This window comes from Ovis aries, chromosome 9 (assembly GCF_016772045.2).
Source record: "Ovis aries strain OAR_USU_Benz2616 breed Rambouillet chromosome 9, ARS-UI_Ramb_v3.0, whole genome shotgun sequence".
Lineage (NCBI taxonomy): Eukaryota > Metazoa > Chordata > Mammalia > Artiodactyla > Bovidae > Ovis > Ovis aries.
This window is the reverse complement of record NC_056062.1, coordinates 74724368-74868546: the sequence shown is the minus strand read 5'-3', so window position 1 is coordinate 74868546 and position 144179 is coordinate 74724368. Positions and strand designations below refer to the sequence as shown.

The 144179-nt window shown below is 45.2% G+C and overlaps 2 protein-coding genes, 1 long non-coding RNA gene and 1 other non-coding gene across 9 annotated transcripts in view; 1 reads left to right on the top strand and 3 right to left on the bottom strand.

Annotated features, from left to right (window-relative positions):
* Positions 1–42183: 42183 nt before the first annotated feature.
* On the bottom strand, positions 42184–113225 carry LOC121820353 (uncharacterized). 6 transcript variants are annotated; one of them, XR_009595087.1, is made up of 10 exons: positions 102223–102321; positions 102040–102121; positions 94678–94787; positions 82468–82593; positions 69534–70219; positions 58279–58426; positions 50757–55717; positions 49947–50168; positions 48409–48498; positions 42184–43849 (listed from the first exon to the last, which is right to left on the bottom strand). It is a non-coding gene; the product is annotated as an uncharacterized LOC121820353 (long non-coding RNA). The 6 variants fall into 6 exon arrangements; XR_009595084.1 differs by lacking the exons at positions 102040–102121; positions 102223–102321 and adding an exon at positions 112501–113225 and having other exon boundaries at positions 50005–50168; positions 50757–50905; XR_006060864.2 differs by lacking the exons at positions 102040–102121; positions 102223–102321 and adding an exon at positions 112200–112347 and having other exon boundaries at positions 50005–50168; positions 50757–50905.
* Positions 44643–44715, bottom strand: TRNAC-ACA (transfer RNA cysteine (anticodon ACA)). The gene has a single exon. It is a non-coding gene; the product is annotated as a tRNA-Cys (tRNA).
* ODF1 (outer dense fiber of sperm tails 1) lies at positions 64587–73199 on the top strand. The gene is made up of 2 exons (XM_004011803.6): positions 64587–64980; positions 72717–73199. Exons 1-2 carry the CDS (start codon positions 64661–64663, stop codon positions 73174–73176), a joined length of 780 nt encoding a protein of 259 aa, XP_004011852.1. The 5' UTR covers positions 64587–64660; the 3' UTR covers positions 73177–73199.
* A 29046-nt stretch (positions 113226–142271) lies between the features above and the next one.
* The window catches only part of KLF10 (KLF transcription factor 10), a 6081-nt gene continuing 4173 nt past the window's right edge, over positions 142272–144179 (bottom strand). The window contains exon 4 of the mRNA XM_027973155.2: positions 142272–143882. Within this exon, the coding sequence (XP_027828956.2) occupies positions 143623–143882 (260 nt within the window). The 3' untranslated portion in view covers positions 142272–143622. The remainder of the gene's footprint in view (positions 143883–144179) is intronic.

The window sequence follows — 144179 nt, the reverse complement described above, 5'->3', positions numbered from 1 at the left end:
TAGCACAATACTCCCAGGGACGGGGGAGCCTGGTGGGCTGCCGTCTATGGGGTCGCACAGAGTCAGACACGACTGAAGCGACTTAGCAGCAGCTGCAGCAGCAGCACAATACAGCCTGCTCACATTAGGGAGGTTCTAACCTAGGGATCTGAACATTTACAGTCACTTGGTGACAGTCCTCTGCTTCTACCCCTACTGGGGAATGTCCTTTACAGACCAAAGAAAAAAAAAGGCATGATTCAAAAACTGTGGTCTAAGGTGAGTCTGAGTGAACTCCGGGAGTTGGTGATGGACAGGGAGGCCTGGCGTGTTGCAATTCATGGGGTCGCGAAGAGTCGGACACGACTGAGCAACTGAACTGAACTGAACTGAAGGTTTCTGATCCCCTAGGCAGCACCCTTTAGCTGCATACACACTTCCCTTCATGCTTTTTCTATGATAGTAAAGCTCTGTCTGGGTAGCATTCTTTCTTTAAGGTGATTTTGAGTATTTCTACTTCAGTTCATTATGTGTTGATATTATAGTTTAGCTCTCAGAGGACCATCTTACTCCAGACTTGTGGGATTCAGCTTCAGTTCAGTTCAGTCGCTCAGTCGTGTTTGACTCTTTGCGACCCCATGAATCGCAGCACGCCAGGCCTCCCTATCCATCACCAACTCCCGGAGTTCACCCAAACTCACATCCATCAAGGCAGTGATGCCATCCAGCCATCTCATCCTCTGTCTTCCCCTTCTCCTCCTGCCCCCAATCCCTCCCAGCATCAGAGTCTTTTCCAATGAGTCAACTCTTCTCATGAGGTGGCCAAAGTACTAGAGTTTCAGCTTTAGCATCATTCCTTCCAAAGAACACCCAGGGCTGATCTCCTTCAGAATGGACTGGTTGGATCTCCTTGCAGTCCAAGGACTCTCAAGAGTCTTCTCCAACACCACAGTTCAAGAGCATCAATCCTTTGGCGCTCAGCTTTCTTCACAGTCCAACTCTCACATCCATACATGACCACTGGAAAAACCACAGCCTTGACTAGACGGACCTTTGTTGGCAAAGTAATGTCTCTGCTTTTGAATATGCTATCTAGGTTGGTCATAACTTTTCTTCCAAGGAGTAAGCGTCTTTTAATTTCATGGCTGCAGTCACCATCTGCAGTGATTTTGGAGCCCCCCAAAATAAAGTCTGCCACTGTTTCCACTGTTTCCCCATCTATTTCCCATGAAGTGATGGGACCAGATGCCATGATCTTCGTTTTCTGAATGTTGAGCTTTAAGCCAACTTTTTCACTCTCCACTTTCACTTTCATCAGGAGGCTTTTTAGTTCCTCCTCACTTTCTGCCATAAGGGTGGTGTCATCTGCATATCTGAAGCTATTGATATTTCTCCCGGCAATCTTGATTCCAGCTTGTACTTCTCCCAGCCCAGCATTTCTCATGATGTACTCTGCATATAAGTTAAATAATAGCCTACTAACACTGACAAGCAAGTATCTGCAAATTGTTTGTCTTGGAACCTACTCCAAGAAGCTACATGCCTCAAATCAATAAAGATTTTTCTTTTATTGACCCAGGTGGTCATTGGTATAACTGCTCTAAAACCCTTCAAGGTCAAAATCATTTCTGTACTGCTAAGGGAGTAGAGGCCTGGGGCTTTTTCCCATAGTCTATATTAGACCAGGTTCCAAATTATTTTCTTAGTAACCACTTCTATCCTCAGTATGATGTAAATAAACAAAATAATATAGCATGCATGTCACTAAGCTACGTGTTATCACTTCAAAATACGTGTTATTTAGTGTCTGTTTTATAAGAACTAACACATCCATACACAGATAATGTTTTATTCCCCTCTGAAGAGTCTGCATTTGTCTGTTTTCTACCAGGGGTTCACGGTGTGACAAAGTAATTCACATACCAAAAACAGGAACAAATGCCCTTCTTGAGGCTGCATTCATAACCATTATCTAGTTATGCTGCTCACAAGAATGTCTCTTTTCAGCCATGACATGGCTAGTGAAAGTGCTTACATTTATTGTGGAATTTTAAGCACAGAATTCCTCTAAGTGGAATGATAATGAATGGGTTTTTGTGGTGGTACCTTCTTAATGGGCAGGCGGCTTTGTTTGTTTGTCAGTGATAAGGATACACACACTGGTCCCTCCTCCTGGGTTCCCAGTTCAGATCAGCTTGAATGATGACATACCTTTGTTGCCACACCCTCTATCAGTTGTCATCAGAGAAAAGAGCCTGGATGACAGATTCAAGTCTAGGTGCTCCCATCACGAGAAGGCTAGAGCCAGAGGCATCTGAGCCATGAACCGACTTAGGGAGAGCTTCAGAGCAAGTATTTCAGGGTTAGGGAGCCTGGTGCCCTGACCCATGCACACTTACAAACCATAACTTTCCGGCCTCTCGTAACATACACCTGCCAGGCAGACACCACTGCACCACCCTCCCCCAACCCCCAGGCAAATAAAAACCCAAGAGGTTAATATAGCATCACCTCATCATCCCTCCCAAATTCTTCCTGAAGGTTCTGTGTTGATGAAATGGACTGAGTAGCTGCAGGGAGCCTATGTTGTAAAGGAATTTCACACAGAAGTTCCTGTCTCATTATAACCTTCATACATTTCTTTGAAGTTCATCAATCCAAAAATCACTGCATTTTTTTCCTGGAAAGTTGTCTCCTAGAAAGTTACCTGACTGAAGAATCACTAGCAAACTGATCATCAGTTGTACAAACCATTTGGCTCTCCATGGAAACATGTCAATGCAACAATGTCTTTCTTTTCAACTATCACTCATCTGTCTCGTAGCCCTGCAGAAATAATTTGGCTTTTTGCTTCTGAGTATTTCCTGTCCTGCTGACTTTATTGCACAATGTGAAGTTATAATAATAGAAAAAAAAAAAGTGACATCAACCACCACTACCACCAAAATAATAACATTGAGTACTTTTCTAAGTACTTTGGTATATTAACACATTCCATCCTTACAGTCTGATGAAGTAGGAGGTATTATTATCTCCATATTATAACAGAGGAAACTGAGGAACAGAGAAGTTAGCTAAATTGTCCCAGGTTATACTCATGTCAAAAGAGATGTATATGGGTGACCCCAGTGGTACAGAAGTAAAGAATTCGCCTGCCCATGCAGGAGACATGGGTTTGATCCCTGGCCCGGGAAGATCCCACACGCCACAGAGCAACTAAATGCACCACAGCTGTTGAGCCTGTGCCCTAGAGCCCAGGAGCCCAGCTACTGAAGCCTGCGTACCCCAGAACCTGTGCTCCTCAACAAGAGAAGCCACCACAATGAGAAGCCCTTGTGCTGCAACTGGAGAAAGCCCACGCAGCAACATGGGCAAAAATAAAGTTTCATTTCACCAGTATAGCCAAAAATGAATAAACTAATTAAAATTATTTTTTTTTAAAGAGACATATGTAAAAGACATAAAAAAAAGACATTTTCTTTAGAAAAATGGTTTTACTGGTTTTAGTCTATAAACATCACACATGCTTATGGTTAACAAAATTCTTCTAAGACAGAATCACAATTTTAAAAGCTAAAAAAAAAAACACCCCACTAAAAAACCACTCCCAAATTCTACTACCTAGAGATAACCGCTGATCATTTTTAAGTGAACGTCCTCTAAATATCTCTATATCTTTAGGATCATACTGATTTACGAGTATCATTACATAAATGGGATCAAGCACGTAATTACTTTTCTGTAATTTACTTTTTCCATTCCATTCCAAGGCCTGGACGTCAGCAGCCCTTTGTAGACATCTAAGTGCTACGTCAGTCTCTGGTTAATAGAATAATCAGGACTGAGGGGAGTCTTCTGGCCCAATCAGAAGAAAGGACTCAAGATCAGGGTGTTAGCAGTCCCTGAAGGACTCTTACCTTACTTCATAGCAGGCTTTATTTTCATCTGATGTTTAATATAGTCATCCCTGTGAAGGCCACAAAAATCAAAAATCTTTTCTAGAATATAAGCCAAAAAGTACTGCTGGCCATTGACTCAGACCTGAAGGCCTGACCCTCCCCTCACCCCCCAGCCCTCTGGAGAATTAGCCGGGCTTTGAGCTGAGGATAGTTTAATGATGTCTGAGTCATGTGCCAGCTGGCACAAGGGAAGCCCAACACGCAGACACGTAACCTCAGTGGGGAAGCTGAGCTGAGCACTGTCACTGGATTGTTATTATAGCAGTCTGCTGATAAGTGACGGGCCAGGGAGGGAGGAAGTCCAAACATCTCCAGGAAACCAGATAAGCCTTATGATAAGGACTGTTCCCACACCCCTCACCAGGAGACACGACTCACATCAATCCCTGTGAATGACACCCTTGAGTTACACAGTGAGCAGCCTTGAGTGGTGGCTGCTATTGGTCAGCCAAGGCTAGGCCTGCAGGGCAAGGTGACATCCTGTGGCCAGCGGAAAGAGAATACACCTATTAGAGTTACAGGGATGATAGCCGTTACCCTGCAGACCACCCTCCTACCTCTGGCTCTCCTTTCACAAAATCTTTGGGGGAATCAAGTTAGGAAAATGGTAGTTTAAGGGTAGGAGTGCCTATTCAAGTGAAGACAGGTTCCCAGGCTGACTCTGAAGGAGAGAAACCTCTGGGGCACACACTCTCATCTTGGAATCTCTTTGGGGCAGGCAGTTCAGTCAATGTAGGAGTGGATCCAGCTCACTATAAATAGTTCTAGCACATTTTAAGAAATGTTTTAAATTCCATACTTGAACTTGAGTGCAAAATAAGAAAATAAAAATCATCCGTAATTCTTTCATTCTCACTCAAAATTATCACGGTTAATATTTAGGTGTATTTCTTTCTAGCTTTTTCTATACAGCATTCTTTTTAAAGAGAGCTAAATATCTATCTACACAAGTTCTCTTAACATTTTATAAGTCTATTTCTCATGACCATAAATTCTATATGAAAAAGTAAAGTGTAATGCCTGCATAATATTCCACTATCTAAAAGTTATATCCAAAGTTACACAGCCACCAAAATGGTCTTTCAAAGCCATTGTCTTTCTTAAAGAAGATGTCTGGGAATCATCGCTTAGATCATTTCCTCCCAAACAGATTGCTTACACATTTCCACAGCATATTATCCAAGTCGCCCCTCTAACCTGGTGAGATGGCATTAGTGAAAGGACATTCCTATTTCTTTCATTTTTAGTTGAAATATTTCATCGCTACAAACTTCCCTCTAAAGACTGCTTTTGCTGCATCCAAATGCAGGGAGTGCAGCTTTGATCTATGGGGGGGAACTAAGACCCCACACACTACACAGGCCAAAAAATTAAAACAAAATAAAAAACTTTAAAATAGTATTAAAGGCATATAATGAAAAATAGTAGTATTTTGTCTCCACTATCTTCAAATCCCCAGTCCCACTCCCCCAAAACAAGCATTCTGATATAGTTGGATCTTCTTTCTGGTATTTATCTCCATATTTCTAAATAGTGTGATTATACTGTTACTTCTTGATCTATCAGTTTCAGACACACTTTTCTGCCTTCCCATTATGATAAAAGAGGATTTGGATTTATGACAATCCCTTGCATTCTACACACACACACAAACATATGCACACAGAATTTTCCTCTCATCTTTACAATATAATTATTTTTAGTTATGTCATACATTGTCAAAACTGACTTCCTAAGTCTCTGAAATTCAGTTGAGACTCCAAAGTTGAGAACAAAAGGTACAAAGCTCCCCTTACTTTGTAAATAGAGATTCCAGAAATCCATGCACTGCTTGCAAATGGGGTAGCCCCAACGTGATTCTTCCAGTCTTCACCACTAACTACCTCCAGTCTTAATAATTAACCAAGGAACTGAAGGAGCCTCTGTTGGGCATTGCTTTGGAGAGAGTCAGCAGAGTGCGGCTCTTCCTGCCCCACCCCTAGTGCTGGAGGAGAGGACACCTTCTTCCACTCATCCGGAACTGAGTAAGGGGGACCTCACAAGGAACCTCAGAGAGACTGATCGTCTGCAGGAACAGTCACATACTTGATGACTGACACCTGAAAAAAAAAAATCCGAAGCCAGAAGCTGGCTAGAGCAGTCTACCTGGTAGTAGGACAGGAGTCAAGGCTGGCCAGCGTTTCCAGGGACTGGTGGAACAGAGATGGTTTTCAGTGGGCCCGATCAGATTCTGTGCAAGAGAGCTGTCAATAGGTATGTTTTCAAAAGTTCTCAACCAACAGAACCATCAGGAGGGATGAAAAATGACCCCAACAGAGTGGACAGGCAGAAACCAGGTGTTGAGTGGACAGCTGTCAGTGGTCAGCCAAATGAGGCATCTTCTAGGTCAAGGAGACTATTGCAAAAACATCCCAGTGATGAAGGTTCTCCCATGAACCAACCTTGGGCATATTGATGTACAAAGAGCGTACTTATGGCAGATGACAACTCTGCAGGCCAAGAGCTCTTCTTCCCCTTCAGTCTACCCTTTCTGTGTCTTCATCTAACCCCAGAGGAGCCAGAGGCAGCATCAGTGAGCAAGATGGAATAAAGTGATGTTGACCTTCTACTTGAGGTTGCCAGATTTAGCAAATAAAAGTACAGGATGCCCAGTTAAATTTGAATTTTAGATAAACAATGAATGCTTTTTTTAGTCTAAGTACATCCTATGCAATATTTGGGATGTAATTCTACTAAAAGCATTTGTTGTTTTCTGGAATTCACATTTAGCTGGGCGTTCCGTATTTTATTTGGCAACCCTGCCCATACTTCTTGCCCACTGTAGACTTTCAAGCCTGTGTCAGGCCCAAGCTGTGGGACAGGAGAAGCAGAAACTGGATAAGAGCATGGTGTTCTGATATTAGATGACACTGGACTTTGGATAACCTGGAAAAAATGGAGACTATTCATGAATAACCTCAAAGTACTTAGAAACATGATAGATACCGTCTGAAAGTTCAGCCATGGGGCTGAAAAAGTGAGATAACAGAGTCTTGCAGCTGGAACCTTCCAAGTCCCTCTTGTTCAATAAGCTACTTACAGGTATATTAGGTTCAGCATTTAGGTTATTATTTCTACATAAATATTATTTGTTGCTGAGCCAAGTTGGGAACTAAGATTGCATTTCTTATATAACTTTCTATTTTTAATTTGACTTAATAATTGCCTTGTTAAAGTATTTTTCATATTTATAAGATGTTATGGAAAACCTGAATGAACATTTTTGGCCAACCCAGTATGTTTCTTTATTAACTGCCTATTCATGTCTTCTATTGGGTTGTTGAGCTTTCTAGGCCTGATTTATTAAAGTTTATTTATATAATAAGGAAATTAAAAGAACACTCTTCTGTGAGGAAATTAGAAATGGCAAGTAACAGAGGATAAGTAGTTTTCTGACATTTGTGCTGGGAAGCTTAGATTTTTCTCTGTGTGCTGTTGTTAAGATCTAGTCTTGCTCTTCCAAAACAAATTCTCTTAAATCAATAGCTTACTTAAATCATCTTTTAATGCTTACATGCACAATTCTTGGTTAAACATTTCTGAAGAAGGATGTGTATGATTAAGACACAGCCCATCAGCATTTTTCTCCTGTAGACAAGATCATTCATCCTTGGGATTTATTTCCATGAAATTAATCCACACCAGGAAAATAGCTGCAAATATTACCTCAAAGAAATCATGATAAATTTCTCTTAAGATACTATTATTATGTGGTTGGATCATGGAACACAAAGATTAAAATCTCAAATTTGTTTCTTTATTCATGAGTTTTTTATTCCAATCTGATAACAAGTCTCATTATTATTTTTAGTTTCTCATTAAAAAATCAGAGCCTTGCTCCTTAACTGTCTCATGAGATTTAGTCTTCGAGGTATTTCCAAAGAATGGGAATTATATGATAAAGTGAAGATTATACTTTAGACCACCACCACTGCATATAAATTTTCATAGCAAATGGTTGCAAACCACTTGGCTAATTTTTGCACATAATTCTTTCCAAAGAATCCCTTTGTTCTTGAGGGAAATAAAACATTCCAAAACAAAAACATTAAAATATGAACTGAAAAATTATTTTAAGAACAATAGACAGAAAAATTGCATTTCAGATTAGCTGTCAGGAGAGTCTCACATTTGTCAATAATTCCCAGGATGTGCTCCATCTTCTAATTTTTATTTATAAATTCAATTTTAAGATTGCAGTGAAGCATGCTGATTCTTCTGTTTCCCTGCCTAATTTATTTATTCCTCTAGAATGAGTGACACGTAGGAAGGGCTAGATTCCAGAATCCCTTGGCCCTGGAATAAGAATCTTTGCATATTTTGCAAATGTGAACTCTGCTTAGTCTCAGCAATGTCATTTTCAGCATATGTCGAGTCTCAAATTCCTGTTCTGCTTTCTCTCTCTATGCACTACAAAGCTAGCTTCTTGGGAACCCCTGTCTTAAAAATTGACAAATGTTTCCTTGCTTTGTCCCTCTGCAATACACAAGTTCATCTATCAGGTTTTGAGTGTGTCTGACAAGAGTGACAAGACAGAAATCTGATCAGGGCACAAATCAATCAATCAATCAAATACAATATGAGATATCCAAAGCATTGCAGAAGAAGACCATGAATACTGACTGAGGGATGGTCATGTTCCTGGCACAATGCTTGGTGTTTCCACTGTGCAGTCTTACTGAGCTCTTGCAACAGCTGCCTCAAGGTAAATGAGAAATCTGGAAGTCAGAAAGTCAGAATTACTTGCTGAAGCTGGTAAATGTCAGGGTTTTCCCACTGCTCCTTATCCCATATCCAACACATCAGCTATACTGAACTGTAGGAGGTTCTTCTTAAGCTGGTAATCATGATCCAAATAATGACTGGGAAAGACTCTGAGGCTGGGAAAGATTGAAGGCAGGAGAAGGGGACGACAGAGGATGAGATGGTTGGATGGTGTCACCAATTCAATGGGCATGAGTTTGAGCAAATTCTAGGGAATGGTGAAGGACAGGGAAACCTGGCGTGCAGCAGTTCATGAGGTTGCAAAGAGTTGGACTCAACTTAGTGACTGAACAACATCCAAATCTGTCTGGTTAGTTTGGGACACAAAAATTATTGTAATATGAATAACTTTGATGTAGTGTTTCATGAAATTCATGGAGATGATGCTGAAGAAATGCTAGAACCACAGGCAAACACTGATAAATAAGAGTTACAGAGTTAGAGCAGTTAAAAATTAAAGAGGGAAAAATGGATCTTCAAAGAGAAATATTTGAAAATCACAGATTAAGTGGAGCAGCTGAGAAAAATGAAGGACTTCAATCTATTTGTCAGATGTGCTCCCAGACACACTTTTTAAAAAGTAGATTTCCAAATCCTATGATAGAACTTTGTTTTTTATTCCCCAAATTAGGGAAGACTTATAATTATTACCTAACTTTAAAAAAAAATGTTTATAAATAACAATATAAATTTCTTATAATTTTTCTTTTCACTTGTCAAGATCAAATTCTAATCAATTTTTTTCCATATCTTATATGAAATGTCTGTGTTGGGTTCCCTGTATGTCCTCCTTAGAGATTAACTGTGTTTGAGACCTCCTGAATTTTGTCTTGCTGTTTCACGCTTTGGAAACTTTGTCCGTGGCATTCCATCTGCCGCAGGACCAGTCTCTGTTGTCCTGCAGGAAAACACCTCTTCACTGCTCTTGACTTTCTCTAATATCACCTCCTGTGTGAGAGTTTCCTCTAGCCTTTCCTGCTCTCTTGGTCAAATTGATAGAAATAGAAGGAAATACACAATAGAAAAGCAACGTTATTATGAAGCTATGAATTATCTGTTGTCAAGAGGCACAATTTCTTGGACTGAAACCTAAGCACAAATAAAGAACATTTCCACTATCACAGAGTTTTATTGGATAGTACCAGAACTTGTGAAAATGCAAGCAATAGATTAAAAGAAAAAAAAAAAACCATAGCAAAGCACTAAGAAAGGAATTCTGGCCTTGTTTTCCTTTTAAGTAATGGTGGTACTGCTGGAATGACTAAGTACTCTGGGAGCACGTTGGAGAGGTCCTTACCAGTGTGGGAGGCTGCATGAGAAAATTATCTTTAAGTTAAGACTTGAGTAGGAATTAACTAGGAATGTGTTGGTGGGTGTTGGGGGAGAAGCAGGAAGTAGGGGTATGGATTGGTTTGGAAAGACAGTTCCAAGGAGAGGAAACTATGGGCAGAAAGAACCTAAGGAAAGAGGGCACAGGATGCCTTTGGAAGAAGTACAACATATCCATCAGCTCTAATTCTGCAAACAAATTTCATGGTTGACATTGTACCTGCATTGAAAAATAAAAGAATATGACTTAAATGTGAATTAAGTGCCACAGGAAATAAACTCTTCCAGCTATGCTAGGTCAGGATGATCAGAAAGAGTGATGTGTCAGGAAGTTTCCTGTTAATTCCTCATGTTCAGTATGTGTTCATTTCACACTTATCACATGTTAAATGGTGGTAAAGATTCTATTAGGAAACTCATTTTGAGCCCCAGATAGACAGGGGATGTTATATAATAGAAGTTCATGATCTTTCTATTTTCAGAAGATTTTGTCCCAACTGAACTCACATCTTATTGACAGACATAGTAATTATGAACAGAATATCAGATTTTGGTTTTCAGTGCAGTGTGTCCGAATTGTGGCATTTGAAAAGTTCTTGTAGCACTTGTTAAAGATGCATATCCCCAGCCCAGAAATAAACCCACACATCTATGATCAACTGATATATAACAAAGGAGGCAAGAATATACAATGGAGAAAAAGATTGTCTTTTCAACAATTGGTATTGGGAAAGCTGGACAGCTACATGTAAATCAATAAAATTAGAATATCCCCTCATACCATATATAAAAATAAACTCAAAATGGCTTAAAGACCTAAATATAAGACATAACACCATAAAACTCCTAGAAGAAAACATAGGCAAAACATTCTTGGATATAATGTTAGCAATATTTTCTTAGAGCAGTCTCCCAAGACAAAAGAAATAAAAGCAAAAATAAACACATGAGACCTAATCAAACATTTTGCACAGCAAAGAAAACCATCAACAAAATGAAAACACAACCTACAAACTGGGAAAATATATTTGCAAACAATGCAACCAACAAGGGGCTAATATCTAAAATATATAAGCAGCTCATATAACTCAATATTAAAAAAAACCCAAACAACCTAATCAAAAAATGGGCAAAAACCCGAAATAGACATTTCTCCAAAGAAGACATACAAATGACTAACAGGCTCAAGAGAAGATGCTCAACATCGCTAATTATTACATACATGCAAATCTAAACCACAGTGAGGTATCAGCTCATACTGGTCAGAATGGCTATCATCAAAACATCTACAATAATAAATACTGGAGAGAGTGTGGAGAAAAGGGAACCCTCCTACACTGTTGATGGGAATATAAACTGGTACGGCCACTATGGAAAACAGCATGGAGGTTCCTTTAAAAACTAAAAAATAGGGGAATTCCCTGGCAGTCCAGAGGTTAGGACTCTACTCTTTCACTTCAAAGGACATTGATTTGATCCCTGGGTGGGCAACTAAGTTCCTGCAAGCAGTGTGGCATGGCCAAAACTAAATACATAAAAGTTTAAAAGTAAACAAGTAAAAACTAAAAGTAGAACTACTTTATGATTGAGCAATTCCACTCTTGGCCATATATCCGGAAAAAATGAAAATTCCAATTTGAAAAGATTCATGCACCCCAGTGTTCGGAGGAGCACTATTTACAATAGCCAACACATAGAAACAACTCAAGTGCCCATCAACAGACAATGGGTTTAAGAAGATGTGGTATAAATATATACGGTGTGTGCATTTTTATATATATAGACTATTATTCAGTCACAAAAAAGAATGAAATATTGCCATTTGCAGCAACATGGATGCATCTAGAGAATATCACACTAAGTAAAACAAGAGAAAAAACAAATATTAAACTATATCACTTATACATAGAATCTAAAAAAAAAATACAAATGAATCTATACACAAAACAGAAACAGACTCACTGACATAGAAAATACAGTTAAAGTTACTGAAGGGGAAAGGGAGGGGAAGAGGGATAAATTAAGAGTATGGGATTAACAAATTGCTATAAATGAAACAGATAAGCAAGAAGGATTTACTATATAGCATAGGGAATTATATTCAGTATCTTGTAATAACTTGCAATGGAAAAATTCTGAAAAAAATATAACTGAATCACTTTGCCATATACCTAATCCCAAGACAAAACTGCAAATCAACTATACATCAAAAAAAAATTATAAATAATTAAAATGCATGTCCTGTTTCCCTGCCATCCCCTGGGCAGAGGCAGGGGCTCAAGCACATTCAAGATCTGGCTCCATAACCCACCACCACAGCATTGCTCCTTTACAAGGTACAGAAGACTGCCTTCTTCCACGATGAACTAGCACATGGCATTTGTGAAGCTGCTCATCTCTTAGTGCCAAGCCCATTTTTGAGGGCTTACATCCAATTGTGATGAGTCTGTTTATGTCAAGTTGGTGGAGGACCTTTGTGCTGACAAAAATCAACCTCCCTGAGATTCATGATGGAAATTCCTGTAGAAAGGTTGATTGCAGATAGGTGGTTTAAGTAAAGGACTTAGAATCCCAAGGATGTCATCAAAGAGTATTCCAAATACCAAAAAAAAAAAAAAAAAAAAGAATAAAAAACGTGGCTTTTGTCTTTTAAAAATGCATATCCCCAAGCCCACCATGAACCTAGTGAATCAGAGTTGGTGGTGTCTATAGGGCTTACAGGGTTTCCCAGGCGGTGCTAGTGGTAAAGAACCCACCTGCCAATGTAGGAGACATAAGACGCAGGTTTGATCCCTGGGTTGGGAAGATCCCCTGGAGAAAGGCATAGTAACCCACTCCAGAAGTCTTTCCTGAAGAATCCCCGTGGACAGAGAAGCCTGGTGGGCTATAGTCCGTGGGGTTGCAAAGAGTCGGACAGGACTGAAGCAACTGAGCATGCACACACACACACAGGGCTTGCAAACTCCCTGGGTATTTTTACTGCACACCAAAGTGAAAAAGTCCATTCGATTGAAAGTGAAAGTGTTAGCCACTCAGTCGTGCTCAACTCTTTGTGACCCCATGGACTGCAGCCCACCAGGCTTCTCTGTTCATGGAATTCTCCAGGCAAGAATACTGCAGTGGATTGCCATTTCCTTCTCCAGGGGATCTTCCCCACCCAGCGATCATACCCCGGTCTCCAGTACTGCAGACAAATTCTTTACCATCTGAGCCACCAGGGAAACCACCCCCATTCAACTGAAATTGAAAGTGAAGTCGCTCAATCGTGTCCGACTCTTTGCTACCCGTAGCCCACCAAGCTCCTCCATCCATGGGATTCTCCAGGCAAGAATACTGGAGTGGGTTGCCATTTCCTTCTCCAGGGGATCTTCCCAACCCAGGGATCAAACCCAGGTCTCCCACATTGCAGGCAGATGCTTTAACCTCTGCATCACCAGGGAAGCCCTTAAATACAAGAATCAAGGGAGGAAACGAAGCCAGGTTGAAAGAAGAAGGGGGAGGAGGCGGGAGAGGGGAGGCGAAAGGGGTGGCCTTACAGACGTCTCCTGCCACCTACAGATACCCAGGCATTATGAGACTTTTCCCTGGGCCTCCAGAGAAGGGAAGACTGGAACTCGGCCCCACCAGAGACCAGACCAGACCAGAACCAGAATTCGAGTTCTCTGCCAAGAAGAGGTGATCAGTCTCCAATCCTCAGCTCAGGCTGAGGGCCCTTCGACCAGATTTCTGCATCCAGGACCAGGGGACTAGAAAAACAGGGAAGGATAGGAAGGGTTAAGGAGAGGAAAGAGAGAGGGAAGGGGAGAGAGGTCAATAAAGTCTCTTGTTCCTCAACTGAAGGGACTTTCAAGTACCTAATGGCAGCCTGGAGTCAGGCTCTTATTGTTGTTTTTAATTATTAACTCTATACTTATTTGGGTTTCACTAGTTTCTCCACTAATATCCTTTTCCTGTTGCAGGATCCTATCCAGAATACCACATTATACTTAATCAGCATGTCTCTTTCGTCTCCTGTAGTCTTTGTCAGGGAGAAGGCAATGGCACCCACTCCAGTACTCTTGCCTGGCAAATCCCATGGACAGAGGAGCCTGGTGGGCTGCAGTCCATGGGGTTGCTAGGAGTCGGGCACGACTGAGCGACTTCACTTTCACTTTTCACTTTCATGCATTGGAGAAGACAGTGGCAACCCACTCCAGCGTTCTTGCCTGGAGAATCCCAGGGAAGGCAGAGCCTGGTGGGCTGGTGTCTCTGGGGTCGCACAGAGTCGGACACAACTGAAGCGACTTAGCAGCAGCAGCAGCAGCAGCAGCAGCAGCAGCCTTGGTCAGTTTCTTAGAGTTTCCTTGGTTTATTTTTTTTTATGACCTTGGTAGCTTTGAATAGTAGAGGCCAGGTATTCTCTTCAATTTGGGTTTCTGTGCTGTTTTTCTCATGGTTATGGGTTTTAGGGAACAATACTACAGAGATGAAGTACCATTCTTATCAAAGGCAGATATTCTCAACAAGATTTATCACTATTGATGCTAATCTTGGTTACTCGGCCTGGAGGTAGTGTTGACCAGTTTTCTTCACTGTAAATCGCTCCCTGAGCCCAACACACAGTCAAGGAAGAGGTGGAAATTAAGCTTCACTTCCTGGAGTGGAGACTATCTACATAAATAATTTGGAATTCCTGGAATTATTCTGCAAGGGAGATGGGTTTCTCTTTCCCCATTTATTTATTTAATCATTTATGCATACCAAAATGGACTCATGGATATTTACACTCTGGGTTACAATCCAACAGTATGCTATTTATTTTATTGCTCGAGCTTTCCAGCTTTGGCCATTGGAAGGTTTTCCAGGCTGGCTCCTGGGTTCCTCTGATACACCCCTACTTTGCTCGCTGCTTTTAGACAAAACAAGATGCTCCAAGCCCCTCTTGCATATTCCCTATCCCAGACTACACACAGGCATTTCTTCAGGTAGAGTTCTTTTCTAAAACATAAATTTCTGCCTCCCAACCTTGGAGAAGCAAACCCAGCTGGTTCAGGAAGGGAGTCCAGGAATTTTTTTTTTTAATTAAATGAAGTAGAACATACCCACAGCAAAAATAAACTCTAACAATGCAAAGGGGATATATATTGAATATATATTAAAAGTGAGAATCTTGGCCTGCCTGCCCAAAGGCAATCTATCATCAGTTTCTTACAAATTCTTTAAAAAATAAGCTACACACATTTCTGCATATGCATGTAAGTGCATACATATATATCACCCATGTTTTTACAGAAATGATAGTACACTATCACGTTCTTGCTCCTTGCTGTTTTCACTTAACATATCTTGGAGATTGTCACACTAACACAGATTAACATCATCCTTTTCAAAGTAGCAGAGAGCTTCAGTGGGTAGCCACGACAAAACTTATTTACCCACTGTTTATTGATAAACATTTAGGGTGTCTCTGAGTTTTGCCATTACAAGCAATGCTATATATGCTTTTTAATACATGTTTAATTCCTGTATATACTTTTCAATACATGTTTTAAGACATCACTATGCTAAACTCAGAGCAGTGAAATCACTGAGTCAAAGGTATATGCCTGTAACATTTTGATAGATATTGACAAACTGCAATTCAAAAAGGTTATAGCAACATACACTCCACCAACAATGTATAAGAATATCTTTTGTCCACACTATTGACAATAAAGTGTATTATTAAACTTTATTTTTTACAAATCTGGTAGGTGAAAAGTGATACCTCAATGTTCAAATGTTTAAATTTCACGACTTTAATTATGAATGACATCAACTGTCTTTGCATATGTATAAAAGAATTTAGAATTTTTGTTTGTATATGAACTGCCTATACAAACCATATGTCCCTTTTTATTGAGTTATGAATATTTCTCTTATTGGTTCATAAGAGCTCTTTATATATTAAGAAAACAAGGACACTCTTGCTTTCTGTGTTACACATATTTTTTTGAATACTGTATAGTAAAAAAAAGTCTCACAGGTGATTCTGATGACAGCCAGGTAGGGGACCACTGCTAGGGAATTTATTAATCAGGGTTAATATGTCCCATGTGTGTGCCACCCCCTGGCATGGGTAAGGGTAAACTGCGAACTGCTGCCTACCAGGTGTGGTCTGAGGGCAACAAGAATCCCTGTCTGGGATTCATGTTGATGTATAGCAAAACCAATACAATATTGTAAAGTAATTAGCCTCCAATTAAAATAAATAAATTTATATTAAAAAAAGAATCCCTGTCTGAAAACATCTCCGCTACTAAGAGCAGAGATTCTTAGTGTCAAACCTACATTTTGAGGCATAAGGCAGCGTTACCAGGGAGGGGAGCAGCACAGTGACCCATTCTTGTGCAATAGCAAGCCTGCCCCTCCCCCTACCAGGTCTTGTATCCTGGGACTGGATACAGTTCAGACCAGGATAACAGAGGGAAACTCTTCTAGCATAATACCACAGGGCGCAGCCACGGCACTGTTCATCAGGCTGTATAAAAGTTCTGATTATCTTACACACAATACATCCTGCAGGGCAGACAAGGCTTCTCCTGTTTTCTATCTCCACTCCTAGGTCCTGAAGCCATTTAATAGCAAGCTGGAAATGAAGAATCACAGCCCAGCAGAAGAAAGGAACCAAGAGAGAGGCTGGGGGAGTTGGGGGCAGGATGTCCAGAGGAAAAGGCTTTTCTTCCACAGGGAGGGAGCTGCCACCTGGGAGCCTGAGGGTCGCTGTCAGGCCCTCTTTAGTGCAAGTACCCGAGAAGGGTGAGCTGGTGGGAGGGGGGCAGAGGAGTGTCTCCAGAATCTCCGCCCCGTAGTGGCCTCTAGAATAGATCAGCATCTTCACTGAACATGAAATGCGAAGGGGGACTTCCCTGTCGGTCCAGTAGTTAAGAATCTGCCTGGCAGTGCAGGGGATGCGAGTTCGATCCCTCATCGGGAAACTAAGATCCCACAGATTGTAGGGCAACTAAGCCCGCATGGCATAACTAGAGACTTCACACCATGAAGAAACATCCTGCACACCACAGCTGAGACCTAAGTCAGCCAAATTAATAAATACATTTTTTTTTTAAAGAAAAGGGCTGTTTTATATGTAACTTTGGACACTGTGTCTGGCTAATTATCTGCCTGCGTAGGGTTGTGCTGAGTGCTACATTCTGGGATTGAGCCCAAATTGAGGAAGGTGGGGCACCTTAGATTAAAGCCCAGACCAGTGGTTCTCAAAGTGTGGTCCTAGGACTAGCTGCATCAGTATCACCTGGGAATTTAGAAATGCCAATTCTTGGGATCCCACCCCAGACCCGAAGAATTGATGCTTTTAAACTGTGACATTGGAGAAGACTCTTGAGAGTCCCTTGGACTGTAAGGACATCCAACCAGTCCATTTTAAAGGAGATCAGTCCTGAATATTCATTGGAAGGACTGATGCTGAAGCTGAAACTCCAATACTTTGGCCACCTGATGCGAAGAACTGACTCACTGGAAAAGACCCTGATGCTGGGAGGGATTGGGGGCAGGAGGAGAAGGGGACGACCGAGGATGAGATGGCTGGATGGCATCACCAACTCAATGGACATGAGTTTGAGTAAGCTCCAGGAGTTGGTGATGGACAGGAAAGCCTGGTGTGCTGCAGTCCATGGGGTCACAAAGAGTCGGACAAGACTGAGCGACTGAAGTGACTGACTCCAGACCCACAAAATCAGAAACTCTGGGGACGGGGCCTAATGGTCTGTGTTTTAATAAGCCCTGCAGGTGACATTACACCTACAGAACCACTGCTGTCAGTCAGAACCGCCGCCACCTGCCATGGCATCCGAGAGAGCAGAGAGGAGCCGAGAGGCCAGAAGAAGGCACCAAGGGCAGCAGAGGCACTCAGATACTCTCCGGGGTAGGGGCACACAGTTACAAACACCATCTGGATCCTAAAACTTCCGGCTGAGTGCTTGTGGGGAAGCAATGTTTTCCCCAGACAGCTGGCACCAGAGGGCCGGGTGGTTTTGCTGAAGTGCACCTCCTGCCGGAGGTTCGAGGGGAGGCTCTGGAACCATGTTTAGTCTACAGGCAAGGAATTCTTAAAGCTCTGTCCCCATCTGCAGAGGTGGGGTTTTTAAGAAGAACTGTTAACTGCAGGGGAGGCTGTTCTTCCTTGCACATAAGCAGGGCGGGGGCTCTGCGTGCACTCTCTCAAGTCACTCCACTTCTCTGGATTTCAGAGTTGAGCTAATGGGGCTTTACTTAGCCAATCCCAAAACACTTCATCTTGGCAAAATGGAAGAACAAGAATATATAAACTATTGACAGATTTTTTTTTTCATGGCTCCAAAATAATTTGCATCGTGGATTATCATTTCAGCTGTCTCTGTCAGCAAGTAACCTTAATGAGTACCATCTTGTAATTTACTGCCAAGTCACATTTTTTGGCAAATGTTTTCCTATAAAATATTTAAGGCTCCATCTGACTTTGGGTCTTTGGGAGAGATTATGTTTCCTCTAATGTCTGATGCATTCTCTAGGGTTTTGGCCACAGCGCTGCCAGTGTGAATGCTGCTGACGGGAAGCTATGAGCTCCAGGGTGCTGGCAGCTTGTCACCCTCACCCCCACCCCACTTAACAGACTTTTGCATCCACTGGAAAAGGTGCAATTTTCTGCAAATTCGAAATGTTTGCAAAACTATTTTTCAGTTACATTCCCTCTTTTTTCCTTTGAAAGCTAGAAGTCAAATGAAAAAAATCCAAATATCAAAATGATTAAGAAAGGTTTAGTTTAAAAAGCCATCTTAGTCCCAGCCTGAGGTCAAGAGGCAAAAAGGGGCTGTATGGGCCCTGAATAGGAAGGCTCTGTCCCTTCAAGAATGTTGGGTGAAACCCTGAGGCCTTCCAGCAAGAGGAGACAGAGGTTGGATGCGAAACAGGTCGGACACCATGTGGTCCCTGGGGTGGGTGGGGCGACTGACTTCACAGTCCTGCAAAGCTAAACGGGCTTCTCTGAATTCCCTGCTCCAGGCTGAGGGAAGCTGATCTGGGGGACTAGGGTGCTGGCATTTACACTGGTAGGAGCTGAGCTTCCTAAGTCTCAGGTTTCCCAGAAGCATCTGACTTATTGACATTACACTTCAGTATGCAAACTGAGAGCGCCTGAGAAGCTGTGACTATTTTTTTTTTTTTTTAGGGTTTCGGCAGCTTTTACACACACATACCCACACAAGCACATATCTTTCTGCAAAGAGAACGTTGTATTCATATATTTTTAACAAGTCTCCCTGGTCTCTCTGCCATGCATTTTTAAGTTAGCTATTCTGGAGGTCGAAAGAAGTCAACCTCTGGATATGCTGCAGTTATGCAGACTCAACCCCAGGGCCGTAACACTTGTGAAGCTGCATACCAGTTGTGCATCTCTGCACCCATGGATCAAGAGCACACAACTTCTGTCAAGGGGTCAAAGGGTTTTAAGGTATTTAAAATTAGAGATACCAAGGGAACATTTCATGCAAAGATGGGCTCGATAAAGGACAGAAATGGTCTGGACCTAACAGAAGCAGAAGATATTAAGAAGAGGTGGCAAGAATACACGGAAGAACTATACAAAAAAGATCTTCACGACCCAGATAGTCATGATGATGTGATCACTAATCTAGAGCCAGACATCTTGGAATGTGAAGTCAAGTGGGCCTTAGAAAGCATCACTACGAACAAAGCTAGTGGAGGTGATGGAATTCCAGTTGAGCTGTTTCAAATCCTGGAAGATGATGCTGTGAAAATGCTGCACTCAATATGCCAGCAAGTTTGGAAAACTCAGCAGTGGCCACAGGACTGGAAAAGGTCAGTTTTCATTCCAATTCCAAAGAAAGACAATGCCAAAGAATGCTCAGACTACTGCACAATTGCACTCATCTCACATGCTAGTAAAGTAATGCTAAAAATTCTCCAAGCCAGGCTTCAGCAATACGTGAACCGTGAACTCCCTGATGTACAATTCGTTTTAGAAAAGGCAGAGGAACCAGAGATAAAATTGCCAACATCTGCTGGATCATGGAAAAAGCAAGAGAGTTCCAGAAAAACATCTATTTCTGCTTTATTGACTATGCCAAAGTCTTTGACTGTGTGGATCACAATAAACTGTGGAAAATTCTGACAGAGATGGGAATATCAGACCACCTGACCTGCCTCTTGAGAAACCTGTATGCAGGTCAGGAAGCAACAGTTAGAACTGGACATGGAACAACAGACTGGTTCCAAATAGGAAAAGGAGTACGTCAAGGTGCATGACATACACCCTGCTTATTTAACTTATATGCAGAGTACATCATGAGAAACGCTGGAATGGAAGAAACACAAGCTGGAATCAAGATTGCCGGGAGAAATATCAATAACTTCAGATATGCAGATGACACCACCCTTATGGCAGAAAGTGAAGAGGAGCTAAAAGCCTCTTGATGAAAGTGAAAGAGGGGTGTGAAAAAGTTGGCTTAAAGCTCAACATTCAGATAATGAAGATCATGGCATCTGGTCCCATCACTTCATGGGAAATAGATGGGGAAACAGTAGAAATAGTGGCAGACTTTATTTTTTGGGGCTCCAAAATCACTGCAGATGGTGACTGCAGCCATGAAATTAAAAGACGCTTACTCTTTGGAAGAAAAGTTATGACCAACCTAGATAGCATATTCAAAAGCAAAGACATTACTTTGCCAACTAAGGTCCGTCTAGTCAAGGCTATGGTTTTTCCTCTGGTCATGTATGGATGTGAGAGTTGGACTGTGAAGAAGGCTGAGCGCCGAAGAATTGATGCTTTTGAACTGTGGTGTTGGAGAAAACTCTTGAGAGTCCCTTGGACTGCAAAGAGATCCAACCAGTCCATTCTGAAGGAGATCAGCCCTGGGATTTCTTTGGAAGGAATGATGCTAAAGCTGAAGCTCCAGTACTTTGGCCACCTCATGTGAAGAGTTGACTCACTGGAAGAGACTCTGATGCTGGGAGAGATTGGGGCAGGAGGAGAAGGGGATGACCCAGGATGAGATGGCTGGATGGCATCACCGACTCAATGGATGTGAGTCTGAGTGAACTCCGGGAGATGGTGATAGACAGGGAGGCCTGGCGTGCTGCGATTCATGGGGTTGCAAAGAGTCAGACATGACTGAGCGACTGAACTGAACTGAAGAGCTTCAGCAAGTTGTTGAAATTTAGATGCTGTGGCAGGGATTAACTTCTGTTGCCTGCAATATTTCTGAAGGATGATGGCTAAGGTTATTCACCAATGTCTCCCCATCTAGAAAAACACAACACATGCATATATCGAAAATCAGACTCATAAGCAATATTTTTGTTTTCTGAGAAAAAATTTTTGTAATATGGAGTAATGTTCTTATACCCCAATCACTACTTAGTTATTAACATTTTCCCTTAAGGCTTTAAGGTTTTTTTTCTTTCTTTTTTAAATTTTTTGGCCATCCTCCAAGGCATATGGGATCTTAGTTCCTCAACCAGGGATCAAACCTGCACCCCCTGCATTGGAAGCACAGAGTCTTAATCCCTGGCCTACCAGGGAAGTCCTTTTAAGGTTGGTTTGTTTGTTTTCAAATAAAAGAGAAAAACCATTAGAGATAAAATTTGGTTCCTAGTCAAATTCTTCTTTCCAAAAGTAACTGCAATGATGAATATAACATGTATCCCTTCAGCTCATTGTTTAAAGTTTGTACCTCAATGTAGCCCTGAACAATACATATTAATAGCGTTCCTTTTGTATTTTAAATGGTATCATCCTGAATGCATCAGTCTGCAACTTATTCTCTTTCCTTAAAATTATACTTTAAAACCTATCCATACTGACATACGAAAATCTAGTTCATGCCTTTGCATTTGCTATTTTGTACTTTAACATTTCAATGTACCACATTTTATGTATTCATCACTGATGGATACTCAGATTGTTTTTAATTTCTTGGTCTCATAAGCAATGCAGCACTGCATCTCCTTGAATGAATCTCCTTCTGAGAGTGTCTTTCTAGGGTGGAGACTGAGAAGCAAAACTGCTGAACCATAGGGCATGTGCCTCTGTGAATTAATAAAGTACTGCCCAACGGGTCTCCAAAGTGCAGGAGAGCAATTTCATTCCTCCAGCAGCCTTTGAGATCGCAGGAATATTTTCCACTGGGGACTCAGATGGGAATGTTCCTGGTCTGACACCTGCCTCTTTCCACCTTCCTATGTTCAGACGTCTCCAAGCATGGAGATGAGAGCCTTCCAAATAAAGGCTTTGTGGCAGGGTGGGGTGGGGCCTGGGGGCGGGAATTGGGGTTATGCCTCAGCCTTTCTGTTTAGATGTTTTAGCTTCTATTTCTCCTCACTTGATAAAACAAGTGAGAACTCTTCATCCACTCATACCTATGCCCTAAGCTGACCCGACCCAAGGGCCTGACATGCCCAGAGAGGGACCAAGGATGACGCTGGTTTGACCTCAACTACCTAAGGTCAATCTTGCTTCCTGGTCCGGCTTGTCTGTTTATCACACTAGTATTTATGGAGCACCTGGATGAGAGAGCACAAGATAAACCACACAACGCTCTGCAACGTGGTTGCCATCTGTTGGGCAGGTACTGGCAGCTCAGGTTCTTATCTCAACCAGTCCTTCCAGCAGGCCTACGAAGAAGGTACTGTTATTATCTCCTTTTTACAGGGCAGGACACGGAGGCTCTGAGTTCAGCATGCCCTCATGTGCCCAGGCATAGCTAGGATTCCAGCCCACATCTCTTTGTCACCAAAGTGGTAGGATGAGCTCTCTGTGGAGCTGGGGTGAGAAGTCACTTTGGTTAAGGGGAAGAGAAGAGAAGGCAGAAAGGAAGTGCCATTGGAGGGTTAGAAGGTCTAGAAGGCTGCTTCATATTTTATTGGGAAAGGATGGTGGGATGCATAGCGGGTAAACAGATATGAGGTGGGAAAAAGAAGCATGTGTTTGGGGAATGGGGAACGACTGGAGCAGAGGAAACTGGAGGAGTGGAGCCGGACGCAAACCAGGAAAACAGGCTGCGATCTGATCACAGTAGGGGATGAGTCACTGGAGGCTTGAGCTGCGGACTGATGGGATCAGAGTCAGAAGCAATAAAAAGAATGGAACTGTAGGGGAAGCCCAAAGACCGTGGGAGAGGAGCTGGGAGGCCAGGGAGACGCTGAGGACTCACACGCTCACATCCATTCTAACCAGAACCACAAGACTGGAGAACTAGAGACAACAACTCACACGCTTCCCAGCAGCTCAGCTTCTAGACAAGGATCCATTCTGCTGACACACAAGGCACAGAGACAACGTGGGACTGGGGTCACTTGCTTCCTGGTTGGAGGACTTCTGCAGTAAAAGAAATCACTTTCTAATTCTTGACAGAGTTACGAGGATTCCAGGAGTTAGGTGTTGTTCCCAGAAGCTCTGTTTCTAATGTCTTTGTCAGGTTTTTCAACACTTCGTTAGCCACCTACACCTGAATTGCGCTCAGACTAGCTTGAGTGGCTTCCATGTCTGCAGAGAAACCCTAGAAGAGACGGCAATAACTCGACTTCAATAAATAAGATGGATGGAAGCAACAGGAATGGAAGGAAGAAGTGACTGCAAACATTTCAGAGGTAGAAATGGGCAGGATGGGATAGATCTTTGGGCTTGGGATTGGAGGAAGTCATCAGAGTTGATGCTGAGGTCTCGTGCAATGATGTGGGGGAGTGATGGGGTCATTAACAGCCCTAAACACTGGATTTGGAGAAGCTGACTCTAACCTGGAACTTTGGGGAAGACCTAAATTTAGGGAGGGGCTTCCCAGATAGCTCAGTGGTAAAGAATTCGCTTGCAGTGCAGGAGACTCGGGTTCAAAATCACTGGGTTGGGAGGATCCCCTGGAGAAGGGAATGTCGACCCATTCCAGTACTCGTGCCTAGAGAATTCTATGGACAGAGGAGCCTGGGGGGCTACAGTCCATAGGATCGCAAAGAGTCATACCTAACTGAGCAACTTTCACTTTCTCTTAACTTTGGAGAAATGGGAAGAAGAGTTGGTTAGGATGGAATCACCTGTTGAGAAGCCTCTTTCCAGTGCAAGCTGGAGTTCCAAGACGTCAGAATCTTTGCTAGTCTACTTACCATCATAAACTCTAGGACTGACTCAGTGCTTGAAATATCATAGATACTCAAGAAGCATTTGCTGGGTAGCCAGGTTAGGGATCCAAAGTGCAATAAGAATTACGGAAAGAAAACATTTTTAGAGAATGAGGATAGGAAATAGTGTAGGAGGGATAAAAGAGGTTGAGAAGTAAGAAAAAAAAAACCCACCAGGTATGACAGCTGGTGATGGATAAAACAAGACATTTAAAAGTTTTTCTAAAAATAAGGCTTCTTAAAAAAATGAAGAAAAACATACACGCAGAAAGTGCACATCATACATGTATAGATGGTGAATTATTACAGGCTGTAACCACCTTCCAGATCAAAAACCAGAATATTCCCAGCATATCCAAAGCCTCCCTCCCCATCACTAACTTCATTACTTACTTCACGTTACTCACCGTCATTAACCTTCACTATAAGGGAAACCACTGTCTTGACCGCTAACGTCATAGATTCATTTTGCCCGTTTTGAGCTTTTCATTTATTTTTATTTTTTGCCTGCACTGCATGGTGCATAGAATCTTAGAACCCCTGCCCTCTGCAATGGAACTATGGATTCTTAACCACTGGACTGCCAGGAAGGTCCTCATTTTGTGCTCCATATAGAGTCATATGTGGTATATTCAGTTGTGCCTGGCTTCTTTTGCTCGAAGTTATGTTTGTGAAATTCGTCCGTGTTGTTGCATGTGGCCGTGGTTTATTCCTTTTCATCACCGTATAGTATTCCACAGTGTGAACGTACCAAAAGGTTTATCTGCTCTATTGTTGATGGACATTTAGCTTGCTTCCTGCTTTTGATGATTAATAAAGCAAGTATAAACATTCTTATGTAGCTCTTTTGGAATACTTACCTCTGCATTTATCTTAAGTCATATCTAGAAGGGAAATTGCTGGGATATAGGTTCTGAATATATTCAGTTTTAGTAAATACCATTAAACAGCTTTCAAAAGTAGTTGGACTAATTTATACAGTCAGTCCTCTGTATACAAATACAGATTTTGGTATCCATGGGGCTCCTGGAACCAATCCCCTGTGGATACTAAACAATGACTGCACTCCATCCAGTAATTGTACTTGACAGTTGTTCAGTATTTTCTCCAAAAAGGATTAGTGCTTTTTTTATGTTCTGTTTAAGAAATCTTACCTAACTTCAAATCATGGAGCTAGTCTTCTATTTTGGAAGATTTATTGTTTTATCTTTCACTTAGATCAATAATATGCTTGGGGTTGATATTTATACACGTTTTGAAGTAGGAGGTCAAGATTAATGTGTATTCCACTTGGACATCCAATTGGCCCAGCATCAGTTATTAGAGACAATGCTTCCTTTCCCCCTTGTTCTGCAGAACTGTCTCTAACACATATTGCATATTTATGTATGAGTCTGATTATGGGCTATCTGTTCTAAAATTTTGACCCTGTCATTTACCCCAGTCTTACAGCTTTTCTCTCTTAAAATTTTTCATTCTCTGTTCCAAGAAGCAGATATTAGTAATCAGTCATGCTTCCAATTTTCAATGAACACTGAGATTTATAATAAATGTTACATGCTGGATTGTTCAACTGGGAATTGTGTTTCCTAGAATTCTTTTCTCTGTGTGATTCTGGGTGGAGTCAGCCAAAAGTGAAGTTGTGAGAGATTCAGGGAGCAGAAATGAAGCAGGCACCATTATGGCCTCAAGGTCAACAATGGGGAGAGAGGACGAGAGCCGGCCGAGATGTGCAAGCAGGCTCCAGTGCACCCCACTCTCCCCAGCTCTGCATCTAGCTCTCCCTCCTGCCTGGGACTCTGCGAAGAGCAGCACCCCCAGGCCAGCCAGCAGATGCTGTGAACACACAGAGGTGTGTCATGAAGATCTCGGACTCCTCCCTAGACTTCAGCTCCAGCTCTCCAACCCCACCCCATCCCACTCCAGCAGCTGGACGTGCCTGATCTCCAGACTTCCCTGTGACCGGGGGCTGGTTAGTGATTTCCTCTGATTCTTCAGCTCCCCACTCCAGATCTTTACTTCCCCAGCTCTTCCCCAACTTGGGTAAGGTCTAGTTCCTATAATAAATTCCTTATCTCATAGCTCACAGAGATTGTGCTTCTTCTGATGGAACCCTGACTGATCCACACATGTTGAAATAATCAACACAACATAACAGAGGCAAGCCTGAAATTTGCACTTGGTAAAATCTGCAACTGATGGAAAACTGACTGAAGAACTGCGTGACGGGACTCTGGGCTGACAACACGGGCAATGTGATCACAAGGCTGATTTCGAATTTAAGACCTTGAAACTGGCTGACTCACCTCTATGCTTGTTATTCCTCCATCCCACCCCTAACAAGCTTGGATCATTCCCTTTCTATACACCCACATCTATCTTTCCCTCCAGACTGTAAACTCATCTGCCAGGCTCCTCTGTCCGTGGAATTTTCCAGGCAAGAATACTGGAGTGGGTTGCCGTTTTCCTGCTCCAGGGGATCTTCCCGACCAGGGATCGAACCTGCATCTCCTGCGCTTCCTGCACGGCAAGCAGATTCTTGACCTACTGAGTCATCAGGGAAGCCCAAATTCATCCAGGGGCTTGTCATGTTCCTCTTTGACTGAAGTGAAACGTAAACCCAACAACACCAGGAGGGAGTAAATTGGAAGGGAGAACTCAGAGTTGAGGCATGGGCACTTGACTTGGGCCTAAATGTATGAGCGGAACCTGAGTGGGCAGGAAGAGAGGGAACAAGAACCAGTGATGTTTATCTGGGGATTAGGTGCCAAGCGCTGTGCTAATGAGGACTTTATGACTTAACTTACTCATTCTCACATCACCTGGATGAAGCCAGTGTTATCATATCCTCATTTTATAGATGGGGAAACTGGGAATCAGGGTAACCCATGACTACATTCCCCTACTAATATCCAGATAGAAACTAGTGATGGGTTTGATTTGTCTTAGAATTTAAGAAGAGCGCTGCCTTAGGAGTGGTAACTGCAAAACTTTGGTGTGATCCTTGAATATACAAGGGAGGCCTGGCCCGGGAGGAGGGAAAGAGAGAGAGGCATGAGGTGGTGGTGGTTTCTGCATTGTACTGCTTTGTTTTTCCTGAGAGATGAAAAAGAAGAAGGAGGTGGAGAGGAGGTTACATAACCTGGCACAAAGCAGCAGAAATGCCTGGTGAGTGTTTTTTAAGAACATGCCCAAGGAGGCCATGAAGGATGGCTAATGTTTACTTAAGACATGTCCAATTTTCTGTGATACAAATTCTTCCATCTTCCTGAATTTTTAATAAAAACAAACGTCTGCCATAGTCACAAAGATGTGTCAGTGTGAATCTATAGGAAATGGCTCGAGTCTGGGTTATACGAAACTGTGAGATGAGCCCAAAACCGAACTAACGGAAGCAGAAGGTCAAAATAAGAGGTAACTCAGAACTGAGGTCCCCTGGGAACTTGTAGAAATGTTAGACAAGGCACGGGGCTTCTCAAAGTCTGTGGGATGGGGCATTTGAGACAATCTTAAGGGGCAAGAAGGCTGCATTTGACACTTTCATCCTTTTAAAGATTTGGGTGAGTGTAGTCAGTCTGGAGGCAGGAGCTATGAACTGAATTTGGGGAAGGTCTGGTAGTAAGGTGTGCCTGGAGGGTGGGGCTAGGGTGGACAGCTATAGGAGGTCAAGATGGGAAAGATATAGTCCCCATCCTCATCAACTGATTAAATAGCATCAACATATATTTGGGGGTCCAAAATGTAGAGATAAAAGCAGGGGAGAGGAATGCGAGCTAGTATCTCATTCAGTGGGTGGTGGATCCCTTTCAAAGTCTACACACCATTTAGTTGTGTTGAATGACATTTGGTAGTGAAGCCTCTGAAAGTAGTCAAAAGGATGGGTAAGACCACTAGCTTTGATGTGTGTATACCGCATGAACAAATGCACCAGCCATCTGCATCCGCCATTTCCTCCCATAATCCCTCCAAATCCTCCCCTTGGAACTGCCCCCTCTGCCTTCCTGAATATTGATTAAATTAGTATAAGGAGTAAGGAAATCCAGGACCTTCTGATCAGGGACATCATTATTTTAAAATATTTTTATCTTTGGGTATTTTTTAGAATTAGATCAAACTGATCTCTCAGTGTTAATTATCTCCTGTGAAAGACCAAGTCAACACATGTTTATTGACCATGGCAGGCACCAGGGTTCCCGAGAGAGCCAAGACCTGGACTCATTCTTGACAGTGACTCACAAGAACCCAGGCATGACTTCTAAATATAGTGACCTGGTGAAACAGAGTCTTGGAGAAATGTTCCACATTCAAGCTTTATACCACTCTTTCCTCCACTTAACCCTATAGATTACAGCACGCCAGGTTCCCTCGTCCTCCACTATCTTCTGGAGTTTGCTCAAATTCATGTCCATTGAGTTGGTGATGCTATCTAATGACCTCATCCTCTGCCAACCTCTTCTCCTTTTGCCTTCAATCTTTCCCAGCATTGGAGTCTTTTCCAATGCGTCAGCTCTTCGCATTAGGTGGCCAGAGTATTGCAGTTTCAGCTTCAGCATCAGTCCTTCCAATGAATGAATATTCAGGGTTGATTTCCTTTAGGATAGACTGGTTTGATCTCCTTGCAGTCCATGGGGCTCTCAAGATTCTTTTCCAGCACCACAGTTCAAAAGCATCAGTTTTTCAGGGCTCAACCTTCTTTATGGTCCAGCTCTCATATCTGCATGTGACTATTGGAAAAACCATACCTTCGACTATACAGACACTTTTGTCAGTAAAGTGATGTCTCTGCTTTTTAATACATTGTCTAGGCTTTTCATAGTTTCCCTTCCAAGGAGCAAGTGTCTTTTAATTTCATGGCTGCAGTCACCATCTGCAGTGATTTGGGAGCCCCCAAAAATAAAACCTGTCACTGCTTCCACACCTGCCTTGTGCTGGGTACCAAAACCACAGCAAGAACTAAATTGTCTCCCTTTCCAGGCTCACAGAGATGTCATTGCCTCTTCTGAGATTTCTGAGAATCCCCAGGGGCTTCATGTCTCCAGCCTGTGCTTCTGAAACAGGGTGGATTCACAGACGGGCTCACTACCATCCCACGTGGTCCCTGTTTAGACTAGCAAACCAGACCTGAAACTCTGCCCCTCTCCATAGCCACTACTGAAAGCCTCTCTCACAGTGTGTGTGTGTGGGTGTGCCTGCATGGGTGTGTGTAGCAGAGTCCGCTGGTGGCTTGGTAAAATGGACGGGTCTGACTCTAACACTCGCCCTACATGACAGCAGTCGACACCAGGGGGACCTGTTCCTCAAGTCTTCCAGGGGCCTGGGATGCCAGGCTCATTGCTTCCTCTCCTCTCTCACTTCCCCTCTTTCCTTCTTTTGACCTAAAGTTCAAATTCATCCCATTTGATTATGTGGGAAAATGCAGCTCTCCTCTGCCCCTAAACTTGGCGCCTGGCCTCCCGGTGCACTGCTAGGGACCTGGCTGACACAGCCAAGTCAAGTGCTTCCTCAGACACTGTCTTCCTGCCATGGACTGACTGGTGCGGTCGTTTCTAAAGGTGTCCACAGACCCTCTGAGACCTCTCCTTCCAGGGGCTAGCACCTAATTCCCCTCCCCAGCAGTGGGAACTGAATCCGATGGCTCACTTCCCAGGAATGAAATGGTGGCAGAAGGGACACACGACTTCCCAGGTGAGCACTTGAAAGGCTCTGTGGCTTCCTCCTCCCTCTCAGCTCACTCACCCTGGACCAGGCCGCCTGCCATGTCAAAGGACACACAAGAGAAACCTCACTCTTCTCTTTCTCCACTACTAATTCCTCCCACCAGATACAGTTCTGGTTTACAGTGCAGAGCGTGGTAGGCGTCGGCGCAGGGCGAGGCGCTGGGTCACACGAGGAGACACAGACAATCAATACCCAGGGGACCAAGAGCAGGGGAGAATGGCACAGGCTCTGGAGTCACAAAAACCTGGGTTTGAGTCTTAGCTCTGCCTCTTATCATCAGCCCCCTTTAGCTTCTGAAGCTAACCTACAAAATGGGGCATTATCCCCTTCAGAGAGATACTATGCAGAGAAAGTGGGCTGAGGCACAGTTAGGCTGGGTATCAGGCCTGGCCCAATGTAAGCACTCCTCGGTGGTAATAGCTATGATGATGGTGAGGATTGGTTCAGGACCTACTGTGCATGCATCAGGCTCAGTGGTAGCTGTATTACACACATTTTCATATCATTAATATGATATCTTAATCTTCACCCACCAATTCAATGAGGTTGATAAGCTGCAGCAGTTGAATAGTATCCAAACCCCCCTCCCAAAGATGTCCAAATGAGAATTTCAGATACCTGTGACTAGTGACCTTATTTGGGAACAGATGTAATTTTTTTTGTAATGTAATTTTTTTTTTTTTTTTTTGCAGATGTAATTAAGTTAGGGATCTTGAGATGACATCATTTTACCTTTAGGCCCTAAATTTCATGGTGAGTGTCTATAAGAGAAAGGAGAAGGAGATTTGAGACCCAGAGAAGGGAAGATGGCCACGAGACGATGGAAATAGAGATGGGACTTATGTTGCCACAAACCAAGAAGTTCAGAGCTGGGAGGATTCTCCCCTGAGGCCTTTGGAGGCAGTATGGCTTTGCTGACACCTCAAGTCTAACCGCTGGCCTCTAGAATTATGAAGAGAATGAATTCCTACTGTTTTGGGCTGAGTTTGTGGCCATTTGTTACAGCAGCCCTGGGAAACTAATACATATGTTATCACCTGACTTTTCAGATGAGGAAATGAAAGTGAGCTAACTTGCTTACGGTATGTTTTTATGCAAAATGCCAAATTACACTAGATAAACACGAAGCTGCTGCTGCTGCCAAGTCCCTCCGTCGTGTCCGACTCTGTGCGACCCCAGCCCACCGGGCTGCCCCGTCCCTGGGACTCTCCAGGCAAGAACACTGGAGTGGGCTGCCATTTCCTTCTCCAATGCATGAAAGTGAAAACTGAAAGTGAAGTCGCTCCGTCATGTCTGACTCTGTGCGACCCCATAGATGGCAGCCCACCAGGCTCCCCCGTCCCTGGGATTCTCCAGGCAAGGGTACTGGAGTGGGTAAACATGAAGCAGCTGCTGCTACTGCTGCTGCTAAAGAGAAATGATCAGGAGCAAACAGAGAAAAATTAGCACAAATGTGCAGTTCCGGGTCTCCATTGGAGGAACCATACCATTTCACTTAAAGTGTTCCTTCTCACAAATAACAGAGCTTGTTTAATTAGGTCAAGAGAAACCCTCTCCGAAGGAAAAAGCTGGCAAAACAGAACTCAGAATGACATGTAAAATAGCTGTGCACAGCTCTGTGGAAGAGACCAGACCAGCCAGAACCAGCCCTGAAGACTGATGATTAGACCCTTGGGAGATTTTGAGCAGATTAAATTAATAGAGCAATTAGGGGCCAGGAAGCCACTTAAGTCTCTTAAAATCTAGGAATCCAAGGGGAAAATTTCAGGACAATTAGGTTTGTAGGAAGGACTCAGGTCACAAACTTTAATTTCTCTTTGTTTGGTTTCTTTTTAGATGCTGAAATGGCAGGTCTGAAGAGCAAGAAATAATCACAGATTCCTTCTGAAGTGCAAACAGCAAGGAATCATTAACTTTGAAGATCCACGCATTTCCCAAGGAGCCATGCCTGATCTTAAGGGTTTAATCCACTGACACACAAGGGGAAGATTTTGCCTAACCTACACCATTACCATCCCAAAGGGCTTCTCTTGACTTTCTTCTCAAAAAGAAATTTGCACTTTTCATAGTTGCAAAAACAACAAATGCTCAATGTACAAAAGTTGGAAAACCTGAATAGGCACAAAAGAAAATAAAAGGAGAAAATAAGTGCCTTAATCCGCCTCCAACATATTAAAATATTTTCTCCTGGTATTTTAGATATAGCTACAGATACATAGCTATCTGTATAGCCATATATAAAAGATATACTTATATATATATAAATATTTATGTATTTTTAAAATATATATATAAAAGCAAGAGAGTTCCAGAAAAACATCTGCTTCCTTGACTATGCCAAAGCCTTTGTGTGGATCACAACCAACTATGGAAAATTCTTAAGGGGTTGGGAATACCAGACCACCTTACCTGCCTCCTGAGAAATCTATATGCAGGTCAAGAAGCAACAGTTAGAACCGGACATGGAACAACAGACTGGTTCCAAATTGGGAAAGGAGTACATCAAAGCTGTATATTGTCACCCTGCTTATTTAACTTATATGCAGAGTACATCATGTGAAATGCCAGGCTGGATGAAGCACAAGCTGGAATCAAGACTGCTGGGAGAAATATGAATAACCTCAGATACACAGATGACACCACCATTATGGCAGAAAGCAAAGAAGAACTAAAGAGCCTCTTGATGAAAGTGAAAGAGGAGAGTGAAAAAGCTGGCTTAAAACTCAACATTCAAAAAACTAAGATCACGGCATCTGGTCCCATCACTTCATGACAAAGAGATAAGGAAACAATGGAAATAGTGACAGACTTTCTTTTCTTGGGCTCCAAAATCCCAAGATTTTCATGGCTAGCCATGAAATTAAAAGACACTTGCTCCTTGGAAGAAAAGCTATGACCAACTTAGACAGCATATTAGAAAGCAATGACAGACCTTTGCCGACAAAGGTCTGTCTAGTCAAAGCTACGGTTTTTCCAGTAGTCATGTATGGATGTGAAAGCTGGACTATAAAGAAAGCTAAGCTCCAAAGAATTTATGCTTTTGAACTATGGTGTTGAAGAAGACTCTTGAGAGTCAGGAAATCAGTCCTGAATATTCATCAGAAGGACTGATGCTGAAGCAGAAACTTCAATACTTTGGCCACCTGATGCAGAACTGACTCACTGGAAAAGATCCTGATGCTGGGAAAGATTGAAGGCAGGCGAAGAAGGGGAGGACAGAGGATGAGATGGTTGGAAGGCTTCACTGACTTGATGGACATGAGTTTGAGCAAGCTCCAGGAGTTGGTGATGGACAGGTAAGCCTGGCGTGCTGTAGTCCATGGGGTCGCAAGAGTCGGACACGACTTAGCAATTAAACCACCACCACCAGCCACTCAACAACAACAACAACAGATAAAAATATATAATTCAAAACCAGGTGGACCATAGCTGCTCCTGCATGTTCATGGGGTGGGGTGGGGTGAGGAGATGAAGGTGAGGGTGTATGCATATTTACGGAGAAAAACAGCTAATATTTAATAGTATTTACTTTGTGCCAAATATTCTAGGCACTTTGAACAGATTAAATCTAAGAAACTTCTGCCTACGACCAAGTCCAAACATACTCTTCTGTATTTAATTCATTTAATTGTCAGCGACCCTCTTAAATGTTAGCGCCACCCCCATTTTGTATATAAGGAAAATGAGGCACGTGGAGACGAGTGCCCCAAAGGTCAGAGCTGGCAGGTGAAGCGGCGGGGCGGGATTTTTCCTGCCTACCCAGAGAGCCAGCATCCTTCACTGCTTCCTTCCTCTTAGAGACCGGCAGTCGGGAGGGACTCACGGTTCAGAGTCACGATTCGTTGGTATCTTCCGTCCCAGACTGACGTCTGTCGGAGTCACCAAGGCGTCTCAATTGGTAATATTGGGGTCGGGAGCACACGGTAGGGAGAGGGTGGGGAAATTGAAGCCAAAAGCGCCTAGAGGAGGGGCGGGCCCTGATCCGGTGCCGCCCTCTGATCAGCCCACGGCCGCGGCCACGCCCACAGCCACGCCCACGGCCAAGAGCGGTCCTCCGCGGTCAGAGCTTGGGCTGGAGGTGCCCGAGATGCTTGCAGTAGGACAGTTAGCCATGCAGCACTCTGGATCTTAAGAAAAGTCTGCCACACACTCATTTGCCTAGTTTTTTGGAGAAATTCAGGGACATGAGTGAAACCCACGTCTGCGCCGGGGCGCGCTGAGAGAGAGGCCGCAGGCAGCTGTGAGCTCCTGGGCATCGGAATCAGTCTTTACAGGACAGTGTACATTGTCGTTTTCACAGACCAGGACTAGAGGATACAGCCTGTTCTGTCTCAAGCTCAGAGGGCTGAATGATCTCAGCCAACATCTGAAAAAGAGATATTCTTTCCTCCATGCATATACAGACATGCTCTCTGTAACGTGTATGTTATATACTACATATATGACACAAAGCATGTATGAGTAGATATGTAAATAATTTACAAAAAGCGACATCACACAGAATAAATATATATATACAGATATATATATACAGATATATATAGTGAGATAATTGCATTATATAACAACACATATAAAAGCTACACAACAAAACACATTTTATACATTAGATATACAAACACATATTGATAGTTTTTACTAAAATTTAATATTATATATGCTTTTAATCTTTCCCATTAAAATTTTCTTTTTGCAGAAATGGGGCATTATTATATATACAATTTTGTGGGAACATACTAATGACCATTTTCTCATTAATATTCTTTTATAATATGATTGTTATATACTTTTACATGCTATGTGGAGGCATCATAATTTGCTTAGCCAGTCTCCAGTTTGGTTCTTTGGGCTGTTCTGAGTTTCTGTTATAATAAATAATGCTGCTAATACACTTTCTCCTAAATAGACCTCTGATTTGATATGTAGTACCTGCACCAGTTAGGGCCTGACAGGAAACAGGTGGCATGCCAAAACTGGTAACTGAGGGAGTTCTAATAAAATGACGACGTACAAATGTGTGAAACCTGCCAGGGATGGTGCAGTGCTGGGGGATATTACCACCCCCAGGCCAGAGGGGGCGGGGAGGGATCAGTTACCAGAACCTGCAGAGGTGGGTGTTTGGGGAGGGTCATGTGATAGGGAGTGCGGCCTTGGTGCAGAGATACAGCAAGCCCGGGCAGCCGCAGAAACCAAAGACAGTACCCTCACTTTCTTCCCAACTCCTTCCCATGACTCTAACTAGCACCACCTAGCCAGAGGCCAGTCCACACAAGTCACACAGAAGGATGGACAAGAGTAGATAGTGGATCTGGAGAAGCAAACCGAGGTTAATATGCCATAAAGAAATATATGATAACAATTTCGTACCCAGACCACTAAAGAGCCTCTTGATGAAAGTGAAAGAGGAAAGTGAAAAAAAAAAAAAAAGCTGGCTTAAAACTCAACGTTCAAAAACTAAGATCATGGCATCCAGTCCCATCACTTTGTGGCAAATAGATGGGGAAACAATGGAAACAGTGAGAGACTTTATATTCTTGGGCTCCCAAATCACTGCAGATGATGACTGCAGCCATGAAATTAAAAAACGCTTACTCCTTGGAAGAAAAGTTATGAGCAACCTAGATAGCATATTCAAAAGCAGAGACATTACTTTGCCAACTAAGGTCCATCTAGTCAAGGCTATGGTTTCTCCAGTAGTCATGTATGGATGTAAGAGTTGGACTGTGAAGAAGACTGAGCACCGAAGAATTGATGCTTTTGAACTGTGGTGTTGGAGAAGACTCTTGAGAGTCCCTTGGACTGCAAAGAGATCCAACCAGTCCATTCTGAAGGAGATCAACCCTGGGATTTCTTTGGAAGGAATGATGTTGAAGCTGAAACTCCAGTACTTTGGCCACCTCATGCGAAGAGTTGACTCATTGGAGGGGAGGGATTGGGGGCAGAAGAAGGGGATGACAGAGGATGAGATGGCTGGATGGCATCACTGACTCGATGGACATGAGTCTGAGTGAACTCCAGGAGTTGGTGATGGACAGGGAGGCCTGGTGTGCTGCTATTCATGGGGTTGCAAAGAGTCGGACACAACTGAGCAACTGAACTGAACTGAACTGAGCAGTGTAGAAAGCACCTATTTCTCCATAATACCCTTGTAGCTACTGGGCATTACCACTTGTAGGGGGCTGTCAACAATAATTACCACTTATAAGGGGAAGTCCAAGGACTTCCCTGGTGGATAGTAATCCACCTACCAATGCAGGGGACACAGGTTCAATCCCTGGTCTGGGAAGATTCTACATGCCGCAAAGCAACTAAACACACACGCCTCAACTACTGAGCTAGAGCCCTGGAACTTCTGAAGACACCTAGACCCACGTGTCTAGAGCCCCGTACTTGGTAACAGAAGCCACTGTAGTGAGAAGCCCGGTGCACTGTAGAGTAGCCCCAGCTTGCTGCAACCAGAGAAAGCCCTCATGCAGCAAAAAAGACCCAGTGCAACTAAAATAAATAAATAAATGACTAAATAATTTTAAAACAAACAACAAAACAATATCAGGTCCAAATCCCTGAAACTTCTTAGTGTTACCTTACATCTCTGGGCTCAGTAGCTCAGTTGCATCCAGCTCTTTGCAATCCCATGGACTGTATGTAGCCCACCAGGCTCCTCTGTCTCCTCTGGAATTCTCCAGGCAAGAATACTGGAGTGGGTTACCATTCCCTCCTCCAGGGGATCTTCTTAACCCAGGGATCAAACCTGAGTTTTTTACATCTCCTGCATTGGCAGGCAGATTCTTTACCATTCAGTTCAGTTCAGTTCAGTCACTCAGTTGTGTTCAACTCTTTGTGACCCCATGAACGGTAGCACGCCAGGCCTCCCTGTCCATCACCAACTCCTGGAGTTCACTCAGACTCGTGTCCATCGAGTCAGTGATGCCATCCAACCATCTCATCCTCTGTCGTCCCCTTCTCCTACTGCCCTCAATCTTTCCCAACATCAGGGCCTTTTCAAATGAGTCAGCTCTTTGTATAAGGTGGCCAAAGTATTGGAGTTTCAGCTTCAACATCAGTCCTTCCAATGAACACCCAGGACTGATCTCCTTTAGGACGGACTGGTTGGATCTCCTTGCAGTCCAAGGGACTCTCAAGAGTCTTCTCCAACACCACAGTTCAAAAGCATCAATTCTTCGGCGCTCAGCTTTCTTTATAATCCAACTCTCACATCCATACATGCCTACTGGAAAAACCATAGCCTTGACTAGATGGAACTTTGTTGACAAATAACGTTTCTGCTTTTTAATATGCTGTTTAGGTTGGTCATAACTTTCCTTCCAAGGAGTAAGCGTCTTTTAATTTCATGGCTGCAATCACCATCTGCAGTGATTTTGGAGCCCAAAAAATAAAGTCTGACACTGTTTCTACTGTTTCCCCATCTATTTCCCATGAAGTGATGGGACCGGATGCCATGATCTTCGTTTTCTGAATGTTGAGCTTTAAGCCAACTTTTTCACTCTCCTCTTTCACTTTCATCACGAGGCTTTTTAGTTCTTCCTCACTTTCTGCCATAAGGGTGGTGTCATCTACATATCTGAGGTTATTGATATTATTCCTGGCAATCTTGATTCCAGCTTGTGCTTCATCCAGCCCAGCGTTTATCATCATGTACTCTGCATAGAAGTTAAATAAGCAGGGTGACAATATACAGTCTTGATGAACTCCTTTTCCTATTTGGAACCAGTCTGTTGTTCCATGTCCAGTTCTAACTGTTGCTTCCTGACCTTCATACAGGTTTCTCAAGAGGCAGGTTAGGTGGTCTGGTATTCCCATCTCTTTCAGAATTATCCAGTTCATTGTGATCCACACAGTCAAAGGCTTTGGCATAGTCAATAAAGCAGAAATAGATGTTTTTCTGGAACTCTCTTGCTTTTTCCATGATCCAGCCGATGTTGGCAATTTGATCTCTGGTTCCTCTGCCTTTTCTAAAACCAGCTTGAACATCTGGAAGTTCATGGTTCACGTACTGCTGAAGCCTGGCTTGTAGAATTTTGAGCATTACTTTACTAGCATGTGAGATGAGTGCAACTGTGCGGTAGTTTGAGCATCCTTTGGCATTGCCTTTTTTGGGATTGGAATGAAAACTAACCTTTTCCAGTCCTGTGGCCACTGCTGAGTTTTCCAAATTTGCTGGCATATTGAGTGCAGCACTTTCACAGCGTCGTCTTCTAGGATTTGAAATAGTTCAACTGGAATTCCATCACGTCCATTAGCTTTGTTCATAGTGATGCTTTCTAAGGCCCACTTGACTTCACATTCCAAATGTCTGGCTCTAGGTGAGTGATCACATCATCATGATTATCTGGGTCTTGAAGATCTTTTTTGTATAGTTCTTCTGTGTATTCTTGCCACCTCTTCTTAATATCTTCTGCTTCTGTTAGGTCCATACCATTTCTGTCCTTTATCGAGCCCATCTTTGCATGAGATGTTCCCTTGGTATCTCTAATTTTCTTGAAGAGATCTCTAGTCTTTCCCATTCTATTGTTTTTCTCTACTTCTTTGCATTGATACCTGAAGAAGGCTTTCTTATCTCTCCTTGCTATTCTTTGGAACTCTGCATTCAAATGGGTATATCTTTCTTTTCTCCTTTGCTTTTTGCTTCTCTTCTTTTCATATCTATTTGTAAGGCCTCCCCAGGCAGCCATTTTGCTTTTTTGCATTTCTTTTTCTTGGGGATGGTTTGGTCCCCATCTCCTGTACAATGTCAGGAACCTCTGTCCATAGTTCATCAGGCACTCTGTCTATCAGATCTAGTCCCTTAAATCTATTTCTCACTTCCACTGTATAATCATAAGGGATTTGATTTAGGTCATACCTGAATGGCCTAGTGGTTTTCCTCATTTTCTTCAATTTCAGTCTGAATTTGGCAATAAGGAGTTCATGATCTGAGCCACAGTCAGCTCCCGGTCTTGTTTTTGCTGACTGTATAGAGCTTCTCCATCTTTGGCTGTAAAGAATATAATCAAGCTGATTTCGGTGATGGCCATCTAGTGATGTCCATGTGTAGAGTCTTCTCTTGTGTTGTTGGAAGAGGGTGTTTGCTATGACCAGTTTGTTCTCTTGGCAAAACTCTATTAGCCTTTACCCTGCTTCATTCTGTACTCCAAGGCCAAATTTGCCTGTTACTCCAGGTGTTTCTTGACTTCCTACTTTTGCCTTCCAGTCCCCTATAATGAAAAGGACATCTTTTTTGGATGTTCGTTCTAAAAGGTCTTGTAGGTCTTCACAGAACCATTCAACTTCAGCTTCTTCAGCATTACTGGGTGGGGCCTAGACTTGGATTACTGTGATATTGAATGGTTTGCCTTGGAAATGAAGAGACATCCTTCTGTCATTTTTGAGATTGCATCCAAGTACTGCATTTCAGACTCTTCTGTTGACCATGATGGCTACTCCATTTCTTCTAAGGGATTCCTGCCCACAGTAGTAGATATAATGGTCATCTGAGTTAAATTCACCCATTCCAGTCCATTTTAGTTCGCTGATTCCTAGAATGTCGACGTTCACTCTTGTCATCTGTTGGACCACTTCCAATTTGCCTTGATTCATGGCCCTAACATTCTAGGTTCCTATGCAATGTTGCTCTTTACAGCATCGAATCTTTCTTCTATCACCAGTCATATCCACAACTGGATATTGTTTTTGCTTTGGCTCCATCCCTTCATTCTTTCTGGAGTTATTTCTCCACTGATCTCCAGTAGCATATTGGGTACCTAGTGACCTAGGGAGTTCATCTTTCAGTGTCCTATCTTTTTACTTTTTCATACTGTTCATGGGGATCTCAAGGCAAGAATACTGAAGTGGTTTGCCATTCCCTTCTCCAGTGGACCACATTCTATCAGACCTCTCCACCATGACCCGTCCGTCTTGGGTGGCCCCACATGGCATGGCTTAGTTTCATTGAATTAGACAAGGCTGTGGTCCATAAAAGCCCATAAATAAATAAATAGAAAAACAAATAATTAAAAACAAACAAAACAATATCAGGTCCGAATCCCTGAAACATTTAAGTCTTTACCTTATATAGAAGAAAGGTATGTGCATATATGATTACCTTGAGGATCTGGAGATGGAGAGATTATTCTGAATTATCCAATTGGGCACCATGAGTGTTTGTATAAGATAAAAGCAGAGGGATATTTGACAGAGAGCAGAGATGGGAGTCATGTGGCCACAGGAATGCCAATGGCCATCAGAAGCTCAAAGAGGCAAGGAGTGGATTGTCCCTTGAGTCTCCAGAGTGAGTATGGCCCTGCCAGCACTTTGATTCCAGTCCACTGAATAACTGAGTTTGTGATAACTTTTTATAGCAGTTATAGGAAAATAATACACTGCTTTTTTCACTATGTTAGTCATGCAGTTAGGGAGTAGGAGAATATTTTATTGTTGCTTCACTTTCTATATTTCTCTTGTTGCTTATGAGGTCAAATACTTTTTACATGTTTAGTTTTCTTTAGTAGAATTGCCTTTGCCAAAGGGAAGATACATCTTTTTCTGTTTGGTTTGTGGAGTGCTTTATATCATAAGCATACCAACTGTTGGTTTGTTCCCCAAACATTTTAGTAGGTTTTTTACTTTTTATAGGTGACTTTGGTGTTTTGATATAATGGAACTTAAATTTTTTATGTAGTCAGATCTTTTCATCTTTGCCTGTATGTTTTAGAATGATGCCAATTTCAATAAGATTACATAAATAGAACTTAAAGTGTATTTTACAGTTTCTTTCTAACCTCTAATTCTTAACTTCTAACTAACTACTACTGACTACCAAACAACTGATGGTGGTTAAAAAAATATATATGTGTGGAGCAGAAAAAGAAAGTATCAGTCAGAAAACTTTACAAAGCTTGTGAAAATGGAGGGTATTAAAAACCTATGGTTCTTTACCACATTATGTATCAAAAGTAGTTGGCAGAAAATACTTCAATCTATTGTGTATTATTGAATCTATACTGCTATTTATTGCTGTGGACTTAACCATTGTCGGTTATGTGAATTTTTGTAACAGATTGAAGCTAAATATCCTGTATTTCACAGCCATTACCACAGTTCTGTGGCTTAGCAGTTGTAACGTTTTATTGCAACTTTTGAACTTGAGCCTAAGATTGAAATGTTTCTGAGAACTACTTCCCTTGATTATTTTCATTTATTTGTTTATTTATTTATTAAGCAGTCATGATTATTGAACACTGAATGGCTTTGAAAATTAACTTCTATTGCAGACTTGATAATGCTTAATGAATTCAATCTAAAATTAAGAGACAAAACAGTGTTTATGTACAAAACTTATGTACTGCAATGAGATCATCTTGATGGTAACTAACATTACTTTGGATCACAAGTAATGTCATACTGCTTTACACAGTTTCTGTGCTTTTAAAAATTAAAATGATAATTGAGATCTCCATTCCCACACAAATTTTCAGTGGGTATATTTATATACTCAGCTCATACTATAGTTTCAGCAGTATTTTTTGAAGTTCCATGCAAGTATAAAGGGAATTTCCATATTTCAGAATCCACTTATCTGTAGTTGAGGAGCTTCCACTTTATCTTCAATTGGACATGATTAATCTGCATTATAAAGACATGAGGGTGAGTGTGTTAGTTGCTCAGTTGTGCGCAACTCTTTGCGACCCCATAGATTGGGGCCCATCAAGCTCCTCTGTCCATGGGATTTTCCAGGCAAGAATACTGGAGTGGGTTGCCATTCCTTTCTCCAGGGGATCTTCCCAACCCAGGGATCGAACCTGGGTCTCCCAAATTGCAGGCAGATTCTTTACCGTCCGAGCCACTAGGGAAGCAATGACATGCTCCAAGGCAAATACTGGGTTGACCAAAAAACTCTTTCAGGTTTTTCTATACCATTTCATGGAAAACCTGAATGAAAATTTTAGCCATTCAAATACAAACAGAAGGAATAGAATCCTAAAAATGCCTTCCAAACAATGAATATGCTCAATTAAAATTGTATGGTTGAAAACTGATATCAGTATTTGGTAGCACCTTGCTGTGTAAAAAGACATTTTCCAAGATAAAATACATGAAATTCCATTACGTATCAGTAATAACAATAAATGTTTGCAAGAGATTTCAGCATCCACTAGTGGGAACACTAACTTTGAACCCCAATTCAGCAAAATGTGATCCTCACCCCAAAAAATTCCATTCTTTTTTTTTAAGTTTACAGTTCATTGAATTTTTTCTTTTAAATATAAATTTATTTATTTTAATTGGATGCTAATTACTTTACAATATTGTATGGGTTTTGCCATACATCAACATGAATCTGCCATGGGTATACACGTATTCCCCATCTTGAACCCCCCTCCCACCTCCCTTCCCCCAAAATTCCATTCTTACTGTAAGTAGACCTTTATTACAAAAAATTAAACTCATTTATCATTATTGTATTACTATATTTTGAATTTTATCAGTAAGAATTTTATGGCAATTGGTATTCTCTGTTGTACTAATATAAGTGCCTACATAATATTCTCAGTTTAGCCTCTTGGCCTGTGCTGTGCTCATTTGTGTCTGACTCTTGGAGACCCTTTGGATTGTAGCCTTACCAGGCTCCTCTGTCCACAGGATTTTTCTGTCAAGAATACCAGAGTGATTTGCCACTTCCTCCTCCAGGGGATTTTCCCGACCCAGGGATTGAACCCACATCTGAGTCCCCTGCATGGCAGGCGAATTCTTTACTGCTGAGCCATCTGGGAAGCCCACCTCTTGGCCCGCAAAGCCTATAATATTTACTATCTCATCCTTAACAGAGAAAGTTTGCTGACTTTGGATTTAGAGTATGTATACCAAAATGTCAACTGTGGTTTTCCCCAAGTATTTAGATTATGAATATTTTCATTTACTTCTAATTCTTGCTACTTGCATTTTCTCATTTATCAGCAATGAACATGTATTAATCATGTAATAAAGAAAATCAGCTATTTTAAAAACCAGTTCCATAAAGAAAAATTAATCCTCCAATCAAGTTGATACCTGTATCACTAATAAAAGGTCTCCATTCCATAAAGCAGACTCACTTCTATGCAATTCATTGTCTTTCTCATCAGGAGAGGAAAGTTGCAATCAAACTGAGGATTTCTATAAGAAAAGTCCTTGTGTTTTCCTCGGAACCACATCAAAGCACAGAATTTTCAGGAGGTCACTTTCATCTGCCGCAGGCTGAATCAGACTTTTCAGAAGCCCTGTGCAGGTTTATGGGGAGCAGACAGAATGGTGGCCTGTGGAGTCTCCTTCCAACACAGCATCTGACGTCCCACCTCTTGAGATGCTCTGTAGCAGGTTGCACACTTGATTGGAAGTAACCATCCCCAGACTGATCCGTGCTCACAGGTTAGAGGATCAGGGCAGCTGAAGGGGTGGGAAATGAGCTCTGTCCAACTCATCTAGCAACAATCTGTGGTCAGGTCTGGTGGTGTCCAAATCTTTTATCTGTTTTCAGAAGCAACTTTACACTGAATTCCAATAGGTATAAGTCCATTTTTATCTGTATAAATTTATAATTTCAAGTGGCAATATTTACCACTTAATGGTAATCACACAAGGGAAATGAGGCTGTTCAGATACAAATTAAAGTTAGATTTAGGGAACTTCCCCGGTGGTCCAGTGGTTAAGAATCCACCCACCAATGCAGGGGACACACAGTTTCCATCTCTAGTCTGGGCAGATTCCACATGTCTCAGGGAGGCTAAGCCTGTGCACCACAACTCCTAAGCCCCTGTGCCCTGGAACCCATCCCCTGCAACAAGAGAAGCCACCGCAGCAAGAAGCCTGCACATCACAACTAGAGAGCAGCTCCTGGTCGCTGCAACTGGAGAAAGCCCAGGCATAGCAATGAAGACCTAGGACAGCCAAAAATAAAAATAAATAAAAAACCGTTTTTTAAATTAGCTTTAGCCTGGCCTCAGCATCAAGTTTGTCCTGAGTTATATTTCTGTTACATGAACTCAATAAAATCCTGAATCCCATACACTTGTGATGGCAAGCACTAACAGCTTTTAACTGCTTGCTTTGCAACCCCGGGATAACCTTCAATTAAACTGATCTAAAAGCTTGAAAGAAAATAGAAAATGTTTGTCTTAAAAATGGAATCACTAACATTCTCTTCCCACCGCCAGTATTTCTTATCATCAGTATAAAAGCCAATCAAGTAGCATCCAAAACTATAATGAATGTTAAAATGAATAGATTTTAATGTATTTAATATTAATAATAGTAAATAAATATTAAAATGAATATAAATACAGTATGTCTTGGGCTTCCCCTGTGGCTCAGTGGTAAAGAACCTGCCTGTAATGCAGGAGCTGCAGGTTCAATCCCCTGGAAGAAGGCAAGGCTACCCACAAGGCTACCCAGTATTCTTGCCCCAAAAATCCCATGGACAGAGGTTCCTGTTGGGCTAGAGTCCATAGGGTTGCAAAGAGTTGGACACAACTGAGCACAACGCAGTATATTTACCATCTGAAAGTGCCAATTATCATCAACTCACTACTGTGTGGAGTGAGTGAGTGAAAGTCGCTCAGTCATGTCCAACTCTTTGTGATCCCACGGACTGTAGCCCACCAGGCTTCTCTGTCCACGGGATTCTCCAGGCAAGAGTACTGGAGTGGGTTGCCATTTCCTCCTCCAGAGGATCTTCCCAACACAGGGATCGAACCTGGGTCTCCTGCATTGTAGGCAGACGCTTTACCATCTGAGCCACCAGGGAAGTCCCACCAGATGGCTTAAAACAACTGAAATTTATCCTGTCACAGTTCTGGAAGCCAGAAGTCTGAAATCGAGATTTGCCCGGGCCACGCTCCCTCTGAAACCTGTGGGGAATCCTTCCTCCTCTCACCCTAGCTTCTGATGGCTTGCCAGCACTCTCTGTCACCTTTGATTTACAGGCATCGCTCCGGCCCTCCGTCTTCACACGTGTTTTCACATCCCCCCTGTGTCCAAACTTCCGTGTGCATAAGGACACCACTCCGACTGGATTAGGCCCCACCTTAATGAGCTCATTTTAACTTGATTACCACTGTAAAGACCCTGTCACCAGTTAAGAATACATTCTGAAATACTGGGGGTAGAACTTCAATCTATTTTGGGGGGAAGATATAATGGATAACTGATGGCAACTAAGCGAGTCCATGGTGCTAGGGTTTGGATGACTGCTGAACCTGGGTGTCCCCAGGGGACTGGACAGGCCTAAGGGCTATGGAAGGACCCGAGTCCCTGCGCCTAGCTGGAGGAGGAGCAAGCGTGTGGTGCCTGCTGTTAGCTCATGGTGTCGTCTCAAGCACATCGCAAACACCACCTGTTTGCAGACACCACCTGTTAAATTTACATTATCCTCTTGTGAGCCAGGTGTTATTGTGACCATGTCACAGATGAGGAACCTGAGGCCTGATGAAGTCAATAGACTACTTGATTCCTCTGGGTTTCTGGCTGTGATCTACTGGAGAAAGTGGGGTTTGCTGTTCGTGCTGGTGACTCCGTCACTTCCATTCCCGTTTTATTCCCAGTGGGCTTAGAATCTAGTCAGTGAGTATGGTGACAGTCCCCTCTCCTGGTTTTAGGAATGACTCACTGGGTTGCATCTTTTATCTTGATTTAACCATGAACATCGTGTGAAAGCAGAAGTGAAATATTTGTCCTTTTTCCCGAAGGTGTCACAACTGTCTGAGATTTTTGACTAGGCACTGAGTTGAAACACTGATTTCAAAGTGCCTAACATGTGGCGTCTCAGATGATAAAGCGTCTGCCTACCATGTGGGAGACCCGGGTTCAGTCCCTGGGTTGGGAAGATCTCCTGGAGAAGGAAATAGCAACCCACTCCAATATTCTTACCTGGAAAATCCCATGGATGGTGGAACCTGGTAGGTTACAGTCCATGGAGTTGCAAAGAGTCGGACACGACTGAGCGACTTCACTTTAACATGTGTTGAAAGATGTGTGTATGTGGAGGGGGGGTGTTGTTGCTTTTTAAAAAAATCCTCATAATCACCACATACAGTAGCTTATTATTATTTTTTAACTGTGTTCTACAGTGTACGGGATCTTAGTTCCCTGACCAAGGATTGAACCCAGGCCCCTGCCCTGGAAGCTTGCATCTTAATCACTGGACTGCCAGGGGATTTCCCTGTAAGATTTTTTTGTTTTAATATTTATTTATTTGGTTGTGCTGGGTCTCAGTTGCCACATGCAGAATCTTTAGTTGTGGTATATGAACTAAATTTTAGTTACAGCATGTGAGATCTAGTTCCGGACCACGGATCCGAAACCAGACCCCCCTGCATTGGGAATGTGGAGTCTTAGCCACTGTTAGGGAAATTAAATGAATAGTCTTGTTTAGGCTTCAGATACAAAGCACAGCAGGCCTCTGACCTTGCTTCTAACCTGCCCGGACACTGTCCTGACTGGGAGTGACTGCCTGCTGTGAGTGCAAGGCTTGCAGCACCATAGATAAGATGGGGAAGAAATCTTAAGATTGTTGAGCCCCTGGAGGGGGCCTAGCCAACCAAGCCCCAGGCTTCACTACATTCCAAGTTTTACACAACAAGACAGACTGCATTAATAGGAAAACAGGCTTGCAGTTTGGTCACAGATTGATGATGATATCAGTTTACGTCCATCCTGGGATTATAAATGGGAACCCCTGAGCTGCAATCTGTGAAGTCTCACCAGCGGAGCGGATGTGCTGCCTGGGACCCTTTCCCAATTGGGACTCCAGATGAGCTGTGACACGGGATTCCCAGCGCTGATTAAGTCTGGATGTTGGTCATAAACCCAATTTGGTGATGTATTCTCTGCTCTTTCTACTTTTCTTTTAATGCTAGCATATTGAGCATAAGCTAGATAATTCTCTAATAAATATCTGTTATTTATTTGTATATAGCAAGTGGCTTATTTTGTTAACAAATCCTTTGAACCTGAGACGAAAGTGAAAACAGCCACTGCATCACCAGGGGAGTAACTGAGAGCTGTTTTTAAATGAAGAATAACCTGGAAACTCCATGCCACTGAGACGTGTGTCAGAGATGGTGGCAAGAATCATCCAGGGCTTACCCTCTGCCAAATTGAGTCTAAGCATGTATTTTCTCATTTAATTATCCGAAAACGCCCGATGGGATTGGTATTAATATTTTAGCCCATTTTCAGATTAAAAAATAATGAAAACTGATGGTCCAGTTGAATCTTTTGTAAGTGAGAGAGGCAGGATTTGTCTGATTCGAAAGGCTATGCTTTGCATCTTGACTGTTCCCCTGTCATGCACACACACATCCACCACCACCAAAAACTCAGCAGAGTTCAAGTTCAAGGGAATGCAAAAACCTATCCAGGAGAGTGCTCACACCCTTTCTCCAGACCTGAAAAAGGGGCTTTCCTCCTCCCATGTGGTACTGCAGGAATGGTTCAGCAGCCCAGGGGCCCTCTTCTCACCAAACCAGGTAGCTATTTTTCAGTTGAACTTCAAAATCCACCAACCGAGGTTTCTCTGGTGCATTTCCTTTGCCTTCCCCCACCTACACCCTCCCTCTCCCCTTGTGCTTATTAACTCGGCAGGCTTACCCAGCACCTTTTATTTTTAGGATCTCAAAATGTTCAAACAAGACATTTGTATTATGTTGCTGTGCTCATGACTGGGAAACCAGGATCACAAAGACTGTAATCCTGATGCCTTAAATGGTTATGCAACAAACAATTCAAGATAAAAAGCCTCGGGTGAGGGTGTGTGTGTGTGGGGGGGTGGGGCGGCTGCCGTAGACCCTGTCCCCAGGCCCCAGGGTTTGCTGATCTGGGCTGGAAACAGCGCCTTCCTTCCAAGGGCCACGTCTGCCTCTGCAGCGAGGGTATTATTGACAGGCCTGGGGGTGGGGGTGGCAGCCAGCTGGGCTGCCTCAGAGTCAAGCTCACCCGCGTTAGCCATTTTAACCGTCTTTTAAAATTCATTTCCAATACTAGGAATAGCAGTTTGTCACTTTCTCTGTTGTTGTTTTTTTCCACAGACATATTAATATGGATGTGGCTAGCAGCTTCCAAGCTCTGAATTGAGCTCATTAAGTCACAGCTGGCTGGGAATACATGTCAATCTATGCCTTTATTTCTCAAGCTGCTTCTATAATGAAATTAAAATGGACTCCTCCACACACACCCCTCCCCTCCAAGCAAAGCCCCTTGACCCTCTGGGGAGTGGATGCCGTGTCCAGAGGATGCTTTTTTCTCGGAAGAAATGCATATATAATTCCAGTAATTAAAACATTTAATTTGGTGATTATCTTCACAAAAAGAAACCACTTGGATTAACCCTGGTGGGGGGACATTCCATCCAGCTGTTAGAACCAGGGCGGCCTGTCCCCTCCGCCCTCCTCCCTTCGAGGGAGGAGCCCACCCGCTTGGGGGGTGCTCCCTTCTCACTCACCAGAGACCAGTTCTCCGAGTGGAAGTGTGGCTGGCCAGATGGCCTCCAGCAGTACTCAGCTTGCCCCGGCTGAAATGCATGGTTGGATTTCTGAAACACAGTATTTATTTTTTAAAAGGGCTTTAAAGAAAAAGCTGATTCATTGTTACTCCAGAGGAATTCCTTAAGGGAAGATAATACCCTTAAGAGCCGACATTTCCCGAAAACCTTTACGGTTTAAATAAAATGAGCTGCGTGTCAAATAAATTCACCTGGGGAGCTTGTTAAACAAGGGGATTCCCAGGTCCACCCTGGCCTTCCTGAAACAGGAACCTGGGCAGGGGCCCATGATCCGGCTTTTAACAAGCTCCCGGGTGATTCATTTGCATCCTGCAGTTTGGGAGTCCCTAGGGAGGCGGGGGTTGGAGAAACACGGGGAGGGAGGGGACACCCACTTATCATCAGTGCTGGGTTGGGGTACAGTGAGTCACTTGGAGAGCGATGTGCTCACCTGACACCCTCTGTGCTCCATTTGGATGACAAATTAGAAAATAATGTGCAATTAAGCTTTTCACGAGGCACAGTTCATCGGTTCACCCCATCTTGTACCTCAGAGCCAGCCTTCGTGTCCCTCGGTAATCAGGAAAGTCACTAAGACTCCCTCTGTTGTGTGGATGGGAGGATAGCAGGCCAGACCTGCCTGTCAACCTGGGAAACAGAACTGGCTGAGTGAGTCCTGCTCTGGTCTCAGGAGCTGCTGAGGAGCCCAGCATACCTGCTAACGTTTTTGTATGTGGGGGCTCAGTTGCTAAGTCGTCCTGGACTCTGCAACCCTCATGGACTGTAGCCTGCCAGGTTCCTCTGTCCTTGGGATTCTCCAGGCAAGAATACTGGGGAGGGTTGCCATTTCCTCCTCCAGGGGATCTTTTCCAACCCACAGATTTGAACTCACGTCTCCTGCATTGGCAGGTGGATTCTTTACCAATGAGCCTCCAGGGAAGCCCAGTAGGGGTTCCCAAGTGTCAACTCAACCCAGGGTCATCCAGAGAACTTATTAAAAATACGGATTTCTGGAGCCCGGCCCTGAGCCATTGAGGGAGAGTGTCTTGGAGGCTGGGCCCTGAAATCTCTATTCATGGCCATCCTTCCTGGAGAATCAGGAACCACTGAGAACAGAGAGCACTGCTTGTTGGATCATGAAATTATTAGAAATAAACCTACAGAGAAGTCAATGTAAAGAAAAGAAACTAGACATCAGATGGCAGGGGAACCAGGATCTTGCACCCCTAAATTCTACCAGATTCTCCTGACAGGGGGAAGGCAGGTGATGAGGACTATAAAGAAAGACAGCCCATTAAAAGAGGTTGTGTAATTTGTTTTGCTCCCGTTTAGCAGCGGGAGCTTGCAAAATGATAGGGAGGGTGGGATGAAGATTTTAACTGCACGGGCTGCTGGCTCCTGTGAGGGATTTCTTTCTTTCTTTTAAAGGAGTATTTCCAGTGGTGTGTTGTAAGTGGGTGCTTACAGGGAGAAAAGAAAGAAAAAGCCATGATACGTACCGTTGACTGATTTCCCTGGAGTAAATCCTCCTTCCATGGCCTTTTGCAAGCTACTAACCTGATGTCACCGAGCATGAAACTGAGAAGAGATACATGCAGCTGGCTCTTCTCTGCTGGCAGGAACCCATTCCAACACACCTCGGGATGGTCCTCAAATTCAAAGGAGACCTTCCCGAAACAAATTCAGCAGTATCTGCCACAAATGTCACCACGCTGGAATCGCTGTGGGATGGAGACAGGCAGATCAACACTGTGTGGTTGAGGGCGGGCTTCTCCCCACCAGGCATGCGGACATCACCGGGTACTATGCCGGGAGCCGCAAGCAACGCTCTAGCAAGCGCAAGGTCCCTTGTCAAGGAGCCAGCAGCCCACCTAAGGCAGAGCCCCGTTCCCTAAGGAAGTGAGGACAGGCAGTGGAAACAGGAACGAAGAACTTCAGGTGGGGGAAGGGGTTCTTTCTCTTCGATTTCTGTTCATAATCACCCACTACAGACAGGGCTCATGAAAAAGGAAATGGAGCTGTAGCTGGGAGCCCGACTGGACAAGCACATTCTGCAATATTAGGGGGAAGAGCTTAGGATGACAGAGCCTGCACAACATGAACTGGAGTGGAAACGATCCAATTAATCATTCAAATTTGTGTCTCAGGAACCATGATACTCAGTTATGCATTTCAAGTACCTCTTAAAACCTGCTCTGGAGAGAGGTGTGAAACCCATGATGGATGTAAAATTAGCACATATTTTCCCAGGTAGGTGCAAATGTGCTAGGTAAATAATAGGAAAGAAAGCAGAGGTTTCTGGGAATTACCTCATTTGCATGCGTGAAGAAAGAATGAGGTGGGGTGGGAGGAGAGAACAAGGCAGATCCCAGATCCGATGGGAAATATCTTTTGTGTTTGTGGTCCTCAGAGTTGGTTGGTCCTGAAACAAAAGCAGCCAACAGCGCACAGCTCTGCTCTGTTCCCATGTTCCACCAATGTGTTGGGCAGATCCAGCATGAAAGACAAGGGGTAAAGGACAGCTGAATGCAGTTCAGTTCAGTCGCTCTGTCATGTCTGACTCTTTGCGACCCCATGGACTGCAGCACGCCAGGCCTCCCTGTCCATCACCAACTCCCGGAATCCACTCAAACCCAGGTCCACTGAGTCAGTGATGCCATCCAACATCTCATCCTCTGTCGTCCCCTTCTCCTCCTGCCTTCAATCTTTCCCAGCATCAGGGTCTTTTCAAATGAGTCAGCTCTTCGCATCAGGGGGCTAAAGTATTGGAGTTTTAGCTTCAGCATCAGTCCTTCCAATGAATATTCAGGACTGATTTCCTTTAGGAAGGACTAATTGGATCTCCTTGCAGTCCAAGGGACTCTCAAGAGTCTTCTCCAACACCACAGTTCAAAAGCATCAAATCTTCGGCACTCAGCTTTCTTTATAGTCCAACTCTCACATCCATACATGACCGCTGGAAAAACCAAAGCTGACTAGATGGACTTTTGTTGGCTGAATGCAAGGATTGCTTTATTTTCAAGCCACTCCTGTTGTAAGAAGGCAAGCCTGGAGCATGTGGGTGCCCTTGTGTGTTATGTTTGGGATGGGAGTAAAGGAAAGCTACTAATATCCTAGTTTACTAAAGGAAAAAAAAAAAAAAAGGCAAGATCCTGCCGTACAATGAGCGGCTATAAATATTTGCCGGAGGGATTGGCTGACAAACAGCGATGCGCTGGAGCCAGCCCCAGGGCACTGGCGGGCTCAAGCCGTGCGTGCACATCTCTTCCCAACTTGATGTCAGTGACGTGACACCGGCAGCCTGAAATCGGCAAGGGCAGGATTGGCACTGCGGTAACTGGCAGATTCTACAAATCGGGTCATTTGTCCCTGGAGGGCCAGTTGTTAGGACTACCGCCATATCACTGCAGGCAAGTTACTCTAATGGTTGGACCATAACTGTGGCACTGAGTCTGCTCAGGCCACCATCACAAAATACCACAGACTGGGTGGCTGAACCAACAGACATTTTTTTCTTATAGTCCTGGAGACCAGAAGTCCAAAGGCAAGGTGTCAGCAGGGTTGGTTTCTGCTGAGGCTGCTGTCCCTGGCTTGCAGGTGGCTGCCTTATCACTGCGTCCCCACGTGGCCTTTCCTCTGTGCCTGCCCGTCCCTGGCATCCCTTCCTCTTCTTATAAGGACACCAGTCAGGCTGAATTAGAGCTTACTAGTATGACCTCGGAGAAGGCAGTGGCACCCCACTCCAGTACTCTTGCCTGGAAAATCTCATGGGTGGAGGAGCCTGGAAGGCTTCAGTCCATGGGGTCACTGAGGGTAGGACACGACTGAGCGACTTCCCTTTCACTTTTCACTTTCACGCATTGGAGAAGGAAATGGCAACCCACTCCAGCGTTCTTGCCTGGAGAATCCCAGGGACAGGGAAGCCTGGTGGGCTGCCGTCTATGGGGTCGCACAGAGTCAGACACGACTGAAGTGACTTGGCAGCAGTAGCAGTATGACCTCATTTGACCTTAATTACTTCCTTAAAGGTGCAGTGTCCAAGTACAGTCACACTGGGTGCTGTGGCTTGAGGTGCCTCTGGTCAGCGCTCCCCGAGCATGAGTCTTCCTTTTTGACACTGACAGACAGCTCACCTCGGCTGTCCCACACCACCCTTGGCGTCTGCACCGTCGGCTGCCTCCTGCCTGTTCTCCCATCAGCCTGCTCATCCATCAGTGCGACAGGCACTGTGCTAGTGGCATGGGTGGGGCAGTGCACGTGGCAGCCTGGTCCCTGCACACACACGCAAGCCACAACAGCTGTCATGCCTCCTTGAGACAAGGGCCGGCCATGAGAGGACAGAGTGGGCTGACCCTGGGGAAGAGCTATTTGAGCTGAGATCTGAACCACTGAGTAGGGTTAGCTGAGTGGAGAGGAGTTAAGTGTGGGCGACACAGAGCAAGCAGCTGTGCAAAGGCACTGAGGCAGAAAGGGCGAGGTGTGTTCTGCTGTCTTCAGGCAGGGCTCCCTTCTTGGAAACTTCTCCTCCCACCACCTCCCCAGCCCCCACTCTGATGAGTCCTGCTTGGTGGAGAGGCGGCAAGAGAAAACTCATAGACTGGGAGAAGGTGACGTGAGGGCTGGGGAGCTTGTTAAGAGGCTAGAGTCCTCGGTGAGTTTTTTTAAATCTTCAGTGATTAAGAGAACAAGAACCTTGCGGGGTGAGAGACCATGACCAGAGAGAGTAGAACTTCCAGCATCGAGTCGAGAGTGAAGCACTTCTGGGAGATGATGGAGGCTGAAGGGACCTATGGCCTAGGGGGAGGGTGCTGAGGTGAAGGTCGCTGAAGGCAAGCAATTCAAGAAAAGAAGAGCCTGGAGAGGCCAGCCTGGGAGTCAGTTGGAATACACAAGGAAAGGGCAGAAGAGCTACAGGAAAGACCCCAACGGAGACGACAGGGCCCCTGCCGGTACCAGCAGAGCATGTAGGAAAGTCCGAGGGGGCTTTGCAGCCTCTGACCCCGCTCCTTCCTGTTTTGCTGCCTCCAGTGGTGAACCGCGCTGCTGTTGGCAGGGGAACGTAGCGAGGACCGCGGTAAAGGCCAGGGTTTGGGGACTGAACTCTGACAAACATCGGGAAAACAACACTCCAGATTGATTTATGTAAGAGATAAATATTTGTTTGCAAAACTAGGAGTACATGGGATAAAAAAAGAGAAACATAAATTCAGGCATTGCTGGTATTGACTGTACCCCAGTTTCCCGGCCACCCAGAGGCACCACTTAAACAGTAACAAACCACATGTTCTTGGCTGGCACCCACCGTGGCTGAGCACCCAGCCTTCTGCCTGGTGTTTCTCAACTTTTTTCTGGGAGCTTTGCACAAGTGTCTCTAGAAGCTCACAACAGCCCTCTCTGGCCCCGCTGGGAGTCCCACCACTCTGTCCACATCCCATTCCAGCTCATTCTATGGAGGGTCCTGGTCTTGTGGCCCAGAAGTCCGCTTCCCCAGGGCTGTTCTATCTTGAGGACTCTGGCATCATTTCCAAGGGTGCCGTGTCCTGGGGCTTCCTCACTGGTGCTGCCTCTTGCAGTTTCCTGGAAGGACACTGCTCCTGGGTCCTTCTGCTTAGTCCTGCAGGGACCTCGTCCTGGTTGGCTGTGGGCACCTGTGTTAGTGTACTGAAGCCTGGAAGGGGACAGAGCTTTGCTCTGTGTTCTGGAAACTTTGACACATAGAAGTCATCCCCTGCTTCAGGTCACAGAGGGGAGACTGTGTGATCTTGTCTTCTTCATGATCTGAAAGTCAGCTAGGGTTCCTCTGGCCCTGGCGACTCACAGCCTGGACCCCTCTGTGCAAGCCCGAGGCACTCTCCAAGGTCCCCAGGGGAGGCTGGCACTCTCACCGTTACCTCGGGGCCAAAGCTTCTGATGTGACAGTCAGCTCAGCGTGTGGGTCCCTCACCATCTCACACATGCCATTTTCTGTTTCACACATTCTTGGCCCTGCCATGAACCTCAGCTCACTCTGATTTTTATTAAAAACAAAAAGACCTGCCATTCATATTAGTGATCAGTGAGATGTGCTAGGCATTACTAAACACGTAGGGGGCCGAGAGAGGTTTATATCATGGCCGCATGTGTGTGTGCTAAGTTGCTTCAGTCACGTCTGACTCTTTGTGACCCATGGACTGTAGCCCGCCAGGCTCCGCTGTCCATGGGATTCTCCAGGCAAGAATACTGGAGTGGGTTGCCATGCCCTCCTCCAGGGGATCTTCCTGACCCAGGGATTGAACTCGCATGCCTCCTGCATTTGCAGGTGGCTTCTTTTCCACTGGCATCACCTGGGAAGCCCTTATCACAGCAGCATAAACTCATAAGGAGATTGGACTTCCCTGCATCTTAAAAATAACCCACTAGTGATTGTACCCAGGTACACAGGCTTTGCAAAACTGTTCAGCAATGTCTAGCCCAGCTGAAACTTGCATACTATACCCTGACCCAGCAATTCCATCCCACAGACATGCTATGAATATTCACCAAGATGTGTAGGAGAATGACCCTATGGCCATAGTCCCAACAACAGCCTCAAATGAAAAAATGCCCAAATGTCTGTCTACAAATGTCCAAGCTCATAGAAAGCATATGTAGGTTGTGGTGTATTTATACAAGAGAACACCCTACAGCAGAAAGGAGTGAAATACAAATAACAGGCAACAATGAAACTCACAGCTCTTATGCTGACTGGGAGAAGTGAGACACCAGAGAGTAGATGGATTTTTTATATTTCCATTTATACAAAACCAGGCAAAATGAGTTCTGGCTGCTTGAGAGCAGGAGGGGTTGTTAAAGCCAGAAGGAGGCATGAAGGGGGGTACTCAGAAGGTTCTGTTTCTCGATGGAGGTGCTGGTGACACGTGGAGTCACCTGGTGGCAACTCACCAGGCCTGTTTGTAGGTCTCTAAGGCACAGGACATGAGCATCTCGCTGCCCTGGCTCCAGCCCCTGAGGGTTCACTCTTCTGGGTTTCTCCCTCTCCCCTTCACCTACTCTCTTGGCACAAAGAGATATTTGTCTCCAAGACAAGTTCCTGCACCAGCCTTTAAGAATATAATTTCCCCCACCTGGAAGGGTTAGGCGGGCTTGGGGAGGGGCCCACGGCCTGGCAGTGCTGCGTGGTGGCTCTACCTGGAGCTCTGGGTCATCACTAGCACACCTTTGGCCTCCGGGGCTTGCCAACTGGGCAGCCGTAAAAAAGTGACTTGGCTGCTCTTGGCCGTAGTCTCCCCTCCTGTGAAAAAGTGACAATGTTAGCCCCGACCTCAAAGGACTGAGCGACAGGATCAAGTGGACAAATATGTGACCAGCACCTAGACTACCACCTGGATGTGTAGCCATCACTGCTGCTCCGAACCCCTCGTTTTATAGAGTATCCAAAGAAAAGAGCTCCGTTTTGGGTTCTTTTCTTGATGTCATACATCCTGACCAACTTCAGACTCCAGTACAGGTCCATGCAGTGGAAGGGCTGGATGTAAGAGAGGCTGAGAATAGAATCAGGCCACAGGCACCAGGCTGCACTTGAAGTCCAGGCCTGCCTCCAATCTGAGCTTTATACCCCCTCCTCCTCTAGTTCTTTCTCCAGAAGCAAATGGAGCCCAGCTGGACTCACCATTCCAGTCCACGAGCTGGTCCAGGCCCAGCTAAATCCCTTGAAGGGGTTCCAAATTAGCGGAAGCCAGGGCATTGCTGCATAGGTTCTTTAAAAATATCACTTACAACCAATCAATTTCTCTCTTCCTTATTTTACACACCCACAAGCATGCACACACACTTTATTCACAACTGGATTTTTAACTTTTGGCCGTCCTGGGTCTTTGTTGCTGTTTGCACAGACTTTTCTCCAGTTGCAGCAAGAGGGGCCTATACTTCAATTTGGTGCCTGGGCTTCTCATTACCATAACTTCTCTTGCGGAGCGCAGGCTCTAGAGCATGTGGGCTTAGTAGTTGTGGTGGCTGGGCCCAGTTGCCCCAAGGCAGGTGAGATCTTTCTGGACCAGGGGCTGAATCCATGTCCCCTACATTGACAGGCAGATTTGTAAGCATTGGACCACCAGGGAAGTCCTACTATTGTTATTTTTAAATGCTTACATATTCTGTAAATGTCTGTTTTAATTTCTAATAAGGCTCAGTCTTCATAGATAAAACCCACATGACCAAAAGCTCTTTGGAATCCCCACTTTCAGAGTGTAAGGTGGTCCTGAGGGCAAGAAGTTTGAGAGCCACTGAACAAAAGCAGGAAGATGGTACTATATTCCCTCTCTCCCTCCCCTCTTCCGTTCCCCTCCTCCTGGGCCTCCTGTCCCACAGCTTGAAGGGACTCTAGGTGTGGCTTGTCTCTAGCTTTTGCTTTGAGAGCCCTGCACTGACCTCTTTCTGCTGGGCTTCTGCAGGGACTTGAGAAAGACTTGGGGAATCTGAATGTATCTCGGTTCCCTGGAAAGCTGCGTCAGACAGAACATGAAGCAAGAGGGCTTCACATTTCACATTCTGGGGTTAAGAGCAACACCTGCTGGAGGCTTCCCTGATGGCTCAGCAGTAAAGAATCCACCTGCTGTGCAGGAGATACAGGAGATGCTGGTTTGATCCCTGAGTGGGGAAGATCCCCTGGAGGAGGAAGTGGCAACCCACTCCAATATTCTTGCCTGGAGAATCCCATGGACAGAGGGGCATGGCGGGCTGAAGTCCATAGAGTTGCAAAAAATTGGACACAATTGAAGCGGAGAAGGCAATGGCACCCCTCTCCAGTACTCTCGCCTGGAAAATCCATGGACAGAGGAGGCTGGTGGGCTGCAGTCCATGGGGTCGCAAAGAGTCAGACACGACTGAGCGACTTTACTTTCACTTTTTACTTTCAGGCGTTGGAGAAGGAAATGACAACCCACTGCAGTGTTCTTGCCTGGAGAATCCCAGGGTCGGGGAAGCCTGGTGGGCTGCTGTCTATGGGGTCGCACAGAGTCGGACACTACTGAAGCGACTTAGCAGCAGCAGCAGCAGCAGAAGCGACTTAGCACACACGCACTGCTGGAGGCAGACAGTCTACCCCCTGGACCATGAACCCAGGCAGGAAGACTTGAGAGTCTTCTGTGGGAGTGTTTTGTTCTGATTACATCTTCTTTGGTAATAATTGAAAACGGAAGTTCTTGCCTCTCCACAAAACAAGCCACCCATGCTATGGGAAGGAAAGAATTCTCAGTAAGAAACATTACTTTAGGAGACAGGAGAACCCCTGTGGTTGAGGGGAGAGTCGGGACGTGATCACTACGGAGGCCAAGGCCAGTGTGAAGCAGCCTGACCTCTGCAGGGGGGACACGGGGGGGGGGGGGGGGGGGCCCAGAGCAGAAAAGCACGTTACTCCATTTGAACAGCAACATGTGCAGCGAATCAAGCTGTAGGCGTGTGGATAACGACAGAAGCAGGCGGCCCAGAAGTCCCAGTGTTCAAATCTAATTCCTCCTTCATCTTTCAGGTGAGCATAAAGAGAAATTTTCTTCTCAAGAGTTGTTAGACTTGAAGACAGAGAGGAGGCTGGCCACCTGGTTGCAACCCTAGTTCTGTCACTTGCTGTGTGAACTCCCCATTCCTCAGTCTCCCTATCTGTAAAATGGGGATGAATAGCCCCACAACTTGAGCACTCTTTACCTGTGAAATATTATTCAAGTAAGTCTCTATTAAGAGGTAGGCAGCTATGGTGGTGGTAGGGACATGAAAATTCTCACCCCCACCCCCGAAGTCATCAGGCCACCATCTGCAGCAGAAGCAAGTCCTTCTGTTTCCAGGAGGACACAGACATACCCTTTCGTGTTTGAATGATTCCAGTGTGGAGTTCAAGGAAGCTTTTTGGTCTCTGTCTTCAAGAACAAGCCAAATTGTAGTTACCAGTTTTTGTTTGGTGAATCCAGGAGGCTGGAGGTGAGCAGGGGGAGAAGGCACAATTGGAGATCTGAGAGGGTGGGAGAAAGGAGTTATAGACTCTAGTTGTCATGGAGAATCCAGACTCATCATATGACTCTACCTTCAAAGCTGGGCTTCTCTGGTGGCTCAGTGGTAAAGAATCTGCCTGCCAATGCAGGAGACCCAGGTTCAATCCCTAGTTCATGAAGATCCCCTGGAGAAGGAAATGACAACCCACTCCAGTATTTTTGCCTGGAAAATCCCATGGACAGAGGAGCCTGGTGAGCTGCAGTCCATGGAGTGGCAAGAGTCAGACATGACTTAGCTACTAAACAACAATACCACCTTCAAGACCAGGGGCTGACATACAGGTTTGCACCCCACTGAGTCTAGCTGCATCACTTAAACTGGACAAATTGGATGGACTGCCATGGGCACTTGGCATTTCCACCTCATTTCCAACCTGCATCTCCTGCCCCAGTTTTGGTACCACCAAAGTCCCATATCCCAGACAAACCAGGATGATGGTCACAAAGATCCCTATCCCCTCCTTAAATATGAATGAGGAACTTCATTCACGTATGTGTGTGCTAAATCACTTCAGTCGTGTCTGACTGTTTGCAACCCCATGGATTATACCCCGCCAGGCTCCTCTGTTCTTGGGGTTCTTCAGATAAGAATACTGGAGTAGGTTGCCGTGCCCTCCTCCAAGGGATCTTCCCAACCCAGGGATCAAACCCACATCTCTTATGTCTCCTGAAAGGCAGGCAGGTTCTTTACCACTAGCATCACCTAGGAAGCCCCCAAATTCTCATGACTCCTTCTCAGTAATGCCTGGTCATATTTGCTGGGGAAAAAAGGAAAACACCTCATGAGATGCTCTTTCAGATCCTGCTAACCAAGAATATCCTCTGTGCTGCAGCTGCTTGGACCTGAGTTCACCCCCGTTGGGAGCAGTTGTAAGAGTAACTTATCAACATCCTCCTCCTCCATATCCTTTCTCTGACTTAGCAGGAAGATATTTGTCAAAGCCCCTTGTGGAGGTGGGGAGGAAGAGGGAGATAAATGATGGGGACCAATACGGCTGGCCATAGGACCCCTGATGAGGGAGCACTCACCCAGTGAGGGAGCACTCCATCACTTATACAAGCCCCCCAGCCCTTCCATCCTTATCTGCCTGGGGTGCTCCAGCAGAGATTCCCTGCTGGGTAGGAAGCAGTCTGGATGACTTAGATTTTCCAAAGCTAAAGTTCTGAGGCTCCAAATGCCAGGAAAGTCTCTCTTGCCCCAGGATAGTGTCCACAGATGAGCCTTTGTGGGTGTTTCCAGACACTTTCCCTAGTTTGAGTCATCCCCATTGCCTGGTACCTTCAGGGCCTTCAGGACTGGTGGCTGTCCTCATGCAGCTAGCTCTGAATATACAGGGAGGAGCTAGACTAGCGCCAGACAACATCCACTGAAGCCAAGGTAGGCCCACACGTTTGGCCTGGAGTGTTCCTCTTGCACAAGCCCAGGGAACAGCCTTGTCATGTCAGTTGTGGTCTTTAGTTGAATCTGACTGGGTAACTGAAGAGAAGCAGGAATATATTGGAAGGACATGGAAGAGTTCAGAGACTCAAAGCAAAGCCAGAGAACCAACTTGAAAACAACAGAACAAGGCCGTAACGAATGTGCCACGCTGTCCACGTGAATCAGCTCCAAACATCTTCAGTCTGTGAAAGATCAAATCCCCAGAGGAAAGTCGGATAGGCCAGCTTTTGTTACATGTCTGCCCCTTTACTGGGCAACATTATTGATGGTACCTAATGGCAGACTTATATGCAGAGTACAGCATGAGAAACGCTGCGCTGGAAGAAGCACAAGCTGGAATCAAGATTGCCGGGAGAAATATCACTAACCTCAGATATGCAGATAACACTACCCTTATGGCAGAAAGTGAAGAGGAGCTAAAAAGCCTCTTGATGAAAGTGAAAGAGGAGAGTGAAAAAGTTGGCTTAAAGCTCAACATTCAGAAAACAAAGATCATGGCATCTGGTCTTATCATTTCATGGCAAATAGATGGGGAAACAGTGGAAACAGCATCAGACTTTATTTTGAGGGGCTCCAAAATCACTGCAGATGGTGACTGCAGCCATGAAATTAAATCTTGCTCACTCCTTGGAAGGAAAGTTATGACCAACCTAGATAGCATATTCAAAAGCAGAGACATTACTTCACAAACAAAGGTCTGTCTAGCCAAGGCTATGGTTTTCCAGTGGTCATATATGGATGTGAGAGTTGGACTGTGAAGAAAGCTGAGCACCGAAGAATTGATGCTCTTGAACTGTGATGTTGGAGAAGACTCTTGAGAGTCCCTTGGACTGCAAGGAGATCCAACCATCCCATTCTAAAGGAGATCAGTCCTGGGTGTTCTTCGGAAGGACTGATGCTGAAGCTGAAAGTCCAATACTTTGGCCACCTCATGTGAAGAGCTGACTCATTGGAAGGGACTCTGATGCTGGGAGGGATTGGGGGCAGGAGGAGAAGGGGACGACAGAGGATGAGATGGCTGGATGGTATCACACCGACTCGATGGACATGAGTTTGGGTGAACTCCGGGCGTTGGTGATGGACAGGGAGGCCTGGCGTGCTACAATTCATAGGGTCGCAAAGAGTCAGACACAACTGAGCGACTGAAGTGAACGGAACTGAATGGCAGAGGGCAGGGGAGGAGAAGAGAGAGTTATTTTATCAGGAGAGGATGCCATGGATGATGGGTAGGAAAAGTATTAGATGTCCCTTACAGGAAGACCCAGTGGCAAATCTGCTCAGAGAGATGGCCCTGGAGCCCACCTGGATTATAGCAGAAGAGACTGGAGGTGGGCTTAGCAATTCAGGGCAAAGCTGATAGTGTGGCAGACAGCATACTATCAGAAATCGTTTCATTACAAAATTGGTGATATTCTTGTGGAAGAAACTAAGAAATGACAGAAAAGTCTAGGAAGAGAATTTTTTAAACCATCTTTAATTCCACTACCGCGATATGACCACACTTAATCCTTGAGGGTGACTTTGAACCTGATGTTTAAGCACCAATAACTGCTCGAGGAATATTTTTGTGCCATTGGCCTAATAAATGACTTAGCTGTCGCACCCAGTGAAAGAGACAGAGGAGACCCCTTTGGGCACATAGTTCTATCAATACTGGGGACCAAGCATCCACTTGCCCTCCATCCCATAGAAGGTTCAATCTGGACACCAGCCAAAGTGGCGGAAGCTTCCCCAGACATGGTCCTATATAAGGAAAGCCTCTCATCTCCATTGTACAAACATCTAAGGAATTTTCTTGTGTTTATGCTGCAGGGACCTGTGACTCTAGATTGTTCCTGTGGGTTTCTGCAGGTTCTAATGAATTCTATATTGCCCTCTGACATGAATAGATCACATTTCCCTCTGATCTTTTAAGGGGTCACTACCTTTGTTAAGTCACTTGAAATGATGTCAAGAATATGCATCACGATAAAGAGTGCAGTTACTAGGAGGATGGAATCATGGGGCAATCCTAGTTAAAATAAAGCTATAACTATCTTCATAATGTGTCATGTATAATACAGATGTGTGCATGCTTAAATTCCTGAACCTATATATTTATGAATTAAAAACTGAGAGCTTGCTTGTTTTGACCTTTGCTGACATTTGCTAAGGGATGGAATTTGTGGTGCTATAAAAGTTCCAAGTCCATCCCTTGGAACTAGAGAAACCTGAACAGTTCCACAATGAACCCTCAGGAAGAGAACAGGCCACATTCCTATTGACAGAGTCTACCTTCAGAATTGGATGGAATCACTCTTGAAAGACTTCACCATTTGTCCACAGAGGAGTACTACCCCTCTTTGTTTTTTATAACTCATCTCATGTGTCTCTGACTCCAGCCTCCCTCATTCTAATATCTTCAGGGAAATTTGCTTTCTTTACTAAAATGCTTCATCTCTACAGAAAGGGAGTTCCTAGGTCAAGACTGGGGACCACTGGACTTGGTGTAGTGATACACAAAGGACTTTGGCAGTGGGAATTCTTTCTTCTCGTATTTCTTCTATGAGACTTTCATGAGCTCCTTTAATTCTCTCATTTCTTATTATTGTTCTTCAGGAGTCTGCTTTAGTCCTCTTCATGTCTTCAATCTATTTCTCCTCTTGAGTGATCTAGCCCGCTCAAGATCCTGAATTTTATATCTCTGACCCAGCTTTCTCTCAAGTTCCAGACCCACTTACCCACACGGCACTCCACACTTCTACCTTAAAATTGTCACCAGCGCCTCAAACTCAGCATGTCCTGCAAGCTCACTCTTCTTCCCGTGTTTCTTATCTCAGTCAATGGCACCACGACTCGGTCAAGCTAGAAACTTACGAGTCATTACACCTCCCTCACTCTCTCCTCATTCTGTTCACTAAATGCTATTTAATTTTACTCATTTGGTGAATCAATTTTAACCTCCTATTCTGTGCCAGACATCGTGTTGAGGATCTAATGGTGAGCAAAAATAATTGGTCCCTGCCCTCACGGAGCTTACAGTCCAGTTGGGGAAACAGACAAACAATGTTATGAAAGACATATGTGGACTGTTTAGCATATACTCTGGGGAACAGGGAAGCCCTTGAAGGAAGGACATTTAAGAGAAGAGCTAGAGAATGCCTTAGGAGTTAACTAGATCAAGGGCTGGGGTGGGGCGTTCAACTTCTAAGCAGACAACACTGTCCAGGAGGTGGAATGAGAGAGACTTCAAGGAAGCCTTTGCGGCTCATGCAGGGGTAATGATAACAGAAGAGCCTGGAGAGGTAGGCAGAGGCCCTACCGTTCACCACCTTGTGAGGATGCTGGGCCTTCTCCTGAGGACAGAGAAGAGTCTGAAGACTTTGAGGGGAGGGTAGAGTCAAAGGGTAATAGATTTATGTATGAACAGCACTCTGGCTACAACGTGGAGAGTGGATTTGGTAGGGCCTGAGCGGACGTGGGAGGGTAGAGGAAGACGGCCCATTGGCTTCCTTCCTGCCGCTCCTGTGGCCACGGTCCCCAGCCCTGAATTTGTCTCCTGCCTTCCAGCAGAAGACATTGCTACTGTTCCCCCCTCATGCTCCATCTTCTTACCTGCCAATTTCTCTCAACAGAAAGGAAACCCAGGGAGTCTACACTGCGCTCAAAATAAAGTTCAAATGCCCTAACTGGCCACAAGTCCCTTTAAACCTGGCCCTTGTCTCCCTCTCCAAAGCCACCTCCAACCACTAGTCCTCAAGTACCCTATGCCTTGGTCCACTAAAAGGGAATTTGAGAGGCGGAGAGCACTTTGAGGGGAATGGCCCAGAGGAGCAGAAGCAACCAAGCCAAGGCTGAGGGTTGAGCCCCAGGTCCAATGTGTTGACCCAGCTAAGTACACAGGAAACTGGCCCAAGTCAGGGTCTCAGGCAACTTCGGGCAGTTGGCTCTGAGTATCAAGGACCAACACTTGGGAAGCACTTGGGAATAGGGCATCTGGCAGCTTGGATGTAGGACCAGAGGCATAGTTGCTGTGAAGTGGTGACAAGGACAAGACTCTGAGCTTTGAGAGATGGGAGCTTAAGAGCAGGACCCTGGTCACAGGAGAACTGAGGTCCTAGGATAGCCAGGATGCCAGCTGATAAAGAATGGGCAGGACCCAGATACGGGAGGCTCAGAAGGTCAAGGACAAAGGCTGACTCAAGGTTAGCTTGGTAAGGAGAACCCCTGGGGAGCTCTTAATATTCTACCTATAAAGGAATAGAAGCCAGAATGAGTCCTAGAGTAAAAGGGGCAAGGCTAGATGTTGAGGCTGGAGTGAGAAGGTCCTGAAGGAAGGAGCCAGGCAGCTCCTTCTACCCTGCACACTACGGTCTTCATTGCGGTGGCTAATCCACAGGACACACACAAGTCAAGAGCAGCACGATTTAGCCCAATAAACCCTAAGGAACTGTGATGACTGGGGGGGGGGGGGGGGTCCCATCCCACTTCAAGGTGAATGAAATCTTAACATCAGGGTGGTTCTGAGAGTAGCTCTGTAACTCTAAGGAGGCCCTCCGGAGACCTTGGCTGGGTACAGTTCTCATGGTAACCAAAAGACTATGACATACTTAAGAGGGTAGTGAGGTCATAGAACCCAAGCTTTATAAAGTAAGTGAACCATGTGTGCCTGATTTATTTTTAAAAGAAACCTCTGAGAAGAGCTTAGAACAATTTTTTCCCCCCTGAGTGCCATTTCCCAAAGGTACTCACAGAACAATAAGGTGTGACTGTGATGGCTGCACTGAGTTGTCTTTTGGACAGTGTGAGGAGGGACATCAAGAAGGTGGACAGAGAGCTGAGGCAGCTGCGATGCATTGACGAGCTCAGCGCGCGGTGCCTCTGCGACCTGTACGTGCACCCCTACTGCTGCTGCGACCTGCACCCCTACCCCTACTGCCTGTGCTACGCCAAGCGGCCGCGCTCCTGCGGCCTGTGCGACCTCTACCCGTGCTGCCTGTGTGACGTGAAGCTTTACTGTCTTCGCCCGTCTCTCAGGAGTCTGGAGAGGAAAGCCATTAGAGCGATAGAGGATGAGAAGAGAGAGCTTGCCAAGTAAGACAGCACCTTCAGGGCTTTATAGTTGGTGCATTAGCCTCCTAGGGTGGAATCAGGGAGGAGAGGGTGACAATCGATAGGCGAACAAAGATGAACCGGGTTCAAGATAATGACTCTGGTGACACAGAAAAGATTTAAGGAAAGAAGAGGAAACGGGTCCATAATGGGGACTGTAAGATTCTCCAAAGACAGTGTAATGATGTCGATTGGCAAGGTTGTTCTCGGCTTATGGCAGGAGTGCCAACGTGATAAATAATGTGGCTTCAGTGGGGGAAAGAAACGGGGGTGTCATTAAAAAGCTATTGGGAGCAGCAAACGAAACATTTTTTCTGGTTATGAGTAAAGTGATTTGAGTGTATTTCGGCTTACAGAAATGACTATGGGAGAAGTAATAATAATTGATCAAGTCAAACGTTTGCCAGAGGCTTTAAGAGCAGGGGAGCAAATTGAACAATAGAGGCATTTATTTGGTTTTGTAGGAAATCCTTTCTCCTATTCTCCAACTCTTGATGACTTCAAATTCATCTGGTATTGGGCTTATTGTCTGCCTCCCCCTTCAACTATAGTAAAGATTGTGTAAAGAGATGACAGAACTGAAGCCACAGTGTTCAGAATACAGTTGAAAAGGTTTTAATTGAACTGGATAATTTTAAATTCACTTTACAAGTTTTTTTGGTTTTCATCACATTTTATTTTTCGCCTGAGAAAACTTTCTTTTTCTGTCTACTTATGCCATTTAGTCTGTAACTATGATAGAAAAAATAGTTGAAAGCATTGTCACCTGGTTAAACAAATTATGGTACATTCATGCATCGGGATAATATGTAGCTGTAAAAAGAACTGATGAAGCATTTTAAGTATTGTCATACTAAGGGAAAAAAGGTGCAGAAAAACTACTTAATATGCTACTATTTTTTTAAAAGATGGCACAAATAGATGATTTTTTAAATTATATTTGACATAATCTATGAATTTAAGGTGTACAATGTTGCAAATTTCATACATTTATATATTATGATTGCCATTGTAGCAATAATTAGCTATCTCTATTGTGCTACGCAGGGGCTTCCCTAGTGGCTCAGTGGTAAAGAATCCTTCTGCCAATGCAGGAAATGAGGGTTTGATCCCTGGGTTGGGAAGATTCCCTGGAGAAGGAAATAGCAACACACGCCAGTATTCTTGCCTGGGAAATCCCAGGGACAGAGGAGCCTGGTGGGATACAGTCCATGGGGTCGCAAAGAGTTAGACAGGACTTAGTGACTAAACACGGAGGAGGCAATGGCACCCCACTCCAGTACTCTTGCCTGGAAAATCCCATGGACGGAGGAGCCTGGAAAGCTGCGGTCCATGGGGTCGCTGAAGGTCAGACACGACTGAGCAACTTCACTTTCACTTTTCACTTTCATGCATTGGAGAAGGAAATGGCAACCCACTCCAGTGTTCTTGCCTGGAGAATCCCAGGGACGGGGGAGCCTGGTGGGCTGCACAGAGTCGGACACGACTGAAGTCTAAACAACAAACTGTGTTACATATTTCTTTTTAGTGATTGGATTGATTAAGCCCTGGCCTCTTATCCAGTTTGATGATTATAATACAATGTTTCTTTTGTCTACATTTACTATACTGTGCATTAGATCTCTAGGACTTACTACTCATTGCCAGTTTGTATCCTTAAACAATGTCCTTCTTATCCCAGTGATAAGATTAATAGATTAGATGATAGATTAGATAGAGAGACAGATATATTAACAGATGAATAGATAGGAAGAAAGAAAAAGGAGGGAAGGGAACAAGGAAGGAAGGGGAGAGAGGAGGGGGAGAGAGAGGAAGAAAGAAAAAGAAAAAGAAAGATGACAACGGATGGATGGATGGATGAAGACAGAAAGAGAGAGAATGAAGCCCTTGACAACAGGGACAGTGATGATTCCCTGGAAAGGGCAATAGAACAATTATTGTCTAGGTCATCGGTCACCAAAGGTCAGTAATGAACTTCCTTCAATAGTCTGAGATGGGACCATCGCCAAATAAACTCGTCTACACTCAATCTGAACCAGTTTTAATTTTTACCCCATCAAGTATCAAGTTACATAAATTTCATGCAAGGGCCCTTTTTAAAAAATATTTGGTCTGAATGAAGGGCTACTTGTGAGTAGCCTGTGTCTACCTCCCCGTGCCTCTGACTATTCAAATACTTGCTCCAAGTTTGCTCAGTCTGTCTCCAGGCTGTCTTATTCTCCAGACTCTCCAGATGAGTTCTTTACCAGCTGGGCACCCTCTGCCTACTCTGAGAGTCTCTACTTAATGATCTGCAGTAGACACGACTTCAAGCTTAAATCTCAGCAGTGTGGTTTATATAAGAGGTAACACTTGCTATGGTTTGTGATATTTTACCTGCTGATGTCTGGATTTTTCGCTAATTTTTTTCATACTGTGGCCTGCAGCAGTATATGAAGCTGCTGCTGTCTTCTGAGATCTCTGAACTGGTAACCCTGAGTTCATTTCAGAAATGACCTCAGGTCTGCCCTCTTCCCCACTGCTTTTCTTCCTATTCAGACCACCTTGGGAAACTCCTATGCTCTATTTCTAACAGCTTGACATTTCACTGTCCTGAAAAGCTTAGAGTTACCTGCAAACCTAAATATTCAAATTTCTGAATATGAATGAAAATGTTAAAGCCTGGTCCAGCTCTAGTCCCAGAGGACTCCCACAATCTTTTTTTTTTTTTTTTTTTTTCAGTGAAATGCCTCTTTTCTTATCTCTCAGCTCCCAACTCATGACTGAATGGATTCAGAAATATCATGTTGATTCGATTTTTAAAAAACAATCTTTGGTGTGAAACCTTCCCAAGGCTTTTAGAATTTAGAAAACATGCACGTGACCTTTTACTCTTTAAAGCAAAAGCTAGCAGTTTGGTTAGGTATGGCATGTGCTCTTAGGTGCCAGGACATGTTATCCAGAAGCTTCTTTGCCCAATGCAGAAGATGCCTTGGTCTATAGCCCCACTGGAATTGTTTTTCTGTGTGAGAGTCTGTGTGCTCCGTCTTTGGGTGTTCCGTTAATAATGGGCAAGAAGTTTTGGCAGGCCATATAATTTCCCCCAAAAGTCATTTGAGCCTTCCTGTGTATTTGATTGGTGTGTATTTGATTGTGAGTGTGTATTTTTAGTTTGGGTACAGAAGGTCCAAATTCTTTCCATTGTTTACTGAGCAGCTACTTCTAAAGACACTTTGGCAGTATCTTCAATAGTGGAGACCCAAGTAAGCACTTCCATTTCATTAGCTTCTTTGAAATTCTTTTCTTCTGCCCCAATTACTTTTGTACTCTAAGCACTAGCCTTTTCCCTGACCCTTCCTTCCTTCCTCTTCTGAATTGACAGACTGAAGTTACTGAGTTTGATTTCTCTTGTAAGAAACCATGCGACCAGCCTGATGTAAGTTTGCACTTGAATCACCCCTGCATTTCGTGGGCTTCCTGTCCTCTGTACGCAAATGGTAGAAACAAAGCCAGCCCCTCCTCAATCCTGCCCTTAGAAGTGAAGTTCCTCAGTCGTGTGCGACTCTTTGCAATCCCATGGACTGTAGTTTACCTGGCTCCTCCTTCCATGGAATTTTCCAGGCAAGAGTACTGGAATGGCTTGCCATTTCCTTCTCCAGGGGATCTTCCCAACCCGGGAATTGAACCCGGGTCTCCCACATTGCAGGCAGACACTTTACCCTCTGGGTAAGAGCCATCCTGCCCTTAGGAGTTCATTATCTAATTATAGCTCATATTGGAGTGGCTCCAACACCTGGCTCTAGCGTTCGTGGGCAAATGAACCTTGATTTGCAGCTGCGCCTAGGAATGCCCTAGGCTCAACGCTGGGCCCTTTGCAGGTACCTGGAAATTCATCCTGAGACTGCTTCCGTCCACTCATCCAAGTATCCTTGGCTGACCTGCAGCTCAAGAAGTTCCCTTAAAAAACCCCCCACGTCAGAGGCATCATCTTCTGAGAACTCTGAAACCAGCCTTCTCATTTCCTTTTACCCCTCACACTCTGAGTATGAAGTTCTCCCTGAATCACCCTCCTTGGGGGAGGCTGATGACTGTCGGCCCCCAGAGTGCACTTTTTGTGGTTTAGCAGTGCCTCCCTGGGCTTTAAGCCCTCAGGCAAATCACTTCACTCCCCCCACCCACCTCATTCTTTGACCCAAAGATCAGGGCATAGTCACACTGTGGGAAGCCAGCAGAGAGGAACCCAGGGGCTCTGCGGCTTTACCTAATGGCTGGCGGCAGGCTGACGGAGCAGAGAGCTCGCTCTTTCTCTCTGTGACCTTGCAGAGCTGGAAGCAAGCTGGGCCCCTCGTCCCCTCTCACTGCAATCTCTTTGTACCCAAAGGTCTCAGGGCCCAGGCACCCAGGGCAGCAGGATTAGGAGTTGCTGCCCCTGCAGGCCAAGGGCATGCCCATTATTTAGCCTTAGTGCTTAATGACACAGGATTTGGGGCTTGGCCCCTTAAAGCCTCATATTTCGGGGAAGTCTGTGTAAGGTGGAGACTGATAAAGAGACTTACCTTTATTGAGTGAAAATCAAGTGCCTAGCACATCATCTTCATTTAATTCTTGCAACATCTTGGCCAACTTAGAGATGATGAAACAGAGTCAGGGCAACGTTCTTGATCCTCAGGATACGGGAAGCCGGGACTTGAGGCCAGGTTTGCCTGAGTTCTGGAATCGTGCTTAAACGGCCTGGTCAGCAATGGTCAGAGTGATCTGCTATCTGAACCCAGCAGCCAGCATCACCTGGAACTTGTTAGAAATGCAAATTCCTGGTTCCATCCTCAGACCAGCTGAATCAGAAACTCCGGGGGTGGGGCCCAGACACCTGTGTTTGAACAAGTGCCACAGGTGTTCAGATGCACCTGTGGCGCCACCTTGCTCCCGCTGAGAGTCATACTTCTCCAGTATCCAAAACTAGGAGAGACAAGGCAAGGAGACAGGAAGAGGCAAAAGAAGAGGGAAAGATGTGTTGGAAAGGAACAAGTAAGCTGAACGGGTTACTGGCAGTGGTCTAAGGAGAAAAAGTAACTAGAGGAAGGGCAGTCATCCTCTGGTTCAGTGTAGAGACTGGCCTTCTCGTCATCCTCTTCACACCTTATTCATCACTCGGCAGAAAACTGATTCATCTCTTTGTGAAGATGGCTGGCAGTATCACTCCCCTTTGCTCTGGGCAGAATCACATTCAGGAGCGTGGTCATACCTTCAGGTGAAATCCAGTTTCAGTCGGGAGGGGAGGTGACACCCCAGAGTGGCAGGCAAACAGCGCTGCCCACTCGCTCTTCCCCAGTTTTCCTAAGAGGCTTCTGCCAGCCACCAAAGAGGCTGACTTGCCCCTGTTGACCATGACCAACCTCCGCCCTCATGATCACAGTAAAGCAGGCCATCTCCCTTTACCCAGAACCTCACAGAGCCAAGGAAAATCTCATGTAGGGTGATGGTACACTGCCAGGCAGGAGTCAGGTTGCAAGTCCAGAGCTGAATCTAATGAGTAAAATGAGGCTTCTGCAATTTCTCCTAAACCCACACATCCCTACAGGTCACACCTGACCTAGGAGCAAAAGAAAGAAGAAACCTGATCCAGCCAAGACTTCCAGGGCAATGTTCTGAGGGCCCCGGGCATCTGCTGCAGTGGAGAGGGGGCCAGAGTGACAGGAATAGCGGAAGAGGGGGACATCTAAGCAAAACCCAAAGCAAACAAGAATTTATACCCCAAGACTCAGATTGCCGAGAGGAGGAGATGGATCTGGGAGCTGGCTTTGGCTTGTAGATCGGGCTCCCAGATCCATCTCCTGCAGAAGGCAAGAGGGCTTTTGTGGTCTGTTAAAAAAGAAAAAATAGTCCATCTCTTTGTTTATTTGTACTTTGAGTTTTCTGGGCTTACCAGGTGGCACTAGTGGTAAAAAACCCATCTGCCAATTTAGGAGACATGAGACTCAGGTTCGATCCCTGGGTTAGGAAGATCCCCTGGAGAAGGGAATGGCTACCCACTCCAGTGTTATTGCCTGGAGAATCCCATGGACAGAGGAGCCGGGTGGGCTGCAGTCCACGGGGTCACAGAGTCGGCCATGACTGAAGCGACTGAGCACAGCACATTTTGAGTTTTCTACAGTGAACTTGTGTAACTTATGTAACAAAAAGCAGCAAGTGTATAAACAAAATTCAGCATAAAAAGTCAGAATAAAAGATATATCTCATATTAATCACCCAATCAGAGTCCAGACTACTCAAACCAGAAGAGGTTCTAAAAAGCACACATGCCAAGACCTCCCTTTGGAGGCCAAAGATGCAAGATTTGCCAGGAGTGGCTCTTAGAATACAGATTTTTTTTTTTTCTTTAATGTTAGGGAGTAAACAGGAGAGCATTTCAGAGCATTAGGTGGTCTTTGGAAGGCTCAGGCAATTAGAAAGAAAGTGGTCCCTGAGGAGGCCCAGAGCAGGCAGGGCTGATGCCAGGCCCCCAAGACTGAGTGTCTGGGTCCTCATGCTGAGAGCTCAGTCTAAGTGATGGTTAAAATCATGACCTTGGCATTAAACAGGACTGGATTTGAACCTAGGCTCTGCACTCACCACCTTCAGCATCTCCCCATCTATAAAACAGTGACAATTCCACCTGCGTGACAGGGTTCTCATGCAGGTCAAACGAAACAATGCCTCCAATGGCTTAGTACTTTCCATGGCACATTGTGGGACACACACACACACACACAGGCAACAGACAAAAGCCTAAGGTGCTAACCATGCTCAGAGCACTGGTATATAGGTCCTTTTCATTCATTAACTAATTTGTCTCATGAAACCCCTAGAAATGGGTTACTGGTATTGTCCCAGTTTCACAGATGAGGAAACTGAGGCAAAGAGAGGTTAAGAAGCCTGCCCAGGGTTCCATAACTAATAAGACAAGGAGTTGAGATTTAAATGCAAAAGAAAGTGCTGATCATTTTGTAATGGACAAAAGTATCAAATCACTATGTTGTGCCCCAGGAATGTTGTAGGTCAATTATACTTTAGAAAAACCCAACCAACAAACCAACTAGACAGAAAAAGAGATCAGATTTGTGGTTACTAGAGGGATGAGGAAGGGGGAGGACTGGATAAAGGTGGTTGAAAGGTACAAACTTCCAGTTATAAGGTAAATAAGTACTAGGCATGTAATATACAATATGATTAATTAACAGTGCTGTAGGTTGTATATGAAAGTTAAGAGACTAAATCCTAGGTGTTCTCATCACAAGGAAAAAGATCTTTCTGTTTAATTCAGTATTATATGAAGTGATAGATAATCACTTAACTTACTGAGATAATCATTTCATGATGTATGTTAAGTCAAATCATTATGCTATACACCTTAAATTTATAATGCTGTATGTCAATTATCTCAATAAAACTGGAAAGAAAAAGAAAATTAAAAATAAACAGTAAAAATAAAAATAAACTTCCAGAGAGATCTGGAAGACCAAACACTCACCGATAGTTAACAAGGGTTTACCTGGGGGAGGGTGTGGTTCCCATGGGCCGACTCTCATTTCTCACTTTACACCTTTCGGTAAAGTTTGACTCCTCACGGTGACTAGTATTTACTTCAGCTGGGTTTTTTTTTTTTTTTTTTTAATAGAGGTTAAAATGCTGCTTGTCAGGTTGTGTCTGAGCCCCACCGTCTGAGCTTCTCCCTCCCACCCTTTCCTTTTCCTAAACTCCAGACTGAGAAGAACAACAAATAGAATTCTGGCGTCCTCTTGCTGTAGCAGTAACATTTTAGGATCGGTGAACGTGTGCGGCTTTGAACCGGATCAAGTCAAGGTTAGAGTGAAGGACGGAAAGGTGTGCGTGTCGGCCGAGCGCGAGAACAGATACGACTGCCTGGGGTCGAAAAAATACAGCTACATGAACATCTGCAAAGAGTTCAGCTTGCCCCCGTGCGTGGACGAGAAGGACGTGACGTACTCCTACGGGCTCGGCAGTTGTGTCAAGATCGAGTCTCCCTGCTACCCTTGCACGTCTCCCTGTAACCCCTGTAACCCCTGTAGCCCCTGTAGCCCCTGTAACCCCTGTAACCCCTGCAGCCCCTGTAGCCCCTGCAGCCCCTGTAACCCCTGTGACCCCTGTAACCCCTGCTATCCTTGTGGGAGCCGGTTTTCCTGTAGGAAGATGATCTTGTAAAGCGTAGGAACCTAGGACTTAGTAGAAGTCATGTACCCAGCCAGGCAGCTCTTCCAGTGTTTCTCTCCCCCTTCGCGTGGCCCGTGTTATTCAAGAACGTAGGAAACTGAATACATAACTGCAACCCACTGGCGTGTGCAAGTCTTTTGGTTCAACCCCCACTCCTGAGCCCCACCTGGTTAGTGGGCATCGGAAGGATGAGGGGATGGGCATGGAAGGTGAACGGTGACGTCTGCCCTCCCGTGTGCTACTTCACACCCCACTAATGCCAAAGCCCGGGAAAAGAGATTTTGTGGGTGGGCATCCTCACATGTTGCTTTTCCAAATGAGTCAGTGACATGACCTAGTCCAGAAATTAAACAATCAAAGCAGAAAACGAGACTAGTTAGGATTGAAGACTAACACTTTTTCAAAGCTGCTATGGTAGGGAGCATTGGAGAGAAAGTGACTCCCCAAGGGACACGTCGTTGGGTTTTGACTGGGGGCAACGAACAGAGTACAAATGTATGGGGGGAGCAAGCCCACTGACAGAGGGTAGGGTGGCCATACAGCTGCTGTTTCTCAACATTCCTGTGATCTGGGGGAAGGGCCAGCTGTGGCTTAGGACGGTTTGCAGACTCCTCAGGATTTATTTCAACTATACTTTCCTTAGTCCCTAAAACTACTTCAAGGCACAGAAGTTCAATCCAACGTTCAAGAGTGAAAAGTACAGCTTTCACAAAATGATAGCATAGTTCACCTGAACTTGGATCCTCACAGACACGGCCCATGAGTCACTCAACCACCAAGGCAGAAATAAGTGTAAAGAAGAGGGACATGAAGAGGCGGGATCAGAATGAGGACATGGGCTGATTTCATGTCTGACTTTTACAAGGAACATAAAGCCTACACGTTTGCAGAGTAAGTCTCTTTACTAATCTCAGCTGCACGTGGGTTAAAGCCTTGGTTGCACATGGGAATCACCTGGGAACCTTTAAAAACATGGATGCCAAACCATAAAGAGAAAAAAGACAAACCACACACACATAATGCACAAAAGAAAAAAAAATTAAGAAAATGTTTTAAAAAAGGAAAAAAAAATACATTGAGATTTTTAAAAGTCTTCCCAGGTAAGACTTTGAATCACACAGGTAAGGTTGAGAAACCCTGGATGGGATCTTAAAGCTCTCCCATCCCTGTTTCTTTAAAAGTTTCCTTCAAGGTTAAAGAATATTGATGGTGATAGAAAACATAGTTTGCTTTTAGCTGAGGGAAATAATGGCCCACTAATACAGGTGGTAGATATAAAATATTGAACATTTCAAAAATGTATTACCTAGCAACTAGGTATAAATGTTTGTGTGTACCAAATAGTAGAGTTACCTTTATAAGTGTCTTGCCACACTTTGATTACATGATCATAAATATTCTAGTTTCTAAGTAACACATTTTTTAAATGGATTTTGAAAAAATTTCATGCTGTTGGGTCAGGGGAATCCAGCTGGGGTCTTGAATAAGTGGGAATCCCTGTCCTCTGGAGGGTGCCATTCCAGGGCATGCTTGGTGACAGTTCATGCTCTTATTCACCTACCCATCTGCTCACCCTCTTGTTGGTCCAGATTCATTCATTTACTAACCTGCCAAGCCAGACTTATCCATTTAAATACCAGATACTGTGTTCTATACACTCTTCACCAATGCCTCAAATTCAAGAAGGTGCTTGGAGAGGTTGGGAGAGGAGGGGGTTCTGAAGAAACTGAATTTACAAGCAATAGGAGAGGCTGGAGGGGCATTCTGGATGCACCTGGGGCATTTCTGGAAAATGCATTGATGACATCACTGCCTCGCAGGATCCCTCAGGGAAGCCAGAGGCCACCTCTCAGCTGGAAGCCTGGCCTGTGGTGGTGGGTTAGTTGCCTGAATCTGCTCATCATCCTCACAGGGAAAACTGATATAAAGGCAAGGGTTTGTCTGTTGAGTACCTGCGATGATAGTGCCAGGAGCTGTTGTCAATGAGAAGTACCTTTCTAGGAGCTTTGTTCAGTGAAGGCAAGACTAACACCGTGATATAATTGTCAAGGGCTTTAGGTGTGCTTCAGACAAGTCAGTAACAGCAAGGGTCCTGGAGCCAGGATGCCAGACAGGGCATGTGAAATCCAGCATTCACTGTTCTATAGACAACTGGTCCCACCACTTAGAATTCCTTCCAGCAGTCATCTTTCTCTCTGCACTATAGAGAGTGCCCCAGGGATGTGGGCATGACCCTGTGTGGCTGGAATAACTTCTGCTCTTGGCGGAATAGGGACCACCAAGCATCAGAATATCTGAAAGTTCAATCTGGAAGGTTTGGGGTTGGCGGGGGTCGGAGGGGGGCGACAACATTCCTTTTCTTCTTCTAAAACTTCAGTGAAAACTGAGTTTTCATACACTAAGAAAAATGTTCAAAAAAAAAAAAAAATGACCAGAGAAGAGTTTTAGTCTACTTTGTGATTTTTTTAAAATAAAACAATCATTTTTCTAACATTCATGAATTTGTAGGTCAGAAATTTAGGAAGGGTGTGGTGGAATGCCTTGTCTTTGCTCCAGATGAAACTCAGGTGACTGGAGTCTTCTAGAGGCTTCTTCACCATCTGGCACCAGGCTGGGATAATTCCAGGGCTGGGCTGGGATTTCAGATGAAAAATCTTACAATGGTATACAAAGTGTCACAGTTTATTATACATATAAATAACTGCTTTTATTGAAAACAATACAACAATATGAATGATGATATTCGGCATCAAAAATGTTTCCACTAGCGGAAATGTAAACTGATACAGCCATTCTGGAAGATGGTATGGAGATTCCTTAAAAAACTAGGAATAAAACCACCATATGACCCAGCAATCCCACTCCTAGATATACCCTAAGGAAACCAAAATTTTAAAAGACACATGTATCCCATTGTTCACTGTAGCACTATTTACAACAGCTAGAACATGGAAGCAATCTAGATGCCCATCAACAGATGAATGGATAAAGAAGTTGTGGTACATATATACAATGGAATATTACTCAGCCACAAAAAGGAACACCTTTGAGTCAGTTCTAATGAGGTGGATGAACCTAGAACCTATTATACAGAGTGAAATAAGTCAGAAAGAGAAAGTTAAATACCATATTCTAATACATATATACAGAATCTAGAAAAATGGTACTTAAGAATTTATTTACAGGGCAGCAATGGAGAAACAGATATAGAGAACAGACTTACGGACATGGGGAGAGGGGAGGAGAGGGTGAGATGCATGGAAAGAGTAACACAGAAACTTACATTACCATATGTAAAGTAGATAGCCAACGGGAATTTGCCGTATGGCTCAGGAAACTCAAACAGGGGCTCTGTGTCAACCTAGAGGGGTCGGATGGGGAGGGAGATGGGAAGGAGGTTCCAAAGGGAGGGGATATATGTATACCTATGGCTGATTCATGCTGAGGTTTGACAGAAAACAACAAAATTCTGTAAAGCAATTATCCTTAAAAATAAACATTAAAAAAAAAGAAAACAAGAAGTGGGCAGGATCCAGAAATGGCCAAAACCCAAATCTTTGCCTCTGAGGAGTTCCAGTCTGGTGAGGGAGATAGGCCTATAAAAGGGTAAGTTATAATTTCACTTTATCAAGGTTTCTTGTCTAGATAGAACCAAGCACTGAGGGAACAGAGGATAGAGCCAGTAGCCAGGGGCTGGGGGGAGCTGGGCTGACTCAGGCCAGCCATCGCTTTGCCTCGCATGGTCCTAAGTCCTCTCTTCCCGCAGTGGGGTAAGCACAGGGAATGACAAGAACTGCTTCTCCTGGGCCTGTGTAAGTGCTTCTGAGGGAACCTCTTATCCTTCCAGGCTCCTCTTGCTTCTTTCCCTATTTTTCTCCCCGTTTAAGGCCTCATCAGAGTCCAGGCAGCAAAGAGAGCACACTCAGTTGGGGGTTATGAGGACGCGTCTTAGTGAAGTGACTATTTACAGAGGTGTGGGAAGCTTCCTCTAAGTAGTAAGAGATGCTGATGCCCACAGCCACTGCCCACTGAGGGAAGGGGCTCACCCACCTGAGCGGCAGAAGCTGAGGAAGACGCATGGTGTGAGTGCCCAGGTGAAAGCTGGCATCCTGGGAGGAGGGCCGCAGGATGGGAGCTGTGACTATATAAGAACATACTACTGCCAGGCCTGCCCAGCCTGTGAGGAGTGACAGGGATCAGCACCCATCTCCCCTCCCTCCAAGCCTCCAAACCCCTGACTGGGTATCCATTGGCCACCCCCAGTGGGAGAGCCAGAGGTGAGGGAGCCTGTGAAGTGGTCCAATGAGGTTAGCCACCCCGGGCCCACAGCAGATCTTCATGCCAAACTTCAGAGTTAACAGAAATCACCCACACTCTTTTCTTCCTTCTCACCTTCTCACCCACAGGGCACCATGCCAGGCATTGAGGAATGATCAATAAGCCAGACCTGGCCCTCGACTTTATGGTGCTTACAATCTAGGAAGGAAACAAAATAAGGGGACACAAGGGTGAATGAGCTCAGGAAATGAACTCTGGGGCCCGGTTTTGCTTTGCCAAAATCAGGCCATATGGGTTCTTGCTTCCAGAACTACGTGTGTCTGAAGGGACTCCATGAAAATCTTTTCTCGGGGATCACCCTAGGAAGCCCAGGTAATTGACCACTCGGAATTCAGAGGTAGAACGCTTCTCAGCCCCAAGTCACTGTACCCCAGGCCCTCTGTAACTCTTCAGCATTTCTATCTCCTGTTTAAACCTAGGCACTCTTCCTTAATACATAATGGAAGACAGATTCAGAAAACATCTTTCAACCTTGGGATGGAGAAAAACAATCTGGGCAAGTCAGGGTACCCAGAAGCCATAACAAAAATTACAGATATATTCAATGACATTTTTCAATCCTGTGAGGCAAAAATCATGAAGTCAGCGGAGACATAATAGACTAGGGAAAAAAATAGTTGAAACCTGATGAAGTTCAAAGTCCTTAGCAAACAATTTGAAAAGCAAAGGACAATGTAAAAATAGGCAAGAAGAATATTTATAGCAGCTTTATTCATAATCTCTAAAAACTGAAAGTGGCCAAGATGTCCTTCAATAGAACACAGAATGGATAAACTGTGGTACATCCACACAATGGGGTATTATTCTGTGATTTAAAAAAATAATAAGCTATCAAGTCAGGAAAAGACACGTGTGAACCTCAAATACATATTGTTAAATGAAAGACACTAATCTGAAAAAGTTACCTACTGTATAATTCCAACTATATGAGATTCTGGAGAAGGCAAAACTATAGAGACAGTAAAAAACATCAGTGATCGGCAGGAATTTAATAGGAGTGGGGTAGAGGGTCGAACAGAAGAAGCATGCAATTTTTGTTTTCGGATGGTGAAACTATTCTGTATGATACAGTACTTGTAAATATAGGACACTGTGTATTTGTCAAAATCCATAGACCTTCACAGCACACATAGTGAACCAATGCATACACATTAAAGTAAGTCATCTAGGCGATTAAGGGACTCCAGGATTGAATGCACACTGTGATGAAGTAATCTGTACTGGAAATGTAACAAAACACCTCCCGGAAGGAGGTGAGGGATAGGTGCTGACTGAGGGAACCTTGGAAATGAATGGAGCCATAAGACTAAAGGCAAAAAGAACTGCACATAAAACTGTACTCTGTTTGATAAAGTTTTTCCCATCAGGGTGGGGTTAATGATTCTGATGCTGATATACATGTGTACTGAAAATCAACAACGAAGCGAATATTGTAGGGAGCCAGGATTCTCACTGTTGGAGTGGCCATTTACAAACAAGCACAGAAAGGAGGCGAGACTATTCCATGTAGTCATAGAGCTGTGGATATAGGAATTAATTCATATTCATATAGAAATATTTGTAAATGTGTGTAGATACACTGGTTAATAAGTTCACATACATTCCCTTGCTCTGTGTGCTGAAAGAAACTGGAAGCAATAACACCCCAATAGCAATGAGCAATCTTGTACCCAGACCTTGTTTTCTAATACCATTCTCTCATAAAAGAAACTAGAACTATTTAGAGAAAAGGCTGATTCTAGGGTAGGGCAAGCTGATTCTAGGACACAAGAAGAACCTGGAGCACCATGAAATGCCAGAAGGCAAGGGTGTGATCAAAAAAACAAAACCCAGGCATCCGTGGCAATCCAGTGGTTGAGACGCAGCCTTCCTGTGCAGAGGGTGTGGATTCAGTCCCTGGTCAGGAAACTTAAGATCTCACATGCTACAGGGGATGGCCAACAATTCAATAAACAATAGATAAATTTAAAACACACACACACACACACATTGATGGTAGTATGTCAAAGGGTCATGGGCATCATCTGAAATGGTCCAAGCTGGAACAATTTGAGCAAGAAAATAAGTAAGGTAGTATTGGATTATAACCTAAAGTATAAGGTAAATATCCAGGCATCCAAATGGATAGGTGTAAATGAATAATTAAGTAAACAAAGGGAAACAGACAACTCTCTCATATAGAAGGGTTCAAAATCATTCATGTAAATACTTTACCCTAAAAGAGATGAGGCATAACCCCCACTCCATAGGTGTGGGTTATACATAGGACCTGGGTTTCCCTGGTGGCTCAGCCGGTAAAAGAATCCGCCTGCAATGCGGGAGACCTGGGTTCGATCCCTGGGTTGGGAAGATCGGCAACCCACTCCAGTATTCTGGCCTGGTGAATTCCATGAACTGTATAGTCCATGGGGTCGCAAAGAGTCCGACACGACTGCGCGACTTTCACTTTCATACATAGTAACTACTTTCCAAAGAGTAGAGTATGGAAAAAGCAGGGAGAGAGTGACTTTGCAGGGGAGAATTTGACAAACACCGCCTTGCCAGGTGCGCAAGGCCAATGCCAAGGTGAAGCTGATAATTTGGGCTTTAATACCAGTTTAGTCAGGAGAAAAAGACAAGACCCAGATAGGGACATACTATACACAATGCCTGACCAGCATTATTCAAAACTGTCAAGGTCATGGAAAATAAGCAGTGTCTGACAAGTCATCAAAGCCAGAAGAAGCCCAAGGAGCTGAAATAACTAAGTGTAATGTGGTGAAAAAGAGTATGCCGTTAATGTTTTAGTTCACTTTCTGGCACAGAAAGGAGACACTAGGTGAAAAACTAAGGACATTTGAAGGTCTTTAATTAATAATAATGTATCAGTAATGGTCCGTGGACTGTAACAAATGTAGCAAAGTAATGTAAGATGTTACTAACAGGGGAAAGTGGGCGCGGCTCTGTGGGAACCTCTGTACTGTCTTCACAATTCTGTAAATCTAAAACTGTACTCTAAAATAAAGTTCATTTGGGGAATTCCCTGGTGGTCCAGAGGTTAGGACTCCACACTTTCGCTGCCCAGAGCCTGGGTTCAGTCCCTGGTCAGGGAACTAGGATCCCACAGGCCACATAGTGCAGTCAAAGAGAAAGTTTATTTTAAAATAAAAGAAGGCAATTTGTAGAAGAGGCAATGTAAGCGGTCAGTGGACAAGAAAAAAAACAAAAACACCCTGACCCTTGTGGTCATTGTAGAGAAGCTAACTAAACCATTAACGGCATACTCTTTCACACATCAAATTAGCTTACACCATAAAGAGCTGCACTATTTCACTCTGCCTTGCGGTTAAGAGGGCACATTCATTTCTTGCTGGTAAAAGTGTAAGTTGCTAAAACTTTTGGACAACAGTCTGACATTCTCAACTACAAAGGCATGTATTTTTGGAGTCCATGTTCTACTGCAGGTGACCCTTAGAAATGAGAGCACTGGAGCACACAAACCGGTATCATGGTATCATGGTATCATGGGCACAAGCAACACAGTTTGGGGCCTATGGCTTTTCTCTTTAACAGAATTTACACAGTAAGATTTTTTTCTTTTCCCACCCAAGATAAGCTGAAAAGCCATGGGATCTGCCTGAGACCTCACTCAGGGCCTGGAAGGAACTGCCTACAATGTGGGTGAAAAAGGCAATTGGGAGAAAAAAAAAGTAAGTGGCTTCCTGCCTGCACCCTGCGGAGCCCAGCTGGTTCCCAGGCACTGGAGTCTGTCCCCTCTCCTGCTCGCCGGCCCACAACCCCCAGCCTGCCTCGGGCTGGGTCCTCCTTCCTCTCTCGCTATAGCAGTGCACTGACCGGAGGCTCTGATTTAACAGAACCACAACAGCTCTTTCCTCCACCCTTTGCCTCTCAGCAACAGAACATCTACATTTTCTCCACTTCCTTGCCTCTCATTTGCTTTTTTAATTTTTTTAAGTAGCACATTTAAATAAAACATGTGTGTTAAAATAAAAGTTTCCCTACTTCTTGGACAAGCAACTAGCTTCTCTGAGGGTTCCTTTTCTTACTGTAACAAGGATACGACCTTGCTGGGTTTTGAAAGCGCTAAACAAACTCTGCTAAGCACCTTAGACACCAAGCTGGTCCTCAGTAAACGCCGGTTCTGGCTGAAGGTGAGAAAGCCCTGTACCTCCAGGTACAGTGGGCCTGGCATCAGCTGGGATATGACCAGAGAAGTCCCTGGACTTCCTCTGCCTTCTTCCCTGCCCACACTGGGGCATCGTCTCATATCCTTCATTCTCTGAGGACTAGGCTGGCGCTGAGAATTGCGAAATGAAATTAGCATCGGAAAGGGCCTGCAGACCACGCGCTCTACCCCACCAGTGCACTCACCAAAGCAGACTGTCCTGCAAGGCCCTAGGGTTCTGGTGATTTCTGATCTCTCTCCCTCATTCCATACTGGCCAGGCTCTCCTCTTAATCCACATGCTCTGAGGGCTTAGGTACCAGCTGGGCGGCCAGGTGCCATGGGTTTCAGGTATTCAGACCCAACACACTCTCTTCCTACAAAGAGTTCATCAGAGTGGAGAGCAAAGCAATCAGGTTTCAAACCTGGATGTCACTGGGGAATAGCTGGGTGGCCTTGGCCAACACATTTCCAGGGCACCCATTTCTCCATCTACAAAAGAGGGAGAATAATATGTGCCTTCAGGGCCCTTAGGAAAATTACGCAGTGCAATCTAGCTCTTAGGATTGTTAACAACAATTCAGCTAAGCAAATTCAAAGATCTGACCAGCTTTATCCAGTGATGGTGGTAAAGGGCACTCCAAGGGGCAGTACAAAATGGGAGGTTTTAATAGGAAGAAGGAGGGTGCAGCAAGGAAGCACTGGCAAGAGAAAAGAAAGGACTGTTTCAGGTCTGGCACCTTGTTTTGGAAGAAGGACAGGGTCTACCATGCAGGTTACCTCTTCTTCCCTTGGAGTGGGGCTTGGTGCTGATGGTGGAGAAGTCCTGTGGGGCCCTCTGTGGTGTAGGCCAGAAGGTTCCAGGCTGCCCAGTTTTAACTGATTCTCTTTGCTGTACACCTGAAACTAATACAACACTGTAAATTAACCATACTCCCCATAAAAATTATTTTAAAAAGACTACATACCTGGGAAAGGTTGAAGCTGCAAGTGGGTCTAGGTTTGGTATCATGGGCACAAGCAACACAGTTTGGGGCCTATGGTTTTTCTCTTTAACAGGATTTACACAGTAAGATTTTTTTCTTTTGCTTTGACTGTCAAGAAGACATCAAACCACATCATAAGGGGTAGAATTTACTTCTCTCCCTGGTAAGTGGTAAAGAATCTGCATGCAGTTCAGGAGACACCAGTTCAGTCCCTGGGTCAGAAGATCCCCTGGAGGAGGAAATGGCAAACCACTCCAGTATTCTTGCCTGAAGAATCCCATGGACAGAGGCACCTGGCAGGCCACAGTCCATAGGGTGCAAAAGAGTCAGATGGCTTATTGGGTAAACAACAACAAAGATCTGCAAAGAAACAGGAGATGCTGTTGCTGCTGCTAAGTTGCTTCAGTCGTGTCCGACTCTGTGCGACCCCACAGACAGCAGCCCACCAGGCCCCCCCACCCCTGGGATTCTCCAGGCAAGAACACTGGAGTGGGTTGCCATTTCCTTCTCCAATGCATGAAAGTGAAAAGTGAAAGTGAAGCCGCTCAGTTGTGTCCGACTCCTAGCGACCCCATGGACTGCAGCCCACCAGGCTCCTCCATCCATGGGATTTTCCAGGCAAGAGTACTGGAGTGGGGTGCCATTGCCCTCTCCGAAATAGGGATACATAGTATAGCCTAAAAGATAGACAGTAAAGTAGTTGGATGAATTTTTCAGTTCTATTGATTAAAAAAAAAAACAAGACCCAACTTTGCCAGGTGAAAAGTTAAAGGTCATATCAACATCTGGGCTTTGGTGTTGCCACTAGGAGGCATCAGTTTGCGGAAATAAAACACAGGACTGCAAAGGGATTCTGCTATCCCTGCAGAAGTTCCAAGCGACGGAACAGAGCTAATTGTCAAGAACTAGCCTGAGGCAGGTGTTGAATTTTCATTTCTAAATTTAGTTTTTAAACCAAGTGACAAATATAATAAAAGAGACTGCGGAATGCCAAGGGAGAGAAAGAAACCTGCATGTTGTTCTTGTGTAAAATACCTTCTAAGAACACACGGCATTATATCGCAATGTTATTAACTTGCCAGGGCTTTGGAGAACCCGTTATTAGAGGAATTTATTACTGTAGATCCCACAATAATAATTGGACACGGAACATCTTGCTTTGGGAGATTTCTTATTTGGTTCCTCAGGGATTTCTTTTGATTCATGTCTACCTGGAAATTTCTGTAAAATATGAAAATAGGGTTTGCAGTCTTTTTTTCTCTTTCCTTGAATGTTTGCTGTTTTATTTTCACTCCCACAGGGCTGGGGAGCCATGAACGCCCAGGAGCTGTCCTTCTCAACCACCGAGTTCAGAATTAAAAAGAGGGGTTTTGCTACCCTCTAGTGGCCGGCTCTGGTCCCGGTAGCTGGCAGAAGCCACGGAGTAGAGAGAGGGGAGAGGGAGAAAGAAGGTCCCCAGTGCTGAAGGAGAGAGAGAAAGGAAGATGCCTCCCACCGGGGTGCCAGCCCCTCTGGTGCCCTCCCCATTCCCAGACAGAAAAACCACGGGGCCCTGAGCCCTGGGGAGGCTGGGAGGGAAGACTGGCACACACCAGGGGAGGCAGTGTGGAAACTCCCTTGCCTTGAGGTTCCGTGCTGCAGGTGGAACATGAACATGGAGGCCCTGAGACCTCAGGGCAGCCCTCACCCTGCTGCACCCCTCTGGGCATGCTATGAGAATGAAAAGTCCTCTGTGGCCTCATGTCCCGCATGCAGGGGGTCACCCAGCTGGGCTGCTGGCAGGCCCTCCATTCATCTCTGTTTCCCTCCTCCTGGTGAGAGGAGGAAAGATTGGGGCGATCCCAAGCGGAGGCAATGTTTTCCTGTTAGGCGAGCTTCCCCGGGGGACCCCAGAGCCTGCCGCCCTACCCCCTTCTCTAGGCCGTGGCTACAGCTCTCTGTGATTGTGGGTGTGCTGGAAAACAGACAAGGGCGATGCTGCCACCCAACTCTTAGACTTCTCCAGCTCTCTGAAGTTGTCATTAAGTTTAAACAGCCCTATGTGGATACTGGCTATGGTATTGGACCATACAGTTCTAGAGAGACAATGTGAACACTTTGCAACCCCAGGGCTGTGCATGAAAAGGGTGGATACAAGATGAATTGAGCAAGTTTTGAAGTGAAAGAAAGGATAAGACAGGACGCATTCAAAAGCACACATCCATTCATCCAACAAACCTCTTCCACCATCTTATTAACAGTAAATGTGATTTACTGGCTCATACATTTGGCTTCCCTCCTAGACAGACAGTTGAGACTCTGCTCTGCTCATCGTACTCATCTTGGTATTCCCAGCACTAAATTGTCTGCATGCTGTTTACAAGAGCCAAGACATGGACGCACCCTAAATGTCCATCAACAGAGGAATGGATAAACAAGATGTGGTATGCCTATGCCATGGAATATCACTCAGCCATTAAAAAGAATATGAAACAATGCCATTTGCAGCAACTTGGATGAACCTAGAGATTGCCATACTGAGTGAAGTAAGTCAGACAGAAGGAGAAATATCGTATGACATCCCTTATACGTGGACTCTAAAAAGAAACGATACAAATGAACTTACAAAACGGAAAGGAACTCACAGACTTAGAGAACAAACTTATGGCTGCTGGAGGGAATGTTGTGGGGAAACAACAGTTAGGGAGTTTGGTATGGACATGTACACACTGCTATATTTTAAATGGATAACCCACAGGGACCTACTGTATACCATAGGGAACTCTGAGTATGTTGCGTGGTAGCCTGGATGGGAGAGGAGCCTGGAGGAGAGGGATATTTGCATGTATGGCTGAGTTTCTTTGTTGTGCACCTGAAACTATCAATAAAATATATAATATAAAATAAGAAGTTTTACCATCTGAGCCAACAGGGAAGTCCCCAAAGTAAAAAGTTAAAAAAAAAAACTGTTTGCATGAGGAATGGAACTGTGCTAGGCCTTCAGCGAGATATCCACATTCATCAGACATGGCTCCTGCCACCAATAACATATGACCCAAAGATAAATACTTAAATGCCAGATGAGAAGACTCATGTGAAAGCAGCGGCATTATGCTTAACACAAAGTAGGCCCATGATTGGGTTCCCAGGTGGTGCTAGCGGTAATTTGGCATCATCCTGCCAACGTAGGAGATGCAGGTTCGATCCGTAGGTTGGGAAGGTCCCCTAGAGAAGGGCACTGCAACCTACTCCGGTATTCATGCCTGGGAAATCGTATGGACAGAGGGGCCTGGTGGGCTACAGTCCAAAGGGCACAGGCCCACGATAAGTACTTAAGTTTCTTTCCTCCTTCCCTTTCTTTTATTCTCTCTAGAATCTACCCTCCAAAGATTTCCTTGAAAGAGATGAAGTGCTCAAGCATTTGGAGGAGGCAAGATTAATTTGCCTGGGAGAACAAAGGAAGGCTTCCTGGAGGAGGTAGCATTTGATCTGGCTTAAGCAGCATGAACCAAGATGTAGAGGTTTGAGGAAAAGAGATGTGTGGAGGAATGTGGAAAAATTCAGTTTAGCTTATGGAAAGGTATGTGAAGAGGAGAAGCAGAAAATGGTGTAGGAGAGTTTCTTGTATACTACGACAGGGGAGGCTCTAATCCTTGTGGTTAAAGACCTGGATTTCAGGACTTCCCTGGCAGTTCAGTGCTTAGGATTCTGCGCTTCCACTGCAGAGGGTACGGGTTCCATCTCTGGTTGAGGAACTAAGATCCTGCAAGCCGAGCAGCACAGCCAAAAAAAAAGCAAAACAAAACAAAACCCCAAAGACCTGGATTTTATTGCCAAAGAGACCAGACACTCTTGGCCTGGCCCAGACTCTGGCAAGCTACCTAACTCTTCCGAACCTCACTTTCTTCAACTGTAAAATGGGGGTGATACCGCTGCTGCTGCTGTTTACTCACTAGTTGTCTGACTCTTTATGACCTCATGAACTGTGGCCTACCAGGCTCCTCTGTCAAGGGGATTTCTCAGGCAGAGTACTGGAGTGGGTTGCCATTTCCTCCTCCCGGGGATCTTTCCAACCCAGGAATGGAACCCGAGTCTCCTGTTTGGCAGGCAGATTCTTTACCACTGAGCTACCTGGAAAGTCCATGGAAATGATACTCTTTAAAAAACAAAGAGGAGAGCACACTGTAAATGCATACAGTCCTTCTTTTTTTTCTACTTTGGAAAATGTTACATATTAGCATATATAGGGTTGACCTATATATTCACTTATATGCCATTATCATAATTTAACTAACCATCCTTTTATTTGTGCCCCTTAAATTCATAAAGGGGCACTACTATATCAAAGGGTACATGAAATTTAAATTCTGACACAATTACCAGATTACTCTCCATAAAGGGTAACTTGGTTTCACTCCCATCAGCAACATATATATATACAGGCCTGTTTCCCTCTGCCCTCACTAATGCTGCCATCACACTTTCTGGTCTTTGCCAATTTGAAAGCTTTTAAATTGGTATCTATAGTTTTAATTTATATTTAACCGAGTTAGGCATCTTTTCAATGTTTAAAGGAAAGGCATTTGTATTTTCTTCTCTGGGAACTATTTGTAGCCTTTGGCCATTTCAGTTTGTTAGGGTTTTTTTTTTATTGATTTATAGGAGTTCTTTATTTATTAAGGAAATTAGTTCTTTGGGTATGGTTTCAGCTTGTCATTTCTCTTCCACTATGCTTATTTTTTTCCCCATGTGGATGTGTTTTATCTTTATGTCATCAGACTGATTATTCTGGGTTTTGAATCATTTCTAGAAAGGCCCTCCCTACTTCAAGGCAATAAGAAAAATCTTTGACATATCTGAATTTATTTGGAGGTGAATAAAGAGGCAGGCTTTCTAGGTGGCTCAGTGGTAAAGATTCCATTTGCCAGTGCAGGAAATGCAGGAGACACAGCAGACTCAGGTTCAATCCCTGGGTTGGGAAGATCTCCTGGAGTAGGAAATGGCAAACCACGTCAGTATTCTTGCCTGGGAAATCCCATGGACAGAGGAGCCTCGTGGGCTACAGTCCATGGGGTCGCAAAGAGTCAGACACGACTAAGAGACTGGGCATGAACACACACAGCTTATTTTATACCCAAAGTTTGCACCTCTTAATCCCCTACCCTTATATTGTCCCTCCCCCCACCTATAACCACTAGTTTGTACTCTATATCTTTGAGTCTGTTCCCTTTGGGTTATATCACTAGTTTATTTTTTAGATTCTTTATATAAGTGATAACATACTGTATATGTCTTTGTTTTTCTGACTTTTTTCACTTAGCATAATATCCTCCAAGCCTATCCATGTTGTTGCAAATGGCAAAACATCGTTTTTTATGGCTATTATTCCATTTTATACATGCATCACATCTTCTTTATCCACTCATTTGTTGATGGACACTTTGGTTACCACTATATCTTGGCTATTGTAAATAATGCTGCTATGAGCATTGGGGTGCATGTGTCTTTTCAAATTAGAGCTTTCATTTTTTTCTGAATGTTCTACTCTTGGGATTGCTGGATCATATGGTAATTCTATTCTTACTCTTTTGCGGAGCCTCCATACTGTTTTCCAAAGTGGCTGTACCAATTTACATTCCCACCAACAGTGTATGAGGGTTCCTACTTTTCTACATATCCTCACAACATTTGTTATTTGTGGTCACTGTGGCCTTCTTTTTGGGCAACCACTGGAAAGTCTTTTTGCCTCGAATTCCTTAACATTTTAAACTGATCACTCTCACTCTGTAAGCACTGCCAGTATGCTGTACCTTCCCGGTTCTGGCTACCTTTTTTTCCTTTAGAACTGAACTTGGGTGTCCTCTCTTCCAGGAGAACGTTTCTGATTCCCCTGACTCTCCAAACCCAGGGCTGGTCAAGACTCACATCTCCATGCTCTCAGCTCCCTGAGTATTTCTGACAGATCCTGCCACCTATTCACAGCCAGCCTTCTTGTCAGATAGAAACATCTTTAAAGCAGGGATATTCCTTCCCAGCTCATCCCAGCAAGTTTGTTCCACTGAATGCCACCCTTTTAGCCAAACGGAAATATTTTCAATAGATGGTATTATAAAAATAAGTATTAAATTCTATCAAATTGAATCTTAGGACTTTAACACTATATGGACCCTTCAGAAGAGGAAACTGAGGTCTTGAGGATGAAGTGGCTAGGCATGTCTGTACTTGGGCCAAGATGTGAGCAACATTACTGGTGGAATGAAGCTTGTTACTGACAGCAGAAACTATCCTGGGCTGAGGTTTGTTCCTGTAATGCAAAACATGTTCATCAACTGGTGTGGCCTGTGGCCCTAATGTCTAAGCATTTCTTTGGCTTCTGTATTTTCTTTATCATTTTTATAATACACTTTTTAAAAAGTTTACCTTTTGATTATAAAAGTATACATTGCTTATTATAGAGATTTGGGAATATCAGTTCAGTTCAGTCACTTGGTCATGTCTGACTCTTTGTGACCCCATGGACTGCAGCACGCCAGGCTTCCCTGTTCTTCACCAACTCTTGGAGCTTGCTCAAACTCATGTCCATCGAGTCAGTGATGCCATCTAACCATCTCATCATCTGTCCTCCCCTTCTCCTCCTGCCTTCAATCTTTCCCAGCATCAGGGTCTTTTCCACTCAGTCAGTTCTTTGCTCAGGTGGCCAAAGTACTGGAGTTTCAGCTTCAGAATCATTCCTTCCAAAGAAATCCCAGGGCTGATCTCCTTCAGAATGGACTGGTTGGATCTCCTTGCAGTCCAAGGGACTCTCAAGAGTCTTCTCCAACACCACAGTTCAAAAGCATCAATTCTTTGGTGTTCAGCTTTCTTTATAGTCCAACTCTCACAACCATACATGACCACTGGGAAAACCATAGCTTTGACTAGACGGACCTTTGTTGGTAATGTCTCTGCTTTTTAATATGCTGTCTAGGTTGGTCATAACTTTTCTTCCAAGGAGCAAACATCTTTTAATTCCATGGCTGCAGTCACCATCTGCAGTGACTTTGGAGCCCCCCCAAAATAAAGTCTCTTACTGTTTCCATTGTTTTCCTATTTATTTGCCATGAAGTGATGGGACCAGATGCCACTATCTTAGCTTTTTGAATGTTGAGCTCTAAGCCAACTTTTTCACTCTCCTCTTTCACTTTCATCACCAGTCTCTTTAATTCTTCTTTGCTTTCTGCCATAAGGGTGGGAATACGTGAAATAGTAAAATAAGGAAAGAAAATGACAAATTATCTGAATTCTGCCAGCCAGAGAAAGCCTGTCTTATTTATGGTATATCACCACTAGGCCTGTAACTAAAATCAAGATGTGTGTTGAATTTTATGTTTTCATTTTTCCATTTGAATTGTGAGCATTTCTCTAAGTCCTTAAAAAATGTGTTTTTCTTTGCAGCCTTTGTGTTATGAAGCTTGTTCGTGTACTGTATGGAATTAATTTATAAATAAAAAGAAGCTTTAATGAAAAGGAAAAATGCTACACACTGTATTTTTCATATTGTTATTCATCACTAAGTCATGTCTGACTCTTTGCAACCTCATGGACTACAGCATGCCAGGCTTCCCTGTCCCTCACTATCTCCAAGAGTTTGCTCAAACTCATGTCCATTGAGTTAGTGAGGCCATCCAATCTCATCCTTTGTCTCCCCCTTCTCCTCCTGTCCTCAATCTTTCCCAGGATGAGAATTCTTTCCAATGAGGTCAGCTCTTCACATCAAGTGACCAAAGTATTGGAGCTTCAACAATTATTTATAGTAGGTACACTTTACATGGATTGACCATATTTTCCTAACATCTAGGTGGCTTGAAGTTTTTCATCGCAATTAATGAAAAATGTGTTTATTCCATCATCTTGCTGTAATGAAACAATATCTTTGGATTAAATCTCTACCTGTGTTTCAAATCATTGCTTTAGGAGCCACATATTGTTTTTGTCCTCAACTTAGAGGAAAGATTTTTAAAAGACAAATTATTTCAAAACTATCAAGAGATAATGCTGTTTTTCAGACTTACAGATATGGAAAACAAAGTTACAGTTACAAAAGGGGAAACATCAGTTCAGTTCAGTCGCTCAGTCGTGTCCAACTCTTTGTGACCCCATGAATCGCAGCATGCCAGGCCTCCCTGTCCATCACCATCTCCTGAAGTTCACTCAGACTCACGTCCATTGAGTCAGTGATGCCATCCAGCCATCTCATCCTCGGTCGTCCCCTTCTCCTCCTGCCCCCAATCCCTCCCAGCATCAGAATCTTTTCTAATCAGTCAACTCTTCGCATGAGGTGGCCAAAGTATTGGAGCTTCAGCTTTAGCATCATTCCTTCCAAAGAAATCCCAGGGCTGATCTCCTTCAGAATGAACTGGTTGGATCTCCTTGCAGTCCAAGGGATTCTCAAGAGTCTTCTCCAACACCACAGTTCAAAAGCATCAATTCTTTGGCGCTCAGCCTTCTTCACAGTCCAACTCTCACATCCATACATGACTACTGGGAAAACCATAGCCTTGACTAGACGGACCTTAGTGGGCAAGGTAATGTCTCTGCTTTTGGTTGGGGGGATAAATTAGGAGCTTGAGATTAACACATTCACACTACTACATAGAAGATAGATGACCAACAAGGGCCTCCTGTAGAGAACAGGGAAATCGACTCAATACTCTGTGATAAGCTATATGAGAGGAGGATCTGGAAAATAATATATATACATGCAGAACTAAACCACTTTGCTATACACCTGAAGCTAACGCAACAGTGTAAATCAACTATACTCCAATACAAAATTTTAATGAGAGAGAGAATGCTGTTTTTCAAGTTGCCTTAAAAGCATTGATTACATTTCGGTCAGAAAAAGGAAAAGTTATTTTTTAAATAAACAGCCAAAAAACCAATATAGTGGAATGGCACTGAGTCTAGCTGCAGACTAAGAGAGCATGCGTGCATGCTGTCACTTCACTCATGTCCGACTCTGTTCAGCCCCATGGACTGTAGCCCACCAGGATTCTCCATCCATGGGATTCTCCAGGCAAGAATACTGGAGGGGGCTGCCATGCCCTCCTCCAGGGGATCTTCCTGACCCAGGGATTGAACCTGTGTCTCCAGTGTCTCCTGCTTTGGCAGGTGGGTTCTTTACCACGAGACCACCTGGGAAGCCCCTGCAGCATAAGAGACCTGGCTCTAATATTTGAGGGAGGGATTGATTTTTCTTTCCACTTAGAGCTGTAAACTAGATGTTAATTGCTGTTATATAACACTAAAGAAGGGATGTTGCTTTTGAACTATTTTTTCCATTTGTATAAAAGTTAAATAGTTTGAGTTCAAAAATAAAAGAAAGTAGAAAGAATATTCTGGTTTTTAGAACATGGATGCCAGCTACTAGATTTAAGTTCATAGCCATAGAAAATGCCAAAGTAAAATAAGCTGTTTCCCTAGTAATCTGCGCCCAGGAAAAACTTCCATCTTAAGCCTCAAAATAGGACATTTTAAAATTTATAGCATCATAAAATACATTTTAAACAAGGTAAAATCTAAAATAAATTCAGGTTTGACAGATTAAAAATGAAATCAAGTAATAAAATAGCCCTCTAAATGTTTCTATTTTTAGGTTCTAAGTGTATTTGTCTTATGGACATTATACTGGATTATGGTGACTACACTTTTATTTCACAGACATTTTTATTATTAAATTGTCCCAACTATCAAATCTTTGCTTCGCATGAAATGTGAAATGAAAAAATAATTTTCAAGAAGAAATACTATACCTCAAAACAGCTTTTGACATAGCATGTATTTTCCAATTTGCTCTTGCAATATTTTTCTTTTTTAATCACTAGAGGCAACTGCTTAAAAACAGGATGAACGAGGGCAAGCAAGATTGCTATGGAAGTGGTTTGGAGGCTACACAACAATTGTGAGCTCACTTGGGAACTAAACCACTGGGACTCTCTGCAAAACAAAGATTTAAGTTTCAGGAGAGTGCTCCCAGTGAGGCTGGGGCAGGACCAAAACAAAGAGGAATCCTCCATGTGAATCTCTTACAGATTTTCCAGGAAATAAAATGATCACTCACATTTATTGACTAATTACTGCATACTGGGGGCCACTGGGGGCACTTTGCAGATATTATTCCATCTAACCATCCCCCAATTCCTCCACCCCCTGCCTAGCCCCATGAAGTAACTGCTGCTGCTGCTAAGTCACTTCAGTTGTGTCCGATTCTGTGCGACCCCATAGACGGCAGTGCACCAGGCTCCCCCATCCCTGGGATTCTCCAGGCAAGAACACTGGAGTAGGTTGCCATTTCCTTATCCAATGCGTGAAAGTGAAGTCACTCAGTCATGCCCGACTCAGCGACTGCAGCCTACCAGGCTCCTCCATCCATGGGATTTCCCAGGCAAGAGTACTGGAGTGGGGTGCCAGGACCCCCATTTTACACATAGGGAAGTTGATGACCAGAGGATCTCTCCCCAGAAAAGTCTCTCCCGAGTCACAAGGCTCGGGAGCAGCTAGGGTTCAGTCCCGGTGTGCGATGACAAAGCCTCAGCTTCTAATTCCCTGGCCCTACCCCTTTAGTCAAGTTTTAACACTGAGAAAAAGCAGAGCAGGAATACAAGTGGGAAGGAGGATGAAATCTCCCAAATCGGATTTCTAAACCAAAATGCAAGAAAGTTGCAATGCTTTAGCAAAAGAATAAGCTGGGTTTTCCAAGAACTCTCCATAGATACATGGTTTAAGAGGATGAGACCCACAAATACAGCAGTGCTGGGATGCTTGAGTTGGCAAACTCAACCTTCTCTTCCTTCCCTCTGGCTCCCCTTGGAGATGAGCGGCTGTTCTGCCTGCTCCCCAGTCCTCACAGTTGTTGTTCAGTCGCTCAGTCAAGTCTGATTCTTTGTGACCCCATGGACTGCAGCACAACAGGCTTCCCTGTCCTTCACCATCTCCCAGAGTGTGCTCAAACTCATGTCCATTGAGTCTGTGATGCCATCCAACCAACTCATCCTCTGTTGCTCCCTTCTCCTCCTGTCCTCAATCTTTCCCAGCATCAGGATCTTTTCCAATGGGTTGGCACTTTGAATCAGGTGGCCAAAGGTTTGTATAGTCAAAGCTATGGTTTTTTCAAGTAGTCATGTACAGATGTAAGAGTTGGAATTTCAGCTTCAGCATCAGTCCTTTCAATGAATAGTCAAGGTTGATTTCCTTTAGGATGGACTGGTTGGATCTCCTTGCTGTCCAAGAGACTCTGAAGAGTCCTCTCCAACACCACAGTTCAAAAGCATCCATCCTTTGGTGCTCAGCCTTCATTATGGTCCAACTCTCACATCCGTCCATGACTACAGGAAAACCATAGCTTTGACTATAAAGACCTTTGTCATCAAAGTAATATCTCTACTTTTTAACACACTGTCTAGGTGTGTCGTTGCTTTTCTTCCAAGGAGGAAGCATCTTTTAACTTCATGGTTGCAGTCACCATCCACAGGGAGTTTAGAACCCAAGAGAATGAAGTCAGTTACTGTTTTCATATTTTCCCCATCTATTTGCCATGAAGTGATGGGACCAGGCACCATGATTTTAGTTTTTTGAATGTTGAGTTTTAAGCCAGTTTTTTCACTCTCCTCTTTCACCTTCATCAAGAGGCCCTTTAGTTCCTCTTTGCTTTCTGCCATAAGGCTGGTGTTGTTCGCATATCTGAGGTTATTGATATCTCTCCTGGCAATCCCCAGTCCTGCGATCACTTTATTCCTGGTTCCAGCCTTGCCTCAGAATCCAGATAGGCCTGGGACTTCCCTGGTGGTCAAGGGGTTGAGACTCCACGCTCCCAATGCAGGGGGCCTGGGTTCGATCCCTGGTCAGGGAACTAGATCCTGCATGCCACAGTGAAAGATCCCACAAGCAGCAATGAACACTGAAGCTCCTGTGTGCCTCAACTAAGACTCAGTGCAGCCAAATGAATACATATTAAAACAAAAACAAAACAGAATCCAGATAGACCTACCTGCACTGCCCTGGAGCCACGGACCCACCTGCAGCATCCGCTCTGGAGGGAGACATTCAAAGAGCCACTTCCACTCCGAGTATCCTCTGAGTTCTTAGGTTTCATTTCACCTGTAATGAAACTGATGTTTTAATTTGCTGGTTGTGGTTCCTCCTGTCTATCTGCCAAAGCCCAGAAGTGGGAGAGGAAGGGGAGGGAACAGCCAGGGATTGGGTCCAGCACCCTAGTAAATCCTCCCCACCACCCAAAAACAGAGGAGCCTGGTGGGCTGGAGTCCAGGGCATCGCAAGAGTAAGACCCAAGTTAGCGACTAAACCACCACCTCCACTATCCTATTAAAACCCTTGACTCTCAAGACCCGAAGGAGCTGCATGTGGGCTCTTAGACATCTTTGGGCTCTAAAGTTCTGTGAAATTGATTTAGAGGAAAAAAAGTATAGAAAGACAGGTCACTTACAAAAGAAAAACAAAGAAGAAACTTTGAGCTATTTAAATCCTAACCTCAAATATTTATATTTAGAACCTAGAGTATTTTTTAAAAAATCTTTGAAAATATCATTTTTAGAACAAAATTCAGCCTGAGTTGATAAAGTTCCCCAGGGATTATCACAGATTAAATCTTCAATAACCTGGCTTTATGGCTGTCTTTACCTCCCAACTCTGCTTTGTAACCCAAAACATCTCCACTCTTGCATCCTCTTCATCATGGAATTGCAACATCATTAATGTTAAGCCGATAAGTTAGGGGGAAAAGAACCAGAAATGGCTTTCTCGACAAAAGAGAATCCATTCTGGCCTAAGCCATTCTGTGATCTAGGGCTTCCCAGGTGGCGCTACTGGTAAAGAAGCTGCCTGCCAATGCAGGAGATATAACAGACACAGGTTCAATTCCTGGGTCAGAAAGATCCCCTGGAGGAGGGCACGACAACCCACTCCAGTACTCTTGCCTGGAAAATCCCAAGGACAGAGGAGCCTGGCGGGCTACAGCCCATAGGGTCGCAGAGTCGGACACGACTGAAGTGACTTAGCACACACACACCATTCTGTGATCTAAGCCTTGCCGAAGTACTTGCCTCTGAACAAGTCTCAGAACAAAGGAATAATCTCAACGGAACAAAGGAATGCAGGAAAAGAAAAAAAAGCAGTCAGACCTTTGTGCAGAGCCCTAGTTCCTCCTCAAGGGATATATTTACAGAACAATAAGTCTGTGACTTCAATCCACTAAAGCTTGGACTCTGGACCTTTGCCCCATTTCTATGTTGAACTCTCTTCTACTCAAGCCCCTTCATGAATGGATACCCTTAGCTTAAAATTTCTGCAAGTTTGCCGTCTGGGGAGATGTTGCTTTGGGCAAGATCCCCAGTGCTCTTCTTACTTGCTGAAAGTAATAATAAATCCTCCCTTCTCCTGAGCTTTGGCTTGGTTGTGCCTACTGGCTCGACACCCACTGAGAGGTGAGCCCAGTTTCGGGGAACATTAAGGCCTCCAGCCCCTTTCTGATCACAGTCACCACCCCTCCTCCCTAATCTGTCCTTCCACGATATCCAACCATGAGTCCTTCCATTCCCCTTTCTCCAGCCCTTTGGAGAACACAGTCTCTTGCCTGCCTTGGGTCTGTTTCCCTTTTGTCCCACACCTGCTATTCCTCCCCCACAGTCACCGTGGTCTAAGAGAGTGGCCACAGGAGACTTGCGACTCACTCCCAGTCAACATATCTGTTCAATAAATATGTATATGGTGCATATCCTGAGCTCGGCCCTGTTCTAAGTACTTCATAAGTGTTCATTTATGTAAGCCTCCTAAGGATTTACATAAATTGAGCCCTGGTGGCTCAGACAGTAAAGAATCTGCCTGCAATGGAGGAGGCCTGGGTTCGATCCCTGGGTTAGAAAGATCCCCTGGAAGAGGAAATGGCAACCCACTCCAGTATTCTTGCCTGGAGAATCCCATGGACAGAGGAGCCTGGTGGGCTACAGTCCATAGGGTCGCAAAGAGTCGGACACACTGAAGCCACTTAACATGCACGCTCGAACAGACAAAATGGGAGCCCCTGATCAAACAGTGCCTGAAGCTAGAACTCCTGGCCTTTACAGTTTGGTGAGCTAGTGAGTTACATTTCTGTTTATAAAAACTTTGGGTTGGGCTGTTCTTCGCTTGCTAGCTTCCTGCTCCGTCTCTCTGCATCCAGCTCTCCCCTTCCAGCCCAGCCTGACCCACAGTCATCCAAGAAACATTTTAAAAGAATAACTCAGATCACATTACTCCCTGTTCAGAACCCTGTGATTCCATTTGCCTTTGGCTTAAATTCCTTGATAATTTACCCTTGCAGCATTTTCTCCAGGACTACTCCCTTAAACACAACATAGGGGAAACTCTGACCGGCCCCCAGGGGTCCTGATCCCTCCTATTTCTGGTTCGGGCTGTTTCTTCCTTAGTTCTTGCTCACTCCCATCTGCCTGGCAGATTCTATCCACCCTCCAAGGTCCAGCTTTCAAGCCCCCTTCTCCCGTCTCCCAGCCACAAGTCCTTCCCCCGCCCCCATCCCACACACCACACTTCTGCTTCCTCAGCCCTTTGCTTATTTGCTTATAAACTCTTTCGGCCCCTGACCGGGTCTGCTGAGATGTGCCAGAGGCCGCCCCCAGGGAGCACCTGAGATGTGGCCCTAGTGCGCCCCTGTCCTGCACTGCAGGTGTGATGACGTCGAACCCTCTGATGCCTTTCTTATTAAAAGTGTTAAATTCCCGAGGGGAAAAGGGACCCCGTGGAGGGCCTGGTCGTTTCTGAAGTTCCTGCCGACGCTAATTGCACTTTAGCCAGAGGCGCTGGCTGCTCCCCGCTTGTCAGCCTGGCCCGGGGGAAGCTGGCCCGCCCTCCCCTGCTAGCTCCACCCGCCAGGCCGTCTGCCCGCCGGGCTTGTTCCGACCGTGGGATAAAGGCCGTCTGAAACCCGAGCCACGGTTAAAAATAACCCACAGCGCTGACCCACTAAGGGCCCGCGGGCGGATCTTCTAAGTGGGGTAAGCCGTCTCTGGGGCTCGCCCCACTTCCACCCGAGCTGGTGGGGCCGTCGGTCTCTCAGGAGAAGCCTCTGCTGACCAAGGCGAGGGGCGGGCAAGTGCACCGGCTCCCACCCGTGCTGGAGGCTTCCAGCCTCGGTGGAGCCGCTGAGGTCACAGCCAGACGCACTTCTGCTAACAGACGACAGATGCCGGGCGCTCAGCGGTCCCTGCGCGCCCTGGGCTCAGCGCCCGTCTCCCTCGCGCCCCGGGGCACGCCCGAGCCCGTCATCCAGGAGGGACACGATCAGCTGTAGTCCCCCAGCGTTCTCTCCTGCCCAGGTCAGGGCAAGGTGGCAAGTTTCCGCTGAAGTTTTTCTCTGGGAGGCTGCCTTCGCGGGACAGAGCAGGATAAGAGAGCAGTCCTTTAGGACTGTCCTCAGCGTGCTGTCTCCTTCACTGCAGAGAATGAGCTAGAGCTATACATCCTAATTTGGAAAGGTTTCTCAAGACATACCCTTATATGAAAAAAAAAGTCATAGAATAGCATTATAGTGTGAATCAACTTATCAATTATACAATGATATGTCTCCGTGGATTAGTTTATAAATACACTAAAAGCAATCAAAAGTTGTCTGGAAACCCAACTAACTGTGGAGAAGCATTATTTCAGGGGAGACCTGAGAGGTGAAGAGAGTTTTGTACTTGTTAATTTGTGCTGCTGCTGCTGCCAAGTTGCTTCAGTCATGTCCGACTCTGTGAGACCCCATAGATGCCACCCCACCAGGCTCCCCTGCCCCTGGGATTCTCCAGGCAAGAACACTGGAGTGAGTTGCCATTTCCTTCTCCAATGCATGAAAGTGAAAAGTGAAAGTGAAGTCGCTCAGTCATGTCTGACTCTTCGCGACTCCATGGACTGCAGCCTACCAGGCTTCTCCGTCCATGGGATTTTCCAGGCAAGAGTACTGGAGTGGGTTGCCATTGCCTTCTCTTTGTGCACTGAAGTGTTATTTGACTTTTATAATGAGAATCTACCCAGGAGATACAAATTGAAGTAAACATGAGATATCACTTTATAAATCAAGATCAGTGAAATTGGAAAAATGTGTAAAACATTTTGCTGGTGGCAATAGAGGGGAGGGGGTATCAGGGCTTTCTATGTAGCTCAGTTGTTAAAACATCTGCCCGCAATGCGGAAGACCTGGATTCAATTCCTGGGTCAGGAAGTTCCCCTGGAGAAGGAAATGGCTACCCACTCCAGTATGCTTGCCTGGAGAATCCCATGGACAGAGGAGCCTGGCAGGCTACAGTTTACGGGATTGTAAGAGTCACTCAGCACCATCTTTGCTTATTCTCATTCAGTAGAAATGGGGAAAGCTATATAGCCTTTTTGGAAAGTAGTCTGGTGGCATCTACTACAATAAAAACACATCATTGGAACTTCCCTGGCAAGCCAAGGATTAAGCCTCCACGCTTGCACTGCAGGGACATGGGTTTGATCCTTGGTCAGGGAACTAAGATTCTGCATGCTGCACAGTTCAACTAAAAAACCCCAACAAAACAAAACAGAAAAAACACACATATAGTTCATGTGTCCCTTTAAGGTATAGAGTCCAGTGGTTTCAGTATATTCAGTTTGTAACCATCACCACAACCAATTTCAGAAGTTTCATCACTCCAAAAGAACCCCACCCCTCCCAGAATCCATTAGCAATCAGTCCAGTTCTCTACCACCACTCTCCCCACCCACCCCTAGACAGCCACCAACAATCTACTTTCTGTGCCCTTGGATTTGCGTATTTTTGGACATTTCATGTAAATGGAATTGTTCGGTATGTGGTCCTTCGTGACTGGCTTCTTTCGCTTAGAATGGTGTTTTTCAAGGTTCATCTATGGTGCAGTGATTTTATTCTTGGGAATCCACTACATGGCAATAAAAGCATTTGTGCCTCAGGACAGATGTACAAGAACGTTTATTGTAGAAATTTTCATAACCGTTAAAAAAGACAAATTGGAAATGCTGCAGACACTCATGAGCAGGAATAGAATACACACACCGTGGAATATTATGCGACAGCTACAGAAGGATGCATGGGCGCCAGGCCAGTTGCATCGGAGGGAATTGCTTAAGTGAGAAAAAGGAAGATACAAAAGAATACATATTATATTCTAACCCACTTTTTGATATGCAAATTAATTCTAAAAATACTCTCAATTTATGCTTTATGACTGAATCTGAGAAGACCTAAACTGAGTTCAAAGATGGCAGAAGAATTTATGTTGATGTGTGGCAGAAACCAATACAACATCATAAAGCAATTAACCTCCAATTGGGGCTTCCCAAGTGGCTCAGACAGGAAAGAAGTGAAGCGAAGTGAGAGTCGCTCAGCTGTGTCTGATTCTGTGATCCCGTGGACTATACAGTCCATGGAATTCTCCAGGCCAGAATACTGGAGTCGGTAGCCTTTCTCTTTTCCAGGGGATTTTCTCAACCCAGGAACCGAACGCAGGTCTCCCGCATTGCAGGTAGATTCTTTACCAGCTGAACCACAAGGGAAGTCCAGACAGTAAAGAATCTGCCCGCAGTGCCAGAGCCTGGGGCTTGTTCCCTGGGTTGGGAAGGTTCCCTGGGTTGGGAAGTTTCCCTGGAGAAGGGCATGGCAACCCACTCCAGCATTCTTGCCTGGAGAATCCCATGGACAGAGGAGCCTGGCGGGCTACAGTCCATGGGGTTGCAAAGAGTTGGAAATGATTGAGTAACTAAGACTTTCACTTTCAAAAATAAATAAATTAATAATAATAATAATAATAAAGATGGCACAATGAAACACTTGAGCACTCTTAGACCTACTCACAAGCTCCACTGAGCCTACAAAGTATATGAGAACAGCCCAGACAGAGAGGACATCTGAAACAGGGCTGTTTCTGGAGTCACTTTCTTCTCTTCCTGCAGAGGGCTCCATCCAGGTGAAGAGGTTGCTCTCCTGGGCTTTTGCTTTCTACCCCTGTGAAAGCCCTCCAGCATCTGCTTATGTCATGCACACATCAGTCAGCAATTCTGCTCCTCCGCAAGCCCTGTCTGCCCGGCCCACCGCCCAGGGCCTGGGAGCTGACCCTCGCTGGTCCGCCCTGAGGGGGCTCCCCTTCCTGGTGCCTGCGTCTCAGGTTGTGTGATGTCTCGCATTTGCTGAATCCAGGCCTTTACTTTTGAGATCCCCTTAGGAGCTTTCCATGGGCAGGCCTGGCTCTGGCTTCACCCAGTACACGTGCGGACAGAGAAAGATATGGACACACCTGGCTGTAATCATAGGCTCTGGGGGAGAGTAAGTCAAGGGTGGAAACTGGGTGGTAAAGGGAAGACAAGAGAGGGAAAGGGGAGCCAATAATAAAAGGAAAAGGAAAAGAGGAGCCACACACAATCACATTTATGCATCTGGAAAAAATTCTATATATGTTAAGACATATATAAAGACATTAAAAATTAAGAAGGCGAAGAGAATATACTCCTTGGCTAATTTTAAAAGGATTAACACAAAAGATGCCAACTACCTGACTGTACGAAGGACTCCATCCTTCCCTCCCATTTTCCGTATCGCACCCCGGGGAAGGGTTTTGTGTGCAGAACTGTGAGCTCACAGGCTGCCATTTGGCTCCTTGTGTCCCCTTAATGCAGCTTCCTAGAGCATATTAGCTGCTTTCCTACAAAATTCTACCATGAATAATTGAAATGAAGCATTACCAGCCAAGGCAAGAGACACAGGCTTGCTGATCCCGGAAGACCTCACATGCCGAAGAGCATCTAGGCTTGTGCGCACAACTCTTTTTGAGCCCAGATGTTACAACTTCTGAAGCCTGTGCACCCTAGAGCCTGTGCTTCCCAACAGTAGAAGCCACTGCAATGTGAAGCCCACATTCCGCAACTAGAGATTAGCCCCGGACCTCCACAACTAGAGAAAAGCTGGTGCAGCAACCGAGACCCAGCACAGTCACAAATAAATAAATAAAAATTTAAAAATAGCTTAGCCAAAAAAACAGAAATAGACTCACAGGCAAAAAAAAGAAACAGTTACCAAGGAGGGGAAGGGGATGGGGGAAGGATAAATTAGGAGTTTGGGATTAACAGACACTATTGTGTATGAAACAGATACACAACAAGGATCTATTCTATAGCGTATATCTTGTAATAAACTATCATGGAAATGAATCTGAAAAAGTATATATTTATATATACATATATATATATATATATATATATATATATATAACTGGTGTCTCAGATGGTAAAGAATCCGCCTGCCGTGTGAGAGACCTGGGTTCAATCCCTGAGTTGGGAAGATTTCCTGGAGGAAGGCATGGCAACTCACTCCGGTACTCATGTCTGGAGAATTCCATGGGCAGAGGCGCCTGCAGGCTACAGTCCGTGGCGTCATAAAGAGTCAGACGCGACTGAAAGGTTAAGCACAGCACACAGCATGTATAACTTAATCACTTTGCTGTACACCTAAAACACTGTAAACCAACTATACTTCAATTAAAAAAATAAAGACCTTTCTACAAAAGATTGACGCCTATGGAGAACTCCAACCTGCTCTCCCAGAAATGGCTCTCCCAGAAACGGCATGATGGCGGGAGCCGAGAATGAGGTCTGCATTCTTTGGAGGGCAAGGTTCATAGCTTCACATTCTCCGTCTCTGGCTGCCTCCCCAGACACATAACTCAGCGCCCAGCATGCACTTTTAGTTACTGCTTCTTCAGAGAGTGAAATGCAAAGTGCATCTCACACATATCTTCTTCCTTTGGAGAAATTTAGGGACATGTTTTCTGCCGGGGATGCCTAAAGGCTTCCTGGGCTGGACACCCAGGTGTGTGGAGAGCTGTGACACTACGTCTCGGTGTTGTGCGTTCTGACACTGTCATATTCTCTGCTTTTTACCACATAGTAATTATTGAAAACATATATAGATCTGGAATGAAAAGATCTTGAAAATACCAAGAATCAAAGCTAGATATATGTATTTAAAAAAATATTCTTTTGCTTGAAATTCAGTAACAACAATTATAGTAACTAAAGGGCTTCCCAGGTGGCACTCATGGTAAAGAACCTGCAGGAGACATAAGTGGGCTTGCTCCCTGGGTCTGGAAGGTCCCCTGGAGGAGGGCATGGCCACCCACTGCAGTGTTCTTGCCTGGAGAATCCCATGGACAGAGGAGCCTGGCGGGCCACAGTTCTTGGGGTCACAAAGTGTCGGACATGACTGAAGTGACTTAGCTTACAGTAACTAATATATTCTGTTTCAGGCACTCTGCTGAGTCAGTTCAGTTCAGTCGCTCAGTCGTGTCCGACTCTGTGAGTTCACTCACAGAGTGAGACTCGAGTTCACTCTGACTCACATCCAATGAGTCCATGATGCCATCCAGCCATCTCATCCTTGGTCGTCCCCTTCTCCTCCTGCCCCCAATCCCTCCCAGCATCAGAGTCTTTTCCAATGAGTCAACTCTTCGCATGAGGTGGCCAAAGTACTGGAGTTTCAGCTTTAGCATCATTCCTTCCAAAGAAATCCCAGGGTTGATCTCCTTCAGAATGGACTGGTTGGATCTCCTTGCAGTCCAAGGGACTCTCAAGAGTCTTCTCCAATACCACAGTTCAAAAGCATCAATTCTTCGGCACTCAGCCTTCTTCACAGTCCAACTCTCATATCCATACATGACCAAAGGAAAAACCACAGTCTTGACTAGAGGGACCTTAGTTGGCAAAGTAATGTCTCTGCTTTTGAATATGCTATCTAGGTTGCTCATAACTTTTCTTCCAAGGAGTAAGCGTCTTCTAACTTCATGGCTGCAGTCACCATCTGCAGTGATTCTGGAGCCCAAAAAAATAAAGTCTGCCATTGTTTCCACTGTTTCCCATCTATTTCCCATGAAGTGATGGGACTGGATGCCATGATCTTCGTTTTCTGAATGTTGAGCTTTAGGCCAACTTTTTCACTCTCCTCTTTCACTTTCATCAAGAGGCTTTTTAGCTCCTCTTCACTTTCTGCCATAAGGGTGGTGTCATCTGCATATCTGAGGTTATTGATATTTCTCCCAGAAATCTTGATTCCAGCTTGTGCTTCTTCCAGTCCAGCATTTCTCATGATGTACTTTGCATAGAAGTTAAATAAGCAGGGTGACAATATACAGCCTTGACGCACTCCTTTTCCTATTTGGAACCAGTCTGTTGTTCCATGTCCAGTTCTAACTGTTGCTTCCTGACCTGCATATAGATTTCTCAAGAGGTAGGTTAGGTGGTCTGGTATTCCCATCTCTTTCAGAATTTTCCACAGTTTATTTTAATCCACACAGTAAAAGGCTTTGACATAGTCAATAAAGCTGAAATAGATGTTTCCCTGGAACTCTGCTGAGTACTACATATGTAATATTTTATTTCATCCTCACAATATCTTAGTGAGGTACTTACCTATTATTCCTGTCCTACAGATATAAGAATTAGGTTAAGGAGACCAAATACCTTGCCCAAAATGACTCAATAAGTGACAGCATGCTAAGCTGCTTCAGTTGTGTCTGACTCTTTGTGGCCCTATGGACTATAGCCCGCCAGGCTCCTCTATTCATGGAATTCTCTAGACAAGAATCCTGGAGTGGGTAGCCAATCCCTTCTCCAGGGGATCTTCCTGACCCAGGGATCAAACCCAAGTTCCTTGTGTCTCTGCATTGACAGGTGGGTTGTTTACTACTAACGCCATTTGGGAAGCCCATAAATGATGACACTGGGGTTTGAATTCAGTAAGTTTGACTTTTCACTATTATCCAATTCTAACCCTCACCATATGGGGCCATACATGGCATCTTAGCTTTGATTAATGATCCATTCTGTTAAAATAAGGATGAGATGCCTTCCAGGATGGTTATTCCCCATAATTATAGGAAATCTCTAATTTCCACATACTTCAGGTTCCAGGGACTGGGCAAATTGGAAAGAGGGAGAGACCAAGCCTAACAGAACTCGTCACCCCAGCCCAGGCCTCAGACACCCAGGAGAAGCTCTGAAAATGCGAGCTGGGACCTGGGTTTCAGGCCCTAAGGAGCATCCCAGGTGGAATGACAGGGGGTGGGAAGGTGACAGGACCGGCATTACCTCTGGACCCCACCAGCCACAGGCTCTCAGACACCCTTTCCTATCTAGACCAGGGTTGGAAGTTCTCAAACTAGCCAGGTTGGACCAGCTCTGGAAGTGCACACGGCATCAAAGGTTAATTAAACTACATAGAACTCTGGGGCAGCCACATCCCTCCCTGAGGGGTCAGCAAGGAGCGCAGAAATGGTACCTGTGTTTCTGTTCAAATAAACACCCTCTCTGCACCTTTGGGTTCACAGTTTGGTTCTTCCTGTGACACGGCAGCGGGTGGAAGAGGAGGGGAGGAGGTTTCAGCTTATCACGTGTCTGGAGGGAGCGGGCAGCCTGAGCCACACTCGCAGGTGATGGCAACAGCCCCTGGACTCCAGGACCTTGCTCCCACACCTCTCCCACTCTCACCCTCCCACCCCATCCACGCTGCCCCCCCCACTCAGAGGGCTGGGACTGAACACCCCCACCTCCCCACCTCTGATCTCCGGGGAAGAGACTGGCACTGGCTTTAATCAATCATGCCTATATAATGAAGCCTCCAGAAAACCCCCCAAAAGGATGAGGTTCAGAAGAGCAAGCTGGGAAACTTGTGGAGGTGTGGGAGAGGGGCCACTATGAGACCATGGAAGGTCCGATCTCCTTCCCACGTCCCTTGCCCTATGCATCGCTTCTATTTGGCTGTTCCTGGGTTATATCCTCTTGTAACCAGTGATCTAGTGAGTAAACTTTCTCTGAGCTCTGTGAGCTGCTCTAGCAGATTAATCAAGCCCAAGGAGGGGATTGTGGGAACCCTGGACTTAATAGCTGGTGGGTCAGAAGCACAGGCGACTGTCTAGACTTTAGATTGTCCAGCATCACTGAAATGAGGGGCGGGCTGTCTCGTGGCGTGAGCCCTTAACCTGCAGGCTCTGTCGCTGTCTCCAGGTCACATGACAGAACTGAGTTAGATGTAGGACACCCAGCTGGTGTCACAGCATTGCTTGAAGTGTGGAAAGCCCACACCACTGGTGTCTGAAGTGAAGCAGAGCTGTCTTGGAGTATCAGGAATACAGGAGACACACAGGAGTGGGTTTCCTTTAGGATCTGAATGGAATCGGAAAAGAATGGTGGGGGGCTTCTCCGGTGGTCCAGTGGCTGAGATGCTGTGCTCCCCATGCGAGAGGCCCAGGTTCAATCCCTGGCCTGGGCAGGGAACTAGATCCCACATGCCACAACCCAGACCCAGCAGAGCCAAATAAATAAGCATTTAAAAATATTTTAAAAGAGAGAAAGGAAAAGAATGGTGAGGAAAGCAGAGGCATGAGATCCCACGTGGCTGGAAGGCAAGGAGGATCACTGCTCCTGGGCGCCCAGCATCTCAGCCTCGCACAGCGGATGATCAGCAGGCGCTTGTGGGCTGAGTGCATGACAGCGTGAATGAACTGACATTTCGTTGGGGGGCATTTAAAATGGCTTTATCAAGGACATGGCACTCGGAACCCTGAGAACCTGTGGGAGGAGGTGGGGAGCTGGGGAGGTGGGGAGCTGGGGAGCTGGGGAGGTGGAGAGCTGGGGAGCTGGGGAGCTGGGAGGTGGGGAGGTGGGGAGGTGAGGAGGTGGGGAGGTGGGGAGCTGGGGAGCTGGGGAGGTTTGAAATGCTTGCTAGTGGGAGGAAGACACCCTAGAGGGAGATACGGCCTGAGCAAAGGTATGGAGTCGGGAAAGCCCAGGGCTGATCAGTGAAGGAAGGGCCGGCGAGTTAGAGCTGTGATTTAGATGATTCTCCTGAGCAGTGCTTTGGAAGAGAGAGGCTGGAGGCCAGAAAAGCTAGGGACGGGGTAGAGAACAAGAGCTGTTTCTCGGTGTATGTGTTCCTCTGCAGGTTAGAGGGGCGTATGGGCTGCTATGGGCTCAATTACATTCTCCCCAGACTCCTATGTTGAGTCTTAACTCCCAGGACCTCAGGATGTGACTGCATTTGGAGACAGAACCTGTATAGGGATGATTTAGTTCAAACGAGGCCCTCAGGGTGGGCCCTAGTCCCACCTGACTGCTGTTCTTATAAGAAGGGGAAATTTGGAGAGGGAAAAGTTCTAGGCAGGCACACGGGGAAGGACCATGAGAGGTCACAGCAAGAGGTGGTGATCCACAAGCCAAGGACAGAGACCTCAGTAGAAGCCAAACCTCCAACACCTTGACTGTCAAGCCTCCAGAAATGGAGGAGAACAAATTTCACTTGCTTGAGCCACCCACCTTGTGGTACTTGGCTACAACAGTCTTAGCAAAGTAATATAACCCCCAGTTAATTTTCAAAAACCCTTTGGTCAACAGACTGTGCAGGGCATAATGTGTGCAACTTTTAGATCATGTCCTTTTTTTTTTTTTTTTTGATAGTTAAGAAGGTTTATTTACAGAGAAACACACTCCACAGACTCCACACCCCACTCGTAGACAGCATATTAAAATGCAGAGACATCACTTTGCCAACAAAGGTCCGTATAGTCAAAGCTCTTGTTCTAGTAGTCATGTACAGATGTGAGAGTTGGCCCATAAAGAAGGCTGAGCGCTGAAGAACTGATGCTTTTGAATTGTGGTGCTGGAGAAGACTCTTGAGAAGAGTCTTGTAGTCCAAGAAGACTCCTTGGACTGCAAGGAGATCCAACCAGTCAAGCCTTAAGGAAATTAAGCCTGAATATTCACTGGAAGGACTGATGCTGAAGCTGAAGCTCTAATACTTTGGCCACCTGATGCGAAGAACCAACTTATTAGAAAAGACCTTGATACTTGGGAAAATAGAGAGCAAGAGGAAAAGGGGGCAACAGAGGATGAGATGGTCAGATAGCATCCCTGACTCAATGGACATGAGTCTGAACAGACTCTGGGAGATAGTGAGGAACAGGGATGCATGGTATTGTTGCAGTCTATGAAGCGGCAAAGAGCTGGACATGACTTAGGGACTGAACAACAACACCCTGCAGACAGGGTGCAGGCCGTTTCAGAAGGCAGGAGCAGCCAGAACACATCCGTGTGAAACAGGGTGGAAGGGGCAGGAGGGGACCTCTGTGAAGGAGTGGCCTAGCCCAAGGACACAACACACGCTGATTAGAACCAAATGAGTCCAAGATGGCTGACGCATTGACCTCCTGAACCTCAGTTTACACCCATTGTAACACATCAGCAAGCCAAATGATACCCCCACAGACACCATGACAGTCCCAAGGCTGACACCAAAGACCAAAAGATGGGCAGCGGCCCAATTCCTGGGGATCTCTACCCCCTCCCCCAAAAGAGCTGGAATAGTCCTCCCACTCACTAGCCTGTGAAATTACTCAGCCCATAAAACCTAATCACATCACCTTTTGAGGCCACTCTCACCTTCTGAGAAGGCCCACCCTGTCTGCAGAGTGTGTTTCTCTCTAAATAAATCCACTTCTTACCTATCACTTTGTCTCTCACTGAATTTTTTCTGTGATGAGACATTAAAAACCTGAGCTTCATCGAGTCCAGAAACCAGGCGTGCCATCTCAAGGCCATGGGTTTTGACCAAGTTCGAGTCCTGGCTGAGTGGGTTCGAGTTCTGGCATGTGGGTTCAAGTCTGGGCCTGAGGTGAATGGGGCACTGACAAGGCAGGGGGCTTGGGCTGCCCTTCCCGCTCGCCTTCCCCTGGGCTGTGGGTTAGTGCTGGGCCATCGCTGTGCACAGCAGGCACCCCTGGGGGAGGCTGAACAGCAAAATGGAGCCAGCCAGGGCCCCTTCCACAGTCCAGCTGGTGTTAGGAGTGTCGGTATGAACCATGCTGTGAGAAAAAGAAACTCCATCTCTCATTGCATCAGCCTGGCTTGTGTCCTAATTCACAGCTGCAAGCAGGCTGCTCTCAGTTCTAGCTGGTAACTAGGACCTATATGGTGAGGCCATGGGGTGTGGACAGGAAGGCAGAGCCTGAGGAGAGACTGTGATGGGTGGGGTCCGTCAACACTTAACAGAAAGAGGGGTGGGTGCCCTGTCACCTTCTATTCCTCCTTGGTTTTCTCCCTGTGCTCCCATTAACCTTCCACCTCCTCTAACTTCTGCTCAACCCTTCAAAGATTCTTTAGTGGCCCCTCCTTTTCTCCTACAGTCTTCTGACAAGAGGCCCCATAGACTAGAGCGAGCACGCTGATGCCTGCTGGCGAGAGTCGTCTTGCAGCGAGAGGTCCTGGTAAGGAACAGGGTGCCGATGGGGAGAGTTCAGGAGGGGCCAAGAGGAGAGAGGAGACGCCACGCCACGTGTCATACCAACCTCCCAAGACCTTTCCTGTTGGAATTCATCTTGGCTGAGAGACGCACACGCCACTAGGAAGGACCCTGAGTCTGATTAGCCAGAAACAACGAGGAAACCAACCCCACCACCATAAACCCAAGACCGCAAGCCAGAGCAGTTCTCCTGGGTTCCCTGAGCCTGCTGCTCTCTGACGGGGCAACCCTTCCCAGTGAAGTCTTTTGCTTCGTCAATACGTGCATATGTCTCCTAAGACAATTCATGTCCGAGTGTTAGACAGAGCCACTCTTGGGCCTTGGAAGGGGTTCCCCTTTCTGTAACACCAAGGCTCTGCTGTTCCAAGTGTGGGACAGCCCAGAAAACCCAGAATTAAGAACACTTTTTCAGTTACAAGGCCCATGAAGAAGCTCAAATTCATTCCAATAAGAAATAAGTAGTGAGCACTTACTCTGCTTGCCTCATGCTAGCCCTCTGAGGGGTTGTGGGCTGATTGATAATGGGGTCGGTGTTACTAGGATATAAATAAGAGGACTTTAGATATTTCTTAAATGACTGTAATATGCTAGGTGCTTTATAAAAATGTGCTTTCTCATTGAAATCTCATAATTCTGCATTTTCAAGATAGAATGAATAATTTCATTTTTGAATAATTCATTGGTCATTCATTACTTGCTCTCAACAATTAGCCTATATTTTTCTACATAGATAAAGAGACCAGAGTTCAGAGTGAAGTATTTACTTAAGCTAAATGATAAGAAGAGGCCTGAACTGAAGAACTAGCCTTGCCACTCAGTAGCTGTGTAACCTTGACAAGTTACTTACTCCCTGACTCCATTTCTTCATCCACATTAAATGTTAACAGTAAGAAAACTTAACTGTGTAGGAAAGCTGAGAGAATTAAAAGGGAAATGGCATGTAAAGCGTTTAGTTTAGAGCCTGGAATTATACCATTCATTTAACAAGTGTTTTTTGGGAAAAAAAAAATCCCCCAAAGCTTGGCTCAGACACAGAACAAAAGGGATCACTATGCTTTTAAGGATAAGAAAAAGCTATCTTAATTAAAGAGGCTTTAATCATTTTTCTAAGAAAACAAACTGATGACCCTGGCATTGAAAGATGATGGTGACAGTGATGATATGATGTTATAGGCATTTATTGGTCTCTGTGTCAGGCACTTCCTTTAAGCCCTTCATGCAAATTATGTCATTTACGCTCATTAATGAACCTACAAGGTGGTCCTCTTGTCTCCATTTCACCAGTCGGGAAACTTAAGGTTTTCAGGAAGCTTCCCAGAGGCTCCCTAGGAATTGGTAGAGTCTGCGTGGAGCCCAGGCACAGAACATCTGGTCTATTTTCCATCTTTTCCAAACTATTCCAATTCATGCTGGTGCTGTTTTTCCAAGGACGCAACAAACCATCTGAATCTTTCTGGAATGTGAACACTTCACTTTTTGTCTTGTCATTCTTTTTCTTTCCTATAACCTTTCCAGAGACTATTTTAAAATACATACATACTAGAAAAACTTAAAAATGATCAGAATTGAGATCCTTAGAGACTCTTGCCCCAGACATGGCAAAAGTCTTACCCAAATGTTTTCTGGATACAAGACTCAAGACCATAATCTGTTTTCCTCCAGACTAAATTTTTGTTTTTCTTAAATCTGGTTATTTTCCTTTAAAAACTTGTTCTAATAGTTTTGACATCGAATTTTAAAACTGTGTGGGCAAGGGGTGGTAGCGGGCAGAGAATAGAGTTCTGATCTCATTGTGTGCATTTAACAGGCTTCTAATTCAGAGATTCTGTGGTTTTTTTTGTTTTTTGTTTTTTTTTAATAGGTTTGAGGTTGAGTAGGGCCAATAGCTTTTTGAGTCTGAAAAGAGATACTGCTTAAGATTCTAGAATGAGTGAGAACTGGGCACTGGTTTTGAGACTCATCGGGTACTGGTTTCTTTTGTTAGAAAACTAGGATTAAGTATAAGGTGTCCAGAAAATAATCCAACAGTCAACAGCCAGGCCAACTGCAGACAATCACAAGGCATGGGGAATCCAGCCCCAGTGAGCTCTCCTACCAGGCAAAACATCTGCACTTGATGCTGAAGAGCTGCAAGTTCAAGGAGGCTGGACTGACCGAGGAGCACCCCCTGGTGGGAAACAGGGGACCCAGCCCAGAGAAAATGCATCTCCATCTCCCCACAATTTGCTTTGTTCACCAAGGGCACCCTCTCCTTCCTCCAGAGCTAACTCTCTGGAGGACTACCCTGAAGCAAGCGACATTCTCAAGGGCTCTGTCTCACTTGGCTCTTGCCCAAAGGGTTCAGGCTAGAGCAGAGTTTCTCCAAGCCTGGAGGGAAGACGGCTCCCGCAGCATAACCACCAGATATGCACTGGGTCTCTCCCAGTCCTGTGGAATCAGAATCTTGAGGTTGAGTCTCACAAATTGGCCTTTTCAACAAGCTCTCCACTAGCCTGCAAACAACTGGAAAAGAGGAATGATGTGCTGTCCAGGGCGGTCTTCCTGGAGCCTTGCACAGAATCTGTGACTGACAAGTACTCAGCAGTTATTAAGTTATTTAGTTGGTGTCAGCATCCAGAGAAAGGGTCTCCTGGAGGAGCTCAGGCCTGGAGAGGCTGGGCAAGACCTCCTAGACTCTGGCTTGGGCAGTGGCCTCTCTCGTTTGCCCCCTTTGCCTCGCCCTGTGGCTCAGCCACATCTGAGCACCCCCAGCCCTGGCCCAGAGCCCAGGAATGCCACCGTGCAATCAAACGCTTCTCTCTCCAGCAAACTGCCAGATCAACCAAGCTGGCTTCTCAGGACTAGAATTTGACACAAAAGGAGCCAGCCTCAAATTTGCAGACAGCCACACTGCCCCGAGCCAGGAGGGTAGTAGAGCTAGATCAGTCCTAGGGAGGAGACTGGAACTCTTGGTGGTTTAACCTCAATTAAAATTTGAAGGGCCATCAGCCCCCTTCAAATCACATGACCTGGCTCTTGGTAATAGGGATGCTGTGAGCATTTTACAGTGTGCCTACTACAGTTCATGGGGTCGCAAAGAGTAGGATATTGCTGAGCAACTAAAACTTAGAGCTTTCTTACCCAGACATTTGCTTCCAGGCAGCAAGGTGCCTAGGGCTCATCTACCCTGGGCTGGACTGACTTACCTTTTTATGGGGGTCTCCCAGTGGCCAGCGCTCTAGCAGCCTGTAAGTGCTCAGCCTGTGCTCACATTTGCGGCAAAGATTTCCAAGAGTGTTAGGACAGATAGTGAAAGTGAAGTCACTCAGTCGTGTCCGACTCTTTGTGACCCCATGGACTGTAGCCTACCAGGCTCCTCCCTCCATGGGATTCTCCAAGCAAGAGTACTGGAGTGGGTTGCCATTTCCTTCTCCAAGACCACATAAAACAGAGATAAGAACAGAGACTAGGTCTTAAGACACCCAGAAAAAAAAGAGATGTTCTTACCATGCAGGGGCCTCCGGAGGACTTCTCGTCCGGTCCAGTCCCCTTGCCGGGAACTTGTCCATCTCACCCATCAGTAGAGGATTCACTACCTTTAAACAACCAGTTGCCCAGTCCAGTCCTCTAGATAGAAGCCTGGCTCCAGTCAGGCCAGGATCTTTTCCCTTAACCACCCAGCCCCTACAACTAACCTCGGCCTTATTAACTGAAGTGCCTCCTATGTCAGTCTTCCCCAGACCACTACCTCAATCTGTAGCAAGCGTCCTTGCTATAGGTACTTAGCTTGCCTCTGCTAATCCCAAACTCCCGTTCCTACCCTCCCATCCCCCCAACCTTGGCAACCACAAGCCTGTTCTCTATGTTGGTAGAACATAGAGATGCTTTGTAGATGCATGGATTTGCACTGTATTTTTTTTGTGGGGGGGAGGCTGTGCTGAGTTGCTTGCACTTGGCTGAACCTCGTTGCTGCGCATGGGCTCTCTCTAGTTGGGGTAAGCTGGGGCTTCTCCCTGTGGTGGTTCCTCTCGTTGGGGAGCACGGGCTCTAGGCACGTGGGCTTCAGTAACTGCTGCACTTGGGCTCAGCACTCGCGGCTCTCAGGCTGTAGAGTGCAGGCTCGGTTGTTGCTGTACACAGGCTTGGTTGCTCCATGACACGTGGGGTCTTCCCTGACCAGGGATCAAACTCATGTACCCTGCAGTGGCAGGCGGCTTTTTAACAACCGGACCACCAGGGAAGTCCCCTAGTAGGGTTTTAACAGAGGTAACCCTTCCTTCTTTCCGTTGTTATCCAAAGCAAGGACATTTCAGGGTTGGGGAAATATTGTGCAATTTTTCTTCACATGAACTTTCCTTTTGAAACACTTAGTACTAGCATTTTATCAGTTTGTACGATCTTGTTGAAAACATCCGGGTATTCTAAAAATAGAACTGGAATCCTGCTTATTATTATGTGGGCTTTGCTGGTAGCTCAGTTAAACAATCCGCCTGCAATGCAGGAGACCCCGATTCGATTCCTGGGTCGGGAAGATCTACTGGAGAAGGGATAGGCTACCCACTCCAGTATTCTTGGGCTTCCCTTGTGGCTCAGCTGGTAAAGAATCCACCTGCAATGCAGGAGACCTGGGTTCGATCCCTGGGTTGGGAAGATCCCCTGGAGAAGGGAATGGCTACCCACTCCAGTATTCTGGCCTGGAGAATTCCATGGACTGTATAGCCCATGGGGTTGCAAAGAGTTGGACATGACTTTCACTTATTATTATCTATTTTCAGCCTAGTCCTATGGAGGGGTGAGGATAAAAGAGGGAAATTTCAGTGATTGAAAAAAAAAAACTTTATGAAAGAAAAAGAGAGATTGATTGTCAGTGAATTGCTGTTAGTCTATTGCTTTTCTTCTTCTGGTTATTTTGATTTGATTGCAGTCTTACAACATAAGACACGGTGGCACTTTTCTCCCATCAACTTTGCTCTTACAATCGGGTCCTTCAGAAGCAGATACAGAGCACATAGTCCCTTTCCTCTGTCCTTCCAGAATTAACATCCCACCTCAAGTCCAGTGGGATATTCATTCTGGTTATTTGTTATGATATAATTTTGCCAAAGATATAAATAATGCTTCGCATTCAAAAGTTCTTAAGAGAGAATAGAGCCCTCCTATCATCAGTCAGCCGGTGAATGGATGCTGGTGGGCTGGATGCACCGGGAGCATCCCTTTCCTTCCCTACCATTCCTTTCATCTCAGTCCCTTTCTCACCACTCTCCACTCCCAAGCTTAAGCATTTCTTTGGGAGGTTAACTTTGTTTGCCAGGTTAACTTTCATTGAAATGATGGTGATATTAGAAATCAGAAGAACTATGCCTTCTCATTTTAGCATTCCCCAGGCCTAAGCAACTACTGAGTCTGCGTGCCACAACTAGAGAGTCCGTGCACCTTAGTGAAAGATCCCGCATGCCGCAACTAAGACCCAACGCAGTCAAACAAATAAATAGAGAACACATTTAAAAAACCCTACTATGTGTCAGACACCTGTACTGACTGCTTTACAGGCATTGTGCTATTTCATTTTCATAAAAACGCTAGGAGGTAGAGATTGTTATTATTTTTTATTGATGAAGAGCCTGATGCCCAAAGGTGATGAAAATCACAAGGTCTTAGGGGATGCACCTGGGTTTAAATCCAAGTCTGTGTAGTTCCAAAGACTCCCTCTCCATCAAATCGTTATACACAAAAGAGAACGAGTAAGTCTGTGATCAGTGTATCCAGATGTCTCCTGGGTATGTTGTATTCCTGTATATTTTATTTCTATAAAGAATGAGGGGATTTGGCCTGGAGGCAGGGAAACTGCAGTAATTTAGGAGAGAAGAAATGTCTTGAATAGACAGCTCTTTATGACTACAGCAGCTGTAAAAGTAGGAAAGGGCAATGGAAACATGTGCATATGAGTATGTATAAAACATTGGGAGAAACTGTGACTGCCAATGACCTGATTGACCTAAAAGGGCCAGTGAACTACAGTGTCTTCTGAGAATGAGTTCATCCTGAAGGTGAACGTCAATCCACTGGCAAAAGAGGGAGATAACAGGGAAAGAGCCTTTTAGTCAAGTACTGTATGGAAAGCTAGTGAAAATGGGCGCCAACATGCATTTTGTGAACAAGAAGGAGGGGTAAATACTCGAGGACCACCCCCACCCACCTCCTGCTTCGTGGGGCCCAACCAGAGAGAGGTCTGGGCACATGCAGACACTTCCTGGAAAATCTCTCCCAGTAAAACACTCAAGAGGGACCTGAGAGACAGGGTTTGGAGAAGTCAAACATCTCAGGGCTGCTGGATTTACTAAGCTCCAACACACACCCACCGTTCTCTTTTATTTTTGTCCTGAGGAGACACACTTAAGAGATCGTAGCACCTCACACGTGTGTACATAGTGTTTAAAAGGTAAGAACAGCGCTGGGAAGGCTAAAGGTAAAGCCACCTCTTTCTCTCCTGTGGAGGAAAGCAGTCTAGAACTCTAGAGAATTCTAGAGAATGCAAGGAAGTTATTGAAGAGACCACCTTGGTTCTGCTCTGATTTATTGCTCTCACTGCAAGTATGGCAAATCAATACTAGCAGGTGTTGGTAATCTATTATTATTATTTTTATATGGCTGTACCAGATCTAAGTGTTGGCACAGGGGATCTGTGTTACAAGTGGGACCTTAGTTCCCTGACCAGGGATTGAACCCGAGCCCCCTGCATTGGGAGCATGGAGTCTAAACCATTGGGCCACCAGGGAAGTCCCAAAACGTTATTACTAATGATGAGTACCTGTGGCTCCCGTCACTTCTGTTCACGATATCCCTCAGTGTGCAGCATCTACGTGTGTGTTCCTTAATACTGCAACTGACAACCTGTCCCATGTGCTGATTACCTAATTGTCAAGGGTAGCCTGTGAGGACAAAAATATGTTGGTGTCTTGACGTAAAACCAGAAAATGAAAATCAGATAATATAAAGAGCAGAGGGAAAAGCCACCATGAAGAAAAATGCCAACCCAAGAAACATAACTGAACATTTTGCATGGGCAAGATCTTCCAAGCATGCCACCAAGTGGCAGCATCTGAGCCCAGGTGTCTCACCTGGATGAGTACCTGCGGTGAGGGGAGAAGTGTCCATAACATCGGGTGAGTGCTAATAGATTTTGGCAACAACTTACACTAAAATTGAAACAAAAAAAATCATGTGACTGGATTTAGGGTAAGTCAAGGAGATGACTAGGGCATGAACTCGGGAAGGCACTCCTCTGAGCTGACCCCGCGCCTGCCTGACCCTGAGCGAGGCCTCCTGACCTTTGTGTCCTGGGTGCCTCTCTTCCTGCTGCAGCATTTCATTTCTATCAACCTTCATCCTCAGGCTTGAAATAACCCCCTGCGCAAATGAGGGTGGGGCAGAGGTGATGGTGAAAGAGGCTTGTGATTGAAAATACTAAGGGCAGGAAACAAAGGGGACTTGGTGACTGGTGGGCTGTGAAGCTTGATGCCAGCTTGGGAAAGGAAGCAGGGTGAATGAGACGGCAGAGCCTGAAGACCAGTGGCAGTGGGCAGCACCGAGCAGCCTGCTCCTGGTGGTGCTATGCTGTGCTTTGCTGTGCTTAGTTGCTCGTCGTTCTGACTCTTTGCAATCCCATGGACTGTAGCCTACCAGGCTCCTCTGTCCATGGGGATTCTCCAGGCGAGAATACTGGAGGGGATCGCCATGCCTGCCTCTAGGGGGATCTTCCCAACCCAGGGATTGAACCCAGGTCCCCTGCATTGCAGGCAAATTCTTTACCGTCTGAGCCACCAGGGAAGCCCTTAGAAATATACAGACACGCCTGATGGAAACTCTTTTTTCTCGGCAGATAGGCCCCTGGGGTTTCCACTCTTCCCATTAGGATGGTCCCCGTGTTTGTGACAACCACAGAGGCTATTCCAGCTCAGGAGATCCTGATATAACTGTGGTGAAGTGTATGAAGTTAATGAATTTAATGATTACCTAATGAAAAAGGAAATAAACCAAGGATAATAAACCAAGGATCCTTATCACTGACTGCTTTCTGTAGTTCCCATTGCTCATAAAAATATTTTATCATTTGACTAGATAGCAAGTGGACAGGTACAAGGTACCTGGAAGCTAAAAAAAATTTTTTTTTTTCTGGCAAGTGATGGTTTCTGAAGTCTCCCTGAATAGGCTGGTCCAAGATAAAAATCTCTGTCTTCGGGAGGTGGCTGTCTACATCGTGTCTGGCTTTACATCAGGTGCCAGACTTTACTTCGGGTCCCTCAGCTTTATGTCAGGTGACGGCTTTCCATCGCATGACATGCCTTTCCATCACATGATGTGACTTTCCATCACATGATGTGACTTTGCATCACATGACCCAGACTTACATCACCGTCTGCCTCTCAAGCCTGCAACTTCAAAAGCTGGGAACTTCACATTGATCCCAGCACCTAATGCAGCTTTTGGCATACAGCATGAACAGTGACACCCTTCTGCTGAGGGCAGGGGTGTGGGGACAGGACAAGAGACTCAGGCGGAAAGGAAGAAGGAAGAATGGGGAGGAAGGTCACCAGAATGAGCACAGCCCTCCCACCACTTTCACACGCTCCACACTCACTCCCACCAGCCCCGTTATCCAGATGCCAACCCTTGTGTAGGTCCGCAGCTTGGAAACTGTTAAGGCAGGTGTTTCTGGGTCCAGAGGCCTTCCTCTGGGAAAAACAGAGGGCAGTCAAACCCCAGAGAGCCTGCCAGGCTGGAAGTGCCCCAGCTGCTGAAAGCGGACCTTGTCCCTCCTCTGAAGCGAGGTAATTTGGGCCGGAGAGTCACAGGCACCCAGGCACCAAGCCCTCCTCTGTGGACACCTCCTGGGGATTCTGCCAGGGTCATCATCTCCCGAGCCTAGAGGGCCTACCTGGGCGCTACAGGTGGGCGTGCCGGTGCTCCGGCGCCCTCTAGTGGCCATCTGCGCTAACGCCAACTCAACTCTTCCTGCCTTCCTCCTCAGCTCCAGGCCAACCGGCGCGGAAGGGCGGGGGTCGGGAGTGGGGGGCGCTGCACCCGACCAGACTGATTTCATTCCTCCATCCCTCTAAGCGCAATGAAGTGCCCTACAGACATTTAGGATCTCTTGGAGAAGGAAACTCTTTTAGTCAATACACCTTAACCCTGAGAAGGTGGCTTCTAGAAGGAACGTGAAAGAAATATTGTATTTTTCTCCTGATGTTTCGAAGGAGAAATTGATCTAGTTTTCAAAGTCATAAGAAATACAAAGTTATAAATATGATGTTCTGAGCCAGAGACGGAAAAGAAATATTTTAGAAAGTTTGTTCTTTCCCCTACCCCCTTCTTTTGGTGCATGTCACAGCATGTGGGGTCTTAACTCCCTGACCAGAGATGGAACCTGAGCCCCCTGCACTGGAAGTATGGAGTCAACCCCTGGACCACCAGGGAAGTCCCAAAAGTTTATTCTTTTAAAAGGGACCTTTCATTGAAGACAAAATAAAGAATTCCCCTGTGGATTCCTTGAACTGTAAATACATACAGTCTCTCCGTTGACTTGATTGACTTAGTTGTGACCACTTAAAACAGAAAGCCAGGACTGTGTGTGTGCAATTCTTCTTCACAAAACATGCATGGTCACAGGGGCAGCTGCAGACAATGACTGTACAAACTGAATCATATCTATTGGGTAAATATTTCACTGGCTCCAAGAGAGAGCAGAACAATAAGACTCAAGCCTGCTCCTCTCAGTGGACCTGGGACACCCCCCACCCCCGACCACCCCCAAATTAGTCAAGATCATCAGCACCCATGGCACCAGTGCAGTAATTATCTCCAGGGAACCTGAGTCTCTCTGTGAGAGGAGTGATCAAGAGGGTTTTGAGTGTGTCCTCTGATATCGGTTCTCACACCTGTCAAATTAAACAACTAGAGTCAACAGTTGATCTGCGAACTCTCTTCCAGTTCTGAGCATCATAGAGTCAAAGGGATAAAGTTGTTGTCCACAGGCTAGCTTAGACAGGCTCTCCTACCTCTAAGAAAGCACCAAAATCACTGGACAAGGACAAACCTTCCCTAATAAGTCATCCCTTTCAAAATTTGTCTTTAGGGCTTCCATGTTTATTGAGCTAAAAGCTAGTGGTTCTTAAGAGGCATTCCCAATAACACAGCAGTCAGATAAAGGGCTTCCCAGTTTTTACTAACGTAGGGAAAACATATACTATATGTCACTTGTGTTTAGTAGTTCATAGACTAAGCAGATGGAGAAGGCGATGGCAGCCCACTCCAGTACTCTTGCCTGGAAAATCCCATGGACGGAGGAGCCTGGTGGGCTGCAGTCCATGGGGTCGCTAAGAGTCAGACACGACTGAGCAACTTCACTTTCACTTTTCACTTTCATGCATTGGAGAAGGAAATGGCAACCCACTCCAGTATTCTTGCCTAGAGAATCCCAGGGATGGGGGAGCCCAGTGGGCTGCCATCTATGGGGTCACACAGAGTTGGACACGACTGAAGCGACTTAGCAGCAGCAGCAGCAGCAGACTAAGCAGAAAGTTCCCACATCAGTGAGACGTCTAGTATAGAAAAGACTGAAAGTATATGTAGGCATTACTGTGTTTCGACTCTGCATTCACAAGATGGAGCAGATATCCACTGGTTCAACATAACGCTAACTGAGGTTCTACTATGCTTAGTTGCTCAGTCATGTCCAACTCTTTGCAACCCAATGGACTCCTGCCAGGCTCCTCTGTCCATGGGGATTCTCCAGGCAAGAATACTGGAGTGGGTTGCCATGCCCTCCTGCAGGGGATCTTCCCAACCCAGGGATCAAACCCAGGTCTCCCACATTGCAATCAGATTCTTTACCGTCTGAGCCACCAGGGAAGCTCAAGAATACTGGAGTGGGTGGCCTATCCCTTTTCCAGGGGATCTTCCTGACCCAGGAATTGAACCAGGGTCTCCTGCATTGCAGGCAGTTCTTTACCTGCTGAGCTACCAGGAAAGACCCCGAAGTTCTACTGCTAAGCCGCTTTAGTTGTGTCCGACTCTGTGCGACCCCAGAGATGGCAGCCCACCAGGCTCCCCCGTCCCTGGGATTCTCTAGGCAAGAATACTGGAGTGGGTTGCCATTTTCTTCTCCAATGCAAGTGGGAGATTGCCATGGGATTTGGCAAGAGTACTGGAGAGGGGTGCCATCGCCTTCTCCGGAGTTCTACTACATATGGTCTATTTCAAGTAGCATAGAAATAGATGCTTGACCCATTGATTGAGTTTGATTTTGGACTTGCCACTCACTTGCATAAGAATAACCAACTTCAAGAAAGGATTTGTAACTTCAGATCCCTTTAATTTGGATAACATACTTCCCTCAAAAGAAAAACCATTCTAGAACTTTTAGGACATCCTAAAAAGAATCAAGTTCTGTAATCTGTCTTGACAATTTACATTCAATCGGGAGAAAGGCAATTTTATTATCTTATGCTGGAAGGTCAGTTATGACTATAGGATAATCTTGAGCCATGTGACATTTTATAAAATTTAAAGTGCATTAAAAATGTTCTGTCTTGATATTTGGTGAGTCCAATGGACTAGCTATTGTTGCCAAAGCAATATGACTTTAGGCTACTGCAGGGATCTAAAAGTTTTTTGTTGGTTTGTCTTTAAATATTAACTTGAGAAAAATGGAAAAAGTAAATATAGAGGATAAATTCAGCTGCTTTTCTCTTAAAAATTCATGAAATACAGATCCTTTGGTTATCGGTTTAGTTCAGTTGCTCAGTCATGTCCGACTCTTTGCAACCCCATGAACCACAGCACGCCAAGCTTGCCTGTCCATCACCAACTCCCGGAGTTTACCCAAACTCACGTCCATTGAGTTGGTGATGCCATCCAACCATCTCATCCTCTGTTGTCCCCTTCTCCTCCTGCCTTCAATCTTTCCCAGCCTCAGGGTCTGTTCAAATGAGTCAGCTCTTCACAGCAGGTGGCCAAAGTATTTGGTTATATATCTGATTAAAAAAACACAAAGACTCATGAAGTGACTTTCCCAGATGGTATAGGGACTTTCTCATAATTGGTGAGGTTGCTACCATCAGAGTCCTTTTCTCATCTTTATTCTGCATTGAGGCCCCTCTGAAAATGTGAGATACTGATTACACACAGTATTAAAAACTTGCCTCCAACATGTTTGCCTGCAAATGGAAAAATCCTTTCTTAGTGTGACTAAAGGTAGCCATGAAGGTCCAGGGGCAAACCATATAAATAGCTTTTCAGGTGGTTTCCGAAAGATTCAAATGCAGACGAGAATAAAGACTTCACCATTAACCCACTTCTTTTTTTTCTTTCTGGCCGTGCTGCTCGAGGTTTTCTCGCGCTTCGGTGAGTGGGGCCTGCTTTTCATTACAGCGCACTGGCCTCTCCCTGTGGTGGCTTCCCTTGCTGTGGAGCACAGACTCCAGGGCGCAGGCTCAGGGGTTGTGGTACGTGAGCTTCACTGTCCTGAGGCATGTGGGATCCTACCGGACCAGGAATCAAACCCGTATTCCCTGCACTGGCAGGTGGATTCTTTTCTTTTATACTTTGTATTAACTTTACATTTTACTTAAAAATTTTTTTATTTATTTTTAATTGAAAGATAATTACTTTAAATATTGTGTTGGTTTCTGCCATACAGCAACATGAATCAGGTGTAGGTGTACATATACCCCCTCCCTCTTGAATCTCCCTCCCACCTCCCCCTCATTCCACCCATTCGTCCCATCCTCTCCTTCCCCCCTTCCCCCCGTGTCCACACGTCTGTCTAGCAGGCAGATTCTTCACCACCAGGGGAGTCCAACAATGTAGATTTGATGTCCATGAGCATTTTCACAGGGTCACATGTGAGCGAGCAAACCTTTGGCCCCATTCTAGACAAGCTCTTCTCATCAGACCATTCAGAACAGCCCAGGATTCAACAGCCTCTCCGACTATGGAAGGAACTTCCTTTTATGGAATGCTCAGGGGAAATCACCTGCTTTGCGCGTGGTTGGAGTTTGAGCCTGTGAAACCATCATGACTCTCCTCCAGAGACGAATGAGGAGAGGCTGGCCTTCGTTAGGGTGCACCCTGAACGCGGGTGTCCTGGCTGTACTTGCCAACCCTCCTCCTATTTTTATCCACCTCCCCACCTGTGAGTGCCTTTGACCTACTCTGAGCTCAGACCCCTGAGCTATTAGAGTGGCCTTGTCAGTCTTTCTTTAAAAATGGACAGGCAATAAAATGAATTGATCCTAGAAGCAGCAGATCAGCAATGGAAGTGAAAACCTCAGAAGTCATCTGATAACAGCCACAGCCACCCAGGGTTCTATCTTATCTGCTGGATCACAAAATGGGGCACGTTCCTAAACCTGAAGGGCATCCACTCAAAATAAATAAAGTTGTTGCTTGCTTCTGGCTCTTGGGGGAATTGCTATGCCATTTAACCCGTGTATACTCACTACAAAATAGTGGCATGGGTGTGAAACATTTTTGTTCTAGGAAAGGTTTTTCTGCAGAAGAGTGGTTCAAAGGGAAGGTTGCTGTGACATAAAGCAAAAAATAAAACACAAACGTCTTGGAGAACAGGGATCCTTCAGAGGGCAGTAGAAGAAAGGAATGGGGAGAAAACAATCTCTCTCTTAAGTGATAGTTTTTCCCAAAGAGTAGGGTTTAGTCCCAGTTTAAAGAGAACACTTTTAAATAGCTTGAACAGCTCTAAACTGCCGTTTAGGGAACTGAAAACCAAGGGAGCCAAGAACAATACTTAAAAAAAAAATCTTGGCAAAGCAGCAAGAAGATGAAGAGTTGGATTTGCATAGTTTTGAAGACAGGAGTAAGGAAGCAGACGCATCTCCTCCTGTAAGGCACTGAAATCTTAGGGCATCGAGGGTCACTCGCAGGGGCCAGGGGTGGGGCTGTTTGGGGTGGGGCTGTTTCTCTCAAAGTCTCCAGGGCACCTGCTCCTCCCTACCCGACCCCACTACTCCATGTACCCTTCCTTCCTCCATCTCTGGAACCCTTGCACGGGTCGGGGGTAACACTTCTTAACTGGCGCCCCTAGGGACCATCTCTACAGACTGGATTCTTGGCAAGTTCTGAAATGAGAAGTTGGACTTACAAGGCCAAGGGGGAGGGGCATGGTTGGATCTGGAGAGATTAGTAAGTATATATCTGGTTCTGCCTAAGGGAGGGTCATTTTTCTCTGGAAGCCTGAGCTTCCTGGTCCTGGACAAGGACTCTTCTCCCCCCTCCCACCTTCCCATGTGGCAGAAACTGTTAGCTGTTCCTCAAACCAGTTTCCTGGTCATCCTGGGCACGACAAGAAGACGTTTTTCAGCATCTCTTGTAGTAAAGCTGTGTGACTACTTTCTGGCCAATGGAAAGTGGGCACAACAGGTGCGTCATATCCAGCTACATCCCTGTAGTGGAAGGCAGTGTCTCCCAGGATTCATGTCCACCCACAAGCTCAGAATGTCATTAAAAGAAACCCTGTTTCTATGCCCACAGGATGCTTTTGACACCAAATGTGTGTGGGGTGGTGGTTCCCACACCAATCAGTTCTCCAGCTCTCCGGGGACACCACCTGGGTGTCCTCTAAGTTAACTCAACTCTGATTCTAACTACCTGGAATTATCAGAGACCCCATAGCTCAAGGGCTCAGCCCCCAGTTCAGACTCCAATCGAAAGTTCCAGGTTGTCACCTGTACTGCTGATGAATCAGCTCTAAACTGGGAGTTTCCATGACCTGCTCCTCAGGTTTGAGCATTTGTGAGAACTGCTCACCAAACTTAATTATGTTTACTGGTTTACTGAAAGGATACAGTGAAGGATACAAGTGAACAACAGCCAAGTGAAGAGGTGCGTAGGGCGAGGTCTGGAAGGTTCCAAGTGCAGGAGCTTTTGTTCCCATGGAGTTGGAGTGACCACCCTTCTAGCACATGGGTGTGTTCACCAACCTGAATCTCTCAAAACCTCATAGATTATGGATTATTATGGAGATTTGGGGCTTTCTTGGTGGCTCAGTGGCAAAGAATCTGCCTACAATGCAGGAGACCCAGGCTCAGTCTCTTGTTTGGGATGATCCCCTAGAGGAGGGCATGGCAACCCACTCCAGTATTCTTGCCTGGAGAACCCCATGGACAGAGGAGCCCGGCGGGCTACAGCCCATGGGGCCACAAGAGTCAGACACGACTGGAGTGACCGCACACACAGGCATGGCGACTCCATCACGTGGTTGTGGTCCATCATGAACTCATTTCTAGTCCCTCTCCCTTCCCCAGAAGAATGGGGTGGGCGTGGGGGGCGGAACTGAGCACTCCAAGCTTCTAATCATGACTTGGTCTATCTGGTGCCCAGCCCCCATCCTGAAGCCATCCAGAAGCCCACCAAGAGTCACCTCATTAGAACAAACGATGCTCCTGTAACCCAGGGAATCCCGAGAGATTCAGGAGCTCTGGGTCAGGAAATGCAGGCAGAGATTTAAAAAAAAAAATTAATATTTATTTATCTGTTTGGCTGTGCCAGCTGTTAGTTGCAGCATGTGGGATCTATTTCCCTACAGGGATCGAACCCAGGCCCCCGGCATTGGGAGCCTATAGTCTTAGCCACTGGACCACCAGGGAAGTCCCAGACATCAAAAACAAAAGATGTCCTAGCATATTTATCACTTAGATTTTAGTATCTTAGGAGCTCTGTGTCAGGACCTGAGGGCAGAGACTAAATATATGTTTCTTACATCACAGTGACCTTATTTGGAAGAAAGGTCTTTTCAGATGTAATTAAGGCAAGGATCTTGAGATGAGATCCTCCTGGATTAGAGTGGGTCCTGGGTCTAAAGCAGAGGAACCAGAGATCAAATTGCCAACATCCGCTGGATCATCGAAAAAGCAAGAGAGTTCCAGAAAAACATCCATTTCTGCTTTATTGACTATGCCAAAGCCTTTGACTGTGTGGATCACAATAAACTGTGGAAAATTCTTCAAGAGATGGGAATACCAGACCACCTGACCTACCTCTTGGGAAACCTGTATGCAGGCCAGGAAGCAACAGTTAGAACTGGACATGGAACAACAGACTGGTTCCAAATAGGAAAAGGAGTACGTCAAGGCTGTATATTGTCACCCTGCTTATTTAACTTCTATGCAGAGTACATCATGAGAAACGCTGGGCTGGAAGAAGCACAAGCTGGAATCAAGATTTCTGGGAGAAATATCAATAACCTCAGATATGCAGATGACACCACCCTTATGGCAGAAAGTGAAGAGGAACTAAAGAGCCTCTTGATGAAAGCGAAAGAGGAGAGTCAAAAAGTTGGCTTAAAGCTCAACATTCAGAAAACAAAGATCATGGCATCTGGTCCCATCACTTCATGGGAAATAGATGGGGAAACAGTGGAAACAGTGTCAGATTTTATTTGGGTGGGCTCCAAAATCACTGCAGATGGTGACTGCAGCCATGAAATTAAAAGACGCTTACTCCTTGGAAGAAAAGTTATGACCAACCTAGATAGCATATTCAAAAGCAGAGACATTACTTTGCCAACTAAGGTCCGTCTAGTCAAGGCTATGGTTTTTCCAGTAGTCATGTATGGATGTGAGAGTTGGACTGTGAAGAAGGATGAGCGCCGAAGAATTGATGCTTTTGAACTGTGGTGTTGGAGAAGACTCTTGAGAGTCCCTTGGATTGCAAGGAGATCCAACCAGTCCATTCTGAAGGAGATCAGCCCCGGGATTTCTTTGGAAGGAATGATGCTAAAGCTGAAACTCCAGTACTTTGGCCACCTCATGTGAAGAGTTGACTCATTGGAAAAGACCCTGATGCTGGGAGGGATTGGGGGCAGGAGGAGAAGGGGACGACAGAGGATGAGATGGCTGGATGGCAACACTGACTCAATGGACGTGAGTCTGAGTGAATTCCGGGAGTTGGTGATGGACAGGGAGGCCTGGCATGCTGTGATTCATGGGGTCACAAAGAGTCGGACATGACTGAACAACTGAACTGAACTGTGTCTAACAGCAGGTATCCTTGTAAAACACCAAAGGAGAAGACAGACAGACACGCAGGGGCGAGGGCAGAGACAGACACACAGGCAGAGACGGAAGTGATGCTCTGTAAGTCAGGAATGCTCAGGGTCAGCAGACACACAACTTGCCCCGAAGCTAGGAGAGGGGCCTGGAAAATGTCTTCCCTCAGAGCCTCCAGAGGAATCAACTCCGCTGACACCTTGACTTTGGACTTCAGGTCTCCAGGACTGTAAGAGAATCCACTATTGTTCTTTTAAGCTACCCAGGTCCTGGCCGTTTGTTACAGCAGCGCTCAATCTCCTCCTCCATACAACAACCTTCCCTGCTCTTTCCCCGTCGGGCAGGCTGGCCTGGAGATGATCTCTGGGTCATCTTGCTGGGGCCCAGGGAGCCTGGAAGGAATGAGCCTGGATTCCTGAGTCACTGCTCAGTAGAAGCAGGAGTGGCCACAGGGCAGGAGCCACATTAGCTTCTGTTATCTGCATTTATCGGTTATGGTGGCCAAACTTATCTCAGCTGATATCCCCACCACCCCCACCACCATACAGCAATAAATGGACGTGCCAGTTTGCACAGCAGTCTTGTGGAATTTATAATTCTAGATCTGTCGCTGAACACACAGAAAAGTCCTGTTGTCAGAACTGGGAGGCTGAGAACCAGACCCTCTCCCTCCAAAGAACAAAACAGAACTGGGGGCTGGGGTGCGGCCTGCCCTCTGCCAGCACCTCGTGGCTGCCCCCGTAAGCACTGGCTCTTCTGCCAACTAGCAGAGGCCTGGAGAAGGAAGGAGGTGTGAGCCCAGGGCAGGCTCCCCATTTCTGCCCTCCTGTGTGGACACCCCCAGTGTGTGGATCCCCTTCCAGGAGGAGACCTGAGCTTGCTGGGGGCCTGGGTGGGGAAAGAAGCTGCAGGCTGGCCCAGAGGGAAGGAGGGGAAGCCTGAAGCCAGGGAGGCTGGGCCTGGGGCCGGAGTATCACACAGACCACGCAGGGTGTAAGTGGCTCTCTCTACCTGGCCAGGCAAATCTGGTCCATGGAAGAGGATGGGGCCCCTGCCCACGCCAGCACTGAGCTCCTTGGAGGCAGCAATGGGCTCGGTGGACACTCTGCCCCTGGGCATCTGTAGATTGTGGGAGCGGTGGTAGTGGGTGATTCTGGAACAGGAGGCCAAGGTCAGATGGTGAGATGCCCTGGACACCATCAGAAACCTGGGCCTTAACCTGTGGATAGTGGGGTGACTCTCAATGCTGGGTTTTAAGATCTGCATTTTAGAATATTTACCCTGGGAGTAGGATCTGCACAAAGTAAGACCACCATAAACATTTTGTGGAGCTGAATGAAAGCGAAATGCAGTATTAATGCTCACCCTGTAACACGGTTCAGCCTCTCTCTTACATACACATATCTGCCCCCTCCGCACCCCTGCCCCCAAAGTCCAGTCCTAAAAGCCGGGACATTATGTGGATGGCTGATTGCCCATGGGCTCCCCAGACAGCAGAATGGATGCCTGAATCAGCCAGTGAAAACAGAGCTCACAGGTAAGGATTGAAAGTGCCTGTCTAATGTTGGAAAAAGGTTACCACAACCACACAGATAAGGCCACGTCATCCTTAGTTTGTGTTCCCCGAGTGTGGGCACCCACCTGTGGGCAGGGAGGCCACCGGGGCCCTGTCACAGGAGGCTCTGCCTACCTGCAACTGTGGAGGAGGTTTCAGCCCTGTGACATTTCCCTGGAATCCAGGTGTAGGTCCCTCCTCCCTCCCTCCCCCACATTTATTTTACTTCCTTCCCTTCTTTCTCTTGTCTGGCCTGAGAATGTTCTTGGAAGCCTGTGGTCCAGAGAAGTTCTGGAGGGTCATTTTGTGCCAGTAATAAATACCCCCAGCTCAGGCAGGGAAGTCAAGGGGGAGTCCTGGGTACCCCGGTGGGTTGAGTCCATCCCTACTGGCCCCATGCAAAGCTCTGCCCTGGGTGAGGGACCACCACAGCATCAGACACCATCCCTGTCCAGGGAGGTGAGAGTTCTCAGAGGAGGTGACAGTTGGCTTTGGGTCAATGTGACAACAGGTCAGGACAGGATTTAGCTGGGAGCTGAGATACTTAGGCCAATGGACCATCAGGAAAGAGAGGGGCTGGGCGGGAGGGCAGAGATACCTCAGAAAGCATAATGGAAAGGATGGGTCTCCAGGTGAGTGTCTAAAGCACAGGTGGCATCCACGCTGCTCCTGGTCCAACTAGAGGATGGGTCAGAATGGGGCGGGGGCTTCCCTGGTGGCCCAGCAGTAGTTAAGAGTCTGCCGGGCAATGCAGGGGACCAGGTTCGATCCCTGGTCCAGGAAGATGCCACATGCCACAGGGTAGCTAAGCCCCTGCACCCCAACTACTGAGCCCTCGCGCTAGAGCTCACGCTGCAACTGCTGAAGCCGGAGCACCTAGAGCCGGGGCTCCGCCGGAAGAGAGGCCACCACGATGAGAAGGCCAGGCACCGCAACGAAGAGTAGCTCCCACTCGCCACAACCAGAGAAAGCCCAAGTGCAGCGTCAAAGACCTAGCATAGCCAAAAAAGAAAATAAAAAGAAACCGCTAAACCATTAAAAGAAAAAAAAAGAATGAGCCAAATGGGGACAAAAATCCACCAGACAGAAACCAAAACTGCTACAAACATTAAAAAAAAAAAAAAGAACGGGCCCAGGATCCCGGACAGAAACCTAGATACAGCGCCTCAAATTGCAGCTCCTTCCGGGGCAGAGGCGCAGGCCCTGCCCCATTACCTTCCCCGGCCTTCCGCCGCCTTCTCTGCAGGCCTGCTCCTGCCTCTGCTGTTGCCCCGGTGGACCCCCTCCGCCCTCTGACCTCCTTGGCCTTCAGACCGCGTGTTGGCCGGCCGCGTCCACAGCTCCACTTCCGCTCCCGAGGCAGTGCCGTCCTCAGGGGGATGGGTCTTCGGGGTCTTTCCTCCAGGTCAACAGGAGAATGGGATCTTTGATGAACCCCTTTCCAGGAAACAAACACGGAGGACAGCGGTTCAAATGGCCACCAGAGCCTCCCCTGGGAGGGGAGACACGGGGCTGGAGTCAAAAGCCTGGGGCAGGAGAGCCTGTAACAGATCTCACCTGAAACCACCGCTACCAACCACTCCAGGACACTGAGCAGGCCAGGAGGCCACGTTTGATTAATCAAGTTAAATCCATCAGGCTTCTTTCCAAGGTTGGGGAAAGCCTGAAAGAAAGAAAACGAAATCGCTCAGTCATGTCCAACTCTTTGCGACCCCATGGACAGTAGCCTACTAGGTTCCTTCGTCCATGGGATTTTCCAGGCAAGAATACTGGAGGCGGTTGCCATTTCCTTCTCCAGGAGATCTTCCCAACCCAGGGACTGAACCCCAGTCTTCTGCATTGTAAGGCAGACGCTTTACCGTCTGAGCCAAAGTCAATCAGTTTAGAGGCTCTCTTCACTCATTTTCTTTTTTTTAAGGAATTTGTTTAGCTTTTAAAAAAAAAAAATTAATTAAATGTGGCCGCGCTGGGGCTTTGCTGCTGCACGCAAGCTTTCTCTAGTTGTGTTGCTGGAGCTTCTCACCCACCGTGAAGCAGTGGCTTCTCTTGGGGTGCGTGGGTTCTAGAGCGCTCAGGCTTCAGTATTGTGGCTTGAGGTAAACATGAACATCATGCTCCCTTTGCATGTGAGAAAATTCTGACTCAGAGAAGTTAAACAATATGCCCAAGAGTTCTGGTAAGCAGGGGGTGGTGGTTTGAACCACCATGATTTGAACCCCAAATCCCAATAGCTTGTTTGTAACTTCTCCAAGCTGAAGGGAGAGGAATTGGTACCATAAGGCTCACCTTGATCTTCCAGTTGACCTGGGATCCCTCTGGTAGGTTAGCCGGGGGCAAGGCTGAGTCTCCGAGGACCAGCCTGACCTGAAGCAGTTCCTCCCTGTTAACCTCATCCCACACATGGCCACTGGGCAGATTCAGGGTTAAACCAGCCAAACCAGAAGAGAGGATCCAGGGCCAGGGCCAAGTTCTTGCACCACGTCTCCTACAGTGACTGGCGGCTACTGTGGAGGCCACCCAGGGCGCCTGCAACACTGGCCAAGAAACACAGGGTGGTTTGAGCACAGCCACGCTGACACTCGTTGAAAAGGATTTACTTCACAGCTGCCAAAGAAAGCCTGAACACAAACACAGACAATCCTCAAACATTCATGTTCAGGGAAAAAAAAAAAAAAAAAGATCCAAGACCTCTTCACCCAAGCCAGAGGTCTGGGGAGAAGAAACCAGCCAGATTTAACTCATTTGGGACAGTCAAGCACTCGGCTATCTTGTCGAACCTTGGCAAGGTCACAGAACATAGGTGTCATTCCAAAAACTGCCTATGACACCTTTCATCAGAACCCCTTTTTGGTCCCTTAAGGCGGCATTCCTAAATAAATCAACATTATACCCAGACAAGATCCTTTTGGCTGGGGCATCTGCAATGCAAACATCACCACTCTCATAAACACTTAAATGTTCACGATGCACCAGGCATTCCTGTGTGTGCTAGTCGCTCAGTCACGTCTGACTCTTTGTAACCCCATGGACTGTAGCCCGCCAGGCTCCTCTGTCCATGGATTTCTCCAGGAAAGAATACTGGAGTGGGTGGTCATTTCCTTCTACAGGGAATCTTCATAGATCAGGGATCAAACCCAGGTTTCCTGTACTGTGGGCAGATTCTTTACCATCTGAGCCACCTGGGAAGACTCCCTAGTGCTTTATATATGCCAGTTCATTTCATCCCCATGCTTAACCCTAACTTGCTTTAAGTCATGTGGCCAGTATATGGTGGAACTAGGATTCGAAAAGCAACAGTCCAGAGCTGATGCTTGTAGCCTCCACACTACCCTACCTTCTGAAAATAAAGATCAACATTTTACCCTTTGAGCATCTGTGATTTGATTGAGGTCATACCTGAATGGTCTAGTGGTTTTCCCTGTTTTCTTCAATTTCAATCTGAACTTGGTAATAAGGAGTTCATGATCTGAGCCACAGTCAGCTCCTGGTCTTGTTTTTGTTGACTGTATAGAGCTTCTCCATCTTTTGCTGCAGAGAATATAATCAATCTGATTTTGGTGTTGGCCATCTGGTGATGTCCATGTGTAGAGTCTTCTCTTGTGTTGTTGGAAGAGGGTGTTTGCTATGACCAGTGCATGTTCTTGGCAAAACTGTATTAGCTTTTGGCCTGCTTCATTCCGTATTCCAAGGCCAAATTTGCCTGTTACTCCAGGTGTTTCTTGACTTCCTACTTTTGCATTCCAGTCCCCTATAATGAAAGGGACATCTTTTTTGGGTGTTAGTTCTAAAAGGTCTTGTAGGTCTTCATAGAACCGTTCAACTTCAGCTTCTTCAGTGTTACTTGTTGGGGCATAGACTTGGATTACTGTGATATTGAATGGTTTGCCTTGGAAACGAACAGAGATCATTCTGTCGTTTTTGAGATTGCATCCAAGTACTGCATTTCGGACTCTTCTATTGACCATGATGGCTACTCCATTTCTTCTGAGGGATTCTTGCCCGCAGTAGTAGATATAATGGTCATCTGAGTTAAATTCACCCATTCCAGTCCATTTTAGTTCACTGATTCCTAGAATGTCGACGTTCACTCTTGCCATCTCCTGTTTGACTACTTCCAATTTGCCTTGATTCATGGACCTGGCATTCCAGGTTCCTATGCAATATTGCTCTTTAAGTATCAGACCTTGCTTCTATCACCAGTCACATCCACAGCTGGGTATTGTTTTTGCTTTGGCTCCAACTCTTCATTCTTTCTGGAGTTATTTCTCCACTGACCTCCAGTAGCATATTGGGCACCTATTGACCTGGGGAGTACCTCTTTCAGTATCCTATCATTTTGCCTTTTCATACTGTTCAAGGGGTTCTCAAGGCAAGAATACTGAAGTGGTTTGCCATTCCCTTCTCCAATGGACCACAATCTGTGATCTCTATCAAATCCCTTATGATTATACAGTGGAAGTGAGAAATAGATTTAAGAGCCAGACATCTTGGAATGTGAAGTCAAGTGGGCCTTAGGAAGCATCTCTATGAACAAAGTTAGTAGAGGTGATGGAAATCCAGTAGAGCTATTTCAAATCCTGAAAGATGATGCTGTGGAAGTGCTGCACTCAATATGCCAGCAAATTTGGAAAACTCAGCAGTGGCCACAGGACTGGAAAAGGTCAGTTTTCATTCCAATCCCAAAAACAGACAATGCCAAAGAATGCTCAAACTATCGCACAATTGCACTCATCTCACATGCTAGTAAAGTAATACTCAAAATTCTCCAAACCAGGCTTCAGCAATACGTGAACCGTGAACTTCCTGATGTTCAAGCTGGTTTTAGAAAAGGCAGAGGAACCAGAGATCAAATTGCCAACATCCGCTGGATCATCGAAAAAACAAGAGAGTTCCAGAAAAACATCCATTTCTGCTTTATTGACTATGCCAAAGCCTTTGACTGTGTGGATCACAATAAACTGTGGAAAATTCTTCAAGAGATGGGAATACCAGACCACCTGACCTGCCTCTTGAGAAATCTGTATGCAGGCCAGGAAGCAACAGTTAGAACTGGACATGGAACAACAGACTGGTTCCAAATAGGAAAAGGAGTACGTCAAGGCTGTATATTGTCACCCTGCTTATTTAACTTCTATGTAGAGTACATCATGAGAAACTCTGGACTGGAAGAAGCACAAGCTGGAATCAAGATTTCTGGGAGAAATATCAATAACCTCAGATATGCAGATGACACCACCCTTATGGCAGAAAGTGAAGAGGAACTAAAAAGCCTCTTGATGAAAGTGAAAGAAGAGACTGAAAAAGTTGGCTTAAAGCTCAACATTGGCATCCAGTCCCATCACTCCATGGGAAATAGATGCGGAGACAGTAGACACGGTGTCAGACTTTATTTTGGGGGGCTCCAAAATCACTGCGGATGGTGACTGCAGCCATGAAATTAAAAGACGCTTACTCCTTGGAAGAAAAGTTATGACCAACCTAGATAGCATATTCAAAAGCAGAGACATTACTTTGCCAACTAAGGTCCATCTAGTCAAGGCTATGGTTTTTCCAGTAGTCATGTATGGATGTGAGAGTTGGACTGTGAAGAAGGCTGAGCGCCGAAGAATTGATGTTTTTGAACTGTGGTGTTGGAGAAGACTCTTGAGAGTCCCTTGGACTGCAAGGAGATCCAACCAGTCCATTCTAAAGGAGATCAGCCCCGGGATTTCTTTGGAAGGAATGATGCTAAAGCTGAAACTCCAGTACTTTGGCCACCTCATGCGAGGAGTTGACTCATTGGAAAAGACTCTGATGCTGGGAGGGATTGGGGGCAGGAGGAGAAGGGGATGACAGAGGATGAGATGGCTGGATGGCATCACGGACTCGATGGACATGAGTCTGAGTGAACTCCGGGAGCTGGTGATGGACAGGGAGGCCTGGCATGCTGTGATTCATGGGGTCGCAAAGAGTCGGACACGACTGAGCGACTGAACTGAACTGAACTGAGCATCTGTCATAGCCTCACCAGCCCTATGCCCTTTCTTTCCTACTCCTTAGAGCTGCTAAGTACCTGTCCACCCTCCCCTGATTCCTTCAGCACCTCCCAGAGGACTCTGTTGTCATTCTTCCCTCCTACACACGTGATGCTTAAGGTGAAAGTGGTAGTTTACCCACATTAAGCACTTGCAATTCTCAAAATTAAGGAATTACTTTCAGTAAGTCTACTGATTTATCTTAGGCAGCGTCATCACAGTGGCTCATCACCTTTGCTTGGTCTCCATCAGTGTAGCCCGGAGAAGGCAATGGCACCCCACTCCAGTACTCTTGCCTGGAAAATCCCATGGATGGAGGAGCCTGGTGGGCTGCAGTCCATGGGGTCGCTAACAGTTGGACACGACTGAAGCAACTTAGCAGCAACAGCATCAGTGCAGCCAAGACGATGGTGGTACTTGAAGGGAGAGGGCTGAGGCAGCTTGCGTCTCTGTCCAGACAGATGACAAAGGCACTACCAAGCAGTAAAGCCTCCTTGTTCAGGATGCAGGACCTGGGACACAGCCCCTCTAGGTTATGTACATATAAGGTACCCATTGTCATCTCCTTCCCTGATGGCTCAGAGGGTAAGGAGTCTGCCTGCAATACAGGAGACCTGGGTTCGATCCCTGGGCCAGGAAGATCCCTTGGAGAAGGGACTGGAAACTCACCCCACTATTCTTGCCTGGAGCATCCCATGGACAGAGGAGCCTGGCGGGCTACAGCCCATGGGGCCGCAAAAGTCAGACACAACTGAGCGACTAACACATTGTTAAAAGGGAAGAATTGTCTCATGTCTTTTTGTCTTTTAAAGTCCTCTCCCTTAACATGATATTCAAAAGTAAGAGGGAGGTGAATAAATTCACCTAGAGCAAAGCGGCTTCAGGAGACAAAAGTGATGATATCAGTCAGCATATACTGGTAAGTCAAGGTTATCCCCCAAATCACAATATCTTCAAACTACAAAGTTAAGTTCTTACTCTGATCCTCGTCATACTGTTTCCAGGGCTAAGGCTGACTAGCTGGAATATCGCTGGTTCCCATAGTAGAAGGAAAGAGAGCGCTGGAGGTTCACACTGGCAGTCAAATAACTCTGAACCAGAATCAATGCATATCATTTCCATTCCAATCCACTCACCAGACCTGACTGCTTGATACCCCCCTGCCACAAGGGAGAAATGCACTGCTACCGTATGCCTGAGAAGCAGACAGCCTGAAATATTGGATGAACTGCCGGGATGGGGACCCAGGTTCCCCTTCTGTTTGAAAATCACTGTGATTTTGAACCAAGCTGGCAAAGAATAGAATGGATGTGATGAATGATATTATATAAGGAGGCGTCGCAGTCAGGTTATATCCACAACCAGCAAGTCTTAATCCCCAGTACCTCAGAAGGTGACTGTACTTGGCAATAGAGTCTTTAGAGAGCTGCTGCTGCTGCTGCTGCTAAGTCGCTTCAGTCGTGTCTGACTCTGTGCGACCCCATAGACGGCAGCCCACCAGGCTCCCCTGTCCCTGGGATTCTCCAGGCAAGAACACTGGAGTGGGTTGCCATTTCCTTCTCCAGTGCTTTAGAGAGCTAATTAAGGTAAAGTGAACTCACTGGAATGGGCTCTAATTTAAGGACTGATGTCCTTGAAAGGAGAGGAGATTAGGATGCAGAGGGAAGACTATGTGAAGACCCAAGGAGAAGAGGGCCTTCTACAAGCCCAGGAGAGGGGCCTCAGAAGAAATCAACCCTGCCCACAGGTTGATCTTGGACTTCTAACCTCCAGAACTGTGAACGATTTTGTGAACATTTGGAGTTTGACCTCCATCCCTAACAGGAACCCATTAATGACCATTTGTAACCGACATCAGATTTCCGGCCCAACCTCTAGGGGCCTTTTCTGTCTTAATGACTGATCTGAGTGGCATAATGCAATCCCCACCACTGGTATTAGAGTAGTTCACTTGGCAACTGTTGGCTTCTTTTTTTGTTTTCAGATCTAATTCTGCTTTGGGAAGCAGGTCAGAAAAGCATTATAATCCCCATTTTCTAGATAATGAAACGGAGCCATGAAATAGTCAAATTGTTTAGCTCACAGTTACAGTCAGTTCAGAGCTGATACCAACACGCAGGGCTTCCTAGGGGGCCCTACTAGTAAAGAACCTGCCTGCCAGTGCAGGAGACGTAAGAGCCACAGCTTCAATCCCTGGGTGGGAAAGATCCCCTGGAGAAGGGAAAGGCAACCCACTCCAGCATTCTTGCCTGGGGAATCCCATGGACAGAGGAGCCTGGTGGGCTACAGTCCATGGGGTCGCAAAGAGTCGGACATGAGTGAAGTGACAGCATGGTACACGTCCACGAGCACACGGGCTCCACGGTCCCAGGAGACATTTCCTGTCCAAGGCCAGTGTTTTACTTTGTCCTGGGGTAATAAACACTCAATGCAGATTTCTCTCTCTTTTTTTTTTTTTTTGGCCACACCCTGTGGCTTGCTACCAAGGATCATATATGGGCCCCCTATAGTGGAAGAGTGGAGTCCTAACCTAGCTGGACCTCCAGGGAATTCCCCAATAAACACTCAATACTTATCTGTTCAAACTAAAAGGGTGCCTTTTGGAAACTGATATTCAAGGTCCAGATAATCTAATCCCAGAAATAGAAAACTGCTTTTACCCCAACCTACACTTCACTTTATGTTATTTCGTAGCTTTTCATTTTCTTCGTAGGCCATACAGATTTTTCCGAACCCAAGCAGTGCCTCCATTGACTAGTGGCTAAACTTGGAATTAAAAAATATTAAATCATTCCAAGGAAATCAAAGAAAGATTAGGTGTCACTTTCTTATATTTGAGGGTATTCCTCCCTTTTGTCATCCAGCTACCAAGCTGGCCAATCAAGGTCAAATTGGAAGTGTGGGCGTCCATTGAGCAGAGAGCCAGGAATTTCTAAATCTCTGTCAGGATTAGGATGTCAAGAGGCAGGGGAAGCTTAAAACAACAGATCTCATTTATGTGGCCCTGTTTACCTTTATTCCTTCCACTTACAACAAGCCAGAGGCACCAGGAAAATATATATACATATATATATATATATATATATATATATATATATTTCAGCTGGACATCACTGGAAGAAAGGCCACCTTTAAAGTGTCCCTGGATGTCATCTCCCAGCATTTCTCCTAGTGCTGGGGTGTCGCTGACTGTCCGGAGCCCTTGAGGCAAGTCCTCATTCAAGTCCCTGCCCCATCCTGAATGTCCTCCCAGGAGAAAGGCTGGGCTGAGCTGAGGCCACACATCCCAGCCATTCCAGGCCGAGGAATTAGACTCACATAAAGGGCCACTGGAGAAGAGCCTGATGCTGGGAAAGACAGAAGGCAAAAGGAGAAGGGGGCGGCAGAGGATGAGATGGTTGGATATCACCGACTCGATGGACATGATCTTAGGCAAACTCCGGGAGATAGTGAGGACAGGGAGGCCTGGTGTGCTGCAGTCCATGGGGTCGCAAAGAGTAGGACACGACTGAGCGACTAAACAACAACGGTAACAACAACTAGGGAGCCTCGGAGGCTTCCCTCCTGGCTCAGATGGTAAAGAATCTGCCTGCAGTGCAGGAGACCTAGGTTCAGTACCTGGGTCGGGAAGATCCCCTGGAGAAAGGAATGGCTACCCACTCCAGTATTCTCGCCTGGAGAATTCCATGGACAGAGGAGCCTGGCAGGCTACAGTCCATGGGATCACAAAGAGTGGGACTCGACTGAGTGACTGACACTCTCACATGTTTCAGAGGGCCTTGGTGAGTCCTTGTATATGTTCACCTTGATCAGATTTCTTCTATGCCTGGTAAAAATGCAATCAAGAGATACTTTAGAGTTTGGAAGGTGTAGTGAATAATCCTTTCAGAACCAGCAAAGATTGAATGAGAATTTTAAAAGGCAGTCTTTCCATCATCTTCATCTGCATCCGGCACGCCATTGTAAAAACTTCCTAATTGTCCTCCTTCCCTGAAGTCCCATAGACTTCTTGATTTCGTTTGATAGGGTTTAGTGAGCCCCTGCTGTGTGTCTGGCATTGTGGTACATGCTGGTGATACAGCAGTGAGCAAGATCCACGGGTCCTTATGCCCGAGGAGTTTTACTAACAGTAAGCAGTTTCAGTAAAGGGTAACGATTATCATGATAGCAGAAATGTCAAGGTAAAAGGGCCGGCAAACATTCCCAGCAGAAAAAGCAGAGTATGTGATGGAGCTTGGACATGATGTAAAGAATAGGTGGGACTGGAGTGGGAGGCTGGAAGAGGCTGAAGGCTGAGGGGTCCTCTAGGTCTGCTCGGGACACTTGAAGTGTGGTGAGTCCCAGTTGAGAGGTGCTGTAAGCTGGATTTCAAACATTAGGATTTAAAAAAAAAGATGTATCTCAACAGTTTTGTATTAATTGTGTGCTGAAGTGATAATATTATGGGTTAAATAAAACTATTTGATTTTTTTCTGTTTTAACTTTTCTGATGTGGCTACTAGAAAATTTCAAATTCCCTAGGTGGCTTACTTTCTATTTCTCTCCAACAGCACTGTTCTAGACTGTGTTAGGAAATCTAGACTTCATCTTGAGAGCACTGGGAAGGGTTTAAAGCATTTTTAAACAAGGAAGTGATGTGGTCAGGTTTGCATTTTCAAAAGACTGTGGTGAGGAGATGAGATGGTGACAAGACCAGACCAGAGGCAGAGAGAACACTTAGGGGCCACTGCAGTCATCCAAGTGAGAGAGGGTGGATTAGATGGGGTAGTAGCAATGCATGTAGAGAAAAACATTTTAAAGTCTAATTACCAACACCAAACGGCTCTCACTCCCATGAGAAATGATATGTTGAACTGTATGAAATTTCCATCTTTGTCAATCAGAAATGGTTGAATATTGAAAGAGCTAATATGGGCCAAAGTTGGAACAGTAGAGTCACATAATGAAGATAGTATTATCAGTGTGTGCATGTGCAGGCTCGGTCATGTCCAACTACAGAGCACAACCACAGAGTGTCACCCGCTCACAACTAGAAAAAACCCTCCAGCAGCAACCAAGACTCGGCGCACCCATGTTTTTCAAAAAATGAAAAGAATTAACTGTTAAGAGACTTGAATACCAGCAATTTCAAATAGTTCAACTCAGTATATAAATCAGACAGGAAACAGCCAAATATGACACACGAAAGCTACACAGGGATCAAGACCATCCCCAAGAAAAAGAAATGCAAAAAGACAAGATGGCTGTCTGGGGAGGCCTTAAAAATAGCTGTGAAGGGAAGAGAAGCGCAAAGCAAAGGAGAAAAGGAAAGATATACCCATTTGAATGCAGAGTTCCAAAGAATAGCAAGGAGAGATAAGAAAGCCTTCCTCAGCGATCAATGCAAAGAAATAGAGGAAAAGAACAGAATGGGAAAGACTAGAGATCTCCTCAAAAAAATTAGAGATACCAAGGGAACATCTCATGCAAAGATGGGCTTGATAAAGGACTAGAAATGGTATGGACCTAACAGAAGCAGAAGGTATTAAGAAGAGGTGGCAAGAATATACAGAAGAACTGTACAAAAAAGATCTTCACGACTCAGATAATCACGCCAGACATCCTGGAATGTGAAGTCAAGTGGGCCTTAGAAAGCATCACTACGAACAAAGCTAGTAGAGATGGTGGAATTCCAGTTGAACTATTTCAAATCCTAAAAGATGATGCTGTGAAAGTGCTGCACTCAATATGCCAGCAAATTTGGAAAACTCAGCAGTGGCCACAGGACTGGAAAAGGTCTGTTTTCATTCCAATCCCAAAAACAGGCAATGCCAAAGAATACTCAAACTACCTCACAATTGCACTCATCTCACACGCTAGCAAAGTAATGCTCAAAATTCTCCAAACCAGGCTTCAGCAATACATGAACCATGAACTTCCTGATGTTCAAGCTGGTTTTAGAAAAGGCAGAGGAACCAGAGATCAAATTGCCAACATCCACTGGATCATCGAAAAAGGAAGAGAGTTCCAGAAAACATCTATTTCTGCTTTATTGACTATGCCAAAGCCTTTGACTGTGGATCACAATAAACCGTGGAAAATTGTAAAAGAGATGGGAATACCGGACCAGCTGCCTCTTGAGAAACCTGTATGCAGGTCAGGAAGCAACAGGTAGAACTGGACATGGAACAACAGACTGGTTCGAAATAGGAAAAGGAGTTTGTCAGGGCTGTATATTGTCACCCTGCTTATTTAACTTCTATGCAGAGTACATCATGAGAAACACTGGGCTGGATGAAGCACAAGCTGGAATCAAGGTTGCTGGGAGAAATATCAATAACCTCAGATATGCAGATGACACCGCCCTTATGGCACAAAGTGAAGAACTGAAGAGCCTCTTAATGAAAAGGAAAGAGGAGAGTGAAAAAGTTGGCTTAAAGCTCAACATTCAGAAAAGTAAGATCAAGGTATCCGGTCCCATCACTTCATGGCAAATAGATGGAGAAACAGTGGAAACAGTGGCTGACTTTATTTTGGGGGGCTCTAAAATCACTGCAGATGGTGATTGCAGCTATGAAATTAAAAGACACTTACTTCTTGGAAGGAAAGTTATGACCAACCTAGACAGCATATTAAAAAGCAGAGACATTACTTTGCCAACAAAGGTCCGTCTAGTCAAGATTATGATTTTTCTAGTGGTCATGTATGGATGTGAGTTGGACTATAAAGAAAGCTGAGCGTCGAAGAATTGATGCTTTTGAACTATGGTGTTGGAGGAGACTCTGGAGAGTCCCTTGGACTGCAAGGAGCTCCAACCAGTCCATCCTAAAGGAGATCAGTCCTGGGTGTTCATTGGAAGGACTGATGTTGAAGCTGAAACTCCAATACTTTGGCCACCTGATGTGAAGAGCTGACTCATTGGAAAAAGACCCTGATGCTGGGAAAGACTGATAGCAGGAGGAGAAGGGGACTACAGAGGATGAGATAGTTGGATGGCATCACTGACTTGATGGACATGAGTTTGGGTGAACTCCGGGACTTGGTGATGGACAGGAAGGCCTGGTGTTTTGTGGTTCATGGGGTTGCAAAGAGTTGGACACAACTGAGCGACTGAACTAAACTGAACTGAAAGCTATACTGGTCTTCCCTGATGGCTTAGACAGTAAAGAATCTGCCTACAATGTGGGAGACCTGCGTTCGATTCCTGGGTTAGGAAGATCCCCTGGAGGAGGGCATGGCAACCCACTCCACTATTCTTGCCTGGAGAATCCCCATGGACAGAGGAGCCTGGCGGGCTACTGCCCATGGGGTCACAGAGTCAAGCACGACTGAGTGACTAAGTACAGCACAAAGCTACTCTTAATACCACATTATTATAACATGCTACAAATGGCACTTGTTTGGGGGCAACTTTTGCATCAAGATCGGAGTCTGTCTCAACATTGAACTCAAATACTTTATTCAAATAATCTGATTTACAATATTTCTAAGGGAAAGTGTCAGGTGTCAACCAGGATTGGGCAGAACATAGCAGTGGGTGGCCCAGTTCCACTGGCTTTGTCATTACCACGGACTGGCTTTGGGTCAGGCAGAGAATACTTCAGCCCTCTCCCTCTCTTCCCACTTTGAAGACCTGCCACTCTGATAAACTTCAGGGATTAGGATGGTGCAGGTCCCAACAAAAGACACTGCACAATGGCAAGGCCCGCCCCCCCCCCCCCCCCACCCCCCCACCCCCGGCAGCTGTGCTGTGCTTAGTTGGTGTAAGTTTCCTGGAAAAGCACCAGCAGGTGCCTGGAGGGCTCAGGATGCCTCTCCTACAGTTGGTGCCAAATGAGCACACTGCCCCTCGCCATGGCACTCAGCAGCAAGCCGGACCAGGTCAACCAGTAAGTTGAACACCACGGAAGATGATGTCTCATGACAAGGTGATCTCAGAGCAAATTAAAGTACTAATCTCCAAAATTACACACCACACACCAAGTGGCATTTATGTCTCCTAGTTGTACTCATGAGTGACTAGTGAGCACATCTCTTCAGAGGTGTATTAGCTTTCATGCAGCTTAAGTGCTGGTATGCTTATTGCATTTAAGCTCTCACTTAATGGTCTGAGTTTAACTTCTAGAGGTAAGTAATTTACTCTCTATTTAATAGGTCAGCCTTTTCATTTTACAGCAGTCTCATAACTTGTAATTACTCACTGTGGTGTTCTCTAATTCAGTGCCACTTAAGGTTTTACAGAAAGCTGGGGCTATACTTCAACCCCAAATCACCAAAATGTACAAAAATGTTTAAAAATTACGAATGCTTTCTTAGAAAAGGGAGGCTCACATATTATCAACAAATATATAGTAGATATCTTTAAAATTAGATTTTATCATTATTTTGGCCACCTCAGGTGGCTTGCAGGATCTTAGCTCCCCAACCCAGGACCTTGGCAAGGAGTGCCAAGTCCTATCCTAACCTTTTGACCATCAGGACGTCCCTGTCCTTGCTCTGCATACTCGCCAATTTGATTACTCATGTGAAAGATAAACTCTTGCATTCAAAAACCTCAATTTTGAATGAGGTTCTTAAGAGAAATTAACCGTAAATCTTAGCACCACAGTGATCAACATCAAGGTTAAAGTGAAAATAGTTTTCAACAAATACAATCAAGCAATTATATATACCAAAGGAAATTCTTTATTGTAAACAAGATATAAAGTACAACAAAAGAAATATTGTGCAAACTGTAAATCACAAGGATTTTAATTAAAAGTTCTTTTTTGTTTTCCAAGGGTCCAAAGTTTTGATGGCAGAAATCTATACCCAATATAGAGAAAAATGTTAAATGGAAAGACATAGTGACATTTTTCACTACATATTTTCAACAATTAACTTTTGTTTTACCACTGTGTATATCATCCACTACACAACAGAATATAACAGAAATACTGTTAACAAAAGTGAATGTTCTATTTTTCTACCTATCTTGTTCCACATTCTCCCCTCTCCCCCAAAAAACTTCTATAAATTAACAGGACATTTATCCATTTGTGAATAATGGTCACTAACTTTCTAATTCAATAAAGCACATGTTATATCCTCATAACATAAGGGTACTTTACTGATGACCTCAGCCATCTTTTTCAAGGAGTTATCTAAAATCCTTAATATCCCTTCTTTACAATATGTTTTCATCTTCAATTTTTTTTTTCTAAACAAAGTGCAGTGTATTTTAGAGTCTATGGAAAACACATTGGTATACAATTTTCAAATCTATACAAGAAACTGCAACCAACTAAGATTCAAAGCATAATAAAATACCTAGTAATAGTCATTTGTTGAACTTTTAAAACAAAAATGCAAGAAAAAATTGAAGCTACATTTCAAAGCAATTAAATTAATGAGGATTCCAATTCTTTGGGACCTCTTCAGCAATATACAGTTGCTCAATTTCAAACATCGGCAACTAGTGTAAAAATGCTACTCCTAGATATATTTAACAACTACGTCCACAAGTTGAATGGAAAGACTAAGAATAGTAAACAAGGTAACTCTAGGAAAGGATAATAATATTTGTGATGATACAAAACCAATTTTACATCTTCATCTCTGTACCGTAATGTTTTCCAGTCTCTACACTCTTGAAACCAGTGCTTTTGAAGAATCACATTGAAAAGTTGGTCTCAAGTATAAACGGTGAAAGTGAAACAACAAATTGTGCACACATATTTAAAATCTGTGCTACCGGTGGTTGGGGTGACCTCACCTGAAACCTTCAAAAAATACTGAATAAAAGCTTTCTTCTCTCTCTTATGTGGTAAGAAACAAGTCCTGCCACTCGGTGACCTGCCTGTGGCCGCAGCACTTCTGACTGTCTAACCCAGGCTGGGCCTTCTCCCCAGGCCGTGGGGCTTCTGCTTGTGGCCCACACTGGAGTGCCACACACCTGCAGTGGAAGCATTTTTCTATCACCACTGGCTTCTGGCTGTGACCAAAGTTAAAGTTAGTCTGATTCTTCACCATCCGTCTATTACTGCGTGGGAGCTGGGGTTGGAGGTAGGGTAATGTCATTTAACTTGCTCACTTCCATCTGCCAGTTCGGTAGCTTCTTGGCTGACAGGTGGCGACGGGCGTGTTTGGTCAAATGGTCGCTCCTCATGAACCGCCGGTCACACATGGGACAGGCGAACTTCTTCTCACCTGTGTGGGTTCGTCGGTGTCTGGACAGTTCATCTGAACGGGCAAACCTCCTTTCACAACCTTTCCAGCTACAGCTAAAAGGTTTTTCTCCTGAAACAAAAAAAAGGTCCTATCTTTATTACTATGCATTTATTAAGTCATGGTCCTTTATGTATTTAATTGTATTTAAAGCTTAAAGACACTTTGTTCTTTAAAGAATCATCATTTGAGAAATTAAACCAAAAACACCTTAATGAAATCTTTCAGAAGACCACGCACTGGTGAATACCACCCACTGAATTGGCTGATAGGGCCAGTTCTCTCTTAACATCCCTGGTTTACATTTGTGATCACTGTCAAAAAAACATCACCCAAATTTCTCAGACCTAAGTAAGAAATGGCTGGTAC

What these genes read in the sequence shown, in the direction of transcription:
- ODF1 (XM_004011803.6), top strand. Translation starts at nt 64,661, where the DNA reads ATGGCTGCACTGAGTTGTCTTTTGGACAGTGTGAGGAGGGACATCAAG. An exon ending in GAGAAGAGAGAGCTTGCCAA is followed by an intron (nt 64,981 to 72,716) that starts GTAAGACAGCAC and finishes CCTAAACTCCAG; the next exon opens with ACTGAGAAGAACAACAAATA.